We start from the raw sequence: 144,179 nt of genomic DNA on the forward strand, positions 1-144,179 counted from the left end.
CAGATTTTTCTACTTATTTCAAGTGAAAATTTACTTGAAACAGGTGAAAATGGTCAAATAAGTCATTTTCTGGTGATGACTCTTGTTTTAAGTGTAATGAGATTTCTTGACTAAAAATGAGACATTTTAACTAGAAATAAGACAAATATTCCTGGTAAGATTTTGAGTTTTTGCAGTGAGCGAGACTGCATTTGAAAAAGTTCCAATTTTCTTGACCACACAGATAAGCTCCATAGCAGACTTCTGGGATGAGTATTTGCTGGATGTGTTGATTGATACTCTAGTTAAGTTCTGTGACTCGTAACCTTGCCATACCTTAACTTCGGCTGAATTGACGCCACTGTCTGCATCCACCAGAGTATCGTCTCCATCAGGGAGTTTTATCTCCAAAACTCTTGTATAATTCAAGTTTGTGCAGTTCAGTAAATATCCTAGTTTAAGCTTCTCTTTCTTGAAAAGTATTTCTGCGAGCAGATGATACAAATGTCTCAAAACAAAAGATAAGTGCGGTAATGTTTTGACACTAAAGCATAGTAAGACTGCTCTTGTACCAAACTGTATCACATTTATGCTTGATTTAAGCATTTGCTTGCAGATGATAATAGAGTTTGTGAGATGTTTTGTCAACTTTAAGATCAATATCAGTATTTAATTGATGAGCATATGGGTATATACAGTATTAACTCAGCCTGTATGGTTAAATGATGCATGCTCGTTGTTTGTGCCATCTGATACTCTCTATTAAACCAGATGTTTGCAAGCAGGAATGACACCACAGGGAACAAGCAAAAGTTACCGCAAAGCTTCTTCTTTACTTCATTTATATTTTTTCCCCTTTTTTTAAATGTTAAAACGTCATTTTCTTTGTGTCTCCACTCATTAGCCCCATAAGACTGAAGTTAATGATGTGAACATGCATGCACGAGAGCAACGCTGGAGACATCTGGAGAGTCAAGAACTAGAAAGCTTTGAGTCAAAACATGGTGGGAAGGCTACGCAAAATGTCAGCAATTAGGAGGAAAAAAAAAGATCTAATACTGTTATAACAGGACTGAAATACTTTCAACAAAAGCATAATGTGTCTCATTTGAGTGTCTGGAATGTACAATACGCCCTGGGTATGTTTTTATATGCATGTAGGTGTTATTCTAAGCAGAAATCTCTGAGAAGGTGCACCACGGACAAAAAAAAACATCTGGAAGAGAAGATGGAAATGATCGAAATTGGAAACAGATTACCAACCTGTCTGGTCTGGGCAGCCTGGTAGAAGACAGAAGACTCGAAATGGAGATTTGTGTCTTGATGAAGCTCGGTGTATTGTCGTGGAGAGGCGTCATTCACCCCAATGTCGTCCTACATGGTGCTCCGCTGGAAGCGTCCCTGTCCTTACAAGGGCGGCTTACAGCTGCAGAGACGTGAAAATAGTCTTTTCTGTGTTATGAAAAGAGAGGCTCTCTGCCTCTGAATGGGCCTGAGGGGGACCGGAGGTTCACTTTAATCTGTCACAAGCCATATACAAAGAAAAAAAAATCACAGCGGGGCTCTGCACATCTTTAAAGAAGTGGGTAAATGTAGAACGACTGACATGAAAGGCAGACATATGATCAAACTGTGAATGTATACCATTGGTGAATAAAATCATAAATCCGAGGCAAAGCTACTTCATAGTGGAACAAGTACAAGGAAAAGTTCAAAAAAAGTTCCTTGAGCGTCTTTGAACCTTGGTTATCCAGCTGAGTGGAAACTCTGCAAGCTTGACTGTATTCCTGCAGGGCAGGGCGAGGAGTCAAGATCGTGTCACGAACCAGACACGGATGCATGGGAACATTGTTTTCAATGTGTTTATTGAACGACAAAGTGCTGCTTCCAAAGATAGACAATGACAGAAGAACAATGCAGAGACAGTCTAGTATAGATCTATGAACATGTTTTGTAAGTGTGTGTAATCAGAGTGCCCACCAAACTTCTGACAGCTCAAATGAGGTTTCAGAAAGCTCTGCCATCATCATCCCTGCCGTCGTTGCTGTCATCATTCTTGCCAAGTTTTCCCATGAAGGCAAACATGAAGACACGTGTTGGGAAAAGCAAACTTCTTTATTTGCTAGCTAACTGAACTGGCGTTATTTTGTCCATATTTTTGTCCAGTCTGACTTACTTTTCTTGATTCATTTCAGCCGGTCTGAGAGAAATGTGGTGAAATGAACAATAATTATACAAATAAATTACTAAATTGTTTAGTTGGACTCTTCAATGTGATGACTCAGCAGTAGGTTTCACATGTTTAAGTATGCCGTGTTTTTTCTATGCCTAAACTAAACCAAGTGCTTCGGGTGCCTAAACCCAACCAAACAGTGGGTGGAACAAAAAAAATCATGAACAAAATCTAAAACAAACATCAGATGAGCGATCAGCTGGGGTTCCCTGGAGGAGAGGCATCATATTTTTCCACCTGCACACCCTCCAGCCAACAAATAAAACGGTTAAAACTGGCGAGCAGCTGTTTTGCAACAGACGTTATGAGTAAATGCTTGGGGTTTTTTTTTAAGAAAAAAAACAAGCAGATTTCACTCTGATCATTACTTTGTCTTCATTTTGGACTGAAGGTGGTAACACACCAGTTTCAGTCTCTCATCATTATTAATTATTATAATGATTATACTTTTATTCGGTTTAATGTTTGGTTAGGTTTATGTTGCAACAGCTTGGTTTAGGGTAAAACATCACTACGAGATCAAGCATAATTATTAGCAAACAGAAAAGACTGGCTGAGAAATCTTGAGCGTATACATGTGTTGATTATAGGAAACTTTAAAAAGTTACATTTTAATTTAGAGAGTTTGCTGCTTGGTGAAGATTGCAGTAAGTCTTATGTTCGGCCAATGAAAATGGCTGCTTTCATATTTTCTGTTTCAGTACAACACTTGATGGTACATGTCGGTGAGTGTGAAATATTTAAAGGGGACCTATTATGAAAAACAGGTTTTTTCTTGCTTTAATATATATAAAGTGGTCTCCCCTCAGCCTGCCAACTCAGAGAAGGAGGAAAGTAACCAAATTCTGCAGTGTCTGTACAGCCGCCCAGATGAGCCGTCCAGTGTGATGTGGATCTACGAGCCAATAAGATTCTGCGCATTTCCATTATGTAACCAAAATGCAAACTACGCCCACAACTATAAAACCTTGTAACTGCATGAGCGTCCGACTATCACGTCGTGGACGCTCTCTGTCCATCTCCCTCCAGTGACAGGAAGAAAATAGAAGCAGGGCATCCGACAAATGTTCAGCTCAAAACGGCGCCGCGTCGGCCAGTTAGGACAGTCCAATAGAAAATAAAGCAATGGAATTGATTTTGTCGCTGACGCTCGCTCGCATCACATGCAGTTATGACACGGTGTAACTCCGCCGGCCGGAGCTTCTGCCATTTTTTCGTAGCGGTGTATCGCGTCATTCAGGCAGCCAATCAGCACAGAGCCTCATTATCATAGCCCTGCACACTCAGAATCCCTCATAGAGAATGAGGTTAGAGAATGGGAAGATAAAGACATGGCTCAGAGGCTGAATTTCTAATTTATTTAGCAAAAACAATCAAAAGCTTGTTTTTAAGACATTCAAGGCCCGTTTAAAATAGGAATTAGATGCCATAATAGGTCCCCTTTAACTACTGTACATCAACCGGCCACTCATGCCAGCTATCAGTGAGTCTGACGTCCAGCTATCCAACAGCTCTGACTTAGGACTTATCTGTATTATGTGAAGAGTAATGTATCAGTAACATAGTTGATTAGTTCTGGTGCAGTGTTTGTTGGCTACGTATAAACTAGAACCAATAAAATTATCGGATTAATGTTTAATAGCTGATTTAGTGAAAAGACATTGAAAAGCCGCTACTTTGGGGCTCAGCAACGTGACTGAAGTGCTCCTGCTGGAGAGCCGGGGGTCACCAACATCTGCTCAACGCTCACCTTTTTCACACTGGAGGTGAAATTTTGTCGCACTTTAAACCTTAAAATGGTGCTGTACGTCCGGCAAAATGCATGTTTTGTTCAAAACGGCCTTTTTCATAAGATAAGATGTCACAAAAACATTTGGGACTTGTAAAAGAAGTCAAAGTAGCCCCAGGAGGTCCTGTGTTGCACACAAACCCTCCTTTCAAGTGATGTCTTTGTGCTTGCTTGGTGCACAAAAAAGTTGTCGACGAGCACTCTTATTGAGGTTTTTTTTTTATGGTTCTGAAACCTAACTTTAGATACTTGGCCTTTAATTATTCATGTTTAGGTGGCTGCATTGTTGTGTGGGAGGACGAAGTCTGAACGCAGGGATCTTTGTCCTCATCAAGGACTTCAAACTAACGGAGACAGCTTTTCATGTAGAATAAATGAATGTTGAGGGACGCGCTCTGCCTCTTAGACACAGCTGAACGATCAGTTTTGACAGCAATTGAGCTGAAAGATGGAGAGAAGAGGACATGTCACACGCAAAACATGAATTTTAGATTGGACGCATTGATCCTACAACCAATAGCAGAAAGAATCCCGATACGAAGCCACTACTGGTTACAGATGATCGGCTGGCCTCCCGGCTGAGAAACAGTCCAAGTAAATATCCACTGCCCTCTACTGTGCCTCATTAATGAGTTTTAACCTCTTTCACCTGTCTGAGGCGAACGGGCCGACCCCCTTGCACTTCCAACGAGCCCCGTTCAGCTGTGATAACAACCCCCGCTACGATGAAGGGCCATCGAGCTGAGCTCTGTAGGACTCGAGTTAAATTAAAATGTATGACTTCTGCTCCTGTTTAATGATTCAAGTTTGGAGCCAATGACAGCAGGAGCAGGAAGAGGAGCGCTGACAAAAATAGTACCACCGTGGAAAAAGACTCCCGGCCACTTCAGCACCGTTTCCCCCCGACGGGCGCAGAAGGGGCTGCTGGGACCGCGCGGGGGGAGAGGCCTTCGTCATGTAGCTAATACACTCACAGCCTTGTGCATCCCGCAAAAAAAGTTTTCACATAGTCGGTATCTGAACGACAAAAACAGAGAGAGAGAGAGATGCACTCTCAGAGAAAACAATCAGAGCTTTTCAGAAACGCCCACTGAGCACTATTTTGTGTGGATGAACACGAGTGAAGCAAAAGAGGCTAAACTGCTTACATGGTAGCACAGAATATATTGCATAAAGAACCCATGTGAGGAGCACACTAGCAGGCGCACGGACGCCCACGTCAAGTGTGTATTTACAGGGACGGAGGCTGTGCAGACAATGAGGAAAAAGCACCAGATCTAAACATAGCACACCGCTAATGCCTTTGTCTGAAAGCAAAGAGGCAATTTTACCATTGAACAGTCCTGTGATGAAAAGCGTTAGCCCTAGGAGTGCAATTTGATCTCACACACACGCACACACACACACACACACACACACACACACACACACACACACACACACACACACACACACACACACACACACACACACACACACACAGTGACCACAGTCAGTAAACTGGCCTGACCTCACCCAGTGTGTTGTCAGTAACTGTATGTCAAATGTGTCCCAGCAAAGCTAGAATAAACACCACGCGGCTCCTATTTCACGTTGGGCCCGCGGTAAATGCCAGCGCTGCACCTCTGGGATCGTACATCTAAAGAGCGGGTTTTTATCGTGCCACCCAGAAACACGACAGCACACGTTAACGGAGGACCAGTGAGCTCACGCATTTTATTTATCGATTATTTTCCCACCATGAATCTAACAACTCTTTAACTTCTGGACGGAAAAGTCAAATCTCTGGGAGTAAGAAATGGTGGTTTAGGCCTTCGCGCCAGTTTGATGTATGTTTGGGAGGGAATGTGATGTGAACATTGAACAAGAGCAAGATGATGAGGAGGATTTCAGTGACTGTGTTTACATGCACTCAATAACCCTTTTAAAACCCGAATATTAGCAATAACCCGAATTTGCACGGTCATGTAAACACCAATAACCCCTTTGAATAACCCGCATTTGCTCATATTCCGGTTTTTAAAAACCCGAATATGACCCCTGGGTTACTCCTTTTAAAACCCGAATATTCGGTCATGTAAACGCTTAACGGAATATCCCGACCAAACAGAACATGAATTTGTTTTCTGTGCATGCTCTGTTCACAAGGAATCTTGGTCTTTTGAGTCCAGGAAGTTCTTATAAGCACGGAGAAACAAGACCAGGAGGAGACTAATCACTTCATAAATGTAATGAAGGATATGAACATTTCTGCATTTGTAGACGGTAGAAAGTACCGGGATAGTGAGATTTACAAGAAGGTGATCGAAAAGTTGCGCGAAGCAGCATTTGTTTTGAATTTGGATACAGGAAGAAGCGGAAATGACGGTAATTGCGTCATCACGTTCTCCATGCGTCGCTGGTTTGACGGGGATATCCTGAATGATGAATTACCATGTAAACAGGGATAACCCTGTTTGCTCACGCATGTAAACGGAATATTATGAATGTTTCAGTAACCGGAATATTAGCAATAACCCGAATTTTGACTGCATGTAAACGTAGTCAATGAGGCTGTAGCCACGGACGCAGGAGACACTGCGTATGGGCGTCATTCGACAGGACATATAACAAATCAGTTTGTTATCACTCCTTCATCCAGAGCTACACTCCCTCTCCACAGCTCCGCCAGTGAAAGATGTCTGGTGCTTCCACCACAATGTGGCGTGAAATCAGTAGCCAGACTCTTCTCCTCCGTTGTTCTCCGATGGTGGAATGACCAGTGGTTCCCAACTTTTTTCCTTGTTCCGCCCCTACTTGTGTCTAAGACCAGTCGGGCCCCCCGACCCGTACGGACTAGCAGCAAAAGAGTAAAGTGATTCGTTACAAACCTTTAATTGAAAAAATGAGCATTAATTATGTTTTTTTGATACATTTCTCTTTGGTTTACCCTGTACTTTGTTTTTCTCACCTTCCTTTTGTGTCACCAATGTATAAAATACACACAAAAAATAATTGCAAGGACATAAAAATATTTCTGAAAAATGTCTCTTTTAATATGAGAGCAACATTTTTTAACATTTTTCCTTTAACAACCTGTCAGAGTAGTAGTATGATTAAATGTTGAATGATATAATAATACGTTTTTAAGTTTTTATCCTGATAAATAACTTAGTATTTTAAAATGACCAAAATATATTTTCAAGTGGGTTTTTACAGACTTGGATTACTGTATTCCATTAGGTGTGTTATTATGATTTTTTATTTATTTAACATGTGTAAATATAATTTTTACAACTGCATATCCTCAAAGCAGACAAAGTTTTGCACCCCCCCAGAGATCTCTGACGCCCCCCTAGGGGGGGCCCGGACCCCAGGTTGGGAGACACTGCTCAGTACCAAACTCTGTCTCATCTGCAGGGTGTGTTCCTTTTTTTAAGAGCAAGTTAAAGACTCAGTTCTTTAAGGAGCACTTCTGCATTTAATAAACTTCTCTGCTCATCATAATTAGTTAGAAGATCCAGCTCTTTGCAGGACGATCACACAATGGTGTCTTTTTAGACATAGCTTTCATGTATAAAAGGGACTGTTGGGTTGGGCGAAAATAAAAAATAAATAAATACATAAATTCCAGCACTGGCCTGGCAGCACCTCTGTCCTACTGGACTGACAGCAGTCTGACCAGCACTGATCCAGCTGGACCTCCTACTGTATGGGATTTCTTGCTTGCCTTGTTCTCTCAGATGTAAGTCGCTTTGGATAAAAGCGTCTGCTAAATGACAGTAGTAGGTCTGTGTACTTCGCGGCCATCGGTTTTTTTGTTTTGAAATAACAAAATAAAAATAGAGAAATAATCCAAAATAATCCGTTTCCCGTTTTTTGTTTTGATAATAAAAAACGAAAAACGGAAACGGATCCATTATCCGTTATCCACATTATTTCATTGATGTGTTTGAAAATCTAATAAATGAAGAAAGTTGTTTCTGGTTCTTTTGTTGATCAGATTGAAAATTAACAGTTTTAGATTTTTTTAATGTTGAAACAGAAAATAAATCAAATATGAAACCTGGGAGTGAAACATGAGTTTAATCTGTAATCTGTCTTCACTCCGTCACGAAACTGCAGTGATGTTGTGACAGTCCGTTCAGCTGCAGCGTAAAAAAAAAAGCAGCGTCCAATCAATAACATGTACTGAACTCTAACATACTGCCCCCCCCATACTGGAAAATCTTTTGGCCGAAAAATGATGACTGGATATCTGTCTACAAAAGGAATAAAAGACAGCAGGATAACGGATAACGGATAATGGATAACGATCCGTTTTCCGTTTTTTGTTATCAAAACAAAAAAAAAGAAAAAGGGAAACGGATTATTTCTCTATTTTTATTTTGTCATTTCAAAACAAAAAACGGATGGCCGTGAAGTAGCCTACACGGACCGTAGTAGTAGTAGATTGGAAGCATGTGACGTAGGCTGAGTGATAGATGCATCAATAGAAAACATTGGAAATGGAGTAAAGAGGACTGTTCTTGGTTCTGTAGTAGAAACGCTAAGATCCACGCTGTTATTACCCACATTGGTTGTTTTGATTTGTAGCCTCTCCTGCATGAGCCCTCGTTTTAAAGCCCACCCCTGCTGCGACTGGCTTGGCGTGTTACGTCCTGGAGGAATTGATGGAATGAGAGGGAACCAGACCCGTTTGAACAGAGAGGATTATCCCAGAGCGAGTGGTTAGTCACGTCATCACCTACGACTGTGAAGTCTCCCAGCGACGGGTGAGGTGGTCGACAGAAACCCGTACCCAGCATGCAAACACTGCACAGAAGTCAAAAGATGAGCAGACAGCTTGGAGGCAGCTCTTCACCATATATTGATCAATTTATTCGTTCAGACAGGACATGTTTTTCAGTTGTCCCAGAGTCTTACACAAAGAAGTCATTGTGACACGTCCAGTTCGTTTTGACCAGAAAACATGAAAAAAAAAAGAAAAAAAAACTTAAAAAAACAGTACGTGATCATGACAGCAAACTCACATTCAAAAACCGTTTGCCAAGACAGTGAGGACAATGCTGGTTTACTAGCGGCTGGTTGAGGACAATTTGACTTAGAAATGGTCCATCAGATTTTTTCAGATTTGCAAATATTCCACTCTTTTTTTTTTTGTGGTCATTTTAGACTTAATTGTACCCGGAAAGGGGAAAAGTACAATAATTGATGCAAACTTCAAATTTTCGAGCAAAAAAAAGGTGGTCCTCGGTGTCTGAGGCGGTCCCGAAGCCGTGTTGAGGAGAACCTGCAGGGTAAATCCTCGCATGCACGCTGACACAGGCACTGATCTTGACTTCTGTCTCGCTTTGAAGTGGAGCGAGAGCGTTCTGAGAACTGCAAAGCTCTCGGACAAGGCAGTCGATGGGTTTTTCTGTTGAAAAGTGGTACGTTAGTTCACATGTGACCACACAGAACAACCGTCCTGGATGCACACGTCGACTGCTCTTAAAACCGATGGAAATGTGGACAGAAAACAAGCTTGCGTTAGTCTGGTTTTTGTCAAAAGGAAATAATAAAAAAAAGCAACAGTAACATACATCTTAAAAACACACAAAAATAGTGGCTTTACTCCAGAACCTTCCAACAATACAAGTCGTTACTCTCAATACAGGCGGATCTTATTGTTTATTCTGACCAGAACGGCTCAGCAAGCCAGTGCTGAGGATTCTGGGTAACGTAATAAAATCAAGAAAATACCGATCACAAGAAGCACTTATTTAAGCTTCTTCAACAAACAAACAAAAATGAAAAGCAATATACAATTTAAAAAAAAGAAAAACAAAAGAACCACCAGGAACAGCAAAACCAAGCACGAGAAGTATGATCTACTGTATAATTAAGGCGAGTAAAAATATTGCAGAATAATTTGGCCCCTGTGTCTCAAACAGACTGCCACAACAGTCAGAGCTCCCTGACTCCTAATCGCTGCAAGGATCCAGAGAAGGGAAAGAGGATGAACTGAAGAGAGAAGAAAAAAAAACAAAACAAAAACAAAGAAGATAAAAAAAGGCAAAAACCCTCTTTGGAGATAAAATAATTTCACTTGGTTTAGTTTGGTCTCAGGAGTGTTAAAGGGAACAGTGAGGACCTCTTCTCTGAAATTAATTCAAATGTTTAAAATCAGAAATTAAAATGAGTAATAAAAAAACCAAAGGGGGTTGATGACGTGGTAGAGTGATAAGCTCAAGTTTTCTTCTTTTCTCTTTTTTGGGATGAGAAGGGCATGAGGGACGGGCACTCGGTCCGGGAATAAGAAAACTGTTGTTCCACCAACAACTTGATATGACGGATGGCGATGCCGTGCCCTGCGGGAAAAGTGCGCATCCCCCTGAAAGTCCTCCCTCTGACTAAAAGCAGACGGGCAGAGAAATAAAAGAGGAAGGAAAAAGGAAGTCAAATTTCAGACATACAAAGTGATGCTGACCCTCCTGATTTTTGTTTTTTATGTTTTCTTTTTTGTTCTTTTGAAGTCTGTTTGTTTTTTTCTGCACTGGGACCGACGGTCCATCCCGGTTAAGAACCGCTCTGCTCCCCTGTTTGTTAAAAAGGCTGGGGGGTAACGGAGTCAGCGCTAATTTTTTGTTTGACGGATCACAGTCAGAGTGTCTGGATGTTCGTGAGGAACGAAGGCGTGGGACCGCCCGAGCGGAGGAGACTTGGCCGTGTTCTTAAAACCAGTCCGACGTCAGCCGTCCTCCTCTCGGCGAAGGTGAGGGCTGTTCTCCTCCTCTTCTTCTCCAGCTTCTCCTCTCATCCTCGCCCCCTTCCTCTCCTCCCACCAAAGGTTCAGACCCATTCCTGCATGGAGCGTTTGCAGTACAGTATGTGGCGTGGCGGGCCCTTCCTCTTGAACTGCACCACGGTGTAGACCAGCACCAGCATGCACAGCGCCAGCACCGACGGGATGACGATGGCGATGGCCTTCACCGTGTTGGCCTCGTTGTCCAGCTCGATCACCACGTCCGTGTTGCCGTCGTCGGCCGGCGGGCGGCCCGGGTCGATGCGCCGCAGCTCGCACCCCATGAAGTCCTTGAGGATGGAGCGCGGGTAGCCCGGCTCCACCCGCAGCAGGTGGTTGTTGAACTTCCAGTACTCCTTCCCCTTGTAGAAGTAGGTAAAACCTGAGGGGCAGAGGCAAGAAACACGAGGATTAAGTTGAAGTTTTTCAATTTAAAAAAAACTCCAGAGAATATCTTAAATCGTTTTTACTGTCAGCACCTGAATCTTACATTTACTAGGCCAGTTTCTGGCAATTTCTGTCCATTTTTATATGCAGACGAAAACTGATTGAAAGGAGCTTGAGGCAAGAATAAGAAATGAGACTCATTAGCGCCACGACGGCCGTCGGGGTTCCTGCAGCCAACAGCGAAGCCGGCACGGGAGAACGGGGAGAACGCGCATGCAGCGTCATTTGACGTCACATCCGCAGGACAGCGCGGGAAATTCGGCCTCCGAATTGCAGCACATTTTGCAGCACACAGCCTGTTCAAGGCAACGGAGAGATACACTAGAGGGCTCATTCTTTTTGGTTTGGAACGCTTCATCTGACATTATTACTAGAAAACTTAAAACGTATACGCATTTTTTTCATAAATCCTGCCTCAAGCTCCTTTAATAAAGAGTCATTTTTAAGGAAAAAGATATTTTGTTTCATCATTTCTGCTCCGTTGAAACTTCCATGTGTCAATATCCGTGTCTGTCACTCGTTCATTTGATCACATTTGTGAAACTCCTCCACTCGTGTTTCCGTGGAAGCGAGAACTGATGAACAATCTTGTCTCTAGCAGGTAAAGTGTTGGAAGTGTCTCATTTAAGGATTAATGTAGACAAAAGAAAGAGTTTAGCAACTTAAAGCTCTATTCTCTCTGTGGTCCAGGTGTCCTTTCTTTCTTTTAAACACCAGGAAAACACACTATCCACAATATAATCCCCCCCAAAAACAAGTGACTGGCTTTGTCTGCTAACCAGTGTTTGGTTTTGCAGTTATTTACTCAGTTCAAGGTCAAAAGTCTCAAACAAAGTTGACTCAACTCTTAGCAAAAAATAATAACATTATTAATAATGTATATTGTGTTAAAGTGAAGGTAACCCAACAGCAAGGGAAACGAAGCACATCTGAATATTTCCAGAAGGTGGGGTTGTGCTGTGCTGCTGCTGCTGCTGATCTATTGTTCCTATTTCTGCTGCTTCTCTGCCGAGATGTCTCCAATTGTCCCCCAGGACCAATTATATTGGTCATAAAAGCAAAAACACACTGGAGCAGGAGCCAAACCGCACAGCCGTGCAGGAAAAGTCAGAGAAATAAGCTGCTTCTCAAACAGAAAGAGGGACGGTGTTGTTGACAGGAGGCTGTCACCCATTAGCAGGTCAGTCACTAGTCCAACAGCAGTCGTCAGTAGCCGGCTGATGACTGACCTGCAGGACTAAAACATGCAAAAACTAAAACAGAAAAGTTACTCTAGAACTCAAAAACTTCCCTTTGTCCACCGTGTGCTGCGGTGTATTATTCATGCACACACTTCTACGGGAAGAAGAGGGAAGAAAGGTAATTTTCTAAGGAAGGCCGGAGCTTCTTGAGACGCTTGTTAGGTGGAGATGTTTCTGGAGGAGGAAGTGAAGGAGCGAGGGGATACCTTCTAAAAGATTCATCTCAGAAAAGAGACAGGAAGATCAAACGCTGTGAAGAAATAAAGAGCTGAAGTTAACACACCGTGCATGTTTAAGTGTCGGCGCGGCTTTGAAGGCTAACCATGCTGGCTAACTGGAAACAGCTGGTGCATCTCAAAGGACGTCTGAGGTGGAAGCTCGTGCTGCTGCTCCTTTGTTCCAGGAGCTAACTATGTCGAGGAAAAGCAACTTCTGACGGCGACAGAAACGAGGAAATGTGGAGCTAAAATAGGTCATCTGGCTAACTTAATATTCAACTGGGGCAAGTATTCAAATCTAAGCATTTTACATGCGTTACAAATGTGTTTAACTTGCTCTTAACGCGGGTCAGCGTGTACGTAGTGAAGCACGAGTCGGTCTAGGCGCTTTTCTGCTTGTTTTCTTGAGGGAAGAACAGATTCAGAAGATAATAAACATGCACTCCGACAATAAGGAGCATTAAGAGACAGAGAGGGGGGAGGGTTGAGGGGAAGACAGAAGGGCTGAGCTATTATGGGTTAGAGTCGGGTCAACGTTGCCCTGAGGCCTGGAGATCATGCCTCCTCAATCACGCCTGGTTATCTGGGTCAATGCTGTGAACGTGCCACTTCATGCTCAGACTCCACAAGCCGGCTATGAAGGCAAGCCGACGCATACGTGAGCAGAAAATGCCAGCACCGGTCACTCCTTTGAATACCAATCCATCCTTCACGCTCTGATTGATGCCTGCTCCACCTGGCCTCCGCAGGAGATGTGCCCAGCAACAGATCTGGCAGCCCATCCCGGCACAGATGGGCCGAGCGTTCGGCGCCACCTGCTCTGCTTTTTTCCAACTGTGTTACCGCCAGAGTCCTACCCAAACCCACCTGGTATTTCATCCAATCAAAGGCGTTTTCCTCCCTCACCGCACCGTGTGATTGGTTTATGTGTGATCTCCTAAGGCTCTGGAGATCCCGCCGACGAGGGCCAGTTGGATTTGAACCGGAATAAGGGCCCGGTGGCCGGTCTTATGCTTTCTACTTTCCACAGATCTGCTCCAACTAGGTCTTACGGCACACTGAGCAGGATGGAGTCGCAATGAAATATTTGGCTCTCGGCAGAAAAATCACAAAACAACCAAAAAAAAGGATATTTCTGAATAAATGTATCGATTTGAATGAACAAACATGGTCTATTTCTCTCGGTGTTGCATGCATGAAAGCATACTGCCCACAAAGAACCGGTGCGTAACTGGGGCAGATTTCAATCAATGCTACCCTGGTTTGTGTCCCACGCGGCATGCGCCGGTGAGCGGCTGAAATCAATACCGCGGGCTGCACGAGTCGTGCAGTCGCTGCCGGATCGGAGGGCTGGACGGATCGTACCGTTGGCTTTGTCGAAAAAGGCCCCCTGTGGTGACTCAGGCACGCCCTTCCACACCGTGATGGGCTTGGGGTAGCCGGGGTCCATGGTCCTCATCTCCTCGTTGTAGCGCCAGTAGCTGGAGAAGAACAAATGATCAGCCTTTTAAACCTTTAAACGGCAGATTTATTCCTACTAATCTGGGAGTAAAGGGCAGCTTCACCCCTAAATTAACCACCTTGTCCACTTTCTCCTAACAGTTTTTGCTTAAATGGTTGTAAATCATGTAATTAATGCTGTAATTTCCCTTCAGGGACTAATACAGTATTATTGAACTGAAGTGAGGTAAAATTAAGTCAATCTAACCGATTAGTGTTTATTTTTCCAGGTACAACTCTGAGCTGCAGGCTCACAACTAATGTCCAGGAACAAAAGGTGAAAAACCACCCCGACTCCTACTGCGACTACATCAAACGGAATGTTCTTGGGCAACGATATCTGCAGTTCAAGGCTTTCAAATGAAAAAAGGACATTATTGGATGGAAACTCAACCCCAGTCTTGTGCAACCATGTTTCACACACAACCCGTCTTCTTAATGTATCCTGTGAACTAGGGCTGGGCAATATGGACCAAAAGTCATATCTCGATATTTTCTAGCTAAATGGCGATACTCGATATATATCGATATTTTTTCTGTGCCATAATTGGGGTTTCCCCCAAAGCATTATATATATATATATATATATATATATATATATATATATATATATATATATATATATATATATATATATATATATATATATTTTCATTTTTGTCAGTTTTAATTCAAAGCCTCGTGCCAAATGTCACACAGGTTCCTTTATTAACAGAGGTCTGCACAATATCAAAATGTATAAAACAAATGAAATAAACTGCCTGCATATGTAGAATAAAAATGCTTCTTGAATAAAATAAAACAAATATCCCTTTCCTGCATAACAATTAAATTAAAATACACTGCGCAATTAATACAATGTAGACAGTAACGGGCAGACTTTTCCACTGAGGTTGACAGTTGTGGAAATAACAAAACATTTGTGCAAATCTCAAATAAAACATTCAAGTCAATTTGTCACAAAATAAGCTATATCAAAATCATAAAAAAAAAAAATAATAATTTTTTAATCGGTATAAACGATATTGTCTCGTACCATATCGCGTTTGAAAATATATCGATATATATTAAAATCCCGATATATCGCCCAGCCCTACTGTGAACTTGTATTTTATGCCTCCATAAACTGTTTTTACTTCTTAAAGCACATCTAATTTCAATCTTTTTCGGGCGAGTTTTCCTCCTCCTCCTCCTCCTCCTCCTCCTCCTCGTACGCACCTGTCCCCTTTAAAGAAGTAGGTCTTCCCTACGTCCTCCCACCACACAGCTGTCTCGATGCTCTGAGCCGGCATACCGTGGCCAAACTGGGTGATGTCCTTTGGGTACCCAGGCTGCATCACCGTGTCCTTAAATACCCAGAACTGCTTTCCTGCATCAGGGAAAAAAAAATAAAAAATAGAAACATTTATAACAAGAAGGACAAGTAGCAGCGAGGATCTGACTCCAGGAGCGACGTATGCACCGGGGGGAGATTTACACAGACAAGTATATTTATGATCTACAAACCGTGGATAATAAATTGTTATCTTGTCTCACTTGTGATGCTTCCCTGATTTAAAACAGCACACAGACCTGGTGACAAGTTGTTGAACTGAGCTGGTTAAGCGCTCAATCATGCTATTAGACGCTGGGTCTGTACTCGGGAGGATGTGATGATGTTGCTGAATTACAAAAGCGGCATGAAATAAGCTCCGTCTTTTAATCATTTTAACGTCTTTGTGCTTCATTGGTTTGCTTTTTCTCAATTTTTCTCCCTTTGCCCTTCTTCCAGCGGAGCAATGAGATGAAACGGTGTGTTTTTGACACAGCATGACCCCGGGAAATGCATTTCTTCACCAGAGGTGGAGGTGTGGGGTGTACCAAGAGGGAGGTGTGTGCAACAGATGAACAAGGAAACTAAAAACCTTTGACTGATAAAGGCAGAGGACATTCTTTTTATTCTGAAAGACTATAAATATGATAATAAACTGTTTTTGGGGCATAAATTAACAGGAAAACCCAAACAAAGATAAAGCAGGTGAGTCATTGCAGGCAAAAAGTGAAATAAATCAGCAATATTACAACACGTGTAATGATCTAAAACCACTTTCTCACTCCATAGTTTTAAGAGAAAAAAACCTTTATTGGCCAAAGCAAACACAATCAATCAGAAAGCTGTGTGCAGAAAGGTGTGGCGTCTCTACTCCTCTTTAGACTTGTGGAGCTTTTGCAAACTCAGCTTTTAGATGACGTGCACACTTCTCTTTAACAAATGCTGGAAATGGGTGGAAATAAAAGCAGGCATGATCCCCGCCAGGATCATGTATAATTTGTAAATAAAAGGTCACGAGACTGACATTTAATGTCAACTAAGCGTTTAAACTTTCCAGAAAGAGAAAGGGAAGGAACCGGAGGACAAGGTGTAAAGTAAGAACGAGAGGTCTGCGCGGCCTCGTCCTGGAAAGGAAATTCCTGTCATTTAATGTCTCGCTCTTACAGTTCTCCACTCGCCGTGGGTCGTGCGTGCTTCCTCTGGCCCCGACACACCAACCCGTGCACCACGCCCTGAGATTAATACTCCTCCATCCCCCCCTTAAAAAAGGATGAGGTCAAGCTGATTTCATGAACAACTCTAAATCACCGGTTCACTCCCGCTTTGTCCCATATTAAAAACGGGATTCTCCGTTATTTCTCAAGTTTTCGTTTGCAAAGTGGAGTAGACTTGAATCAGCCTCCACATTAAAGCGGAGCGTCGTCTTCGGGGCTGTGAGGTCTGCTTTGATGTGGCGGTGGCGCCGGCATCTGCAAGCAGCCGCTAATCCACCGCCTGCCCTCGACATTCGATGAAAAGTGTGACGGAGGATGAAAATCTGTTTTTAGAAAGAAAAAAAAAAAGAAAAGGCATCTCCTCCTTTGTAAGGCCACACACAAATATGAGGACAGAACGAGCCGCGCGTGTTCATTTGACTACTTAGGTGTGTTTCACACCCACAACCCCGCTGTGACCCTGCGGTGGAACTTCGGCACAGATTGTTTTTGAAACCGCAGACGCAGAGAGCATGAACAGCAACTATCACAATATAGTCTCGCCTTCACGTGCAACACAAATCAAAGGGTTTTCCAACAGACTGGCTTGCACCACAGAGTTCATGAAAGTTGTCGGGCCTGTCAGACTTTGACTTCTTCCACATGTTAAAACTGTGGTCGTGGGGTTTTGATAAGCGTTCACTTCCTTTTGATCTCAGCTGCAGTCAGTTTCTCTCCTCTTAAAACCATCCAATATAAGGAAAAAATGCCCAAAATATAAGAGAGACAGACTTGCCTTTGGATTGACAGAGCAGTAAAGTGGGTGTTTATCGCTGCTGCAGTCCTCAGCCAGATCCAATGTTCGCAAATAAGGACTAGTTTCAGAAGAGGAAGATGGTGAAACAAAGGACGTTGAACTAAAGACATCCAGATGGAGCCACGTGATGGCACAAATGTGAAGCATTAAATATATGGATTCTTTATTTTATATATGTATACATTAGGGCTGTTCGATTAATCGATTTTAAATCGTAATCGCGATTATGTAATTAGAACGATGTTAAAACGTGAAAATCGTAAAATCGATTTTTCACTTTTTTTTTTTTTTTTTTTTTTTTTACCTTGTCTGCACACATATTAATGATTGATACCATATTAATGATTGATGGAAATACCTCTCAATACCTGCGACAAGTGCCCCATGGGAGAGGCTCTTTAGTGTAGGAGGGGGCGTTGTAACATGCCACCGGGCATCCCTCAAGCCAGATGCCGTAGACCGGCTCGTGTTCCTTGCAAAAAACTTGCAAATGTGAATAGCAAATGTAATGAGTGACATTACACACCTCTACCTCCTTCATGGGTTGCATTATTATTTAGCATGCAAAGACCCAGTTTAGTTTAATTAGAAAATGTCTTGTTTTATTTAATTGGAAATATAACTTACTGTATGTTTGCAAGTGCTGATTTGCTGATTTTTTTTTCAGAGATAATACTTTATATTTTATTATATTTTTTTAAACTTTTTTTAAACTTATTTTACAGAGTTTTGCACTTTATTCATTCATTTTTGGTTTAATAAGAGCAAAGTTTGCACTTAAAGCCCAATGGGGCAAATGTTCAATAAAAAACAGCATATTTGAAATAATTTCTTTGCCTTTTGTCAATTCACAAAATAATCATAATCGTAATCGAAAATCGGATTTTGAGAGAAAAAAATTGCGATTTTATTTTTGGGCAAAATCGAACAGCCCTAGTATACATTTACAAAAAAAAACATCTCCATCCATGATTTTGTGTAGTAATATTGATCTTGAAGAGCTTGATGATGCAACAAAAACCTGTCACTGCCTCTTATTCAAGCTCATCAACGAATGGAAATACTTGGTGTTCACATTTTATTCTTTTGGATGCATTTAGATACACAGACCCCTAATAGATATTTTAACAAATGCGTGGGAACAAAAAGTTTGCTAAAAAGTTAGTTTCAGTCGACTCGTGGAGGTTAAACCTGACAGCTGCAAGCTACAGTTTAGAGAATAAAACCATCATGTCAGGCAACAATCTGACGTCCTGGCTTCTTGTAACTTAAAATCAGGTGATCACTATGGGCTGACATGTCAAGTACTCTGACTAAAACAAAAAATGGAAGGAAAAGCTCAAAGTGATATACATTTACCCAAAAATGATCCTGAAGAAATCTTTTTCGTTTCAATGTTGTTGTTTTCCCATTTTCTTTTTCTTCTATTTATTATGGACAGAAATACGACGCTGGTACTGAGCGTGTCACAGTCAGTGGCGTGAGCTTGGCCGATGTTCAAAGAGAAATGAAGTCAGATGATACAAACAAGGCTTTTTTTTTTATTGTGGGAGACAAATTATGTAAAAAAGGTAATTTATGTGGCCTGCAGGCTAATATTGGCAAACATACCGGCCCAGTTTGAGCTTCACTTCAGGTTTAATATGAAATATTACACTCTTAGACATGCCTGCATGATGTAAATGAAGAGAGCAGCTCTGTCTCTAGTATCCCACATAATAATAATAATAATAAAACTTTGATTGAATTGTAAAACGTAGAAGGAACATTTACATTATTGTAGCCAGTAATCCTGCAAAAGCCTAAATGTAATTCAATTTATTCATTATCAACTCATAATACAGCTACCATCCCTGTGATTTAGGCTAATCAATTAGCTCTGCGTATAAAGGGTAAGTCTTGAAAATCTGCCTGCGCGCTGCCGTTCGGCTCTGAATGGCCATTCTGTAAGGAGGGTGAGGCTGATTAACAAACAGATGTGATTCCACCGTTGCATAGAGATTTCCTGTGTAGCTCGTAGACTTGGATATCGACCGCCTGAGAAGAGCAGCAGCTCGGAAAGACTGACTAAAACTGGCTCTGGGTTTTATCGTGGGAGGGAACAGCACGTGCTGAATCTGCTTCTAACGTACATCAGGGGTGTCTGCTTTCTGACCTGCTCTGCGATGCTTTAAGTACACTAAACTTATCAGTGTCCGAGTCGTGACCTCGGGGAAAAACTACTTTCTACGCTCCATTGTGCATTTATGTAGAAAAAGAAAAAAGAAAAGAGAAATCCTGCAGAGCAGAACTGTGTGAGGATATTTAAAGCAGCTGGTTAGGGAGGGGCCTCTGCTTTCTAACCAACTTTCTTCCCAATTTTTTTTTTTTCTGCCAAAATGGGGACAGACAGAATAAAGCCTTCTGGGAAATCAGCTGTGCAAGATCAAATGAGAAGTGACATTGTGTTAGAATGCAGTTTCTAAATCTACCCGGTGCTGGTGGTGGGCAGAGCGCGGGACGAGGCAGGGAAATCAAACTCGCAGGGCTTGTGATGCATGTGCAATCAGCGGCCTGCGCTTCCAGGAAACGTTCGGTGTTGAAGACAGAAACGGCTTTAAGAGAGGATTTGTAGTTTTGATCCCGGCAGACTTTCATAGCTTAACTACGTCTCCTTGCATCACCGCTCTTATCTCCCTGCCTGTCTCCCACTCGTCTCTTCCTCTCTGAAGCGTATGCAAATACAAAACTCCCACGTTCCATGTTTTCTTTAAGTGAGCTTTTAGCATCAGAAATAATTGGCTTTACAGCTGCGTGTTTTGAGGCTAGCTTTGCAAAAAATCTGAATATCTCAACACATTTTTTTTAGAAAAGCTATAAAAATCGAAATCAGGCGTCGACAAACACAGAGATTAAGCGGCGAAGCATCCTGGAACACGCGGCGACAAAGAGAAACCCACACTAATGATGCTTAGCTGCAGATCACGATTTATCCTAAACATATTGGTATTAGCAACGCTACGATCTACACATTATTTACAGTCACAATCGCTGGATTATGTTGGATCTCTGAACCAAGCGAAAGGCTCCGTTAATCTCTTCCAGATTTGCACTTAACGCATACAAAGATAAGATCAAGGCAGCACTTTGAGTGAGCACTATAACATACAACAATCACTGCCGATCTAAACCCCCTTTTGGCGTCTAAATATAAAACATACTTAGATAATATGTGCAGGATATTAAAGAGGTATGAGCTCCCAGCTTTAAAAAAGCAGAAAGTTCCAGGGTGCTCATGTAAACAGATCTCTATTGAAAATCTGCTGTGGCTTAACGCCACACAAGAGAGATAACATGAATGTAATGTAAAAACAAAAAAAAAAAAGATTGTATATACACACAATATTTGCATTGGGCTTCAAGATCAAAGCAGTTTGAAGTTCTGTCTGTGTTGGAGAAGTGATGGTGGTGAGAACATGAGCCTACCTTTGAAGAAGACGAACTTGCTGTCGCTGTTCTCGTAGACTGCATCTATCTTGGCGGGCAGGCCCCTCCAGAAAACACTGATGAGCATGGGGTATTCTGGCATCACAGCGTTGTCTCTCACCCGCCAAAACCAGTGGTCCTGAGAGGGGACAGACAAAATATCTTGTTGGGAAAGTGAAAAAGACACACGCTGGGGCACTTCACGCAGAGAAGCACCAGCAGTCGTCAGTGCAGCTTTTCTTTTCTCTTTTTTATCTGCTACAGTTAAGTTAAAGCTATCTTTTAAAGTAACCGGGTCCAACTTCTTGTTTTTTAAAGTGGAATGTGCTCTCTACTTCCCATTGTGGCCACATGGGACATAAAACAAGAACATATTTGAAATGGTCCCTGCCTCACAAGTGTAGTTATTAATAAAGAAAGTTGTTTTTAGTGACTGCTGATACCCGAGCGCCGCTTATGTAACAAGTGAACACTTCGCGGCTAAATGTTAACAACGACAGACCTGGAGGAGAAGGAATACGACCAGACTAAAAATAAATGTTACCATGCATCTGCTGGATATCCAAATGTGACTTTATTAAGACAAAAGCTTAGCCACTTCCCTAAAAATGTCCCTACTGGAAGCATCCAGGACTGTCTCGTACTAGCCGTGGCTAGGAATGGGCGATATTTTACCGTTCACGATATACCGTCAAAAAAATTCCTCACGATAAGAATTTGTCATCTTGCGGTAAAAACGATAAATTCCTGTTGATGACGTTTTTGTGTAAAGCTGATTTATGGAAGGAAGGAAGGAAGGAAGGAAGGAAGGAAGGAAGGAAGGAAGGAAGGGAGAAAAGAGGATGGGAAGAAGGAAGGAAGGAAGGAAGGAAGGAAGGAAGGAAGGAAGGAAGGAAAGAAGGAAGGGAGAAAAGAGGATGGGAAGAAGAAAGGAAGGAAGGAAGGAAGGAAGGAAGGAAGGGATAAAAGAGGATGGGAGGAAGGAAGGAAGGAGGGAAGGAAGGAAGGAAGGAAGGAAGGAAGGAAGGAAGGAAGGAAGGAAGGAAGGAAGGAAGGAAGGAAGGAAGGAAGGAAGGAAGGAAGGGAGAAAAGAGGATGGGAAGAAGGAAGGAAGGAAGGAAGGAAGGAAGGAAGGAAGGAAGGAAGGAAGGAAGGAAGGAAGGAAGGAAGGATAAATTCCCATTGATGAGGTTTTTGTGTAACAAACATGGCAGATCTGAGAGCGAGATAGATTTACAAAGGTGGAGTTGAATTGGTATTTATTTTATCGCCATTTTTATCGTTATCGGGATAAATGCCAGAAATTATCGTGATACATTTTTTAGTCCATACCGCCCATCCCTAGCCGTGGCTGTGACTTTTGCTCGTCTATTCTTCACAGATTAGTTTGTGAAATTGTTGGGAAAAGGGGAAAAAGTAAAGAAAAAAAGACATCTTTAAAGAATTCCACATAATGTCCAACAGTTGGCAATAAATCTTTATGTCTGATACCGGTGATTCCAGGGCAAGTGTTTCGCTTAGCCCCAAAAAAACAATGATGCCACTGGTGAACTTGGGCCACTGCTTTGACAGCGATGATGATTCCCTCTTAGATTCCCGAGGTTTCCTGGAGTGCGTCAGAACATGTCACTTCACATGCAGTCCGTAGGAACGTACTGGGAAAACTATCAGGTATTGGGGGGCAGAGTGATAGCCAGGAGCTTTATGAGAAGCCAGGAGTCTGATTTCCTCTGGGGGCGAAACACGAGAGCAGCCGAGTGGAAGGTGTGTCTTTTTGATGTTGGATGAAAGTTGATGACAGAGGGAGCCGGGGGAGGCCCAGCTGTGAAAGCCATTAGGATCGGCAAGGTGTCCCACCCTTTGGCAACAAAAGGCCAATTGCGCCTCCTGAATGCGCTCAGCGCTCGAGCCAAGAGAGCCTGACCCCATGGCGAAGGACACCGAGACGCAGAGAGAGGAGGCGACTTGTCATCACACCCCGCTCCATTCACAGCAAAAGCTAAATAAACAGACAATTTATCAAACACGGACTTCGCTGCCTTCTTTGTTTAATCCAATTGTTTCGCTGGGACTACACTCTCCTCAGACTCGCTTTATTTCCCTACGTCTCCCGTTCCAATTTTCTAATCTCCTCCTCTCTCCCTGTTGCTCTATACCTGCTGCCTCCATGGACTTACATTTTTCTGCATTTTCCCCCTGTACAAGTCTATCCAGTAATTGAAAACAGATCAAACTGTGAAATCTGACCCATTTGAATCCATTTGACTTCAGAAAAGGCTTAATGTTCTCTCTCCGGCTCCCAGCCGGCCCCACTCCCACTCTGAAAATAAAGCTCTCCCCCGAGCAGACTTCACTTCCAGAGAACTTCAGTAGGCACTTTCCAATTACAATAATCACTAAAAAGTCCCATTTAAGTGGACGCTGGAAGTATACCACACATAGTTTGTGTTTTCTGCCTTGAGAAGGGCAGTGAAGGGTTCGTCATGCTGGCGTGTCATGCCACACCATAATATATTCAGAGCGCTAGCGCTGTGTTGCCATATGTTCTCTATAGGGATATAAAAGCAGACTGTCTCTACGTATCAGGACAAATCTGAAGAGGAGCTGTGAAAACAACTCTTCCTTGCTTTGTAAAAAATCAAAATCTTGGAGCTGTTAGCTTATCACATTCACAACACATTTTTACAACTTGAAATGATGAGAGTTAAAGGTCTGGTCCAAGGCCAACGTGTCAGGCAACACACCCACTGTGCAGTCGGTGGCGCCGCGATCACAAGGTGTACTTGGACCATCTGGCAAGCTGAAGCCCGGATTATCGCTGATCTCCCCGTCCATGCTGGAGGATCTGGCTCACCGCTAGACGGCAACCGGGGAGGTTCATCTTCAGGATTTGATATTTTATCTATTTTACCCCACAGCACTGCTCCACTGGCATGTTTCTGTGTTATATGATTGTGTCTGTGTCTGTGTGTGTGTGTGTGTGTGTGTGTGCGCGCGCGTGCGTGCTGGGTTTCATATTACCTCTGTCCCTGATTTTCTTTTTTCAAACACTGGTCACATATTCCATCTGATCAGGGTCATGGCCCTACAGGACATATCCCTTTATTTTCTACCTAGGTATTAAATTGTTCTTCTGATTTTCATTTTACGAAAACACAATCGAACCCAAACAGTTATTCGACTGCTTTCAACCCTCATGATGACCCAACTAAGGACTGACCTTCGTTTCATTTATTTAAATGTTTGCAGTTTATCAATGGTACATTCAACAGATGCAAATAGCATCCCTTTTGTTAGAAGCGTCACTAAACAAATCTAACAGAGACATCTGCTTTCATGGATGTAACATTTATATAGGACTTGCTGTGTGTTTTAGCAGCGACACAATCATCCTTCCTGCCTCAGTATTATTAGATCACGTTTTTTTCACATGTTTTGTGGGTATACCAAGAGATCTTTTTAAGCATTCATATATTTCTGAACCAAATATCGATTACTGGAGATCAGATCTTGCGTCCTGAGTTGACAGCAATTTGTAAAATTTGTAATTTACTGTTTGTTCTCTTGCTGCCTTCGTGAGGATTGACCAAAAGTTCTTCATGGGAATAAAATCTACAGTTTCCTGGTCGAGGGTCCAAAACTTCAAGACCATGATCTCAGAGTTATTATGCCATCCCTGCTACCTTGTAACATGGGTGACCAACCTGCTCCTAAATTGTTGGGAAAGCTTATTCCTGGATGGTATTTTGATACCATTCTCCAGTAGGTGTTTTAGATAGAGCTGTAAGTGAACCCAACTCCTTTGGATGAGAAGAACCCCAAACATGGATGCTGTCAGGATGTTTTACTAATAGCAGAATACATTCTCATGGTTTTCACCTCTTCTTCTGCAGATAACTGATCTCCCAGATTTCCCAAATGTCTAGAGGAGGGCTTTATTGCAGAAGATTAACTTGTCCAATTTTTGTATTTCCAGTAGTTTGTCTAGGATGTCATACTGGAGAAACCAGCATCTTGACACCTGGTCTTCTCATTTCAAATAGTAATAGGTGTCCCATCGAACACCTAAATGGAGACCAATCAAAACCAGTCTCTGATCAGTGTTTAACATAACTTCCTAAACCTCCTTCCAAGTGCTGGCAGCCTGATTGGACCCAGTTCAAAGTGCCAAGAAAGCCATTATTAATTAATTTAACGCAGATTAAAAGTCATCATAAGTACACAACTGCTCCTGCTTCAGACTGTGTAATTGATGACCACCTTGGTGTCTAAACAGTCAGAAAAAGATGTCTAAAATCAAATGTTGGCTTATTCTTTACAGTGATGTCAAACTTTCATTGAAAACAGTTTTGTTGTTTTTACAGTACAGCTGATCTGAGCAAAATCTGGATGGTTTTAATGACGTTTTTGACAAGCACAGTCTGTTAAAAACACAGAGTTCACAGCTGAAGTAATGTCTGCTCATGACATGAGTCTACTTCATGAATGTTACTTAGCGATGGGAAAAAGCAAAGAAAACCAATCACATCGAAGATTGGCTGCTTTTACTACTTTACAGACACTTCAGGCAATCTTCATAATCCTCTTACAATTTTGGAGAGCTACTCAACTCTTTGCTGGAAATAATAATGGCATGGAGCTTCATGCATTGTTAAGATCTGAAAAAATCTCTGATAAAGCCAAGATGCTAAGATATTTTAACAAGCATTTGAGTGCATCTGGTCCTTATTTCCGGTGTGAATATTGCACATGAGATGGTTGCTCCCACACTCCCGGAGTGATTCACAAACACAGTTTTAATTGAGCCACAGCTTCGGAGGTGCATAAGGCTCTCAGACTCAAAGACATTAGACACACAGAGACACTCCAGATAATCTGCAGCTGTAACTTTTAAAGCTAGCCTCTGATTTTAATGCAGCACCTGAGACATGTCTTTTTAATGTGTTGTTGTACTCTGATGAAATTGCCTTTACTGCGATATGCCTTTGTTGCTTCTGTTTTTTTTGTTGTTTTTTTTTTAAGTGCTCGACTCCACAGTTTCTTTTTGTTAAGTTTAAGTTATTTCTTGTAAATGACCAATTAAAAACAGGTTTCTATCTCAAACATAATCCTATCGGACTGTCCATCAGGCTTTGGAATCAGGGGACAGTACGACTCCAGTGATCTTCAAAGTCACAAATCATCTCTTTGAGTCTTTCTGGCAGCAAACAACACTGGTCAGTGCTTTTTATCGATCTTTCTAAGGCTTTTAAAACAGTGGATCATGAAATATTGAAGCGGAGACTTACCAGAATTGGACACATTGAACATACTGTGCCATGGCCTGAACATTATCCATTAGGCAGGTTTCAGTGTGTGCAAGCTCCTCTCCGATTCATGCCTTGCACTGATCAGAAAGTATTAAATGCTAAATATTACTCCCATACCCATGATACAGGGCTTCGTCTCCGTGGCCACATTTCCCAAGGCTTTTTGTCTTATAATACCATTAAGTGTACTATGTGTGTCGTGTAAGAGATTTTGAATTCCAAGTTTCTATTTTTTATGGTTAACTAAAGCAAAAAGAGAAATGTATTAAGAAGGAGATAGAAAACTATTAGTGAGAGATTTGAAATAACTGTCAGATGCCACGAAAAGACAAGGAGCCCAGATGTGCATTTGTGTCAATGTATAATGAGTAAGAAAATAAAATGGAATAAAACAAAACAAAGGGTTTGAATAAGTTATAGGGATGGGGAATGAGGCTGAAGCCTGAGATTAAAGTTTTTCTCTTTGCAAGACTTATGTTGACTTTTTTCTGATCAAATTAACAGCAAAAGACCAGATGTTGTGTATTTGTGTTTTTTTCGAATAAAATTAAAGTTTTTTACAAAGCCCGGAAAAAAAAGAAAGTTCTTTAATCTGCAAGGATATTGCTGTAATGGCTGTAAATGATGATGCATGACTCTGCAGCTGAAGGAGTAATAATCACCGCTTCAACTTCTCAATCTGCAGCTGCTGCGTTCCGTTACTCTTCATTCTCACACGGCAGCTTCTCAGTTCATCCATGTGGCAACATTTTCCAGACCAATAAATGTCGACATAACTCTGGAATATGTGCATATACTTGAGCCAGACAAGTAACCCTCTTTCCTCAAAACCTGAGTGCACATGGGTTTAACAAGTGAGCGTGAGGTGTCAACTGGAGAACTTTCAAGAAAAAGGAAACTAAATGCAAAATAAAACTCTTGTACATGCATACAAAACTACCTTTTTAGAATTTTAAAAAGTTTTACTTATTTATTTTGACAGAAAGCATGACTTTATGGGGAATTTTCTTACGTCTGTTGTGTTATTTAGGGACGATCATAGGTGGTACTCTCATTAGATTAACATAATGGGAAGAAGCATGGGGGGAAAAACCCTAGTTTACGTATACTCCCCACACACTGATGAGTATAACTCAGATGTTCTGCCATGTTTCACCAGAACCACGGCTAGACTGAGAGCTGAGGAGTAAACTGGCTACAGAATGTGAATATTTACTGTTCAGGCATGACTGGCGTCAATCTTTCCATTAAACGCCTTTTTTGTTAAAGCTCTGAGCACACCTGAAAACTAATTTGAAAAATGTTAATCTACATTGATGAACTGCACCACCCCCTGTAATATCCCTATACCAAGTACATCAGGTCATTAAAAGTCCACTAGGACACCCTGCTATTCCTGGAATCACTCCCTCTTTCTTCTTTGCAACACTAATGGAGAAAGACAAAGAGTGGACAGCTTGAGCTCCACTTGGCCACTGTGGTTTCATTAATAGATGTGGGACTCAAAAGCATGGCTAAAACATAAAAAGATCCTGAGCAGCAAGCGATGCTCCGGCCTCCCAAAACTCCCTGTTCTATATTTTGTTCACATTAAAAGGAAGAGGTGTCCCTATGCACGTAGTACAAATATGATGTAGTACTTTATTATGCACTAACGATGGGCCAACGATTTGTGATGCAGCAACTGTTGTTTTCTTAGAAGTCTGAGCTGCCGATAGCCATTTTGGTAAATTGAGATTTTCTTTCTTCCAATTACAATCAACTACATATATAAACTTAATTAACAATGAAATACAGGAAGGGCTGCAGGCTGTTTGACCTCCTGGCTTCGTCTTTATCCACTTAACCTTTAACTTTCATAACATTGAGTATCTTTAGCACGGTGATGCTGCTTTATGAGCTGGATTTAGCTTGTTGTCTCAAGTGTTTTCGTTGTTGTTACTCCACAAGTTATATTTTTGCCTTCAGGCTGTGGAAATCTTTCACAACATACTCCTCAGTCACTGCAACATCCTTGGATAATTTATGATCTGGAGGAAAAAAAACACCCAAACAAAGAGAAAAACCTGTATTTTTCAGGGTTCTAAGCTGATACAATTACCACCTTTCTCAAATAGATAAGTAAACGTGCATTTATTTGAGGGATGCCTCGAGGATGAGGTGTTTTCAAGTAGCTGAGGTGTGGTTTCATCTGACCGCAGCATTTCCTCCTGAGCACTAAGCCTTCTCAGTCATTTGGATGTTGAGTGGCTTAACCCAGGGGTGCACATGTGCCTTCTTGAGCAGGTGGACCTTGCGGGGAGATTTCAGTCCATTACTACCAACTGGTTTCTTGGTGATTTCTTGCTTTCCGACCATTCACAACAAAAAATACAAGATTTCATCTTTTATAATACATTACAGTACAGTATACAGTATTTTACTGTAAAAGACATCCCTCTTTTAGGAGGATTTTTGGTTCCATTAAAAGAAAGTTATTATAAAAGAATAAATCTGGTATTTTGCAGTGAATGGTTGACCTAAATCCCCCAAAATCCCTGCATGGATTTTCTGAACTACGAACTGACAAGAATGCAGTGAGCCATAAACCCAAAAACCAAACTTCAATAATGATGTCTGAGACTCTACATCAATATTTTACTGCCGTCCAAGCCTGATGGGAAACAAAAGAGCTCCTGGAAACTTTCTGTCTGCTTGTCAAGCGCTGCAAAGTGACACAGTGCCGTACATCTGTGGTACAGCTGGGGAGAACTGGTTGCAATTAATGCTGGAGTAAAACACTATTTGCGCATGAATACATGTATATAAATGAACGTGTATTCTACTTGTGACTCCAGCGGGATGCCATATGGTTGTGGGTTCATAGGAAGTTAAACTTGATGTGACTGCAGCTGTTTAAGTGGTAACTTTGTAGTTTTAATAGGACATTTACTGGTGGTGCAGAGTCCATGCAGCCTTCTGTGAACCTTCACTTGACCCTCCGTCACCTCGGTGGAGTGAACAGTGAGCCGCCATAAAACAAGCACCCCAACAAGCGTGACTCACCTCAGATTAACACACCTCGTATAAATCAGGAGCCTCTTGGCGTCGTTGCGAGGAAGAGCTCAGCACTGCATTTCCTCCTATCATATATACATCTGTAGAGCTGTAGCTGCAAGACTAACGTTCAGAAGAATGTTGATCCCGGAGCAGGTATTTAGGAAGCGAATGATGATGAATGATGATGCTGATGTGCATTGTAATAAACTGAGACTGGAGCATCTTAGCATTACAGGACAATAAAAGTCTGTGCTTCCCTACATCTGCTATACCGGTCTTGGGAGTGTGTTTCCACATTACAGAAGTGTAGCTCTAAGTCTGTAATTTGTCATGCTACTTTCTTATTGATCCACTAAGTCTTGCTTTTACTAAACAATTTATGTTCATGATTTGCAAAAACGTTGCATGTGGAGCAGTTTATCCCGGCAGTTCGGGGGCTGTTTTGAGAGTGGAGCATTTGAATATTTTGGAAAACAATAACCTCAGTCTCTGCAGGGCAACATGCAGCCTCTGATTTCCCCGTCTTTCTATGCCAAAAGCAAAGAGGGGCTGTTGAAGTGCAAATGGCTAATATTTCAACTGTGAACGGCTCTGCAGCTCCAACGGAGGAAAAGTGTCTGCAGAAACTCACTGCCTCTCCACAGTATATTAGATAGAAGTGCTCTATTTACATGTAAATGGCTGAAGTGGCAACAGCCTCCAATGTTCTTTCAAAGACAGAAACAATCAAACGGAAATAACAGCCACAGTTTCCACCAAGGTAGTCATCAGAGTTCTGCCAAGAATGGAGACTCCTTTGTAAACATACATCAAACAAACGGCATCAAGTCGAGCTGATCACAATACTATTTATTTTGCCTTATTTCTGCCTTTTTAAAGACCGACGACTTCCACTTGAATGAAAGCAGAGCTTTGAATGTTGCTCAAATGCTGACAAGGAGATGCGAAAGTGCACTGAGTCATGCAGTCAGTAGATAACAGTTAAAAAAAAAAGAAAAGTTGAAATGCTGACTAATTTTAAGCCAAAAGGCAATACACTCCAATAATATAAATGAACTTTTTTGCCACTTAGAAAACATTTCTGCTCTCTGCTCCTGGTGCATACTGCAGATAAACAGCACTGCTTGGACCACATACCGGGTCAGACAGTGCAGTGAAAGTCTGCTATAATGACTTGGCATCGATCAAACTTCAGTCTTCCAAAATAATCAAGTATGGATGGTGAGCAAAGCCAAGCTGCAGAGGCCAAGAGGACCTACAGAACAACCCAAGCATCAATCCCAGCGCCAGGGAGAGAAGAAATCCCTCTGACAATAAAGTGGCAAAACTCTAGAGTAAAACTGAAACAGGGATTCTGCTTGCGCAACATGTTATCCCGCTCGCGAGCCATTATTGTCAGCGTTCTCGTTTGTAGGGTTTGGCAGTTTGTGAAGGGAATAATGAGGGTATGGAACACTACAAGCGTATCTAATCATGATTCCAGATAAACTGTTTTATAGTTGCGCAGCTTCATCTACGAGGAAAAAAGAAAATACTCATTTGAATGAGAGAGCAGAAGTATGAAGACCACCTGCTCCTCCTGTGGACCACACCGGAGTGAATCCAGGCCAAACTTGTGATCCCTTTACTTAACATATTCATTCTCAGACACAGGAACTCTAAATGGGTTAGCAAATCATCGCGGGTTGTAATGTTACTGGTGGTCCTAATGATGTGAAGACAGCGGACGTATAGCTAGATTTCCATGAGCTCTGTAACAAATCGCCTCTCTCTTGCCAGACTCCGTTCATGTGTGGCGCTTTGGGAACATGTGAGCCCGTTAACGTTCAAATACATTACACAGGTGCTACAACTGCAGACGTTTGCTGTTATATCTCATGCTTGTTGGCCAGTTTTATGCACTTTTCACATTTGTTTTTACTCTTAATCATATGGTGTCCTAAAACTGAACATACAAACGGATATATTGTTGCACTACTTTCCTGATAGACTAATTGTAATCTAATTCATGGTATTAAAACGTGTGTGTGTCAGTAATATGCAACAATGAAGGGCTTTAAAAAAAACAGACTAACATCATAAAAGTGGCCAACTTTGGAGAAACTCTCTGAAGAAGAAGAAAAATAAGAAAATCCTGAAACGTAAACTGTCGTAAACTGTCCATCTAGCAGTTGTTGGAGGCATTGACTTGACTCTAAAACGTCTTGAACTGGATGCTGGCTAGGGGTGGGCAAAAATATCGATATGGCAATATATCGCGATACTTTTCCAGCCGATTCAATATCGATTTTTTTTTTTTTTTTATCCCCGATTTTTTCCCCATTATATCACCCAGTGCTCCTACCTAAATGACAGTCCTGGGCATTGCCACTCTCTACCAACCCTGGGAGGGCCCTGCACTGAGCTCAGGTTTTATTTCACATTTTATTTCATTTTATAATTTATTTTTTATATAACACAATTGCCTGTCCTTAAAAAATGAAAAATAATGGACAGAGGTTTATTTATTTATGGATTCATATCTATACTGACTGATCACTGTGCCTGTCCTTGGTTTTAGTACCCATCTTTCTTGTGTTTATTATCATTTGCCACATAATTAAAGCAACCTCATACTAAATTTAATGTTAATTTCATATGATGTAAATAATATGAAAAACATATACAAATATGTTGTAACTTTAGCTTGTATAGTTATAATAAAACATTGTTTTGACTCAGTTTGTCCCATGAATTGTCACTATAATCTGATGAACGTGCAACTAGGATTTTAAGATCCATCACTATCATCTGATGTACATATATACAACTTGGATTTTAAGATGTGTAAGGCATTTTTAAATTTTTCGGTGAACTATGTAGAATATAATAATCGGGATATCGCATAATCGGGATATCGCAATGTGTATCGTATCGTGGCTCAAGTATCGTGATGCGTATCGTATCGTGAGGTCCTTCCCAATACCCACCCCTAATGTTGGCTGGGAGCGATCACTGAACATCCCTTTCGCTCTGAAACTACGTCCAAGCCATGCAGAAATCCCATGATGCCCGTGGCTCCGTGGGACCGGGCTGCTGCCCTGAGAGCCCTGGAAGCTGAACGGAGCGGCTGCCAACCTCACATGAAAGAAACATTTTCGTGACCTCGACGAAACAAATATGGCATTGGGATTTGGGTCACATGTTATTTAAATACCCCCAAAGGTTGCAGCTCTGGCCTTAAGCCAGTTTTTTTTTTTTTTTTCCTGGGAGGGGGCGGCTGAAGAAAACATGGGTGTGAGTGAGGAGGGGGAAGAGCTTCCACCAATTCCACAAGCTTCTTATTTAACAGATGAATATGATCTATTATACCCTCAGACAAATACAGTCCCTCTCTCTTAAAGCAGAGGCGCTTATTCTCCCTTCAGGGCAGAACACAGCGTGGCTTTGTGTTAACTCCAGATTTTTTCTGCTCCGTACAGCATGCTGCCAAGGCCTCTGCTCACCAGGCCTCCTCCAAGGGTAAAGATGTGGACCTTTCCTCGCGTACTGAAGTGATTTTGCAGGAAGAAGGGAGGCGCTGCATGGATCATGGTACTCGGCTCCACTTCCCCCCCAAATTTTTGCTCAATAAATCCCAAATCACCTGCAAAGAACTCCCTCAGACATAAAAGCTTCCTATTTTAGGGCATTAGTCTTTACTTAACGGCGCATGGCTCAGCATATTTCTACAAGCTGTAACCACAATGTCAAATTTCCTCCCCTAAACATGCCAGCCAACTTTCCGACCAAGTGCTTTACATCACATGCAGGCGAAGGTCTCGCCACATCGTGCACATGTGGGACACGGAGCCGATTAGCAGAAAAGCTCCTGTATATTTTGGTGGTCCCCCAAGTTATCTCCCGTCAGCATGCAGGTCTCTCCCCGACCTACGAGCCATTTATACCGGTTAGAATTAAGTGATGAGCTGTTCTTCTGCTACGTCCATCAGCCAACACGTTAAATACTTTGGCCAAAATGTAGCGCAGGAAAAGACATTTGGTGTGGGCCTGCAGGGGCCGTCTGCTCTGCTGCTGAGAGATCCAGGTTATAGGTGAAAGCAAAACAACTCCAAGGTTCAAAATAACAAAATGTGAAAAAGAAAAAGCCTTGGGTCTGTTTTGATATGTAAGAGTCTTCGTTTACCTTGAAGACGAACATCTCTCTCCGCAGTATCGCCAAGGTGTTAAAGCCTCCGTCGCAGATGTTTGGTTTAGCATTGGGATGTGACGGTCTGTCTCCTGGGGGAAGCCTCGGGGGTCGCGTCTGCCTGTCGGGCTTACGGGGGTCTGACGGAGGATGGGAGCGAGGAAGGGGCCCCGTCGGCAAAGGCTTGGTGGGCTGGGGACTCTTATCAGGTATCCCTGAAGGAAGCCAGAGAAATAGATCTCACTTCATGTGACACTTTCATCTAGAACATGTAGGGCTGGGCGATATGGACCAAAAGTCATATCTCGATATTTTCTAGCTGAATGGCGATACTCGATATATATCTCGATATTTTTTCTGTGCCATAATTGGGGTTTCCCCCAAAGCATTATAGCATAGCATCTCTGTTAGCTTCATTTTTTTCTGAGGCAAACCCTTAAAAAAACAGTCAGTTTTAACACAAAGCCTCGTGCCAAATGTCACACAGGTACATTTATTAACAGAGGTCTGCACAATATCAAAATGTATAAAACAAATGAAATAAAAATAAACTGCCTGCATATATAGAATAAAAATGCTTCTTGAAGAAAATAAAACAAATATCCCTTTCCTGCATAACAATTAAATTAAAATACACTGTGCAATTAATACAATGTAGACAGTAACAGGCAGACTTTTCCACTGAGGTTGACAGTTGTGCAAATAACAAAACATTTGTGCAAATCTCAAATAAAACATTCAAGTCAATTTGTCACAAAATAAGCTATATCAAAATTATAAAAAAAAAAAATGTAAAAAAAAAAAAAAAAAAAAAAAAATTTTTAAGTCGATATAAACGATATTGTCTCGTACCATATCGTGTTTGAAAATATATCGATATATATTAAAATCTCGATATATCGCCCAGCCCTAAGAACATGTTTTTAAAACACCCAAACAAGCTTTTTTTTATGAAATAACTGGAAGAAGTAGTGCGTTGAATCACACCGTCACAAAAAAAAGAAAGAAAGGACGTTGTCTTCTGTTGATTAATTCAGAATGTATTCTCCTGGAACTGCTGATTCCCTCAAATAAAGCAAATACCGTGCATGTTTGCTTTAGTATTGACAACCGTAGCTTTCATTCAATTGATATTCACTGAATGAATGAATAAATGACTCTCCCTGATGGAGGCGCAGACGTAGCTCAGTTTCATCCAACATTCATAAACTACATGAGAAAAAGAGTGCAAACATGTTCAGAGCGAAGAGGGAGTGAAGAGAGAGGTCAAAGCAGTGCAAACAAGTGGGCTGGCTGGATGAATAATTGAGCAAATGATGACATGTGAACAACACACTGTAACTGTGAGGATGAGAGTTGCCATGTGTTGATTGGGGTCAACAGACGCAGGAATAGAGGACCGGCGTGTGAAGGATGCTACTGCGACAAACGCTCCTGCCTCTGGTCCTGAAACGTCCCAACAGCTACTGGCAGCGACGAAGGCTGCCGGGGAAAGAGGGGATGGGCGTTCTGAAGGGGTTACTGTACAGAAAGCAATCTAACAAATAGGGGTAAAGCATTAATCTAGATGACAAACCAGCCAATAGCGGGATTAAGACACTGCCTGGTCTGCACAACTGATCGGCATGTCCGCCCGAGAGCTCTTCCATTCACTGACTGAATTAAATCCTATGAAACACATCCCCAGATTAGCGGAGCCAAAGTACTCTGCAGTTATGTAAGCATCTGGAGATTCAGATGGGCAGGAAAACTAACTTGCAAATGTGTCCATTTAAAAACACAACATTCGGCAGATTTCAGACCGGGTAAATTTAGCATCCGACGACTAATTTTATTTCCCAGCGAGCCGCAGGTCTCCCGTCGATCCCACATGAGCCGACGCTGCGGTGACCGGCCGGGTCAGTCAGCTCCCGTCCAGGACGGGGACGTCTGACTCTAGAGACGGGGAATAGAGCTGGGGATCGATTCACATGTCAAGAATCGATTCGATTCCGATTGTTAAGATCCAGAATTGATTATCACGCTTTGATTCGATCCAATTCGATTCGATCCAATATTGATTTGGGTTACTAAAACTGTTTTTTGAGCTGTTGCATGAATTATATGACTGTCTAGTTATGCAACATATGAATACTAGTATTATATTGAGATTCAACAGCAAGTATTGGCAGCTAATGATGCTGTAAGGACCAATCAGATCCCAGAATGCTGATAGAACTGCTTTCAGAAACATCGTGTGGGTTAGAATTACCAAACAGATCCAGGGAGGAAACAGAGACGGATGAAATCGCTTTTATTTTTTCCCTATTTATGAGAATTTGGTTTTTAACATTTATGCAAATGTAACCCCAAGACAGTATATAAAGCAAAGAAATATAGACAATTTATGCAATTATAACTGAAAACTTTAATGTTTTCATACCTTTAAACATATTTAAAGGCAAAACATGGCACCAGTTATTCTCCTGTCCAACAAAATATTCCTTTTTTGGGCATAAACAAAAAAGTACCAAAAGTTGTAATGTAATGATTTTTTTTTTTAAATCGATCTTTAGACATATGAATAGATTTTTAGGAATTAATATGAAAATCGCTTTAAAATCGGAGAATCAATCTTTTCAACACAGGCCTAATGGGGAATGGGAGCTGAGCTGGTGTGGTGGCGGACGGCAGCGAGAAGCTCGGACATCAAAGAGACATGAAGGAATTCAACACAACCCGGGACTGAGAAAGAAAAGTGAGGTGCCTTAAGATCTGGAGCAGTTGTGCAGCAATAGTTCTTATAGTTAAATACACATGATCTAAAGAGTAAAAACAACCAACAGTGGGGGAATAAACAGAAACTGAACAGCTAACTACACATCCAAAAGCAGAGCGCATTGGGAACGTACTGCACTCCAGGTTTAAATGGGCGATGGAGAACCAGATGTGATGTCCTCAGGGGTTTCTAACGTTGATGTTGAGTTGCAACATGGGAACTCTAGGACCCAAACTCGGGCCAGACGGTCGGGACCCTGCTGCTTTTAATCAAATCTCTCTCAGGAAGCTAAGAATGTTTTGAAAGCGGCTCTAGTGAGTACCTTTCTCCAGCGCTCTCTATCCATTTGTTTTTGTACACTACGAGCTTTCCGTCGTCTCTTCCCAAACCGATATATGACGTCTGATTTATTTTCATTAAACGGATCAATTTCACGGCTCGAGATGAGCGCTGGTTAAATGTGAGCTGAATAACTTGACGGCTTTGGCGTACTGAGCTTCCCCAGTTGGCGGCCTTATCAGTGCGTGGCTGGTAATGTTGGTGTTGATTGAAATCTGCGGCCTATGTAAACAGGAAGTGGGCTATTCTGTTCAAAAGAACGGGAAGTCATTAAACTCAAAGCTCAGTGAGAAAAATGTGATTTGTCCAGGAGGAATTAAAAGGGAAAACTCCTGCAGGCTATATGACGCAGCCCATCGCTACTGTATACAAGTGTATATGGATTATACGTAGGAACTTACAAACTGCTACACTTGCCTTCTGTTTTGTAAAAAGCGCGTTCACGAGGACGTGTTTGCAGAAGGAATACAAGTCATCCGAGGAACAGAAACAACAAACAGCAGGGTAATAAAAAGAAACACTTCCAACAGCAGAGTCAAGATCAGCTACTCCGTGTCAAAACATTTCTTCCCACAGTTACTCGAGACTCCCACAGACTACAAATTAAAGTCCTAAATCCCACACCTCCTTCCTTTTCCCCAATCATTTTCATTCTTCATGTCATGTCGGACCTTTCCAGCATCACTCAGCCTTGCACCTTTTTCAAGTCCACCATCTCTTTCCCGGTTCCAGCATCAGTTCCAGCATCAGTTCCAGCATCAGAGCTGCTGGGTGAGGCCCAGTGAAGACCTGCCATCAGTCGCCCCGTCCTTACACTTTTGGCACAACGTAGAGAGAGATGCGGTGGTGGGCATCAGAGAGAAGACGAGTAAAACACAAGAGGGATGGGAAGAGATTTGATCGCTTGCCCGGGTCTGTCGCTCCCAGAGGGACGTGCCCCGACTGCTACACAATGTGTGTGTGTGTGTGTGTGTGTGTGTGTGTGTGTGTGTGTGTGTGTGTGTGTGTGTGTGTGTGTGTGTGTGTGTGTGTGTGTGTTCTTGTCATCTCAGCCGAGTGGGAAAGGTTTACAGCGACAACAGCTGTAACTGACAACACGGAGTTGCTCTCCAGCTTGGACGTCAGACTGAAGTGGAGACGTCAACATTCAGAGGGCAGGTTTAAATAGCCGGTTGACCTGTGACATTTAAACACACACAGATGTGGACAGATGTGTTGACTGACAGAGAACTGAAACAAAGCGTTGCGGCGCTCCAGTCTACGTCCCGGCCTCCCCCCAGCGTGAGTGCTGCAGCGAGACTTTAGGGGTTCTTTATATACACGGATACTCCTCACACTTCAATGAGCTGAGACAGCGTGGTAAGAAGAGCGGGCCGGGATTTCTCCTCCATTACTTTAAAAACCAGCTAAAACCTACGGACCGTGCTTCTCCCAGCTTCTGGAGCGTACTTGGTGTTTCACACCACTTCTGCAGCCGGGCTTTGTTTTTGTTGAATAAATAGCATTGTATAATATGACATAGGGCTGTTCGATCAATCGATTTTAAATCGTAATCGCGATTATGTAATTAGAACGATGTTAAAACGTGAAACTCGTAAAATCGATTTTTCACTTTTTTTTTTTTTTTTTACCTTGTCTGCACACATATTAATGATTGATGGATAGTGTTCCTTGCAAAAAACTTGCAAATGTGAACAGCAAATGTAATGACTGACATTACACACCTCTACCTCCTTCATGGGTTGCATTATTATTTAGCATGCAAAGACCCAGTTTAGTTTCATTAGAAAATGTCTTGTTTTATTTAATTGGAAATATAACTTACTGTATGTTTGCAAGTGCTGATTTGCTGATTTTTTTTTTTCCAGAGATAAAACTTTATATTTTATTATATTTTTTAAAACTTTTTTTTCAACTTATTTTACAGAGTTTTTCACTTTATTCATTCATTTTTGGTTTAATAAGAGCAAAGTTTGCACTTAAAGCCCAATGGGGCAAATGTTCAATAAAAATACAGCATATTTGAAATCATTTCTTTGCCTTTTGTCAATTCACAAAATAATCGTAATCGAAAATCGGATTTTGAGAGAAAAAAAAAAATCGAGATTTTATTTTTGGGCAAAATCGAACAGCCCTAATATGACATACATTAATGTTTATCTGATCTAACTTAAAGAGCTTTAAACAAGCCCCCAATTTGAACCTAAAAGGAAAGCTCCTTATGTTTATGATGAGGTTTTATATCCACAGTGTTGGTGGCTTTAACAAGTTCCCATGGGACTGTGATGAATACCTGCTGAGCTTCCCAATGATTGCGTCTCGCCCTCCGATGAGCCGGCCAGCCTTACCGTAGATCATCTGGATGCCCGACAGGTCGTCCTTGGGCAGCTTGAAGTTGTCCGTGTCCATGTACTGGTAAAAGGGAGCCATGATGGCTGTGGGATCGTTGGAGTGTTCGAGGCCGAGTGCGTGGCCGAGCTCGTGGACAGCTACCAGGAACAGATCGTTACCTAGAAACAGAGAGGAGAGGAGAGGAGGGAGTGAGCAGAATGGACCAGAGCCGGTTTGTGCTGCTGGCAGTAAACCTTGTTGTTGCATCTTATATCCCCTCTCAACACAAAGATGAAAACCAAACTAGGACAGGTTCTAGGGCTGGGCGATATGGACCAAAAGTCATATCTGGATATTTTCTAGCTGAATGGCGATACTCGATATATATCGATATTTTTTCTGTGCCATAATTGGGGTTTGTTACAACCAAAAACGTAATAATGGCCAATAACGTAATAACTGCCAATAACGTAATAATTTTGGCCATTTCAAATGTAATAAGGCCAATAGTGTAATAATGTGCCAATAATGTAATAAAACTTTTGAGCCAATAACGTAATAACTTTTTGCCGATAATGTAATAAGGCATTACATTATTGGCTGGTTATTACGTTATTGGCCTAGTATTAAAAAAATATTACAAAATTATTACATTATCGGCAAAAAGTTATTACATCATTGACTGGCCGTTATTACGTTTTTACGTTACGTTACGTTATTACGTTTTTGGTTGTAACAGGGTTTCCCCCAAAGCATTATAGCATAGCATCTCTGTTAGCTTCATTTTTTTCTGAGGCAAACCCTAAAAAAAAACAGTCAGTTTTAATACAAAGCCTCGTGCCAAATGTCACACAGGTTCCTTTATTAACAGAGGTCTGCACAATATTAAAATGTATAAAACAAATGAAATAAAAATAAACTGCCTGCATAGAATTAAAATGCTTCTAGAATAAAATAAAACAAATATCCCTTTCCTGCATAACAATTCAATTAAAATACACTGTGCAATTAATACAATGTAGACAGTAACAGGCAGACTTTTCCACTGAGGTTGACAGTTGTGCAAATAACAAAACATTTGTGAAAATCTCAAATAAAACATTCAAGTCAATTTGTCACAAAATAAGCTATATCAAAATCATTAAAAAAAAAATAAAAAAAATAAAATAAAAAAAAACTCCCCCTCCGATTTAAACGATATTGTCTCGTACCATATCGCGTTTGAAAATATATCGATATATATTAAAATCTCGATATATCGCCCAGCCCTGACGGGTTCTGAGTTACTTTTTTGGGGGGGGGTAGGGGTCACTAAGGTCATCAGTGTTCTGATTGGCCCTGCAGAGATGAGGACTCCCTAAGAATACACAGGTTTTTCTGATCAAAGTGTGGTGTTATGTGATGTTTAGATTGTAAAACAGCCTGAGTGCAGCGAACATCCAATACACCTGAATGCATGTGGATCATCCACCTTCAATATGTGCAGATAATGCTGCTCTTACATGTTTCACTGAAACAGAGTCTTTTTACACATTCCCACATACATTTACAACCATAAATCCTCCCCTATTGAGCACATAGCCGAGCCTGAATCCCAACAATAGCAGGTGTATATTCAGAATTTAAGCACCGCCTCTTTGTCCCACTCAACTTACATAATTGGTAATAAAAACAAAAACATTTTTAAAAAAGGAATAAAGCACTTCTCCTCATAGGTCCTCTTATGTTTTGCCAAGATGTCAAATCCGGCCTATAAAAAGGAGCTTGTCATTACATCACATTTTGGAGTTAGGCCGCAGCATCGAATGTACTTGGAGCAACATTTCTATCTGTTTTCTGGTGTTATGTGGGCTGTGGAGCTCTGAAGGAAAACAAACCTTCACGGCGTGTTTTTTGGTTGCACTTGCACTGCAGAAAGAAACGCTGAAGTGAGATGCCGACCAGCCGGTGTGTGGTAGGCGAGCAACAATGAGGTCGAGCCTCCTACGCACACTGGATCCAATCCTCTGGTTTGTTTAGGTTTTTAAGAACTGATATTAACAACTGTTGTTTATATGGTCAACATGTAGGAGAAGTTTACAAATGACTCGTGACAGTGATGTTGTACTTCCACATTCAAATAATCGCAGAAACATTTAGTCACAGATACCCCACAAGTTTGGAAAGCTTGAACTGTGAAGTCAGAGCTAAAGAAAGACTATAAAAGCACTTCTAGAAACTGCAATCAGCCGTAGTTTCTGTGGAAGCAGGTCTAGCAGACGCTTCTGTGGTCCAAAAGTACCTTCGTATTATTCACAGTTGTTGCCCAATCTTCTGTAGCAAACTACTAACCTGACTAACTATATATCTGGAGTAGGGCTGGGCGATATATCGAGATTTTAATATATATCAATATATTTTCAAACGCAATATGGTACGAGACAATATCGTTTATATCGATTATTAAAAAAAAAAAAAAAAAACATTTTTTTTTTATGATTTTGATATAGCTTATTTTGTGACAAATTGACTTGAATGTTTTATTTGAGATTTGCACAAATGTTTTGTTATTTGCACAACTGTCAACCTCAGTGGAAAAGTCTGCCTGTTACTGTCTACATTGTATTAATTGCACAGTGTATTTTAATTTAATTGTCATGCAGGAAAGGGATATTTGTTTTATTTTATTCAAGAAGCATTTTTATTCTAGGGCAGGCAGTTTATTTTTATTTCATTTGTTTTATACATTTTGATATTGGCATTTGGCACGAGGCTTTGTATTAAAACTGACTGTTTTTTTAAGGGTTTGCCTCAGAAAAAAAATGAAGCTAACAGAGATGCTAACAGAGATGCTAACAGAGATGCTATGCTATAATGCTTTGGGGGAAACCCCAATTATGGCACAGAAAAAATATCGATATATATATCGAGTATCGCCATTTAGCTAGAAAATATCCAGATATGACTTTTGGTCCATATCGCCCAGCCCTAATCTGGAGCTCCAGAAGAGTTTTTAATTTTTTTTAACCTGGACATGAATGAAAAGTTATGGCAGGTCAAAAGCTAAAACAAGGTAAGATCTGTTCACAAAAGGTTGCTTGGTTCATGTTCTCCAAGCTTTCATTTTACACTTCTCTTCTTCTTATCACACTCGATGGGGATGGAAAAGGGCATCACTTATTCATTGGGATTCCTGCTAAACTGAGGCACTTATCTGCTGCAAATCTGTCACATAAATAACACATCGGCAGACGGGGACGCTGATCGAGACCATTCCCTCGCAGGTACAGTGCAACGCCTAAGAATTTACAGGCCGGGGGCTACCACGCGGGGACGGCTTAATTGGGACGTCGTGAGGGATACTTGGAGGTATAAATGTCAGCGAGTCTTTACAGGCCTGATGGAAAGTCCTTCACAGCGCGGGGTTTCTGGCTGAAGAAGCTGCCTGTTTCAGCCAGAAGTCTTCCAATGAAAATAGGGAATTTATGCAAGCTTGTAACATTGAACAAGTGACTGGAGACGTGGTTTATATCAAGTAAAGAGAGACAGAGAGCAGAAAGGAGATAAAGAGGAGAGAGATATGGCTCAGTGATTTAAGAATCACTTGTGTGGGGGAATGGGGGAGTTTGTGGGGGTGGGGGGGTCAGTCAGACTCAGCTCTGCAGCTAAAGACGTCCTCGGGCGTTTTCCTGTGATGGCAGACGAAGGAGAGTGAGGAGTGAGAGCGCTCAGGGAGGATTCAAACATCAGAGCATGTGTTTCACAGCAGGAACGCCTAGCAACAGACGCCTGTCATTTGCAGTTTACTCCGAAAATCCTGCGTCGTTCGGTGACAGCTGACACCGAGAACGAGAGCTTTCCATATCATTAAACAAGACTGTTCTCTCTCAACATCTCTTAACTTAAGAGATGTACAGTATAGGGCTGTTCGATTTTGCCCAAAAATAAAATCTCGATTTTTTTCTCTCAAAATCCGATTACGATTATTTGGTGAATTGACAAAAGGCAATGAAATGATTTCAAATATGCGTTTTTTTTATTGAACATTTGCCCCATTGGCCTTTAAGTGCAAACTTTGCTCTTATTAAACCAAACATGAATGCATAAAGTGCAAAGCTCTGTAAAATAAGTTGAAAAAAAGTTTTAAAAAATATAATAAAATATAAAGTTTTATCTCTGGAAAAAAAAAATCAGCACTTGCAAACATACAGTAAGTTATATTTCCAATTAAATAAAACAAGACATTTTCTAATTAAACTAAACTGGGTCTTTGCATGCTAAATAATAATGCAACCCATGAAGGAGGTAGAGGTGTGTAATGGGGCACTTGTCGCAGGTATTGAGAGGCATTTCCATCAATCATTAATATGGTATCAATCATTAATATGTTTGCAGACAAGGTAAAAAAAAAAAAAAATAAAAAAAAAAAGTGAAAAAATCAAATTTACGATTTTCATGTTTTAACATTGTTCTAATTACATAATCGCGATTACGATTTAAAATCGATTAATCGAACAGCCCTAGTACAGTACAAGGCCTCCATAACCGTATTATTAAGGTTACAGACAACATTTTTGTTGCCAACACTCATTAACTAAAACTAAATCAAGATAGTCGGGCTGCGGTTTAATTAGTTTCTTAAAAGGACCTACGATGTCCAATAGTGACGCTTTAGGCTTTCAAATGATGTACAGTTTGGCTTCAAAACAGACGGATGAGGGCAGAGAGGAGGAGACGCGACTATATGCACGGATGGTACAGCTCATTAGAAATCATAATTGAGCATATAGTTAGCTCATAAAAATGTACAAATTAAATCCGTCTAGCTTTTGTCTTTCCCAAAACGGCGCTGGGTGTTTGAGTCAATATAGGCTCCTTCATTATGCATTTTCTCAAGCAAACAGAATATAACATCTACTAATACCCAACATTTTTATACACTGATCCAATTACTGTAAGAATATTCCACGCATGCAGCATCGCAGTGAAGCCTCCGTCGTTCTCCACCTCCGCGTCCTTCCACCTTACCCGTCTCCCGGGGCCGAGCGAGGGCAGCTCTGTCACTTTGTTTCAGTCGCTCGTGCGGCTCGCGCTACAGACGGGGTGTCCCGTCGGCCCCGGGGCCACAAACAGGACTAATTATCAGCTGACAGGTTTACTAAGGCTACATATGAAATGGTGAAGTGTTGAGAGAGAGATGGGGCTGCAGAAGGCAAATGAAGATGAAAGTCAGAGAGCGAGTGCAGAGATGAAGGCGACAGAAAAAAAGGTCTGGGATGGAGGAGCAGAAAGGAGTGGGAGAGAAAAAAGATTAGAAAGAATGAATAAATACAGAGAAAAAAGGTGGACTAAACTGAGGAGAGATGATACCCGCATGATGAGGGGGGAAAAAAAACAGGATGATGAAGAAAATGAGGCGAGAAAAATGATAAGGCTTGAGACTATTTATCTTGTAAGATGTTCTGGTGTTGGTGCAAACACGTAAGATGGAGATGATGAATTATACAACTCTAGCCTTCGACCCCGGCATTTATAACCTCAACATCCTGTCAGGAGTTGTTTCTGAGCTCCCAAAACAAAAATAAGGCAGAAAAATGGAGGATAGAGTTGAAGAAAACAATGCCAGGACATGAAGTACATAACAAAGCTCCACAGGGGTTGTGTGATAAACCACTCAGGATTTGTGGGGGATGAAGCGGGTCCTTATCATACGATGACTCACGGGCCACTTGAGCAGTTTGGCAAAAAAGAACGAGCCATCTCCAACTTCTATTTAAACCATGAAAGCTATATTTGAACTAACAGAAGGCCACTTCCGTTAAATTATTTAGCAGCCTTTTGCTATGTTAAGTGGGCAGTGATCACAGCGGCGGCCCAAGGCAGAGCTCTTGCAGATACTCGGCCCGGGATAGGTCAAGGTTACTGCTAATGAGATGTTGCAACACAGGAGACAAAAAAAAAAAAAAGATAAAAAGGGGGGAGATGGAGTGGGAGAGGAGAGACACTGGAGATTTATGATCACACGTACCTCCCTGTCTTTCCCCTCAGGGCCTGCAGTAAAACAAACAGGATTTTTGATTAGAAACCAAAAACCTCTACATGATCCTTACACGTTATTTACTAGCTCCCCGCTGCGGCGGCCCGTCAGCCGGCTGGAGGGACGCGTGACGCGAGGGCGGTGGGGCTGACTAAAGTTGCTTTCGTCAAAGGAAATTATGACTAAATATCGTCGTCAACGAACCTTTATCACCTGAGGAAAACGAGACGCAACGAAAATGCTGACGATAACGATAATTAAATATATAATGCAATATCGTAGAGGAATAAAAACGGGACTAAAATGTAGATTACAAAATAAAAACTGTGCAAAAATGTGTCTTCATTTTCGTTGACCAGGACCGAGACGAGATGTTCTAACAAAGATCCTTAATGTCCATGTTTTCAGTGGTTTCCTCTGGTTTAGTTCTGCTGGGTGACGTTAGTCCTCAATCCCAGTCGCTGCAGCGGGGAATCAGATCCAGAAGATGCAGCTGCAGGTTAGAGGCTGATGCCGTTAACGCAGAGCTCTAGGTTCACGTCAATTAAAAACAAAGTTACATAGAGAAACGCAGGGATCTGCGCTGGGGCTGGAGAAGAAGAAGAGACGATTTCTGGATACACTTTCCTACATAGACGTGGAAAAGAAAATCCAATGTGTCGTCGAAAAAGATAAAGATGGGGAGAAATGCGGAAAAATAAATATGTTGTAAACTCAAATTAGAGTCTTCTGTATCTGGAATGAAAGTATTCTTGAGTCTATAAGGCAGTGTTTCTCAATCCTGGTCCTCGTGGGCCCCTGTCCTGCATGTTTTAGATGCTACCCTGCTTCAAAACACTGTGATACAAGGACCTGTGTCATCAACAGAGCTGTGCAGACCTTGATGATGAGCTAATTAAGACCTCTAATTAGAATCAGGTGTGTTGGTGCAGGGAAACATCTAAAAGATGCAGGACAGGGGCCCACGAGGACCAGGGTTGAGAACCACTGCTATAAGGTAACAATTATGTAATAATAAGATAACCTTGTTTGAATTGTAAAATGGGTTTGGCTCATGGGTTTCATCGACTAAAACTAGACTAAAATGGTCCTGGACAATTCTGACTAAAATAAGACTAAAATTATCAGACTGTTCGTCGACTGAAACTTGCAACGACTAAAAAGAGAATGAACGTGAATAAAACTAGGGCTGTGCGATTAATCGATTTTAAATCTAAATCGGATTTATTAATCAAAATCGATGTTAAAAAAGGAAAATCGGAAAATCGATTTTCCTTTTTTGCAGCTGTCTGCATTACAGACAGAGCTCGTCTAGTCATCTTTGTTTGGTCAAGAAAATTGTAAATGTTGTCACTTTACTAAACTCAAGGAGGATTTACAGTATCTTTCAATTGCACTTCATTCCCAATAGGGAAATTTGTTTGCTATTTTTCTTTAAAAATAAAGCTAAAATATTTGAAACAATTTATTCCTTTGTTTCTTGTAGTTTTACCAAAAAAATCGAAATCAAAAATCGGGTTTTCAGAGAAAAAAAATCGGGATTTTATTTTTGTCCAAAATCGCCCAGCCCTAAATAAAACTAACAAAAACTAAAATGATAGCTTGACCCAAAGACTAGACTAAAATTGAAACAGGCTGCCAGAAGCAACACTATGTCTGACACGTCGCTGAGCTGCAGCTCCCAGATCAGATCAGAGCTCTGGTCACTGCTGCTCAGTGGCAGTAATGGCTCAGGCTGTCAGCGATGGCTCTGGGAAGCTGTGGCACTCTTAACCAAGCGCCTGTGCTTCACCAGATACCTGACGTTTGATGGAAGATACAAGCAAGGGTGTCCACTTCGAGCTGTTCTTTTCTCCTCTGTTTTCATTTTCCCTGAGCCTTCAAAGGATCATCATCGCTCTCTCCTCTTTGTTTTTCTCACGTCAACAAATCCCTCATGCTACCCAGGGACCGGATTTTTTATCACTGCCGTCGTCGTCGTCGTCATCACGAACGCCCTCAAACAAAGCAATTACGAGTCACATTCTTCCCGTTGTCACAGGGAGATGCCCGGCAGAGATGAACGACTCCGTCGCTCTTTCTTCAGAGAACACAGCTGCAACTGTAACCGCTCTTGTTTTTGCCGCCCGACGGTGAGCAAGAATAAGCGCTGTCTTTGTCCCCGAGGAGAACAAATGTTTCCCATTGTTCAGCTCCCACAAGTCCTCGAGTGGCTGACGGTGCGCTTTTAAGGGACGCTTCGGAAAAAGTACCGCTCCAAAGAAAAAACACAAGACGGTGTTTTAATTGCATTTTCAGAAATGGTTTTGACGGACTGGTGGAGCGCTCAGGTGCAGGCGGGACATTCCTTTCCTTACGTACACATCAGAGCCAGAACTACCTATAGCTCCTGCTCAATTATACATATGTCATTTCGGATGTGTTGTATTATTACAGACGTTTTTCCCCCTCTTGGGTTAATTTCTGACAGATGTTAAGTTGGCCCTGCAAGTTTGCAATCACAAAACTACCGTATAAGGTTAATATAATTATTTCAACTATTTATTTTACCTTTCAGCTAACATTTTCTAACCCCTCTTACTCTACCTATCATATTTATTAGAACTGGCAAGCAATTAAATTATTTAACCATGACTAAAATAGTACATATACTGTAGTGCCTTCATGGTCTTTTTTCCCCACTCGGTACGCCTGCATGCAGTTTAGTCGAGCTTATTACTTTTGTAATACTGTATTTGACCCGGTCTTTGTACGTTTTTACCGTATAGAAACGTAATTCTCGTCAGTTGTGTGAAATAAGACCTGGAAACAGGCATTGTGGCATAGAATTGTCAGATTGGTTTAATTCACCGTACGAATTGTTACAGACTACTTTTGTAATACTGTATTTGACCCGGTCTTTGTACGTTTTGACTGTATAGAAACATAATTCTTGCCATTGTAAGAATGAGATGAACCTGCTGTACTCTACTGCCCTTACTTTTTAACAACTTGTGCTTTTTATTATTTTACCTCTTTTCTTATCATTTTATTTGTTATTTACTGTTTAATTGTGTCTTGCCGCTTTTAATGTTGATGTAAAGCACTTTGAATTTCCTTGTGTTGAATTGTGCTATACAAATAAACTTGCCTTGCAGATTTGGCTTTAGTTGGACTTCTGTTTTTCTCCCAATATAACTTACACATTTACACATGTTTAGATGTAAATATGGACCTGGTTGTGAAGTAGGATTTAAAAAGAAAACACAGAGTAGGTCGTTTTTAGTAGAATTCATGAGAATTTGATTTGAAAGAAGGAGTCGGTCACAAGATCTCAAAGACAAACAAGTGAAAAGCACTTGACTCGTGCCGGCCACGGGAATTTCCGAAGTTCAACATTAAGTGGGCAGCGAACCCCGTCATACAGCATCTGCGTGTGTCTGAGAGACTACGTTTACATGCAGTCAAAATTCGGGTTATTACTGATATTCCGGTTACTGAAACATTCAGAATATTCTGTTTACATGGTAATTAATCATATGGGATATCTGGATCAAACCAGCGATGCACGGAGAACGTGATGACGCAATTACCATCATTTCCGCTTCTTCTTCCTGTATCCAAAATCAAAACAAATGCTGCTCCGCGCAACTTTTCGCTCACCTTCTTGTAAATCTGGCTATCCCGGTACTTTCTACCGTCTACAAATGCCAAAATGTTCATATCCTTCATTACATTTATGAAGTGATTAGTCTCCTCCTCACTCCAAAAGTGTGGCGTGGTCTTGCGTTTCTCCGTGTTTATAAGAACTTCCTGGACTCAAAAGACCAGGATTCCTTGGGAACAGAGCATGCGCAAAAAAAAAAATCCTGTTCTGTTTGATGGGGATATTCCGTTTGGCGTTTACATGACCGAATATTCGGGTTTTAAAAGGAGTAACCCAGGGCTCATATTCGGGTTTTTAAAAACCGGAATATGAGCAAATTTGGGTTATTCAAAGGGGTTATTGGTGTTTACAGGGCCGTGCAAATTCGGGTTATTGCCAATATTCGGGTTTTAAAAGGGTTATTGAGTGCATGTAAACGCGGTCAGTGTGAGGGAGGAGGAGGAGGGAGACGGGCGTCGGTTGTGGGTTCAGGTGAGGGTGCAGGAATGTGCAGGACGAGTCTGCAGGGCAACACAGACGGAGCGGCAGAAGGCCGCTCAGTGAGAGCGCTGGCTGTCCAGGAGTGCTGTGCCGTCCTGACAAGCCGCCAACTCTCAGGCCAGTGGTTTAATGCCTGGCTCAGGGAGCCCCGGGCAGACGCATTGCTGGCCGTCAAACCAGAGCTGGGTGCCTGATCTGACAGAGTGACCATTGTTGAGGATTCAGCCAGAGTACAATGGCCTACATTCTCCTCGACCTGCTTTCCCACTCCTGCTGCTTCCAACATACCCTCGCAGGACAAAGAGAAAACACCCAGAGTGTGTTTTGGTGGATTTCAGCAAAATTAACTGTGAATACCACAAATGTAAACACCAAGCATTTCAGATGTCGGATTGTAGAGCTTGGAAATATCATTTCTTCCAGAGATATTGTTGGCACACGGTGTGTTTGATTTTACTGTAGATATGGCGTCCAAACTACCTTTTAGATGTTTAATATCAAATCATCATCTGCTGTGAAAACATTTATCGTCTCAATGCTACAGTAGTTAAAAAAAAAAGACAAATATGTAACAAAAAGGGAAAACAATGTCTGTTATATCACATTTATCTGCAGTCAAATTTCAATAATGTAGAAGATAACTGCATAGTATTCATTTCGATCTGGTAGGGCTGGGTGATATGGACCAAAAGTCATATCTCGATATTTTCTAGCTAAATGGCGATACTCGATATATATCTCGATATTTTTTCTGTGCCTTAATTGGGGTTTCCCCCAAAGCATTATAGCATAGCATCTCTGTGTTATCCTAACAGTCAGTTTTAATACAAAGCCTCGTGCCAAATGTCACACAGGTTCCTTTATTAACAGAGGTCTGCACAATATCAAAATGTATAAAACAAATGAAATAAAAATAAACTGCCTGCATATATAGAATAAAAATGCTTCTTGAATAAAATAAAACAAATATCCCTTTCCTGCATAACAATTAAATTAAAATACACTGTAATTAATACAATGTAGACAGTAACAGGCAGACTTTTCCACTGAGGTTGACAGTTGTGCAAATAACAAAAAATGTGTGCAAATCTCAAATAAAACATTCAAGTCAATTTGTCACAAAATAAGCTATATCAAAATCATTAAAAAAAAAAAAGTAAAAAAAAAAAAAAAACCTTTTTTTTTTTTTTTTTTTAAATCGATATAAACGATATTGTCTCGTACCATATCGTGTTTGAAAATATCTCGATATATCGCCCAGCCCTACGATCTGGGTATGACCTATGATGCTTTCTGGTGTTATAATATAAACAAAAATAATAATAAAAAAAAAAAAAAAGAAATCAGTAAAGGAGGATAAGAGCACCTTGTTGCTCCTCATGCTCCCCTCCCTCCACTCCGCCTCCTTCCTTTGTCTCCTCACATGCTCTCGGCCTTCAGCGCTGATCGAGCAGACTAACGCTGTTAAATCTATTACACTTAACACTCGCGAGCTTGTCGGAGAACAAAACCTCCGTTGATGAGAGCCACACATGTTCGCTGGAGTAATTATTTATTGACAGAGTCTGCGGCAGACTGAAATTCGGTGCGTGGAAAGCTGCCTGGAATCCAAAAGTTGTCAATTCTGAGGACTCGGTGTAACTGAACCGCAAGGAAAAATACTGCTCCAAACGGAAAGGACATATTTTATTCTTGACATATTTTTTCTCTGTGCAGCACCTGTGACGGAGACTGGCACCCGTGCACATTTTCACTCCGATCAACCATCTCTAGTAATTCACTGGTCGTTACCGAGTTTGAGATCTATGTCTAGAAAAGAGTAATGTCACTTCCACATTTTCAAAACATAACTGCACCACTCAACCAGAGAGGGAAGGCTCAAGAATTTTAAATACACTCACAAAACCCAAACTTTCAGGGATGTTTTGATGCCGGACTAAAACGCATACTTAGACCTGCTGTGCTGAGAAAAAGAGCCCCCTGAAAATAGTGTGACAAGTGGGGATGAACTGAAAAGCCTCGTAATACCACCTAATATTTCCATCGATCTTTATACAGTCAAGTGAAGAAGAGGGAGTCAACTCTGACTTTGGCCGCATTATAAACTCATCTCAATCACGTTGGGAGTGCCGTCGGATAGAACATTTGGACTGAGCTTGCAGACTGGCGAGGTGGGGCGTGGGAGCGTGTGAGGTGGAGGAATGATGTTTGTGCTCGCCCTTGAGCACTTGACTTGTTATGCGTGAACAACTCAAAGATGCTCTCCAAGTGCCGACAGATATCTGGAGCTGTGGCGGGGGCCGTGGTTAAGCCAATAAGGGAGCAAGAAATGGGCGAAATCGCTGTGAAATCTTACCTCACCTCTGTCCTCTGTAGCAAAGGCAATTCCTTGTGACAATGCATTCCTTTACTCATGTTTGGATGACATGTAGCATGTAAAAAGCCACAAATGCTATCTGAACGCTATCAAAAAGCATCTGGAGTCGAAAGAGAAGAGGCGAGGGCAAAACCGCTGGAGATAACTCTCAAATAAAGAAAATAATGTTGTAGAAGGGATGCATTCCTCCCATTATCAGGGATGTCCTGATCTGGTTTTTTTTTTGGCTCCGATCCAATTCGGAGTCATTTGATTTTGAGTATCCGCTGATACCGATTCCCGATCCGATACTTTGGTAGCACATTTAAAATAATGAACAAATGCAAAACAAATAGATCCAGGTTGCCCCCTATCTTTATTTTATGCACCTTATTTTATCATTTTTACACTTAAACAGTGCAGTTCTCTTCGAGGTAGCTTCAACAATCAAGTGATAATAGTGCAGCTGCTAAAAATAGTGCAAATTTAAACATAAATCTGAATTAAATAAAAACAGCCACTCAACTTAAAATACCCAGCAGGCATGTAAACAAATACGCAAATAGAAGTGCAACAGTGTCATAAACTGTTGCTTGTTGATACACCAGTTGTTTAGCATTTTTTCCATAGTTTGTTTGATGCGCTGATCAAAATTTTGAGAATAAAATACTTATCTGATCCTTGATCGGGATGCAATGTCCGATTTCGATCAAGTCTGAAACAACGTGATCGGGCTCGATTTCCGACCACGTGATAGGATCGGGACATCCCTAGTAATTATTGCTGCTAATGTATTCTAATATTTACAATGCTAGCTGTTAAAGGTGTCACTGTATTGTATATCTACATTTGCTGTTGTGAATACGGGATATGTCTTGTATTCTGTCATCTGAGGCACAGGGTTTAGTGTGGTTACTGTGCACTTCACTGTGCCTGAAACATGAGATTTCTTACGATATACTGGCTCCATGGTCTGGCCTAGCGCACTTATGTAGCATGTCTATATGATTCAATGGTAACTTCAATGAAGAGGTAGGTTCGTATTCAAAAACATAGACATCCAAAGCAAAAGGAAGAAAAAAAATATTGACAACAGCCACCCTTAAGACAATTTTTCTTTTTTTTTTTAAATCAGCTGACTGACTTTGATTGATTGAAATTCTTTATTCAGTCACTTCTCTGTACAAACATTGAACACAAACATTATCGAAAAATAGTGACTGAAAAGGCACAGGCAGAAGCATAGTGCTTATATTAATGCCTGTCCTACATACAAACAAACAAAAGCAAAACTAACCCAGAAAAAACAGACTTTGACTTTGTCTTCTCCATCCTTTAAAAAAAAAAACAACCTCTTACGATGCACATCTATAGGTGAGATAAGTGTAGACAAAAGCTGCCTTGGACCACCTGTTTTCGACCTTCCAGCCTAAGGACTCGATGTGAGCAGGTTACAAATCGCCGTCTGACTTTGTAGCAAACACATTTTCTATTAACGATCCAAATAGTGACCACAGATGAGAGTTCACTGCAGCGTGAGCGTGAGAGGTCTCCATGCATCCTCGCGTAGCACAAAAATGCTCACTTACGCACGACTGAGACGAGACACAAGCGAAAGTCTTCAAGAGAGTAAAAACTGCGTGTTTTCAGAACACAATCGGTGGAGTTGTTTACACTTTTTGTTTGCTAAGCATTGTGGGTACATGGCTCTGACAGCACCTGACTGGCTGGTGGGAGGCCTCCCCAGGTGCATGATTGTGTACCTTGTGTGCGTGAGCGTATGCATGTGTGGGTGGGGAGGAGTGCCACCGCCCACGTGGAAGTTGATGCCGCTGTCAGTAGGCGGTCGTCTATTTCTAGTGGCAGCCTGGTGGGCTGAAGTGCACGGTGATATCTTTGCTGTCTTTTTCCATCTCATTTTCTGTGGGAAAGTGTGAAAGCAATGATGGAAATCCATTTCATCTCTCCAAAGTGCTAGTTGTAGTCGGAAATATGGTTGAGTAGCTGCCAAAGACATATTGTATTTACACAATAAACGAAGTGTTAAAGACGCAGTTGCCAGCTAATTCAAGCATTAGCAGAGACGTAGAGAGACCAGCTGGTCCTTACCTGTCAAACTCTCGGAGCTTTAACCATCAGCAATCAAGAGAATCAACAATTTCTTGTGAAAATTATGCAGATTCCTGCATAATTATTTGCTGTGAAATGGACAATCTAATTGTCTAACACAGGTAAACACCACCTATTCACTGATCCTGCTGCTCCTTCAAAGCTGCTTCATAGTTTTAGGCAAAGCGAGACAAGGCAAGTTTAATTGTTTAGCACAATTCAAAAACAAGGTGATTCCACTACATAGACATAGAACAATGTAAGCTGAATGCAGCTTCTCCATGTCTGGTTCTGACTCTGGGAACTGATAAAAAACCAGATCCAGATGACCTGTGGGGTCTGGAAGGTTCATACTGGGTCAGGAGGTCCCTGATGTGTTCTGGTCCTACACCATTCAGAGCTTTATACTGTAGACCAGTATCAGAATTGTTAAACTATCCTCTGATGGACGGGCAGCCGGTGTAAAGACCTCAGAGCTGGACTGATGTGGTCCACTTTGTTGGTCTTAGTGAGGACTGGAGCAGCAGAGTTCTGAATTAGTTGCAGTTGTCTGACTGAATTTTTAGGTAAACCTGTAAAGATGCTGTTACAATACTCAAGCTACTAAAGATGAACGCATGGACTAGTTTTTCCAGGTCCTGCTGAGAAATCAGATCTTTCATCCTTGATATATATTCTTAAGGTGATAATAGGCTCACTTTGTAATTGCCTTAATGTGTTTTTCCAAATTTAGGTCTGAGTCCATCACTACACCCAGATCTCTGGCCTGATTGGTGGTTTTTAGGTGTATAGAGTTTTGTTTAACTGGAGAAAGTTGTGGCACATCCAGTCATTAAACTCCTCAATGCGTTTATCGAGAGTCCATGGCCTCGGTCTCCTGGGTGACATTGTTATATACAGGACTGTCTTTTGCAGTTTAAGATTAAGATTCCCAGAATTTTTTTAGATAGGATATTTGAGTTTTCTTAAGCTGTAAGCCATGATCAGCAATATTAAAATAATAAAAGGCTTGCAATATTTCAGTTGATTTTTAATGAATCCAGAATGTATGACATTTTTGCATTACAGAAAATAAAGGACTTTATCACAATATTAAAATTTTCTGAGACAGTCCTGTACACGTGTCATCCGCATAGCTAGGTTAACATATTAATTCTTTATAATCTGTGCTAGTGGACATGTGATTCTTGTCTGCTTAGATGTAAGTTACCCATCTACTTAAATACTTCCTGTTCTCCAAGCAAGTTTTGAACCAGTTTAGTACAGTTCCGGCATTTGTTCTATTTCAGTCAATGCTGCGTGTTAAAATGATTGTGCGTGTATTATGTTTTGTATTCTTGTAATTTATTGTTGGCATAAGCAGATCCACCAGGTTGTATGCTATCATATCTATTGTATTATACTACACTGCATGATATCACACTGTTAAATCATGCAAAGTCAACTGTCATGCTGCATCCTTGAGATAAACCGCCTACAATACAAAGTGTCCCTCCAGTAGTCATGGACAATGTGTGTGTTGTTTTCAGTTTCATCTCGGTGCCTGTGTCCTCCCACAAGCTCTTTTACTTACAGTAGAAGAGCAACCCAAATGTAATCATGCCGAATGTCCTTGCAACTCGTAGATACACGTTTCCACTGAATGACAGAAGCCTACTCTTACAAGAAATCTGAATCTCCTTCATCAATTATTTCCTCTGGGAGGCAGACCGAAGCCGAGGCAAAGCGAGAGACGGGGACTAAAGGGAATAGGAAAGAGTAAAAATCTTGAAGGTATCTGCAGATTGATGAAAGGTTACTGAATTGGGAGTCTGTGAAAGAGTTGTCACAGCCACAAAGAGAGTTATTGATTTGGTTGGATGTCTGATTATATGCAGGATTCAAAGTTCTGGAATCGGCATAGCAATCAAATTTGTCCCTTTATTTTAGTCTTGGTGAAAGGAGATTAATTATGAGTTCAATCATTTAAGATTTTTCTTTAAATTATAATATATTTCATTTATTTACATTAAATAAAATTTAAAATAAATACATTTACATACTGACAAACGTGCTTCTCTTTCTCTAATGAAGACAAACTGAACTTGCGATCTGATTTTACAAACTGGCATTGCAGAGCGTTTAAGCATCAAAAGGGGGTATCCAGTCTGTAATTCAAACAAAAGATTGAGAAAATATGAAGCGTTGGCTTCTCCTTAACCCTCCTTCAAGTGCTGTCAAGAAAAAGTGCCCGTCATGAACTTTAATTTCCAAAGTGAAAGAAACAGCATGTCAAAGGCATCAGTTGTGCTCTGACTGGGGAGACTTCACCTATTCTGTTTATTTCCCATTTACAAAACAAGGGCTGTGTATAAAGACTGGTATTTTTGTGGATGTACTTAAAAACGGGCAATCGGCATTAGATTAAATGACGATTTAACTACAATCTGACAGCTACTGCTTTTACAATTAAGAATAAAGCCCTCTGCTAGTATTCAGTTCATCATTTAAAACCAGGCTTAGCAGAGCATGAGGTCAATACCCTCATTCTTAGAGATCGGGACTCCATCTAAAAATAGTGCTCTTCTCATTAAAATTATCAAGTCATTTCCTGCTTGGATATCAAAACAAAAGCAGGGGTCCCAGATCCAACTACAGGCATATTCAAGCCCGAGACAGCCGCGAAACAGAAGAGACGTCACTCAGGAAATGATGCCAACATACGCCTGGCAAGAAACTAAAACACAGCACTTGCTGGAATGGAATTTAAAATCCAAATACAAACTGGAATAACAGGCACCAGCAGACTAACTGGTACAAATTATAATCATTGTTGTATTTTTTATTTTTAATGAAAGAGTCATGACAATGTCCAGGCTGGGTGACCATAGTCGGGCACCAGACAGACGGCCCTCACGCTCCACAAAAACATAACTTCATACAGCTTTGTCCAAAGAACATACAGACACATTCCTTCAAAAACTTGGGGAAATAAATGCCATAATTTCAAAGTCTGGACAACAAAGCAAAACTACAGGCTGTTAAGTGCATCACCGTGTGCCACGCGGTACCCAAAAATGGGCAAGAACAAGCAAGAAGATCTTTTTCTTCTTGCTTTATGTAGGACATAGGATCTAAGCAGGACATCTTTCCATCTGAAATTAAAATATATATATATATATTTAAGTGGTATCATATCACATAATGCACAAAGCAGACCAAACCCATTGAACTCTGGGAGAAAGTAAGTGCAAGAAAGACGAGTTAGGAACAACGGCGAGGGGAAGACAGAGTGCACTGCTTCCTCCTCATCACTCAGTAGGAGCAGCGATCTAAAAATAAACCTGCAAGGACACCATATGTTCCTCTATTCCTCAACTACTCTTCCTTTTTCCTCTTGTACTCTATTGACTGCAACATCTCCCGTTTCCTCTTTTTTCCTGCTTTGTCTTTCCTGACTTGTCTGGCTGCTCCACTGAACAATGTTAGCAGTGCTCAGAGGCTGCAAATAGATCTCCTTTCATAGTCAGCTGGATAAAACACCCTAAATGACAGGAGCTTCACATGTGCAATCGAATTACAGCCTTGGACACTGATGATAAACAGTTTCACCCATCTTTTTTGAGGGAGACCATCTTTCTCCAGCGACTATCAGTCAAATAATTTGATCGAAGCCGATTCCGTTCCAGCTTTTCCGCCGTCAGCCAATCACGACTCTGCTCTTAGGTGTAACACTAACCCGGCCCACACCGTCTCATCCCAGCACCTGGAGACATGTGCTCCATCATTTTTTCCTCCCTCCTTCTAATGTTTTTCTTACCTCTTTGATTCATTGTGGAGGTAAGGGTGAAGAGTGCAATAAAGCCCTGGAGTTGCTCATTTCCTGTGTGCAGATCTAGCTCGCATGCTGTGCTGCTACATAGTTTTTTCTGACGTTACCGGAGACTGAGGTCCTTGCAGACATACCAGGCCTTATAAGTCACCCTTGAATGAAAGTGAATGTTTGCGTGCGGCCATGGTATGCAGAGGCGGCGTTTTTTTTTTTTTTTTTTGTATTTATTTCTTTTTAATACCAAGCTACTTTTGTGTAAAATGAAATCAGCTTTCAAGTCTGAATGAAATCCAGCTTATCTGCTCCAGCATGAATCGCTTTGATTTTGCACAAAGGAAAACAGCAGCAGCGGCCCACGAAGATGACCTTGTGATAAAGCACGTACGAGCACCGGCTTGTTCGCCTTTTTGCTGAGCAGGAATGGAAAACTTTCAAACGACGAAGAAAAAAACCAACAACAAAAACAAAACATTTGCATATGTGCTTCCTTTCAAAAGTCGACGCGACGTATTGAGATCTGGTGAGGAGATAATCTTATCACCGGTTCCACTTTGCTCCGTCCTCATTGTGTGCCGCCAGTAGATCTCTCCGCCTTCCTCTGCTTTCTGCCCTCCAGCACTCTGAATTCCCATTTAACTTTTACAAGGATGTTTCATAATATGATGTCCCATGCATCTATCCATCCATCTATCCATCAACTGAGCCCTCAGAGCTTTTCAACCATCAGCCTCTGTATCCAAACGACTGAATCATCTTTAGCAGCTTTATGAGTTGCACGAACCTTCTGCTCTGTTACTGTTGTGCAGTCCTTGGCTGGGGGGAGTCACCGTCTTGGATACATGACATATTGTGTATCTGTCAGTGCACCGAGCATCCTGATATATGCATACTAACACTTAAGACTGTATATTGAAAAAAAAGCACTTTTATTTAAACAAGATCCATCAAAAATCTTTATAGCTGATATGATGACCAGTGAAACCCCTATAATTCAATAAAATGTACTCACAGCTGAATTTTGTGAGTGTTTTATAAATCATTTTACTTTATAAATGGTGGGGGGGGTTGAAAGCCGAGCTTCTGCAGGGGGATCCGATTTCTGCACAATGGTAGCATGTTCATACACAACATAGCCTGGACCGCTAACTGTTCACAAGATGCCTGGGATTTGTAAATCTCACATAAAGCGCACCCACCCAGTGCAGGAATGTGAGTGGAGGTGGTGCATTAGGGTCAGTGATAGGGTCCAATATAAAGATCTAGCTTTTTCTCTCATTCCTTGGCAGTAAGAGTCAGCTTCTTGTGGTTTGGGTCCTTAATTAATCATGAAATGTTGGCGTTTCATTACTGTATGTGTCCCGCCATATTTTCTGTTTTTCAGGCTGTTAAATCTTAACCATGTCATCACCTCTTAATCATGGCAACCAGTTTCACCAGCAAACTTGTTGTTTTTTCTTTGCTCTACATGTTTGGCACCAAGTCAAATCCAGAAAATACAAGTCGTCTTTTTCATTGTATTGAAGTCAAATAAATCTCACCGACCATTTGTACGGTTCACTGAGCAGTGAGCTTTGGATGAGCCTCGATTAATTCACGCTCACTCACAAACAGGCTTTGACATTGTGTTCAATAATCTTCTGACCCCATAATAGTGCACTGCAGACTACTTCCATATTCATGTTTCATAATGGGAAACTTTTTTCCATCCACACTACTCTGGAGAACCTGATCCTCCAGAAGTCTGATCTGCTACACATTCCATAAGCTGCACGGTGGAAAAGAGATGGAAACGTAAAAAATTAATTATAAGAACCATTATGGTAACGCCTTATGTCTTCTTCCTCACAGCCTCTTTTTAATCAAGCAATTAAATGAGAGCTCTAATTTTCATTCCCAACCGAGGAATTAGCTGTAGTTCCAACTCCATCAGCATTAGCATGGAGAAATACATATAGCGGAGAAATTGTGGGACTTGGTGTTGAATGTGTGAACTCAGGACAGAGGAATCGAGTGTCGGACTGGAACCACCACAACTACCACAGGAAGTTAAAACACGCAGCTTTCTACCAAGGCCCAGTGTGAGGCTCATAAGACCAGTCTCCTTACAGCATGTACAACATACGTGCTGCAATGTAAAGAGGAAACCTTCTACGATGCTGTGCATGATTAGATATGCTGAATATGACTTACTCTTTTTTTTTTTTAGCATGGAAATCTGGAAAAGTCTACAAGTTTGTAGGTCACATCTCAGCAAGCAGCCTTAAATTACTTCCACTGGCTCACGAAAAAATGGTCATAAGACGTGACCATTTGGTTTCCGTCTGGATCCCTGTGTTGGTGTGTGATGTCACAATGCTCTGCAAACTTGAATGGGTCACTACATCACACATCTTTAAAAAAAAAAAGGATACAATCTGGACTATTTAGGAATAGGCTTAAAAATTATCCTTTTGGATAAAGCTTATAGTTTGGGGCTGGATTCAAAAGCCACCCTTTCAACTATGTTACGATCAGATGAGACTGCTGGGAGATGTCTCTTTATGCACCGGGCCCCTCTCCTCACTCCCCATGCATGTGTGCCATGAATAACCAACACTGAGTTAGTCTTTTTTTCTTATTTTCCTGTCTCATAGCAGGCCTCCATGGCCTCGCACCTTTGTTTTTGATGGCATCTCTGTCCCGTCCACTTACCCCCCCACTGAGTCAGATGGCTGCAAGCCCCTGGACTCTGGTTCTGTTGAACCTCACAGAGAAGTTTCTGTTCACTGTTGCACCATGCATACTCAGACTGTGATTGAACTGAAGTGTAAATGTGACGCAATCTGCAGGTTTCCTTCGCTTTTCACAAACTGGCATTTTAAACATTTTCTTACACCAAACTGGACTCTGGAACTGGATTCCACTTGGATTGAAGTGTTAAAATTAACCAGGTTGAACTCAAATTTAACTTGTTTATTTCCTCTGTAAAGTTTCCTGAGATGACATTTGTTGTAAATTCCAAATAAACACAGAACCAAAATGAACTGCTCCCCGTGGCGCGCTCTTTGTATCTCGTCCTCGACTTTGCCCAGAGTTTGTGTGTGCAAACATCCTCTGTTTTGGCCTCAGGGTTGCTGCACTCTGAATGGGAGTACTGGCCGATCAGACACCCCCTCACTCCGCTTCTCTGATGCCTCTCACTGTGCATCATCCTGCATGAAATAACACTTGGAGATATTATTGTGCGACCCCTTAACACAACAGCGTGTGGTTCATCTCAGTGTGAGATAAAGTGAAACCAAGAGAGATAATGATGTGTACCGTTCTCTCCATGTTAGACCATCAAACTCATAATCGTGTTTCTTAGAAAGTTCAAAGTCAATAAGCAAAGGAAGTGCTCAGTTACAGGTGCAAAACATTTTACGATTATTTAACAGTATAGTCGTTAGGCCTGTGTTGAAAAAAATCGATTTCCCAATTCTAAATCGATTCTCATTAATTCCTAAAAATCGATTCATATCTCTAAAGATCGATTTTTTGGTTGTTTTTTTTTTACTCTTATTTATTTATGTATTTTTTTTTCATCATTACATTACAACTGGTTATTTTTTTGTTTATCCCCAAAAAAGGAATGTTTTGTTGGACACGAGAATAACTGGTGCCATGTTTTTGCCTTTAAATATGTTTAAAGGTATGAAAACATTAAAGTGTTAGGTTATAATTGCATAAATTGTCTATATTTCATTACTTTATATACTGTCTTGGGGTTACATTTGCAAAAAATGCTAAAAACCAAATGCTCAAAAATTAAAAACCAAAATAGACCGAAAATGGAACAAATAAAAACGGAATGTGGGAAAAAATAAAACCGATTTCATCCGTTTCTGTTTCCTCCCTGGATCTGTTTGGTAATTCTGACCCACATGATGTTTCTGAAAGCAGTTCTATCAGCATTCTGGGAGCTGATTGGTCCTTACAGCATTATTAGCTGTCAATACTTGCTGTTTAATCTCAATATAATACTAGTAGAAATATTTTGCATAACTTCAGTCATATAATTCATGCAACAGCTCAAAAAACTGTTTTAATAACACTAACCCAAATAAATATCGGAATCGAATCAAATCTTGATAATCGATTCTGAATCTTAAGAATCGGAATCAAATCGATTCTTGACATTTGAAATCGATCCCCAGCCCTAATAGTCGTCCACCTCTGTGCTGGATAGATAATTCACAGAGCACAAAACAGCTAAAAGTTGCTTAGATGTAATTTATCAATTCACCATTTTCTGGTGAGCACCAGCAAAATACAACCAGGACGGCGTGTGTTGTAAAGAGAATTCTAACAAAGGATCGCTAATTCACCGTTGGACATATTTGGCCATTTACATACAGATTTCCACTTCTTCGACTGCGAGCCCCCGCTGGTTTACGGCAGCGCCAAAAGTCAATGTCCTTTCAGTAGTAAACAAGGGAAAAAAAAAAAAAAAGATCAGCTAAAAGGGGAGGGGAGGCAGGAAATGTGTAAATCATTGATGTGAAAAAATGATCACTCCAAACACTCTTCACTCACAAGTGGTCTTTTCACTACAATGTGCTACATGTAAACTGTTCTTAGGTCTGGCATGAGTGATGTGATCAACACTCGTTGCCACACACACACACACACACACACACACACACACACACACACACACACACACACACACAGCCCAGAGGAGAGGCCTTAGTGTGAAGCAGAGGTGATAAAACAGTGCTGACTGAAAGTGAGATTCACCTCTCTGGAGTTTTCAGATCTTTCTCCGTCATGACACGCAGATAAAACTACTGCTGCTCGGGGCAAGGACAGTCTCATTCAAACATATCTATAAATCAAGTTGTGTTTGGATGACAAAAAACACCAAGTGCAACTGCTTTTCTCATGTTCAGTAACCAAACATTTCCCTTAAATGTCATCCTTCTGCAGTGATGTGATAAATATGGTCCTAAATAATGTGATGATGTTATTAGAGGTTGTTGTTATTAACTGATGGGTGAAGATTTAGTGTCTACAGATGCTCTGCAGCAGAGGATGCAGATGACATTCATTATCACTTAATCTGACAAATATGTCCTCAATTAATCATGTTCCCCATGAAAGGAATCAAAAATACTGAGAATGTAGAAAAAAAGTCGAAATCTGAGAAAATGAAGCAAAAATAAGATACCTTTATCAGTCTGTTTCTCCCCTACATGCAAAGAAAGCAGCTTCTATGAACTCTGTGTGTTATTTTCTGAGAATTCCCTTTGTTAATCCTAATAATTCTGCGCTGTGTGTTAAAAATCCCTCAGTATGAATCCGGCTTAATCCCCAGAGCACAAATGCCTGAGATGCAGCACGAGAGAAACGGCAGCAAAACCAGCTGCGCGTGTTCGTGGGAGAAGGTGTGCTTAGCAGCGAATCAGCACGTGGATTCGAATGTTCATCTCCATAGAGACAGGAAATAATCCTCCGGTTTGCACCGGTGACATCATCGTAAACAACAATAACAACATCTACAGTGCGATACTGGCAACAGTCACAGTGACGACTGATTCTTTTCGACAACAGCGAACGGGGGATTAGGTATGACATGCACGGGCAGCTCGCCTGATCGCCGTGTGTGTCTCTGTAAATGTATTTAAAATAAAAAAAAAAAGAGGGGAGTGGTGAGAACGAGGAAAAAGAGACATTTTGTGATGTTTGGAGCTAAGATTACATAATCTCCAGCTGTTACCTGCAACACAGGATGATGAATGGGTTACAAATCTCTGAAATAATACACACTGGGAATAAAGCTGCAACAATAACTAGATTGAAATGAGCATCTAAGGGTAGCTTTAAGTTTTTATTTTTGGATCTTGGGGATTTAGAGAGGAGAAAAAAAAGGAAAACAAAACATTGATTTCTTGCATCCCTGAGCTAGTGGCCAGATGGGATTACATCACGCGTCCAGCAACACGTTGCAGTCTCTCGTATCATTGTAGAACAATTTTGGCCCACGCTAGTTTAATATGTTACTTTAGTTAAATGTGGCTGTTAATGTATGTACAATAAGCCCCATCAGGGCAGGCTGAGGACTGGAGCTTTTGCAGCACCTTGACGTAGACTTACTGGCGTGCTTCAATCACGGTTCTGTTGCACGTTATTTCAGTCAGGCTTGAGTTGTTGTACAGATGGCCTCACATTTGACTCAATTACTGAAGGGTGCTCAGGTCCTGTGACTGCAAACAGGCCATCATTCCTCCTCCGACAAAGGACAGATGAGACTGGAGGGCTTTTGGTTTGTTTAGACACAAATTTGTAAATCCTGCCCTTTCTGCACAATTAACTTCTACCTCGGTGCAGAGACGCGGCGCATTAGTCAACTGCATGCAGAGATCACATCTGGACAACTTTTGTAAAGTTCCAGAAAGAATAAAAGTACGCTGTCAAGATATTTGCTGTAGCTTTTTTCTTGTTTTTAACGGTTCTGTCACTACATGACAGCAAGGATTTGGTGCCTATGTTTTGCCTTTTATTGTACTTGCAACCACATTTTGTTTCTTGGCAAAAAATGTGGAATCAAAATGTTTCAAAGCATACATTTGATCAAAAGTGACTTTATGGTCATTAAAGTGACTTTATGGTCATTTGCCTTTTATTGTACTTGCAACAAGGTTTTTTTCTTGGCAAAAATGTGGAATAAAAATGTTTCAAAGCATTTATTTGATCAAAAATGACTTTATGGTCATTAATGTGCAATACTTAAGGTTTCATTTGGTGTTCCTTTTATGTCCTATACAGTTTGTTATCCAGTAGCATCATATGACCTTTACTCAGGCATTTCTTGATCAATTCATTTTTGTTTTATAATGATTAATGTACTAAAAGGCATTAAATCTGTAACATCAGAGGTATATCAGAGCTGGGAAAAGCAAATGTTGCCAGATAAATGGAAAGCACCTACTCCACAACTCCTGTCACCTTCCATCCCATGAAGTACCATCAGACATTGTTTCATGGTATATTATCCTCATCCCTGCCACATTGGTTGAAACTGCACAGCGCTGCAAGACAACAAGCTGTGCTTGATGTCTGATCGTCGTGTCTTCAGCGCTGCAGTTTTTTGTCTTAGCCTGTCAGAAGATGCATGTTGACTTTGCATCCAAGACACGCACAAAAAAAATAAAAATAGGTACACAGTAAGCCAAACAACAACTGTACTGTAGTAGTTTTTGGTAGTGTACTTGCTCAGTGTCAACATATGTAGTCTAAACGCCTAAAAATCAGCTTCTGGCCCATCTCCACGTTTCACTGCTCATAAGGAAAAAAAAGAGAGAACGCCCCGGTGAGCAGTCAGGATTCAGTCGCTGCATGCTCACATTTGCCAACAAAGCCAGCTGTAGAGAGCATAATAGAAGCTCATGCATTATGGGATATTTCCACAGGAGTGTGGGCTGCAGCAGGACTGCATTAATATTGCATTGAGGGGCTAGAAGAGAGTGTTGTCTGTGTGTGTGTTTGAATATGCTGAAGGGAGTTAATCATCGCCCTCGATGACAGCTGCTTCTCCTTCCTCCAAAACACGGCAGCACCAATGACGACACTGTGCGTGCACATGCATGCATAGAAATCCACCTACATGAGTGCACATGTGGCTTTTACCATACGTTTTTTGGTTAATATGCACGTGGAGAAGCATTAAGCTGCAGTTATCTATTTACTTGATGGGGAAATATAGGAAGAAACTGAAGTGACTATCAACCTAAACACCTCATACAGGACCATCAAAGTCTGCAATTATGCCAGTCAGCATCTACAGGGTACTGTGATCACACCACTACAGACTTGAGAGCAGCATTACCCGTATTCCCAGTCTTTATCTCCATCTCTACATATGCCGTACCTCTGAAATGGCAAATCAGGAATACCATTTTAACAGAACCAAGAAGGCATGCTTAAAATAGGTGCTTTTGTCCTGTATCCCTGCAGTTTTTTACACAAAACATGTCACAGAAATCTCATAAAGGCCTCAGGAAATTGTGTCCCTCCAAACCCGCGGGGAAAAAAAAGGCAGAATACTTCTCCTGTGAAGTTATTATTGTGCTATCAGTTGTGACACTGACATGCATGAAACGATTAAATTACACTCTCACAACCTTGAATGAGAATTTGCCTCATATTGTCTGTGCAAGCAAAAGAAAAAAAACAACTCTTCGGCTGCTTAAAATTCTGTCTTCAACAGCAGGTTCCTCACTTCTAATTCCAACACCTAGTGTTCAACAGCTCCCACTCATCTCTGCTCTCCTCCTCAAATGTTTCTACTTCCCGCTATGCTGCTTTCTCGGTCTTCCCCTCTCCGTCTGCCTCTCTCGTGAGCTCTTGAACCTCCAATATTTGTCTAGAGATACTCTGCCATTCCCTCTTATCCTCTCTTATCCCTGCTGCCTTCCAGCCAGTCAACCCATCTCGTGTCCCTATTTTCTTCAGAGCATCAGGTCTGCCACAGTTTTGGCTCATGACTCAGTATCAGTGATGTCTCTTGCCGAGTCGTCTCTGGACTGTGAGAAGCGCTCCTTAGCCTGAAAGACGGATTCAAATAGTGAAATAGAGGAGAACCATATTTTTTTAATCCCTGAGAGTGATTTGATTTTGTATTCTGCAATACATTTCCCTTTAATTTTATTTTACTTGTTGTTATACCTCCCTTAAAGCTCTTTTCTTTCTATTTTCCATTCTACCTTTTATTTGTCTTTCAATACATGCCCACCGGAGGATTCCCATGGTTCAGAAGTCGACCTGGAAGCTTAGCTCACAGGCTGCTGCACGCCGCTGCTTTGAAAAACACGCATGCACGCAAGTAGAAATCTGTTGGACTTCAGCGTAACATAAAACAACACCACTGCTCTGCTTTCCACCCAGATGACAGGACGACCTCTCTAAAGGAATCCTGACAAGCTGGGATGCTCGGAGGGCGAGTACTCAGCCAGGGCACAGGCTTGAGGTCAGTGTAGAGTGAAAGGGGATATGTTTGGCTTCAGCGAGGGAGCTATCTGCTTTCAGAGAGAGAGAGGACGGAGCCCGCCACAGCACATCAGAGTGTAACTTCACCGGAGCAGAGCCGAAATCTGCAATAAACTGACCAGCAGAAGCTAGGGCTGTTCGATTTTGCCCAAAAATAAAATCTCGATTTTTTTCTCTCAAAATCCGATTTTCGATTACGATTATTTTGTGAATTGACAAAAGGCAAAGAAATGATTTCAAATGTGCTGTTTTTTTATTGAACATTTGCCCCATTGGGCTTTAAGTGCAAACTTTGCTCTAATTAAACCAAAAATGAATGAATAAAGTGCAAAACTCTGTAAAATAAGTTGAAAAAAAGTTTTAAAAAATATAATAAAATATAAAGTTTTATCTCTGAAAAAAAAAAAATCAGCAAATCAGCACTTGCAAACATACAGTAAGTTATATTTCCAATTAAATAAAACAAGACATTTTCTAATTAAACTAAACTGGGTCTTTGCATGCTAAATAATAATGCAACCCATGAAGGAGGTAGAGGTGTGTAATGTCAGTCATTACATTTGCTATTCACATTTGCAAGTTTTTTGCAAGGAACACGAGCCGCTCTACCGCATCTGGCTTGAGGGATGCCCGGTGGCATGTTACAACGCCCCCTCCTACACTAAAGAGCCTCTCCGATGGGGCACTTGTCGCAGGTATTGAGAGGTATTTCCATCAATCATTAATATGGTATCAATCATTAATATGTGTGCAGACAAGGTAAAAAAAAAAAAAAAAAAAAAAAAGTGAAAAATCGATTTTACGATTTTCACATTTTAACATCGTTCTAATTACATAATCGCGATTACGATTTAAAATCAATTAATCGAACAGCCCTAGCAGAAGCAAACATCCAGCCGGCATCCCGCTGCAACAAATCAACCTGAGGTTCAGTTATTGTTGTAATGTAATAACCGCCGCCCTCTCCGAGGGCTCCAGCGCAAGTGATTCCACTCAAAAGAGTATTAAAGTGTTCATGGCCTACCGTCGTGGTTGGGGTTGCCCAGCGTCCATGGCTCGTCTGAGTCGAAGTGCGTGTCGCCTCCTATTCCCGGCCCTGGAAAGTAGGCGTGAGCCAGGAATCCCCCCTCGCCGTCGAAAGGTGAGCTGTCCCCGTGGAAACCTGAAGCAAAGATGATGGTGATGTCCACGTCCTTCTTGGACCGCTCCAGCTCGCTGTAGGGCACGGCCTCGAAGTGCAGCGGCGTCACGTTCTGCCACACGTCGAAGGCTCGCCGGATGGCGTCGTGGGTCTCGTCGGCGCCCACTTTGGGCGTCACGTTCTTTATGCTGCAGAGGCACGAGATCACCGAAACAATACGTTAGGAGGGAGAACCTAAGGCGGTTTCTGTAAGCATTTCCTACAAGCGCGGGCGATAAACACCAGGGTATTAAGAGCTAAGAGCTGCTTATTTTGCTGGATTTGCCGTCAGAGGAAAAACTAAAAAGACTAGATTCTAATCAAGAAAGTCAACACCAAGTGACTCCTCTGAGAAAACAGTGAGTGTAGCGTAATAACATCACAAGGGCTGGAAAAGGAAAATGCCATCACCTGTCAATCTGTTACCTTACTATTTAGAAAAAAAAAAAACAGTGTTGCTTTTTCTTCTCTGCATACAGCTATTTCACGCTCATCCGGCTCACCAACAGAGAGTTAAATGAAGCTATTTATGGGAGAAAACAGCTGAGTCCTCCCCTGCCGGCTTTGAGTTGCTGCAGGTGTGCAGAGGATGGGACAATTTCCTGCCACTGGAATTTATTTTCTAATTAAGGATTATCAACAGCCCACTGCCTGCTGAGAGCCCCAGTCTGGGTCTGGCAATCAGGAAACCCTCTCACCACTTTATTCACTCCGGAAATATCTTATTGTCACGCTCTATTAACATTGGGTGCATCTCAAAAGGATAAATGGGGAGGTGTAGTTTACATCATCCAACTCCCATACTTGTAAACAAAAAGGCACGTCTTATTAAGCCGTCGCCATCTGAGAAAGGGGGCACGCCGACGTTGGGCTGATAAGCGCCGTGTGTGGACTGAACGTGCAGCTAAACGCTGCTGTGCCAATTTCTTTTCCAACCAAAGTCTTTGTGTTAAAAGTGTTTCAAGATTTTGACGATTTTGGGTTTCTTCCCCCATCCCACACATCTCCTTTGTGTACACTTCCTCCTCCTAGCCTTTGTTCTTCTTTTTATTTTAGCTCTTCATGATGTCTTTGCTTGCTTGTCAAGCTGTCATTTTCCATAATAGGAATAAATGTTATCAGAAAGTCTTTGTCTGCCGCTGCAAGGCACATTTACACACCCCACATATTTACACGGCACGTAGGCTCACATTCGTGGCTGAATTAATCGGAGTAAAAAAGAGAAAAATAAAGAAAGGAAAGCTGGTTATGGAATAAAAATGGGACTGGTGGATGCACAGGCTTGTTCTTTTAAAATGCTCTAACTGCTTCGTCCGCGTCGGCAGCTGCTTTTCCTTCAGTATATCAACTCTTTCAATGGTGACACGCCGACAACCACTTGAGCAGCGAGACACGTCTGCTTCAATTACATCCCCACGGGTTTGGCATGATGCATGCTATTTCGGGACAATGCACGTACATCATGGTGAAAGTGTTATACTGTATATTCAGTTAAGATAGAGGGACACATTCACTCATGACAGCATCAAAAACAAGTGACCTGTTGATGGCACAAAATGTCACCAATAAGTGTTTTTATTTCATGTTTGAAAGAGCAGACATCAGTGGGAAGAATCATTAAAGCTTAAAACGCAGCTAAATAATAATAATAATGGAAATCTTTTGGACGTATTCAACATTCAGCTATCAGCACAGCCAACTTCTCACCCCTGGCATATCAGTAATTAGTTTCGGTTCCAGGAAATTAAGGCATTTGAATATAAATAACGATGTGCATCACTGCCTTCTTGCTTTTGGTAAAATTATATTCCTTTACATTCAAGGAGAGCAGTAAGAATGTGTGAATGGTGTCCTTGATGCAAAAGTTAAAGCATGTCCATTTACTGCACCGTGCACAAAGCTGCAGGATTGCTTTGGTTTCTTTCATTTTTTGAGGGAGGTTTTTTAGGAATGTGTCTGCTAGTGGTCTCTTTGACTTAAAAACAACTCTGCTGTGCAGTAAAAGCAACATCAACAGTTGAAAGCCTTCATTTAATTGTCATGTACAGATACAGCAGCTGAAATAGCTGCTCCATAACACAGAAGGCAAACGAGGTTTTTAGACCATCACCGCGTGAATTTACAGTTTGCATGTTACAGTTGGAGGCTGCTCGTGGGATAGCGGGCAGTCGGTTCCCCTCCAACCAGAAGGTCACCGGAACAATCCTCAACCCCGTCTGTGCCAAAGTGTTTCTGGGCAGGACACCGAACCCACACTTCCCATTGCCCCCGCCACTCACGGCGTTGGTCTCAAGCCCGGATAAATGGGGAGGGTTGTTTCGGGAAGGGCATCCAACATAAGAACCGACGCCAAACCAATACAAGGAGCACGCTGATCCACTGTGGTGACCGCTTTAAGGTAAAGTCTGACCAAGTGTGCATATATGATGGAAAAATATCCATTCAACATGCCACTATAAGACGGCAACCAAGAACTGCCATCAACTGCTCCCATAAGCACAAGCTGAAGGGATTAGTGCCCCCACTTAGGGCTGGGCGATATGGACCAAAAGTCATATCTCGATATTTTCTAGCTGAATGGCGATACTCGATATATATCAATATTTTTTCTGTGCCATAATTGGGGTTTCCCCCAAAGCATTATAGCATAGCATCTCTGTTAGCTTCATTTTTTCTGACCCTTAAAAAAAACAGTCAGTTTTAATACAAAGCCACGTGCCAAATGTCACACAGGTTCCTTTATTAACAGAGGTCTGCACAATATCAAAATGTATAAAACTAATGAAACAGAAATAAACTGTCTGCATATATAGAATAAAAATGCTTCTTGAATAAAATAAAACAAATATCCCTTTCCTGCATAACAATTCAATTAAAATACACTCTGCAGTTAATACAATGTAGACAGTAACAGGCAGACTTTTCCACTGAGGTTGACAGTTGTGCAAATAACAAAGCATTTGTGCAAATCTCAAATAAAACAATCAAGCTAATTTGTCACAAAATAAGCTATATCAAAATCATATTTTTTTTTTTAAATCAATATAAACGATATTGTCTCGTACCATATCGCGTTTGAAAATATATCGATATATATTAAAATCTCGATATATCGCCCAGCCCTACCCCCACTTGAGTGTGATCAGATTGGTTTGTAATCAATGCATTTGTTTGAACACAAAAACATTAACTACCCAACCAACCTTAAAAGTCCTCTCTGCTTCACTAAGACGGCTCAAGAAGGCAGAGAAAATGCCCACTTAGTGTTAGGGTGGAGTGTTCAGAGCGAGTGGAAATTCAAATGTGATAAACACATGAACAGAATCCCTCTTTTAAAATCGATATCCACTGACCAGGAGAGAGTCTGTGAAGGTTCAAAAGCGTCCTCTGGGATTAAAAGGAAGAAAAAACACAGCAGCACTTCCAGGGTTCTCGGTGAATGCACGCCCTTGTGCCGCTCCGAGCGGCCTCACCGACGACTGCAGCCACTCGAGGAAACAGAAAAGTTGAATCTGAGTCTATGGCCCAACTCGCTGCGTGCGTGGCCTACTTTGAAGGCGAGGCAGATACGGAGTGGATCGCATGCGTGGAGAGGCTGCAGAACAACAAATCCCAGGCTGCTCTGAGGCTATAACAGATATTAAACTCCATGTGTCGAGGTGATAATGATTCCGGATGCATCTCTTGTGCTGTAATAGTACCTGCACGCAGGGAGAACAGTAGGGAAGCCAGAGTTAATTAGTGGCTCCACACAGCGAGTACTATATGTGGCTTAATGGAAACTAGCACACACCTGGGGCAGTCAGGCATTTGTTATGCTTTCCAAATGCCAGCATTGTTATTTAAGATTACTTTAAAGCTCAGAGCCTGAGACTGAAAGATAGAGGTTTTTAAGAGGAGACTTTATGGAGCAACTAAGAAAAAAGGCCTGACTTGGCTTCCATGCCCCCCTAGCTTCATGGGAACATCATAGATGGTTTTTATTGTTTCTGTTTGAAAGAAAAGTAGTTAAATGCTTCAAGTGATTGTTGTGAATTTGTTAACGTTGAGATTTGAACACAAGTGATGAGAAATAAGCGTGTTTTACAGGCGGTTTGCCAAATCTTATCTGGAGGAGAAAATGAAGTTGAACAATAAAGCCATCATCATGGCTCAACACACTCGCCGGGGTGTGAGTGAACGCAGGATGCAGCCAGTGCAGCAGTTTTCCCCCATTCTTTGGTAAGATTCTGATACTTTTATCCATCTTAAAAATACATATATTTAAACATAGTAGCAAGCTGTAACTATATAAACTGTACGGAGATTAGTGTGAATTCATTCTCTATTGCACCAATCTGAGATAAAAGGAGCAGCTGCAGGCACATCCGACTACTGATTGGAGGCCAGGCACACAACCATGTACAACACACACACACACACACACAAAATGCTCCAAACGTATTACATAACCCTAATCTGTCAGAGAGCACCCTCTTCCTTCCATCAGTGTTTCCTCTTCTCTCTCTTCTGCAACTGCCTCTCCTCCCCCTACTCCTCACTTTCTTCTCTCTTCATTTCCACCTTCCGACTCCTCCACACTTCATCAAGCCTGCTCATTTGCTTCCTTTCATACGGGTGCTGTCACAGATGCACCAAGCGCTCACAGGGCTAATTTTAAACCCAATCCTTGAGGAGTTCTTCAGAAAGAAAGAAAGAAAGAAAAAGAAAAAACGACTTGGTTGGGATTTTGCCCGGTTGTGTCATCAGTCATATACAGGTCTACAGCAGTTGTAGGTCACTGATCCAGAGATTATATTAAGCATTTGTACATTTATGCAAAAAAGACGAGCAAAAAAAAATAATAATACAAAAACAAGATCAATTCTTTGGGATTATCCCCTGAAACATTGAGTGGGGGGTAGGTGACACTATAGCACTAATAAATATTACAGAATCTGGGCTAGTGCCATCCATAAATCCAATAAGAAACATTATATAACTGGAGCATGTTGCCCCATTCATTATTACTCATGTAGCTGGATGTCAGAAAACGGGCTTATGAATTATGAAATTGGTGATGAAATCTCCGGTACATCCATGTACACTCTTTTCCCATTTCCACTACACACTGTCAGGGATGAAGCACAAACCCCCCCCCCCCCCCCCCCCCCCCCCCCACAGATATGTTTGGCAGGAATACTGAGATATGAAGATGCACCGCCTCTGTGCTCCTGAATGAAAGAGGTTAGTGTTGGATCCTGAAGGCCCATTAGTGTGCACATGCTCGTGTATGTGCAGGCATCAGTAATTTCTCATAAACCCCGTCCTGTGTGGGATTAATCTTCTTGACTGTGCGTCTGTACAGCCTGTCAAAAGCTCTCTTGATTGGGAAAATCAGAGAGTACTGTGTCTGAAGGGAGGTTGGATGGGACTGAAATAGGCCTGTGTTGAAAAAAATCGATTTTCATTTTTTTTTTTGGGGGGGGGGGGGGGGGGGGGGGTTATTTTCTATTATTTATTTATGTATTTTTTTTTTCATCATTACATTACAACTTTTTGTTATTTTTTTGTTTATCCCCAAAAAAGGAATGTTTTGTTGGACACGAGAATAACTGGTGCCATGTTTTTGCCTTTAAATATGTTTAAAAGGTATGAAAACATTAAAGTGTTAGGTTATAATTGCATAAATTGTCTATATTTCATTACTTTATATACTGTTTTGGGGTTACATTTGCAAAATATGCTAAAAAAACAAATTCTCAAAAATTAAAAACCAAAATAGAACAAAAATAGAACAAATAAAAACGGAATGTGGGAAAAAATAAAACCGATTTCATCCGTCTCTGTTTCCTCCCTGGATCTGTTTGGTCATTCTGCCCCACAATGTTTCTGAAAGCAGTTCTATCAGCATTCTGGGAGCTGATTGGTCCTTACAGCATCATTAGCTGCCAATACTTGCTGTTGAATCTCAATATAATACTAGTATTAATATGTTGCAGAACTACAGTCAAATAATTCATGCAACAGCTCAAAAAACAGTTAACACTAACCCAAATCAATATCAGAATCGAATCAGATCGAATCAAATCTTGATAATCGATTCTGAATCTTAAGAATCGGAATCAAATCGATTCTTGACATTTGAATCGATCCCCAGCCCTAGACTGAAATATGCCACATTTAAAGAAACAGCCAAGGTAAAGCCACCTACCTGTATGTGATATGTTTATGTTGCCACTTCTGGCCCGTGAGGGCGTACCGCCGCTTCCTGACATTGAATTTGGATACACCGCTTATCTGATCAGGAACCCCACACCTGGGCTTCTTCATCCACCTACAAGAAGGCGACACCAATCAACAGTGAGCAGGCGGTTTTGCTTGACCGACTGATGGAAAAAACAGCTCATTCTGATCTAGTTCTGGTCACAATGTGTTTGAAATGACTGAAAAATACAAAATGATCAATCTAAGACAATGCACACATACACGCACAAGAGGCACCTCACCTTATGGTGTTATCGCTACCTCAACCCAGAGAAGCAGAAGGGGGAAAAAGCAGACATACTGTTAGCTTATCACATATCACGCCGTTTCAGCCCAGGGGCTGGACAGCTGTTGGTTCACATTGCTGGCCACCACATTTCCATGTTACAGTTCAGTGGCCAATTTGCGTCCATTTGCTATTTGTAGCACAGATGGTATTTTACCGTTGGTGGGGACAAATGTCAGTGAGCACCGCTTTAATGTTCTGCAGGTGAAAAGACGCCCGGTCGGGGCATCGAGCTATATTTGGTTTAACATTTATTATACGCTTTGTTTTATTACTGCTATACTCACTTCACCGTGACTCTTAAAGCCATGCATAATTTAAAAAAAATCCCTCTTTAAAGATTTATTGACCCCTCCAGTGCGTTTACTCTTTCACACGCGCCCCGTTCTCTCTGTAGGAGTGCGTCTCGTGGCCGTCGTGCAGAAGTCTGGCTGATTGAACCAAGAGTAACTGAACAGTGTCCCTCCTCTTCCTTCTCCTCCGCTGAACGTTAATACTAAGGCATTTTGCAGCCTTTGATCTGACATCAGAGACGTACTCTCTGCAAAAGGTCCCTTTGATCAAATTAAAACACCCCACTTAATGTATGTCAGGGCAACTATGTGTCTGGAAACGCCACTCTCTTCGCCGGCAGAATGCAAAACACAGGCTGAATGAGAGAAGCAGCTCCAGGTTCTACACCAATTTTGAAAATGTCAGGTCCACTCGAATGCAAACACTGTGATCCTAATCAAAGAAAACACCATGGTTTTGGCATTTTTCACTTCCTGGCTATTGTACACCCCATTTATAAAAACACAGGGGTCTGTGCTTGAGGCCCTGAGGGGATTTAAGTTCATCTACAGTACATGTTGTCGCAAAAAGGTGCAGATATGGAAAAGGTCTATGTTGGAACAGCAACTTAAACATCTCAGGAGATCGCCCGTCTTTGACGTTGTGTTTTCCATTAATCTATAAGATGTAACAGAGACATTTTGCTGAAAATGGCCCTTTAGATGTTATATTTTCATTAACTTAAAAAAAAAAAAAAAAAAAAAGGTACACATTTCAAACTGCAGCATTTTGAAGGCAATCTGAAAAGGTGGGTGACTCACGTAATGGTGTTGGTGTCCAGAGCCCCTGTGACATTTAGGCCGTAGCGGCGCTGCATGGCAGCGATAGCAGAATGCATGACTCTGGCAGAACGCAGCACTGACATTCTGGGGTCTGCAGGAGGGAGGTAGCCATACCTCTGGAGCCATGCCTGTAGACAACAGGAAGGAAGACATGTAAATGTACATGTACTTTATTTATATAGCACCTTACATCAACCTAGAGGTGAACCAAAGTGCTTTACATAACATACAACAAAATAAAACAAGAATAAAACATATGAACATATAAAACATCAAGTATAAAAAAGTGTGGCCACACTACTGGGTATTAAAAGCCACCCTGAATAAATAAGTTTTCATTTTAGATTTAAAAAGGCCCAGGTCAGAGATGGTGCATAACTCACAGGGGAGCTTATTCCAGAGCCTGGGGCCGGCAACTGAAAAGGATCGGTCACCCCAGTGCTTCTGCTTTGACGTGGGCACTTCCAACAAACGTTGGTTGGAAGATCTCAGAGCTCTGCCAGGCTCACGCACTGTTAAAATCTCCGATAAATAAGGAGGGGCAAGGCCGTTAAGAGCTTTAAAAACAAACATTAAAAGTTTAAAATCAACTCTAAAACTAACAGGCAGCCAGTGAAGGGAATAGAGGACCGGGGTGATATGCTCTCCTCTGGGTGTGTTTGTTAAAAGACGGGCAGCTGCATTTTGTACCAGCTGAAGACGGCTAAAAGAAGATTGGACGATGCCAACATAAAGTGCATTACAGTAGTCCAATCTGGAGCTGACTAGAGCGTTGATGGCTCTCTCCATGTCATGACGGCTCAAAAATGTTTTTACTTTGGCTAAAAGACGCAACTGATAAAAACTTGTCTTCACAACATTGTCCACTTGTCGGTCAAATGTTAAAAAGCTATCAAAAATAACTCCCAGGTTTCTAACTTTGGGACTGAAAGATCCGGACAAAGCGCCAAAGTCAGCCGTCACGGTGTCACCAAACAAAATGCACTCCGTTTTGTCCTCATTTAAATGTGAAAAATTGTGTGCCAACCACTGCTTGATGTCAGTAATACATTCCAGCAGGGAGCTTTGTGCACTAGTGGCTTTAGGCTTCAGTGGCAGATAGATCTATAGATCATCTGCATAACAATGAAATGACAAGTTATGTCTGGCTATAATAGACCCAAGTGGCAACATATATAACGAAAAAAAGAAGTGGGCCTAGAATAGAACCTTGCGGGACGCCGCATGAGAGGGAGGCACTGGAGGAGCAGGAATCACCAAGCATAACAGAGAAGGTTCTATCTGACAGATATGAAGTAAACCACTTGAGAACAGTGCCGTGAAGGCCAACATACTGTTTCAGGCGTGACAGGAGGACTGTGTGGTCGACTGTATCAAAGGCTGCTGTGAGATCTAGCAGCACTAAGACAACAGGGCACATGTGAAGAAAGTCCCACCTCTAATGTCAATGTCAACGCTTTAAACAGCGGAGGGGAAATACCTGTGTTAGCTTCTTTGGCTCGAGTTAAATGACAAGCCAGGTCATAGTAAGAAGCTATACATGAAAAGGTTGGGAGACGTAAGCGGTTCTTTCATCTGGCCCAGCAAAGAGTTGTTGCTACCTTGGAACCGTTTTTTCGGGCCCGAAGCCAGTTCTTTGTCCATAGAAACAGAAAGCCTGGTTCCAAACTCATCCCCGGAACCGGTTTGGTGGAAAAGGGGTAATAAAGAAACAAGTACCGTGGATCTGTACAAGGTTAAACGCTCCTTTGTGCTCTGTAACACTCTCATGGAAAACAGCAAAGAGAAGCTATCATTTTATATCACGTGTGCTAAAACTTTAACTCCAAGACAGTCTTTAATTATTACCTTTTGTTCTTTTAGTAAAAGACCAGGTTTTAAATCAGTTCCTGAATTTTAGGTGTTGTATCTACCCAGAGCAGCACAAGACAGCAGCTAGCTGCGAGTCTGCAAGCTACAAGCCGACACTGTGGAGTATCATATCTGCACATATGAATCACTATAAACCCCCAATACGCTCAGCAGACGTCTGTTGAATAAATAAAGTGGAAATTATACTTCAGAGAGCAGGAATGGTGCCGGGCTTGAGCCTGGAAACGGAGCACTCACATTAGCCAAATGAAGGAGGCTTTAAGGTTAATCATGCTTGGGTATGGTACACATTTCCTAGTGTGAGAGCACTCTATATTGTTTGTTTGCTGATCATTTTAATGCACTTTTGAAAATTACATCTACAAAAGTGCAAAATCTTAAAATTGACATCTGTTTGAATGACGATCCTCGTCCGTCATCTCGTCACTTTTTGGTTTAGGTTTTGGTGTAATAGAGCTTCGGGTGTCCTCAAACAATCCCACCCGAAGGAATCACACCTCAGATATTTAGACGAGGCAGGAGAAGGGGGATCCGCAGGGTTTTCCCACACCAGAGGCTATAGGGATTTGGATAGATGCAAAAAAAAAGGCAGGCAACCAATAATAAAAAAGGAGCTAGACAGAGATTTTCCTTGAAAAATTGGAGAAAAAGTTAAACAAAACCAGCACACAGTCTAAAAAAAACCCCACTGTGATCTTGGATGGTTTGACTCCTCATTCAGCAACATCGCGCTGTGAAACCTGACCCTCATTCTCTTTCTCGATGTGGCGAGCTTCTTCAACCACGTTTTGATTGCTGCTGTTCTGGATAACACAAGCTCCGAGAATATAATTCACTAAACAGGGAGGGCCGCATGGTACGAGCTGCAAGTGAACAGAATGCAGTAAAAGGCAAACCATGGCTCGACAATGGAGCAAATGTGAGTCTCAGGCTTCAATTACCGTCAGCGAGCCTCATGTCAGATGCCAAGCCGCAGAAATGAGCATTTAAGAAATTCATTGTAGGCTACGGCTTGCTGAATACAGTTTCATATATACATGTCATTTCATGGTTGGAAAATAAATAATACATATACATACATAGACCACAACGGGGCATGCAGAAGTTTTGATGCTTGTGGGAAAAATCTTAAAATATTGAAAACAGCATCATGAATAAAAGGTATAATTAGTTTTCCAAAAGGGAAAAAAATTAGGGTTGACAGCTGTGACAGTTGGAAGTCATCAACAGTCTTGTGTGGACTAGAATTTGCTCCAGGTGAAGAAATTATAATCAATTAAATCAGGAAATGATATGCTGTGTATCGATTTACTACCTAGCTTCATGCAATTTCTAAACCTCTGATAGGCACAGTTGGTACTAACCCCAACCCTGCTACCAAAACCTCCCTTTACTACAGTAATGTGGCACACATGCACAAAATAACTCAAAACAGTGGATAAAGCCACAATGTACACTCTCATAAAGAACCAGCGTTCTGACACACGTCCCAGCCTGTGAGCATGCTCAGCAGCGAAACTCATGACCTCTCACAGCAACGCGATCACAGGACAATGGCACAGAAACACACAAGTAAATCTCTCTCTAGCCCATACAGCATGTCCCACCTTAATCTGGAATTTTCCGGTCATCAGGCACAAGAAAGCTGCCACATGTGAGGTAACTGTCACAGTTTCTAAAACCAAACCTGAGCTGTGTTTTAGAAATTAAAATGCACAACTCAGGCAGGCTTTGAGTAGAGTTTCCACTCTTTTCCCTGGTAAATAGTGTCACAAACACCAGCTGGCGAAGTTAAAAGAGAATCTTTAATTTCCGAGACGCTGATGTATGCACATAGCAAAATCCGATCCAAATCTAACAACAAAAACATTCAGGGCCTCAACTTCTCACTTTTAACTTTGCAAATCAAAACTTAAGTTACTGATTATCAGTTCAGATATTTACACTAACAACCATCATACTAACCAGGATCTTCTCCGTTTGTTACCAGTACTCATATCTCTTTTCTGTTAGGTCAAACTTTCTCTCCTTATCCCTACTTTCCTTTTCTTCTTCCAGTAATCATCTCAGCTCCTCCCTCTTATCTCCTCTTTGCTGGAGGCCTTTTATTTTACCCAAACGTCAGCTCGGTCCTATAGCCACCAATTCAGCAAATCCCCTGATGCTTTTGGGATGAAAGACGGAGAAAAGTAAATGAGATACAGATCAAAGGATGTACAGTTCAAGTGTAGGACTGCAAATCTGGAGAAAGAACACTACAATACCAGTTTTCCTCTGCAGCCTCGGTGGACTATACCGTCCAACTTGATTGTGCACCTGATGGGTTTTGAACTAGCATCTTTCAAAGACCAACGGAGACTTACTGTAGATCGCCAATTTTCTGATTTTTTCTTTCCCCTTTAGGAAGAGTTAATAAGCATTCAGAAAATGTCTGCTAACACAGTTGAAAATGAATACCCTCCATGTGCTCAGGTAGAGAGCTGCGAGACTATTAATGTGAATGAAGATGCAAAACAGGTACTAATGGAGGCAATGTGATGCGAGTTTGCCTGCAGACTCCGGAGCCGTTATCAGATACAGAAGTGTATTAGAGCCACGAGGGAAGCTGAGAGCCCGGACCGCTGTTGTGTCTGCCGCTCAGGCGCTGACAGGATATTACATGGTGCATGTATGTGTGTGCATGTCTGTGTGTGTGTGTGTGCAGGGGGTGAGGGGTTGTGCAGAGCCACATATGAGAGTTGTGGGGGGGGGGGGGTGTTGAAGGTGTAGCTGTCATGCTGGTTCTTTATATACAACACCGCAGGAAAACAGCCAGACAGCCCAGAAGATGAACACAGCAGAAGAGGGCGGGCGGCGATTTCAATGAAACTTTCTGCACAGACAGCAGACGTACAGTAGACGCTGGAGTCACTCTGGTCACCGAGTTTCTTCTTCACACGCGACACTCACAGCGCTCTCATTATTATCAAAAATGTGACTACCTCTGAAGTTTTAAATCAATAAAGAATTGCAGATAAGGAGTGGAAAGGTTATATTCTTAAAAGAGCAGACCTACCTTTGAGTTTAACAGAAGCTGACAAGAATGCTACATTCACTATCAAGGAATTCAGTTTCAATGTACCAAGTGTATTGATCTCGCTGTCTCACACACATACTTTTAGTAAAAACCACCAAAGGTAACAATAGAATGCAATCCCTGCAGTTTTTCACAGGAACCATGTATCACTTGATGACACAAACCAACAACTATGGCTATAAAATGAAACCTCATGGCAGAGGAGACCATGAGACCCAAGACAGTGACGATGGAGGAAAAAAGTCCAAAGTGACCAAGCAAGAGACCAAACGAGAGTAAACCTTGGACAGCGTCTTAAAAACAACTTACCCTCCGCGCCTCTAGGGGGACCCATAGAGCTAAAAACGGTTAAACGTTTACCAACCAAACATTTCTTTCAAACTCTATGCCGCTATGTCATTAGGGTGTTTGCCCAAACTCCTCAAAGTCCCCATTTTTTAAAGAAAAACAGTAACTTTTTTTAATTTTTTTATCCTGTTTTTTCCCCCCATTTTATCACCCATTGCTCCTACCTAACAGTCCTGGGCATTGCCATCCTCTACCAACCCAGGGAGGGCCCTGCACTGAGCTCAGGTCTCCTCCTTAACCTGAGGAGTGAGCAGGCCGCATCTTTTCACCAGACAGGGTGGGGTTTCTCCGGCCGGACGTAGCGCGTGGAAGGATCACGTTATTCCGGCCGGATCCTCCCCACCCCATCTGGTGCCCCGGCTGGCCAGAGGGGGCATGTATATGAAAAACAGTAACTTTGTTGATAATGCTGCCGTTTTAGATCAAACACCAGCTTCACGCATCTCGTCTCCATCAACCATTAGCGTTGAGATGTTACCGTATCTCAGCAACACGGCTCAGCTCACTTCAAAGTTTTTCTCCCAGAAGTGTTACTTTGCTACTGCTTGAGGCTCCTCTCCCATCACCGGTCCCACTGAAGGTCTAAAACGTCCACGCTCCAACAGAAGTTGCAGCAGCTGCACTTTCTGAATCAGAATCCACACGCTCCAATATGAGAATCAAAGCGAACCACCAGCTGAGGGATCACAGATATTTACACAGCACACCCTTCCAAAGATTAAATCCTAATCTTTGATCCTTTATTCCTTCATCGTGGCACTGTTTGGGGATTACGACTCATATTGTAGATTATTAGCATCCTGTGACGTTTTTAGGAGGCTACAAAGGGTATGAGTAGTATTAACTACAGAGTATGTTCAGTATTTAATGTGACAGAGTTAAGTTGGGAACATGATATAATAAAATGTACCGTCTACTCTGCTGTCCATTCGTTTTAACACGGCGGACTTTCCATCTTATTATAATCCCAAGAAAAAAAAAAAAAGACAGCAAAGCACATCCTTAGGCTCTGAATACAGTACGAAACCCGTTCCTCCTTTCTTTCAACAAACTGTCCTCATCTCTTTCCATTTCTTTTTTCTTCTCCTCTCCCCGCTTTCCACCTCACTCTCTTTCTCTCTCTCATTGATCCACTACTTTCACGTCATGATGTATGGTTTCCAGCATTCTGCCGATGTAAGGAATCCTGGGAGCAGGAGGCTCCGGATCAACAGCCTGCTTTATGCAATGAGACAGAAATTCCTCTCCGTCCTCTCTCTTTTAGTGGATAACAAGGGAGTTCATCAGCATAAATGTTGTTATTTAATAGAGTTGGAATTTGGCCTCCTTGCAGGAGGGAATGTTAAGAGCATCTTCACAATTATAGCTCAGCTCTACGGAAAAAAGCAAACAAATTAGGTTCTAGCAATATCTTTTTTTATGGTTATTTCATGCTTGCAATTAATTTAAGTCATTTTAAGCATTAATATACAATAAAACAAGCAGAGCTCTCATGTGGGCAGTAATGTTGTTAGAGGTAGCGAGCACTTCCTGGGAGGATAAAGCAGTGAGAGCTATAATGAAGTAAAACTGCTCCTGAAATCGAGGTAGTGTTGAAGTGGAAAGATAAAGGAGACCACCAGCGATGGCCCAGTGAAGGTTAAAATCTCTGAATTGCATCAGTGCCTATTTTCTGGGTTCTCCACACTTTATTTCACTTCACTTTGAAGTCAATTTCTCTTACGTTTGAGAAGCAAGAAGAACCTGGCCTAAGCTCAGCTCCCTTCACTTCTCCATACAAGAGCGTATTTCGTTCTCATCTTAGACACATAATGAAAATGAAAAAATGAAGAAAAAAAAAAAAACAGCTTCGCTTGTGGTTTGAAAAAAGAAAAAAAACTGTTACAGAAACCCTAAAGAACTCCTCGGTGCAGTTGAACACCCTTATCTACAGAAAAGTACAATTTCCTGTTTCTTTAAGCTTCTTATCCAGCGACTTTAGATATTTTTAGGCGAAGAGTGATCTCCAACAAACTAAAGCCTGAGTGAAAACTAGGAAGCCAAAGCAGGTGAGCTCAGGTAACAGCAGAGAGAGCAAAGCACCGGGATGACTCAGAGGAAAAGCTGAACTGAGGTGAACTCTGAGCGTTCGTGTCCCAGGAGCTTCTCTTCCAACCCACTACCCGATGAGCAGAAGGCGGGCCAATTAGGCAAAGGGTGCCACAAAAAGGCCAGCCTATAAAGCCACGGGATCACTCAATTATGGATGAGATGTAGCTCAAGAAGTCAGGTCGGCATGGCAACCTGCAGACAGCATGTGGCGGCTGCTGATGTTGACGTTGGGGACTGATCAGCTGATAAGAGCCCGGTCCCCTCAGGTTACGGGCACAACGTGCCACTTGTGCTGCAGGTCACACGTGCTTTCATTGTTCGCGGCGACTTCAGAACATGAGCTTAGCTTCGGTCAGAGGGACAGGAGAAGTCACTAAAAGACATGAGGGGAAAGATCATGTGACCAGAGGCTTTTTCTGCAGTCACACACTTTTAGTCAGTAACTCTTTTAGCTGTTGGTCAAAGCCCACAAACAAGTCTGGTAACTGGGATCCTTATATTCTACACAACTGTGTACCTTTTCTTACATCAAACACTCTCCTGTTCTGTACTACATACATTACTCATGTAGCTAATGAGGGTCAGTCTGCTTGCTAATGTCCAAATACGCTTGTGAACAAAGTAGGTTTCAGTAAATGAAATCATTTACAAGCTGGAGCTACTGGGAGACGTTTTATTGGCAGGATGTGATAGAGATAAACAGTACCTCATGTTTAAGTTTAACAGTTTTTCACAAGCTGCACATACTTGGTGTTGCGGGAAGCTTATTAGTGTCTACATATGTATTGTTTATAAAAATTCAGAGTCGCGTGCATTTAAACAACTCCAGTGCTCGTCTGAGCCAGTTCCATACATGAGTCGTTACGAGATTGTGCCTAAAGGAGGATCAGTATCAACCATCTGTGGCCAAACTGAAGACGAAGGTAACGTTGCATTTGAGAGTAAAGTTACCAGTTAGGAATTTGAGTATCAGCTTGGTGTGAGGTGTGTGTGTAGATGTGTTCTCTCAGGTTGGATACTTTTCGGCCTTTTTTTTTTTTTTTTACCTTGTCTGTACACATTAATGGTTGATACCATGGCGGTAAAAACCTAAGGCCTATATATGTGCATTATTACTATATTTAATATGAAAAAATATAAAACAGCACACGGAGGCACACGTCGAGCACTGGAAATCTGCAACAAAAACCACAAACGAAACACAAAACCGACACGGAGCCGACCAAAACACGAGCAGCGATCGACCCAAATCTCGAGATCTGATCACAGTCTAAGCTAAGCTACCGCGGTTAATTAACCCCAAAAACTACAGAGCAATCATGCAGGTGAACAAGCCAGTGTGTATGTCTGTGTGTGTGTGTGTGTGTGTGTGTGTATGTCTGTGTGTATACTGTATGTCTGTGTGGCTATGTGTGTGTGTGTGTGTGTATGTGTGGCTATGTGTGTGTGTGTGTTTGTATGTGTATGTTTGTGTGGCTGTGTATGTGTGTGTGTGTGGCTATCTGTGTGTATGTGTGTGTATATGTATATGTCTGAGTGGCTGTGTGTGTGTGTGTGTGTGTGTGTGTGTGTGTGTGTGTGTGTGTGTGTGTGTGTGTGTGTGTGTGCGTATATATGTATGTGTGGCTAAGTGTGTGTGTATGTATATGTGTGGCTATGTGTGTGTATATGTGCATGTATGAATATATGTTGTGTGTGTGTGCGTGAGTGTGTATATGTCTATGTGGCTATGTGTAAGTATGTGTGTGGGTATGAGTGTGTGTGTGTGTGTAATAATCCTATCAAAGCTCCACCTGAAGTGTATTTATAGTGGGGGAGGGGGGGGGAGCAACCCCGCCACCCGCGAGACCAGAGGCCGACAAGGAAGAACCCGGAACCCAGGCCACCAGCAACCCCACAGAGGGGATAAGTAGGAGGGAGGCATTTTAAATGCTAATAGCATGCTTTATGGGTTATTGATTGTTTTGCTCCTATGTGCACAAAACTGAAGTACTGATCTGAAAGGAAGAACCCGCGTACATAAAACCAGGTCAAAATCTACCTGCCACATACAGATGTGTAAAGACAGGTTTAAGAAAAACAGCTGTAACTGAGTTGGCCTTTGGTATTGGCCAAATGTCTTTCATTACATTAGTATGGAAATGAAGCAAGGACTAGAACCTGGAAAAATAAAATAAGTCACAAAGAAAAGAAAGGTGCATGAACCCTTTAGAGCTTACTGGTAAAAATCATAATCCAAACAGAAAAACAAATTTTCAGGTCCATCAACACATCCATTAAACATTCACTGTGCTGGGAGGTAAAAGCAAGTGAACTCGCAGGGTAATTATTTTAATAAAAGCTAAGTGGAGAAAGTAGTTTGTACACCCAGACCCCAGTTAGGGACATGAGTTTGGAGGTGTGGCTTAGAGACACTGATTGATGAAAGACACTCAAAGATCTAAAAGTTTCTGTTTAAAAGGAAGTACAGTATGTGCCAACATGAAGCATCTCTGAAGACGCACCGTCCAGAGTGGTTGAGCTGCATGAGGCTGGAGGGGAAACCAAGCATTTGGCCATTCATCAGTCCAGAGTTACCCAGCTATGAGATGATTACTCTTACTACAGGTGTCTTTGTGTCTGAGGGTGACCTAGGAAAACCTTAGTAACAAGTTATATTGATCCACAGAGGAGGAGATTTGACGCAGAGGAGGTCGAAGTGGAAATGCACACACATGACAGCAGGATGCTCTCTGGGTATAAGCACCTTTTGCTCAACAAACAACATGAGGAACAAGGATAAGGATAAACAATGGACATCACAGAGAAATTAAATTGTGTTATGAGGTGAAGTGAACCAATGTCTCTGTGAATTACTGACATAATGTTATCTGTACATATCAAAACAACAAGTGACTGTTTACTTCAAGAGTACTATACCTACAAAAAAAAAGGACCAAGAATCAAATGATGGATTGTTATATCCTTTATTGTTGCTACAATTTACAATGTTCAAGACGTTAGAGGTAGATACGAAGGCAGTGTGCATGAAGGGAACCCCATTATCTCCCATCTTCACTTGGTTCACACTTTCACATTAATCGCCCCATCAAATTTTCCAGCGGTTAAACCGAGCATCATATAACTTTTTCCCTACAAATAGGGTGATGAAATACCATCTGCTACCACTGATTCATCTTTCAGATCAGAAACACTGTGAGTCGTGTCGTGAAAAGCGAGAGCATGTGCATCCCGCCCTAATAACAATTCAGCACGTTGAAACGCATAAATAAAAACATCATGAAAGCATAAGTACTAAGACTTGCGGCCTGCATCTCTGAAGAGGAGCCTATTCCCATCTATAAAGATGGGAATTTGTGTCATTTACAGCACAAAGAAAGGTGTCTTTGGCAGCTAAAACGCGTACCATTTCTTTCTTTGGTAGTGAGATGCTTTTTTTATCAACTTAATTTCCAGTCACACAACACAGCTAACATCTTCTGCTTTAAAATCTATGAAACATACGTTTTACAAAGCACCTTTGCAGTTACAGAATAATTAAGCTTAAAACAAGGTACATCTGTCAAGTGTAAGGCAGGAGCAGCCAATTTGAAATCTAGATGCAGACAGTTACAATGAGCTGTGCGGTGCTTGTGAGTAAGGTAAAGTGGTGACAAGACAGAAACACTGCCTGAAGGCTTCCAACTGCCAACAAGTTCCCTTACTACAGGCCAGTACCCATCAGTCAAGGCTGCTGCAGATACTTAAAGCCCCTCTGCTTTTAATTCTGCTCATCTAATCAGAGAAGGATTTAGGTCCACCAGGGAACGCTGACAGAATACAATTAGCTCCCTGCTAGGAAAGAAAAGTCAGCAGTGGTAGACCTTGCTCTGAGTCATTTTTATACCACAAAATAAGTCTACCAATTATCAAGAAGAAAAAAAAAAAGACTTGAATGATTCCAGCAGACATATCTGGGTGGAACAGAGAAATTACACTAAATGTCTGGTGAGTTTGCCAGGCGGCTGACGCAGGGCAGGTGCTGACGGTTGAGAGTGCATCTATTTGTCTATTGACGAAGGAGAAACGGAGCAGCTTGGGGTAACGGCAGCTCTCAGCACAGGTGAGATGTGGGAACATGATCCCGGCCTCTCGGAGCAGCCTGCTGCTTCTGACTGCCCTGAATTATTCATCTGTTACGCGCCGCACCACTGGCGAGTGTGCCAGGGTCGTCAAGGCAACCGTTGCCTTTCCTGCCCACACCAATAACCACAAACCCACACACATGCACTAATAATTCCAACGGCTATACTTGCATTCGTACCGTGAAATCTAAACTGGAAAAAGAAAACGCTCTGACTTTTAACGGTACCCAAACTAGCATCTGCCCCCCCGTGACCCCGGTGCTGTGTGATTACTGCAGAGACTGCGTCATATAAAGCCTACAGTGCCTCCAAATTCACATACAAACACACGCAAGCTTGCTTTATGCATGACGTGTCCACCACATCAGTGGCCCCATTAGGATGAAATGCCACAAAAATGTCACCCAAAAATGTCACAGTGTGATCATACATACTAAAAAGTGGCTCTATACCAGATAATCTTTTGGGAGGGGGGGGGGGTTTAAAGACTTAAATTGATGGGAAACGACATCAAAAAATGTCTTGATTATGGTATCGGATCAGCTGCAGCATGATGTAAATCCTAAAAGACAAAAACCACCATAAGGCTATCTGATATTCATGTTTGAGCTTATGCTAATTATGGGGATGAGGCAGGGAGTAACCACTAATTCAAACATGAGGGAATGTTATTACTGCACACAAAAACAGATTGCAACAGTTGTCATGGCTCACAAAACTGTGGAAGTGTAAAAATACACATACAAATACACACACACACACACACACACACACACACACACACACACACGGATCCCTGAGCTCTTGTGTCAAAAGCTTAATTGACAGCCTGACGTGCGATGCCCCACTGGCACCATCTAATGTTGCAGTTGTCAGTCACATACAAGATTTAGCAGCTCAGCAAACTGTGACCAAAAGATACGTCTTAGAAAGGGGAAGTTGCAGGTTCACACACACATAGACAGACAGAAAGACAAAGAACAATATGCAAAAGTTAGTAGTGGCTTATATGAGAAGGGAGGTGTGTGTGTGTGTGTGTGGGTGTGTGTGTGTGATGAATCATTTAGGTCTGTGCAGGTGTTGTTGTATTTCTCCAGAAATGGATGAACAGACTGACACAGACACCCTGGTGGCTCAGAAATCTGCTCTCCTACCAAAGCCAGATGATGTCAACAGCGCTGTGCGTTGTGTGCCTGCGCTCTCACAATCCATATGATTGCCCGGTGAAAAACGAGGGTGACACCTACTCATATAAATATCATCATAAATACGGCTGGATGCACTCAGACACTGGAGGTAAGCTCATGTATACAAAGTGGACTGTATGTGGGAGGAAGATATCGCTGCAGGGAAAGAGCAGCAGCAATCTAACGTGCACTTTGTTAACGATAAGGGCGTATGTAAAATGTTAGGGACGTCAAAGAATAACGAGCTACGGTTTCATGCAGACAAAATCCCAATCACACTCACGATGGACTGAACACAAAGACAATTATCTTTTTTTTTCCTCCCATTTGCTACTCTGAGAAAAAAGCTTCAGTTGCAAAGGAAGGGATGAATCTTCAATTTAAGGCTATTTTGCAGACGTGTGTAGAGTAATTAAGAAGTTCGAATCAATTTTGATAACCACCATGCCGCAGGGAAGACAAGCAAAATTCAAACTTCATTAACAGGAATTTCAAGGAAAAACACAGAGGAGAACAAAGTACACTGATTGGCTGCTGAGCAGTTGCTGGGAAATAAGGAGCAAAAATACAGAGCCACTGAGCGTTTATCATTAAAAATAGCATACGAGATCTTTTAAGTACAGTTTTCTATTGTGTGTGGTCACATTACAGCCTAAATTTACGAGTTTCCTCTGGTCTGGTGAGCTGCAGGGCTGTGGCGGCAAATAGCAGGGATGAGGACAAAGGCACAAAACAGGCATTCAAACCCTCCTACAACCAGCGTTTACGTTAGCTGCTGTCCATCATTCAGAGGTTGATGGTGCCAGCTAGTGGTAACCGGAGCTGGGAGAGGGATGAACACCCGCCATTTCTCACATGGCCACAGTGGCAGCGATGACAGCAGCTACACTGCAGCATGGTATCAATACACACCACACAGTTACAACTGTTGCAAGAATGTTATTCACATTCAGTAGATCCAGCACAACACGTATTATCTCAAACATAAATTAATGCTTGCAACTACAAATGCATGGAGTGCTGCTGGGTGTATGAAAAGTAAACTTCAGGTGCTCTTTGGCATGGGGATCCAAAAGATTGAAAAACAATTTAGAAAAACCGAGGCACTCAAGAAGTTAGAAAAATATAAAAAGCCTTTATTGAATCATGGCTTAGTAAAAGTTAAAAACTGCCAACATGTTTCGGCCATGTAGGCCTTCTTCAAGGCAGATAACAAAGACGTAAATAAATTAATGCTTTTTTGTTCAATGTTTCATTACAGATGTGTTTTACTTTCTCTTCATCTCTTTGCACATCTAAACTAACTTTCAAGCAAACTTTCCGATATGTTAGTCAGAATGTACTGAACGAGGAGGAACATCAGTACAAACACAAGGAAGCATAAGAACTTTAAAATAAAATGAAGAACTTTCTTACGCTTCACAAAGAAACCAACCAATTCATTGTGACAGAAATGGTACAGAGGGACTGGATGCCAGTCACCACCTTCACCTCTCTGTAGCACAGATCATTCCTGCAGACACGGAGGCCTAACTATTATCCATTTAACATTTCAGGGCCGTGCCACAGCTCATACCCTCTTTTTCCTGAGCCACGGCATTGCAATGTGGGAAAAAGGTAGTTCTGCAACGTCTTGCTGAAAAACGCTGTGATGTCAGAGGAAAAGATGTGGTGTTGAAGGCAGCAGATCTCAATGTCCTCTTCTGCATTAATGCTTCCATCGCAGACGTGTACATGAGCTTTGGCAACGGATCTGATGAAACCACATACCATAACAGTTCGGACAATACTTTATCTCTTTCTCCGGAGTACACATTGCCAAAGATTCATCTTACAACTTCACCTCTCCACGGTGTCCAGTCCACACACCTCCAAACCACAGATGTCAACTCTGTACAACTTTTTCACGTTTACTGCACAGTAAGTATCTATGAATAAAGCTTGGTGTTGTAGTGCTTTACCACGTTTCTCTGAGCGATCTATTGCCCATGTGGTTTCATCAGCCCCTGACAACCGATGATTCTTGATGAGAGTTCACGTGTGCCCAGCTAGCACTTTTACACCCTTTACACACTAAAATCCTTCCAGATTCCTTGAAATATCGAATAATAACATTCCTTGTAAAGGGAGGAGAATGCAAATCTGCTCCAATCTTTTTTTTCGAAGAAGTCTGTTCTTAAACATTTCAGTGAAACTCCTCGCAGATGCTATACATCTGACGGAAAGATTTCAGACATAAAAACCTGATAACATACCCAGCTGCCAGACAAATCACCTCACCACCAACTGCAAAGCAGAATTTATTTGAGCCATTAAGTCATTCATCCATCGGAGATAAGATGTGTTAACAGATGGGAGTACTATTTCGCACCGCTTTTTGTCATATAGCAGATTATCTGTGACTAAGCAACTTGACTTGGTCTCGGGGGAGCGTGACGGCGTGATTCAAACACTTAACGTGACTGAGCGGACAGCCCTGCACCTGATGCCTCCCCGAGTGAAGCTGAGGCACGGCGACGCTCGCGAGGCTTTCACAACTGGAGAAAGATGCTGCGATGAGGCAAACAGAGTAAACACATTTATCAAATCCCAGCTGAATACGGAGAAAACGGTACACAGAGAACAGAAGCAGCTGCAGCCAACACAAAGGAGGACTTTACATAACAAGTTGTGGATACAGACTAAAACAAAAAAAAGAGAATTACAGATTAATATATACTTGCTTTGCTGGTTTTTCACTGTACTTAAATACTCATAAACTCCATCTCCCCCTGTAGCACCAGACTCTGGTGGATATTAAAATGGTTAAATACGATTTGGTGCCCATCAACGGAAAGCCTCAAGATTCAGTTGAATCACGGGCTAAAAACAGTTCAGATGTCCGTGTTTCTGGCACTCAGTGGAGAAAAATGATGCAATATTCAGGGGAAATTTCTCCTCTCTGGCTAACACTGTCAAAAAACCGAGAGGAAAGAAGGAACCAAGAAGGGAAAAAGAGAGATTAAAACTCCATTACATCTCTTTTATGAAGTCTCAGTTGCATGAAACAGAATGATAAAAATAACCCACAAGAGCTTGACAAGTGCCACAGCCCACCTACAACATGAGGCCTTAAGGGGAAAGCAATGAAACTGACTTCAGTAACTCACATAAAACCAATATGGATAAAAAAAAAAAAAAACTACTGAGAAGTGAGTGAATTAACTAAAGAATTTGTTACCAGCGCTGCCAAATATTCACATAAAAGGACATCTGCAGGGAGACAACTGGATAAATATTAATCACCCAGTGTTAGATGTACCTGCTTTTAAAAAAAAAACAAGTGATCAAAAGAGAAGAGGATGGAAAACGATTGGGGATGTGTGACATTTATGTGTCATGATGTTGTGACCAGAGCTTCAAACCGAGAGAGTGAAGCCTGACCAGCGATTACAGAGCAGCTGCAGGCTGACCTCACCTCGCACCCGTTATTTAGAGGAAACGCTCATCTCCGCTCTCATTATTGCCCCCCATAACCCTCGTCGTAGGGGTGGAGGACAAACACATCTGTACTCGGCATCATAACAAGCGCAGACAGCAGCTCCAGAGAAGCCACCTCAGTTTCTAAGTGCTTTCCGAGACAGGGACTGTTTATAAGATGGCATCCTGCAGAACTGGGACGAATGCATGACTGGAGACTGGTCTCTAACTTTCCACTGCTTGGAATAGTTCAGCCGAAACAAGTGCACAACACTCCCCACGGTGACAGCTGGTCCAGTGCAAAGCAAAAGGCTGTAACATCTCCAAGACAGAGTGGACGGCACTTAAATTAAGAGCTGTTATTGTCTCGTGTTTCAGGGAAAAGCCCACTTCTGGATAACGAGGAAGCTTCAAGAAAACTCCAAGCTCGGAGATATTTTAACCACAGGATAATTTGCTAGCAAGTGTATTCTTAGGAGCATCTCCACATGACAGGGAAAGCAGGAGTCCCTTCAACAGACGGACATTCAAGTAATAGTCTTACTACATTTGCTTCAAGGGATGTGGCTGCACATCTTTATTCTCGTCTCCAAGCAAAACATTCCTCTGACTGGATGCATTATACAGGAGGCTGAGCACACATCTCATTAATCGCATCTGAAAGACTGAGAAGTCTGTGGCTGCTGGTCACGCAGATGCCACACTCCGGTTTACGATGTTTTTACGAGACTTAGTAATACAGCTTAGTAATACAGTGACACAAAGAAACAGGAGATGCAAAAAGCTGGCCGGGGTGCAACAACAATCAAGCGGGGGGGGGAGGCGATGTGGGAGATGAGAATACGCTCGAGTATCACAGTGATCTGAGTGTTAGTGTGATTTAATTACATTTTAAATTGTGTCTCGCAGCAGAAAGCAACAACACGGGTGTTAGCAGCAGACAAATAAGACGCTGTCTTGGTCATATAAAGCACTTAGTCAGGCAACTCAACGCAGAATCAATTATCTAGGAGTTATGGAAAACCCTTTTTTTTCCCCCCATCCCACCCCTCTCTTCTGTCATGTGGGCATTTTAACTGAATAACCTGTAGCATCTGAGCTAAATCTGTTGCCAAACAGCGTGGCATGCCAAGCTTGCGAATCATGTGGATATGGGACTTGAATGCCTGCCATTACACATGCTAGGATGGTCTTGTGTGGCGTCTCTGTGTGCAGCCTGGTGTGAGAGGCGGCCAGGGGGCTGCAGACACAGGGGGAAGGCTTCTCCCTGAAAGTTAAGTGTGATGTAAAATAGGCGGACGTGTGCTTGACAAGACCTAAAACGCTCTCTTTGTCCTGGAAGGAGGGGGAAAGAAAGCGAGCGTGCACTGGCTCTGCAGATGTTTCTTTGCTCAGTTTAAACCCCTCGTGTAACTACTCAAGACTGCATCACAATAATATCTGTGTGTTACAGAGACAAGGTGCATCATCTGGTTCCCTCTGAAACACAAACATGCGGTATATGCCAAGTTTACATATTTACTCCCATGACCCCTGTGAGAATCATGTTGATGTTGTCATTAGTAATGGCCAAGCTGTGCTATGTTTACACAAAAGAGAGGACAGCATAGGAATAACATCCTATCCCTGGTGTTTTCCTGTATTTCATATACACTTTGCTTTGAAACGTCCCTGCACTTTGAGAAGAGAAACATAAATAAATAGATTTAAAGAATAAAAATCACAGGAATATGAAAGGGAATAGCGGTTTTGTTCATTCAAAACAATCTCTTGACCTGGATAAAGGGATGATCTGATGGCTGATTTATGGTTCCGCGTTACAGCAACTCGGAGCCCTCGGCGTAGGGTACGCGGCGACGCACATCGTACGGTGCGCGTCGCCGCGTACCCTACGCCGTAATCTCTGCGTCGATTTTACGCAGAACCATAAACCAGGCTTGAGTCCTCACAAAGACACCGTTGATGGTGTTTAACATCATCAACCTGCGTGAGCCTCGCTGTTTATTCCGTCGGTTGCTGCTACAGGACGAGAGGAGAGTCCTTCCTTTCCTTCCTTCCTTACCTCGACGCTGAACGGCTGCTCCTCTCCGTTCACGGAGCAGAAAACCCAGAGCAGCAGCTGCAAACACAAGGTCCCCACGCAGCAGCCCTGCAGGCATCTGCCGCCGCGGAGCGCCGCTAGAGCCATGCCGGGGCTCCGGTCCCTCACGGCGGGGGGGAATCCTAGTGGCTGGGCGGCAGCATCGCTGCAGCCCCGGGAGGAGAGAGATGAGGAGGGGTAGGAGAGAGAGACACGCTCCTGGCCGCGGCTCCTGCAGGAGGTTTGTCCCTGTCCCCGGGGAAAACAGTCTCTGTCAGCTGGCCGTCAGCAGCCTCCCGGTCCGGCGCTCCCCGAGTCGGTGCTCCGCTGCAGCGGCCGGTGTTGCTCTGAGCGGACGCGTCCAGCTCGGTGTCTGCGGCCGCGCGGCATAACTGCGCGTTTTCAAGCGCGGTTCCCACCCAACACGCATGCGCGAACTGGATCTCTCCCTCCTCTCTCTTTCTCTCTCCCTGCATCTCTCTCTCTCTCTCTCTCTCTCTCTCTCTCTCTCGTTTTCTGCAAACCTTCAGTAAAATCAGTCCTCATCCTTGTAGTTCTGTTTGAAGAGTCTCCTTTTTCTTTTTCTTTGTGTTTTTCACATTTCAGTTTAATCCAAGTACATAGTAGCCTTTACATTTGGAGCACATTTCTCCAGAGCACTGTCAGCTAGCTTACCACGGTACTGATCCTGTCAGGTATATATGAAAATACACTATAAGAGAAATATCCTATAGTTTTTTAGATTTTTTTTCTTTCTTTCTTTCTTCCTTTCTTTTGCCGTTTTTATTTGTATCACATCTATGTGGAGTACCCTTCCCTGCCGGTAGAGGGCAGTGACAGGCGCAGATCTAGATGATCCGCTGCCACCTCACCCTCAAGTCTCTTCACACTCACACTTGCTTCCAGAAACACATGATTATGCTACCTGGACTGTCATCAGAGGTGTCAAAAGTATTCACATTCATTACTCAGGCAGAAGTATAGATACTAGAGTTTAAAAATACTCCTGTAGAAGTATCAACTCTAGTTTTTTACTCAAGTAAAAGTATAAAAGTACTGGTTTCAAAACTACTTAAAGTATAAAAGTAAAAGTAATGTAAGGGGGAAAAAAGCAATTAAGGACAAAATGAATGCAAATATATTAAAGAACCATATATGTGTACTATTGAGCATTAACATGTGTTTCAGAGAGCAGAAGATATGATGACTAGTTGCCTATAAGTATTGTAATGGTGCAAAAAGCCAAACTTCAGAGGCATGCTATCATTTATCCTAACCTTTATTGGAATGTACATCCAAGTTTAGTTGCAGGAATCTGAGGGCAACGGATGTAAGAACAAAACTGGACAAGAACATCCTTCATTGTGCCACAACCACATTCACAATTTAACTGGATAGTTTTTTTTAAAGGCCGAAATGAAATAGAGTAACGAGGCTGTTTTTAAAATGTAAGGAGTAAAAAGTACAGATAATTGCGTGAAAATGTAAGGAGTAAAAGTAAAAAGCCGTCTGAAAAATAATGACTCCAGTGAAGTATTAATAACCAAAATTTCTACTTAAGTAAGGTAACGAAGTATTTGTACTTCGTTACTTGACACCTCTGACTGTCATTGTTGTAACTATACATACGATGATATCTTAAAGATTTGAAAGCCCTTATTTTAAAGGAGAACTATATTTAACATTTAGTCTTTATTATATTCACATGGGATCCTCTAACAATTTTTTTGAAATTCATACAGCAGTGATGCAGATAATAACTCGTGGCTTCCCTGGGGCTAATAAAGTATGTCAAATGACAAAGCCTTTCCTTAATCTCCTCAAGTAATAAAGCAAGGTCACATCTAATGACTCAGATCAATGATTTCCCCATTAGACTAACACCCAGGGATGGATGAACGTGTGCATCATTGAGAGCAAAGCTGGGTGAGCCGCATCACTGGTCCATTGATGAGGGTTCAGTTTATACTCACACATACGGTGCCTTTACATGCACAGTTTAGTTTAGCTATGGCTATATCTCAACCATGTCATTTCATTACTTTCTTTGTCCCGGTCGTGAAGGGAATCGATGTATCGACCAAACCAAATAAATCCTTGGTTTTGCTGGTGGCAGCCGAGTGGAAAAATGGAGAATGGTGAACTGGACAGATTTACAGTTCTCTACGTTTCCTATGTCCTGCATGCTTTAGTTTTTTTGTTGTTGTTTTGTTTGGTTTTCTTCTTTGGCATCGCTTTGCCTGAGCATCGTCTAGTAATTTGGGATTATAGCTGAAAGTTGGAGCTGGGGAGCATGCATAGTGCGCGTAGTCCAACTCCAGCACCCTCAAATAATTGCATACAGAGATTAGCTCTACTTCAGGCACATTATCTGTGTGTTCATCCACCTATGAGACGTTTAGTCAAGCTCAGTCGAAATAAGATGTTTAAATGTATTTTAAAGCTACAATTCAGTCAGACTAATGTAATATTTCAGGTTATTCTAACTAGGGATGGGCGGTATGGACAAAAAAATGTATCACGATAATTTCTGGCATTTATCCCGATAACGATAAAAATGACGATAAAAAAAAAATACCAATTCAACTCCATCTTTGTAACTATAAATCTATCACCACATTCAGTCTTTGGAGCCCCCAAAACACTGCTCTAAAAGATACTAAATGCTACTAAACTACACCAATTAAATTGAATTAATAAAAACCAATTAAATGAGTAACACCTGTACTGCAAAACTGGAATGACTCAGATCCGCCATGTTTGTTACACAAAAACCTCATCAACCGGAATTCTCTCTTTCTTTCTTTCTTTCTTTCTTTCTTTCTTTCTTTCTTTCTTTCTTTCTTTCTTTCTTTCTTTCTTTCTTTCTTTCTTTCTTTCTTTCTTTCTTTCTTTCTTTCTTTCTTTCTGGCTCATTTCCTTCCTTCCTTCCTTCTTTCTTTCTTTCTTTCTTTCTTTCTTTCTTTCTTTCTTTCTTTCTTTCTTTCTTTCTTTCTTTCTTTCTTTCTTTCTTTCTTTCTTTCTTTCTTTCTTTCTTTCTTTCTTTCTTTCTTTCTTTCTTTCTTTCTTTCTTTCTTTCTTTCTTTCTTTCTGGCTCATTTCCTTCTTTCTTTCTTTCTTTCTTTCTTTCCTTCTTTCTTTCTTTCTTTCCTTCTTTCCTTCTTTCCTTCTTTCCTTCCTTCCTTCCTTCCTTCCTTCCTTCCTTCCTTCCTTCCTTCCTTCCTTCCTTCCTTCCTTCCTTCCTTCCTTCCTTCCTTCCTTCACGTACGTTGTGCGTGGATTTAACACAGAACCATAAATCAGCTTTACACAAAAACATCATCAACGGGAATTTATCGTTTTTACCGCAAGATGACAAATTCTTACCGTGGGGAATTTTTTTGATGGTATATCGTGAACGGTAAAATATCGCCCATTCCTAATTCTAACATCATATAAATAAAAAAAAAACTGATTGATACACCTCACCCTCTTCCATTTCAGTACATCCGCTCACTACAGTTACCCTGGGAAGAAAAAACCACACAGGAGGGTTCTACTGCTCTTTTGATTCAGCAAAAGAGCAGGACAACTGACGTTAACTTGAATAAACTGTGACTGTTTGGCTGCAACTTAACAAGTCCACGTCCGCTATGTTTCATGCCTGGGGCTTCATGTGGGATTTCACCAGAAATGGTTAATATAAGCTCATGTTAACCAGTACGACTCATTAATAAAAAAATGTAGGTTGTTGGATTTCCGTAGATATTTTTGTAACTTTATTTGTTTTCAATCAATTTTTCTCAGTTTTCTGTCACCTAAGTAAGCCGATATGTTTAATATCCTCCTCAGGAATATGGCAGAGACTACTAATTTAGTGCTGGGATCTGCCAAGCACACTTTTTCCAAAAGCAGAAAAACATCTTGAAATCTGAGCATTTCACACTCGTCTCTCAGATTTTACTCACCGAAAGATGAGTGGACGTGTGAATTCTAACAAATGAAGTGGCGAACGTTGACGCGGCATCATGTCGTGGGTGGTAAGGGCTCAAGGTTGTGAGTGTACTCTCGAGTTCTGCACGGCGAGGTGGACAGCAGGCTCCATATTTGTTCATCTACCTCTCAAAAAGCTCAGATCCTGTTTAGAATTGAGGGCAGTAATGGGAGACAGAGATGGTTGATATACCTCATCAAAGTCTTCAGCAGAGCATAAATTAATGTGACAAGCTCTAATTTTCTTACCATGGAGATGATGATAATGTCCCCCTGTCGCTCAAACTAATGAGTACTAATGCGTAGATGGGTTTCCTGTATAATAATTGAGCAGCAGGAGGTTCATGACTTAGTTTATAAACACATTTTCCCAATAATGAAATGTGGCAACTTTTTTTTAAACCACTTAAACTCCAGTATAGGGGCTGAAAACTTAGCGAACGCAGCAGATCTCTTGTCTTACATGACTCATGTACTCCAGAGAGTTAGTCTGAGATAAGCTAACGTGTTTTATAACCTTTTCGGACAGACATTAATGCATTTGAGAGCGTTGGGTCTGAAAAAGAGCAAAATGTTTAATACATTATGACTGGACGGTGCGGTAGCATAAATAATGACCGAGGACCGCTGTAATTCATCCGTGCAGATTAGTGACACGATGTAGTCATCTGCAACTGCATCTGTTGAAGCGTTCTGTGGAAGAAGCATCTTCAAAACAAATCACAAGGGATTAATACATTTAAATTACTTTGAAAAAAAAGACTGTGACACCAGTAATCATCATTGTGGAAGTTCTAGTGGGCCAGATAACAGGACATATTTTGATATCTGGTCCATATGGGACAACAGGCCTCAGCTCTTGAGAGCCGTGTGGATGCGGGATCATGAATGAAGAGACAGATGATGGGAGCAGCCAGTCAGCTTGCATAGACGATGAAGAGGCAGGATTTTTGGAAGTATCCCCTTTAGTACACAAATCTGAATGGTATCGGGCTTTATTTTTAGTGTTTGAATGGCCTTTGTTGCAAAATTGTTAAAAATAAAACAGGATTTGTGTCTCAAAGCAGTTTGAGTGATTTATGTTGGATTTATGACATTTAAAGCATTTTGATGTCGCCCAACCTCCTGGAACCTTGAACAGGATGGAGCACATGTAGAAATTGAATAGATGGATGGGTGGATGGATGATTCATTTGGGTTCTCTCAGCATTCTTTCATTTATTGTTCCCTGAAATCAGCAGACAACTTAGCCTGCTCTCAGCCCGATGACACAGACGAATTATCTTTATTGAGACTGCACCAATTGCCCGGTGACCAGAAATGGGCTATTTTAGGCTTGATTGGTTTAAATAAGCAGAACAGGTCCTCAAAAATATGTTTGTGGGGTTTATCTCAGTCTATTGAATGCATTATGCACACGGCTCAGCCAACAACAGTCTGAGATATTGTGTCTCTTATTTGGACGTTTTTACAAGGTTAGAAAGACCTAGATATAGCAGTTTGAATATATAAGGTGTTTAAAGGTAATGTAATGAAAAAAGCTTTCTAGACAGTATCATACACCCAATATTGAGGGTATGTACCCTTTACTTCTTAGTAATATACAGTATAAGGCTTATACTGTATATTACTAAGATGTAATGTGCTTATACTATAATATATAAGCACAAGTACAGTTTTGTCACTAGTTCTGCCTGTTACTCAAACAAACCATACATTTAAGTCCTGCTGTCCACTTTTGCGATTAATGATGATTCCGTAGCTTAATAGTTGCAATAATGAGTTTGCATACAGTTATGATCACTCACCTCTATGACCAACACACCTTACCTGTGTCAGTCCCAACCACAAATGAATGTGTGCTTGTGTGTGCAAGTGTGTACTGTATGTCTGCAAGTAGGATCACATTTAAGGCTCATAAAGTACTTGCAAAGTAAATAAAACCCATAAAAGATGGTATTGTTTGTGCATACCGGGGTCCAAAAAGGATGGTTTATGCCCACAACGCCACCGTCAATATCATGATGGCTGCTCAAGCCGCACTTCTGCCTCACATACTGGATATTTATGTCCTCCATAAATAAACAAATTATATTGATTTACAAGCCAACTTGCTGATTCTTTTCGTCGGACAAGAATATTTAGGTTTTTAAATACCTGACATGCTTCGGCGATTACTGCCGCCTTCATCAGAGTCACAGGATGGTGTGTGTGTCCTCGCCAATTTATCAGCCCCCTCCAGGATGCTGCTCCAGGTGGGAGAGATGGTCGTCAGAACCCGCCTCCTGGTTTCTATGCCTCCCTGATCCAGCGCTGGTGTTTGTTGTCTTCGGTGAAGATGACTATGGCCTTCAGTCCATGATTTGATTTTTCCCTTTTGCAGTTCACTGCAAATCAGCAGGATCAATTGTAAAGCCATGGACATAATGAACTTTATTAAATCATACAAGACTGTCTCAGAAAATTAGAATATTGTGATAAAGTTCTTTATTTTCTGTAATGCAACTAAAAGAACAAAAATGTCATACATTCTGGATTTATTGCAAGTCAACTGAAATATTGCAAGCCTTTTATTATTTCAATATTGCTGATTATGGCTTACAGTTTAAGATTAAGATTCCCAGAATATTATAATATTTTGAGATAGGATATTTGAGTTTTCTTAAGCTGTAAGCCATGATCAGTAATATTAAAATAATAAAAGGCTTGCAATATTTCAGTTGATTTGCAATGAATCCAGAATGTATGACATTTTTACATTACAGAAAATAAAAAGACTTTATCACAATATTCTAATTTTCTGAGACAGTCCTGTATATTGGTTCACGTCGTACATTTTTCAGATTTTGTCAGTTTGCTATCAGTAAGGCACACTGAAGAGCACAACTAAAGACCTTTGTCAGATATGTTGAGATGCTCAACACTCTTTTTTTGGAAAAAAAAAAAAAAAAAAAAAAAAAAATTGGTCTGGCCTGCAGGTATGTCAGTTCAGAAACTGGACTTTTCCAGTACAAAACCAATTGCTTTTTAACTGGATACAGCATACAGTTTAGCATTTATTTGCTTAAAGATGCAAGGCCTTTCCTGAAAAAGATATTGCTTGAATGGGAGGATAAGTTGCTCTCATACCTTGTAGCATTGATGTTTCCTTCCCACATGTGTGATTCAACAGACACGGCAAGCTGGATAGTCCCTGCGCTCTTTTGTCTGGAGGATATACAGTACCCTCCATGGCTTTCAAAAAGAATTTCAAATTTCTGTTTGTCTGACCACAAAAATGATGCCAGATTGCCTCAGCACGTTTCAAATCTTCTTTGCATGACAGGGCTTTAAAGGTATTGTGACATCATTTTTAACATGCTTTTAACACTATTAAAAGCCTTGGCCAACATCCCTCAAATGTGTCTAAAAGAGTGTAACAAGAAAAACTTCACTCTAGTACTCCATTCCTGGCTTTTTATGACAGTGTTTTTTTGCGCCGTGAAAAATGCTTCCTTTTCCCCCTTTCCTGTCAATCATTGCGCCGCTCCTCCTCCAAACCTCCTCCAACCCACCCATACGCTCACAGCGGCGTCGGAGAGTTAAGCCGGGAGCGACAGGCGAAGCATGCACGGAAAAGCAGCAGGACGAACCACAGCAAACAATCATAAAAATAAAGGCATGCAAGCAGCACTGTCCCCTTGTCTTAAGTCCAGTCAGTGGCCGCGGGTCTTTTTAGCAGTTCTCCTCCGGTGATGAGAACAAAAGAGGCTCTAAACAGCTCCGTGTTAAGCCTGATTTATGGTTCCGCGTTAAATCGACGCAGAGCCTACGCCGTAGGGTTCAGCGTACGGTGCGCGTCGCCGCGTAACCCTACGCTGTAGGCTCTGCGCCGGTGTAACGCGGAACCATAAATCATCCTTTATGAAGCGCTGGAGAGGAGAGGAGGCAGGGAGCTGGGTGGAGGGGGCGGTGATTTAGCGGGCCGTTACGTAACGGCCCGCCACCAAACCACATACGCCGTTTTTGCACAGTTATGCGGAAAATCCCAGAAAGCACACAATACACTGAATGTTAAAAGTTCGTTGTTTTTTGGGTGTAATTGATGTCAAGACACCCAACAAAACACAAAAAATCAAGAAAAATGTGTTTTTCATGTCACAATACCTTTAACTTATATTTGTACGTGTCATTGTGAATTGTGTTTATAGACACCCATTTCTGGAAGTGTTCCTGAGTCAGCGGGGTGATTTCCATGACAGAATGAAGCTTGTTTTTAGTGCAGCTCCTGGAGTCCTTCGGCCTCACGGGAATTCAATATTGATTCTTTTTTTTGCCCTGCCCTGTGTTCACAGAGATTTCTTCAGATTCTCAGAATCCTTTGAGGAAATTATATACTGTAAATTATGACATCTTCGAGGTACTCATGATTTCATCATAATTTCATACTGAGGAACATTATTCTGAAACTATTTGTAGAAGCAGTTATTTGCAGACTGGTGAGCGTCTACACATATTTACGACAGACATGCTCTTCCCCTTTTAGAAGTATACTGTACCACTAATATGATCATTTTCTCAAAGCGAAGTAAACGATATGCAGGAATGAGGTGGAGATGTATCCCATCATTTGTCCCCAGACAGAGAAATGCTGGAGATTGTGTGAGCAACTGACTGCCTTGTTGGATGTGGTCTATGCTACATCCCACAATGCAATGGGACACAACAGCAGGAGCCACTTCCACCGGTCACGTAGCCGACCTCTTGGTTCTACTGTCACGTCGTGACTTTCACTGTGGCACGCTTCATGCAGACAATGACCTCCAGCCCAGCGTACAGTACATACTGTACACTACTTTGTATGCGTAGCACGCAGTACGTGCTTTCAAAGAGGCCCTCTGCCTCTCCGAGAAGCTCTTTATGTATCTAATCATGTCACTGACCTGATGCCAGCTTTTAATTAGTTCCAAGATGTTCCTCCAGATGTTTAGTTGTAGCAGGCATGCACCTCTCCAGTCTAACTTTTTGGACAGAAGCTGCTTCTATCAAATATCAAAATGGTCCTTTATTGCTTCATTTCCTCACGTTAAACATTTTGTATGTCTTTTACGTTCTATTGTGAATAATATATGGATTTATGAGCTTTTCAAATCATTGTATTCTGTTTTTGTTTGCGTTTTTAGAAGGCCTCACCACTTTTTGGAATTGACGATTGTATGTCAGATGCTACAAATTTTGCTAATGAAATATAAATATGTAATGAATGTAATCCAGTAATCTTTGCGGTCAGTTTTTATGATGGAATTAGACGCATTAGAAAAACATATTGGGCTGTGCAGTCAAACTATTTCTCCTCATTAGCTGATTAGTTGACTACAGTAGTTCACATCCTTAGGAAACACTGTCCATGATGATTTATGGATGATTTAAAATCCCACCCATTCTAACTGTGTATTTTTCTCTCTCTTTTTCTTTTCCTTAACTGTACAGTTGAATATTTCTCCTCAATGGCAGGCTGCTTCACATTCCCGTCAAATACTGTGTATATACGAGATAAATGGATGATTTAATAATCTAATAGTCGTGGTCATTTTTGAAATGTTATGTTGGAAACTGTTGCGCTTCAGTTAATGTTGAGGATTTGTAGAAAAAATCTGGCTTATGTGTTTCTTTTCAAAATGATCCAGCTTTAAAATCCAAGCTCCGAGTCATTTTTCCTGTTTTCTTCTCTTCAGAAATATTAAAATGTGTGCTCAGACTTTCATTTAGCACTTTGGATTAAATGAATATTTATTCTTGCCGGTACGACAAGTCTGACAAGTATTTCCTTTTTTCACCTTGCTCTGATTCAGCTGCAAAGTTGAAGATTTTTCTCATCCCGACTTCCTTTTTCCTTCCACATTCCTGTTGGACTCATCATCTCTCTTTCTATCCTCTTTTTAATGATTTCCTCTGTCACTGTATGAGTCTGAATACCCTTACTAAAAAGGTTCTGGCCCCTTTCAGCGTGTTCTCCCACCCGTACAGAGCTTTGCCAGGATCCTTGAAGCCTGCCTTTGCAAACACGGCTCTGTCTCGCAACTGCTGCATCTGCTCTCAGTCAGACCTCCTGGATCTCCTGGCAGCAGAAAGTCAAAGCCTCCGGTCTTCCTTCTTTTCTCCAGGAGCAAAAGATTAGCAGAAAAGCTATCATGCAGAAGGGCAATGGAGCAAAAGTTACAAATTTAAACTTTAAACTAAAGGCCCTGTCGGACATGCACTGCTTTCCATTTTCAGTAAATGGAAAGCATTTATGCAGAACTTTTCTCATCTTGTTGACTCTTTTGTAAGTTGCATCACAAAGTTGAATACAGCAGTCATTGGATACTATCTCTTTCTCTTGTCTATGCAACTCTTTATACACACACTCAAATACAAATGAGAGCATCTGGGGCAATGTGGGGCTCAGTTTCTTGCCCAAAGACAATTTAATCCGTCAGTTTAATGAAGAGAATAGATTAAATCAGCAGATAAATACATACAAGTCCTAAAGTTCCCACTTCTGTGGTTTTACCTCATTCGTTGACTCCGCCACGTAATTGTTTTTTTCACACCGTATGAATCAAATGAACAAGATAAAGATGCTTGATAATAACCGCGCTGTTACTATAATTTAATTAAATCCATACTAATAAGATGCCACCCTGAGTTATTTTTTTTTTATATCACATGATAAACTTAAAGCGACACTACGTAACTTTTCCACCTTAATATCATATTTCCAGAGTCATTGTGATGGTACATCAACTTCCAACAGGTTTAATGACACCTCTGTCATGGTCTGAGGGGTCTGTATCGCCTTCACTGGCACTATGTAACTTTGAGGAGCATGGTAGGAACCCTGCCACACTAAAAAACTACACATTTTTACGGCTTTGACTGCTTTACGGCATACGTCACTTCCCCCTCCTTCACGATTCGTAGTCGAGACGAAAATGGGCGGGGCGTGGAGCGCAGCTCCGCAGAAGCTGGTAACCCGTTGCTGCGTTGTGGAGGCAGAACCACGGAGGCCGGCCAATTATCTGAGATAACAAATTAAAAGAGTAAAAGAGTTGTCGGCTCGGTTGGATCGCGGCTGTAACGAGTCCGACCAAACATAATGTTCCTCAGTAAACAAACAAACACTCACAGACCGGGGTCGGATCATTCAAACGGGTTTTATTCCCACTTCTCCAGCTAAACGCAGTTGTTGGCCAGCTCTCTGCGGTGCGATTAATTTTGTTGAGGAGAAAATATTAACTATTTGATTTGTAGCTGCAGAGGAAAAAAATAATCTCACGAGGAAAAAAAAATATTGCTCACGCCTCGGAGCCTCTTCAAAGCAGTCAAAAAAAAAGAAAAGAAAAGTAAGAGTAATACAAAACATGTACGGTACTGTATGTTGTACTATTATACAAATTTATTGAAACACATGGCGAGTCATACATTTACCAAAGCAGCTGCCAAACACTCCTAAACAAGGTAGCCGGAGAAGGTGGTTCTGCAGAACTGCGGCAGTAAATCCTTTCTAAAGAGTGCAGCTCCGACGAGGAGCTCCATTCTCCAGTAGGGATTTCATATGGATCCAGACTGTTAATAATCATTATTTTCTCCATATACTGCTCCCTGGCTTCCTTGTTTAAGGTATCCTGGTAAATTCCAGTTCCTTTCCAGCAGTTTAACATCTTTTTGTTTGCATTCCGTCTGTTCACTTGGTGAAACAGAAAAGCGTCCCGTCTTCTCTCAAAACAAATGCACGCGACGGGACAGGAGTTTTCCGGCAGTACGCGCTGGTGCTCATGGGAAACGTAGTGTTCTTTCTGGTAAAGCACTACCGCTTTTGTCCAAAAGATGCCGCCAAACTCAGAAAAGCTGAAAGTTACGTTGTGCTGCTTTAAACATGCAGGGAGATGTTGGTATTTTCAGTTGCTTACATGCATTTGCACTAAGTTTGCATAACCAATGCGTACTTGTCCTGGTAATATTAAATGATGTTGTGATTTGACATGATCTTGTGAGAAGATTGTAACCGTATAGTTTCATCTGGACACAAAAAATCTAACTGATGCAAAAGTAATGGTCCGAAATAAATCAAAGAAAATGTTCCTGCACATGGCTTTGTTCCCAAATAAGAATCTGTTGTAGCCAACATTTGTTATTGGGATGAATATGTCACTGTAGCTCTACTTTGGCTCATGAAATCAAATATATAATACACAACACCGCAATTTATCAGTAAAATGCAATTTCTTTCACTTGAGGGAAATGCCTCACGTCATATCATGTTTAATTTCTCCTGTCCTTCCTGAGGTTGGGTGGGATCGTGACTGGATCACGTTCTCTCCCCAGATGAAGGTCTGGAGTCGGCTTGGACGCACAGCGGAAGCCGCCCTTTTCAACAATGTCTTGGATTGATTACTGTATCATACGGCCAGCTGAGGCCAACTGAAAGGAAAAACGTCCAGAGAGAAACAACTGCTCTAGTCCAACACGAGCGTCTTTCGCAGCTGAATCACGTTAGTTGCGTTTGAAAAGTCTTTTTGGGGTGTACTTCACTTGATCCTCCAGTTTTTGATGTGTTCTCTAATTTTGGAATGTTAAAACATCAATCCGAGTTTCTATTTCAAAGCTTCTAGTTCTTTTTTTTTAGTTTGCTTCTACATTTCAAAGACAGCTTTGTAGAAACCTCTAGTAGAGCAGTCCTGTAGCTTTCATACGTATCCATTTCTGCAGGAGATGCCATCACAGATTGGGGCTCTGAATGCTTGTCGAACCTTTAATTTCACCCATTTTGAATCAGGTTTTGGCTCTGTTCTCAAGCCCAAATGACACAGGAAATCAGCACATCTGGGTCCCTGGCTCGGTGCTCTCGCCCATGAGTGATGTAAGTGCACCACCCTCTTGGAGGCTTTGACACAAGGCAGAGAGCTGCTCATTATAACCTCATCCATGACGCCCTGCCATACGAAGTTGGGCACTGGTTTGTTTAAAACTTTGGATACACAGACGGACAGCAGAACTGGGTGACGGTGGTATAAAATAACCTGATTACAGCCCACACGTAGCCATCACTGAAAACGGATGGATATTTACACAATAAGTTTAATCACAGAGTCAGCGTCACACCAGCCAGAAACAACAGTCCTCCTATACTGCCTTTCCAGAAATATGCACGTGACAAAGTACGAAATATACAACTTTTACTACCTTTAGTTAGTCGAGTATCATCTTATTTTGCAAGTCAGTCAGCTGGTGACACATGGGGATAAAATGGATTTGTTGGCTTTGCAATCTTGGCTTACTCCTCGCTGATAAAAGCACAAACACCAACAAATCAATAAAGTGTAAAAATAAAACGAATCGCAAGGCTTTACATATGAGAACATTATAAAAGGAATCATCACGTCCTTCCTGCTTGACACAACTTCAGGTGGACAACAACACATGACATATTACACTGCACTAAGCTATTTGTGATAAATTAAGATAAAGCCCTCAGACTTTCATTGGAAGTAAAAGAGAGAGAGTATCAGACATATTGATTTTTGAATTTCACTTGATTCCTTAATCATGTGGTCACTGTAATCAGCTCTATAAAAGCGGACGTTTTGGCAGATTGCTGGTGTGGAGCATTAAGGGGTATTAACACAATACCGAAGAGAAAAGACATCAGCAATTATTTTAGAAAATCCGTTTTTACTGCCCATTGGTCTGAAATAGGTTGAAAAGTCTTACTAGGAGTGGACAACCCCAGCCAGTTTGGCCCATGATAACACCACACAGGGTTCAGATGAAGTGAGAAAACACAAGAACTATATCTTGGATTTACAAGTTTTACTGTAGTTATCATGACACATATTAAAGTTAATCACAGCATATCATGAAAACAGTTTCAGTATTACTTCAGTTTGCAAAGTTGCATCTGAACAAATCACAATAATGTAAAAGAATGACAGGTGAGACCAAAGTGGAGACGTTTGGCTATAAAGTCCAGCTTGACAGCTCAAACGCTATATGAACCACGAAGCACTGGGGGGAAAACGGCAGGATATGGGTATGTTTTCCATCTACATGATCAGGGCGCCTTGCACTCTTGACTTGACCATAAACTTTCTTGTTGTGGAAAAGTACTCCAGGTTCGAATGTAAGACCATCTGTTCGATAGCTCAAGCTTGACTGAAATTGGGTCAGGCAGCAGGACAATAACCTCGAGCAAACTAGCAAATCTATAACAGGATGGATAAACAGAAAGTAATAAAAGGTGTCACAATGGCAACTTCCAGATCTGACCCAGAAGTATGAGAGCGTAGGGCCAACGTTACTTCACCGGAGACTGATAATATCTTACAGGAAAAAAAGAAAAAAAAGAAAGAAAATCAAATGCTAACGTTGTTTCTAACATAACTGAATCATATGAAAAGCAGAGGCAGTTTGTTTTACACAGTTTGTCTTGTTATTGTTAGCTAAATAGTGACCTGGTGTGATACGGCATGTGTTCATATTCATATAAGGTTGCCCAGTTTCAAGACCTTTTAAGGTCCAGATTTAAAAAAGAAATTGTATTATGTTCTCGTATCCGAAACCTTATAAGAGAGACAGGATGCGTTTACTTTTTGACCAATTATTTTTAGATGGTACTGCAATGTCAGAAAAGTAGTTTGTGCAGTAGATCCCACAGATCTGATAAGACTATAGACTTTAAGCTTCAAAGATGGAGCATTAGAGAGTAAATCACCACACACACAAACACAAAACACACAACAAACATCCACATATGACAGGCCTTGGGGAGATTTTCCGTTCTGATTGGTTGTGCTTACACCAGCTCTGAAAGCCAGAGGTTGTGCTCTGCACCCAAAATATTTCTAGCCTTCCTGTGCAGGGTAAACACTTGTAGACTGTACAGTGCAGACACCCACTGCCTTAAAAACCTGTAATCGATCTTCACTGCAAAATCTCAAGTAGGTCAGTTGGTGCTTCTGGCAAACTCCCTCTCTTTGGCTCAGTTTCTTTTTCAGACTTATGCTCTTAGGAAGAAACTTTGTAATAGCTGGGATGGATAAAACCTGTAGAGGAGTGTGGCAGGGTGGAGGAGCTGCAGCCACTCAGGTTGATTGGGGCACAGGTGGCCCCAATCAACCTCTCCACCCTGCCAGCCTTGATAAGGCATGGCTGCACAGCAGAAAGGGTATCTGGTCTGCTGTGAAGGAGCTGAAGCACGTGTGTCCTGTGGGTTCTGGAGAAAATAAAGAGTTCCTGCACTGAAAACCTGTGTCCTCTGTCCTGTCGGTCGGCCCCCATAGCACTAGCCCTGCTACAAGGAGGCACAATACTACAGGACAATGGTCACTTCCTGTCTTCTGGAGTCCAGTCTGATACAGTATTTGTTGTATGACTTTATAAAGAGAATCAATGAATGAGATTTAGCACTGACAAGAAACACTCTGACATATAACATTCTGAAATAAATGTTGTCAGCTTTAGGACTAATCTACCAGGGAGAGAGATCATCCATTTCCTTGTTGGTTGATGGTTCCACGTTCCTGTTGAGAAGTTCTACCAATCTGGACGGACAGAAGAGTCACTGCTCTTCCCCATCGAGAGGAGTCACTTAAACTGATTTAAGCAATGCTCCTGGGATGTTTTCCGAGGAAAGTATTTTGGGCATGTCCAACTGGTTGAAAGGCCAGGGTCGGACCCAGGACACGCTTTTGATTACATCTCTCAGCTGGTTTTTGGAAAACAACTCCTCTTTGAAGGAGGTGGCTGGGGAAAAGGGGGACTTGGCCTAAACCACCGCAACTCATTATGGCTAATGGATGGATGGATCTGTTCACTTAAGAGAGCTAAGAAAAGATTAGCATCTCTTTGTGGACCATTTTGACCAGCAGTATGACAAGATCAGAATGAGAATCAGTAGCTTTAGGTCTTTCCGTTTTTTCAGGGTGAAAAGCTGTGGCCAAAGAAACTGGTGATTTGGTAAAATTGCACTGGAATAAAAAAAAAAACATCCCCTCGAGCTCATTCCCATTTTATAAAGTACAATTTCCCAGCTTGGGATGAATAAAGTATATATGTATCTAAACGTCCCAACTGTCAACTTCAGTATTGTCACAGGCTTTGAGTAGAGACTAAAACAATTGGATCACAGATACAAGAGTCTGAAGTAAGTGGACAAGTGAAAGAAAGGCTCACTTTTGGAGCCAACTAAGGTGAGTTGGTTGGTTGGTTGTTGGATGGATGGATGGATGGATGGATGGATGGATGGATGGATGGATGGATGGATGGATGGATGGATGGATGGATGGATGGATGGATGGATAGATAGATTCTTTTTGGAGGCAGCTGGTAACATGGCAAAGCGCAGAAAACATTCAAATCTTAGCATTGAGAAGTGAGAAGTGGATTGGTTTTCTCATAATAGTACCATGTATGCCAGCTAACGTTGGGTTGTGTCATTTATTTGGACGTTATCATGCCACCTATCAGTTCAACCCAAAACAAAAACCCTTCTTGAGTTAGCTAAAATGATCTTTGTGAAGGATCTGAGGGTGCAGCCACAATCTCATCGATCTCACTGAGTACCAGAACAACTGGACCCAGAGGTCGCATCACGTCCCGACAACCCAGAGGATGTGTGACTAAATCCCTGTAATAACCATCTCATATAAGTTTCAGAGGCACTATGACCAGTAGGTAAGTAGATTCTAAATGTTATGGGATTGTTTCATTCTTGCTGTAAGGACAAGCAACACCACATGCACTTGTTGCATTAATTAAACATACATGTCCTCCATACCAGTTTAGATATTCTGATTAGAGAGATTATGTCTGAAGGAAAAGTGTTTTTTTTCTTTAGTTTGTATTTTCTGTCAGTCTAGTGATATCGGTGGTGACTTCTTCAACTATCTATGTGTCCCTGATGAAGAAATTAAGAGTTTTTCATAATGAAAAACGTCCAAGTGCTGGGTGAGTAGCATCATTTACTGCATCCTACTGTACATGTTTCAACATAGCTGATGTAAGGTAGAGCACATTGCTGGATAAAAGCTGAATAGATCAGCTTCAGCAGTGTGGGGATTGCCACAGCAGCAAGGTGAGCAATGCTCTCGCCACTCCTCTTTGAGCAATTTTGATTGATTGTGGTTTACTGAGGCAGTTCTCAAAGAGGTCCTCTCTGAGTGCTAAATTGGTTCTTGGCTCTGGTAAAGCACCATGTCACACAGGAACACTTTAAAGCCTCTTGTACTCTGCAGAAATCGTTTAGCCCAGAACAGTCAGAGCAAGCATATGAATTAATGTGTGTTACAGGAGATGAGTTTATTCAAAGTGTGACTGCAGTAACCCAGCTGTCGGCAGAGATTAGCCAGTGGCCCCAATTTGTTGGACAGTGAACACCTCGACTTGACTGCTGACCAGGCTCGGGGCCAGTCGGGGTCCCCTGTATGATTTTTTAAACGTGCTGGAAGTGTAGCTTAGACCGGCCAAGTTCATTAAGTGTGAAACAGAACCAGACTTCCTTGACGGAAAGTTCCGTCAGTTCGGACTGGAGGTAGGAGAAGAAAAAGCACAGGAGCCGAGGTAGTGTTTGACAACAGCTCATAAGTGCCAGTTAGCATCAGGCCACACTCCATCTACTCCAGTTAAATTACATTTTTAATATCTTACTTTAGCCATAACAGATTTTGATTTGTGACGTTCTCCCATGCACCAATTTGTATTATTATTATTTGTATTATTATTATTATTTTGCTTATATTTGTTCTTTTCAAGGCCAAGGACTAAATTAAGAGGGTAGCTGAAAACTGGGGACCAAGAATAACACCTTTTTCTTTGTTTGTGTGGAAAAAAGTCAAAAGAGGAAAGCACTACGGGAGGGCTCACTAATGTTTGGTTAGTGCAGGCTGCTGTTGGTTCCCCCAGTGCTTCGCAATGTAATAAGAGTTTGTTTTTCTTCTGTGCAATCCGACCAGCATTTCCATAAGAAAGTTTGGTTATCCAGTTAAATCAAATCATATCACAAACTGAGGACAGTGGTTTCTGTAAACATGTAGCAATCACCTTAAAAGGTCTACTTATTTTTTTTTTCAGAAATAAAAGTCTTTCCAGAGTTTCAGAGAGCTACTTGCTGGGGGAAAGCTTGAGCAATGTTTAAAATCTTGATGCATTTGTAATCACACACTATATATTTAACTATCTATATATAGATATATACATATATATATATATATATATATATATATATATATATATATATATATACATATATATATATATATATATATATATATATATATATATATATATATATTTGCACAAGATTTTCCATATATTATTTAATATCTATCTATCTATCTATCTATCTATCTATCTATCTATCTATCTATCTATCTATCTATCTATCTATCTATCTATCTATCTATCTATCTATCTATCTATCTATCTATCTATCTATCTATCTATCTATCTATCTATCTATCTAATAGGCCAGGCATTATAGGGTTACGTTTTAATAAAAGAAATAAAAACAGATAATGTCTGTATTCCTTACAATGCTCGTCGTAGTGATATGAATGCACGCCCCAACGGTACAGCAGTTTTATCTGTGCATCTGAAATGTAAATAATGTATGGACTAAATTAGCCTTCGGCCAAGAATAATCTTGAGCTGAGATGCCATGAGAAAACCATTATCCTGCAGATGCTTCTCAGTTCAACGATCATATTAAAACAAAGGTGTTATGACATTAGGGGCCTTTTCTAAATGCTAATTGTACGCAAAAGGCCGAGAGCTGTTAATGGTAAATTTGCTTCATTAGTTGAAAGAAACTCAACTGAGAGGAGTATGCTGCTGATAGAGTACAGTAAGTGGATATAAATAGAAGATAGTTAAAGGAAATACATCTTTGTACTGAGCTGGGTGAGGGGACAGAGTCTCTGTGATGTAGAGACAATTTTCAAGTGCTACAACTAGTTACAGCAGAGGAACCCTTCTGAGGCGAGGACGGGGGCTTACCGTGCTCGTTAGTGCCGAACGTGTGACCTAATTAATCCCATTTCTTTGTCGGTGTGCACCTGCAGCTCAGACGTGAAACTGGCATAAAATTAACTGCTGAAGAGCTTAACTGCCGAAGAGCACACACACAACATTAAAGTCTCATGACCGTTAAAGGCCATGACAACTATCACAACAGTCCCGTTTCGTTATGTAATCTTCTCAGGTTCACGTCCTCATTTTCATGGCCGTCTGCGCGGCCTGATGGTACGACTGGGAATCTTAGCTAACCTTCTTACACAGAACTTACTGGGAACTCCTCCATGGAAGTCAGTTGGACCAGTCAAAAAAACACTATGTAGATAATTGGACAAAGGATCTACAGTATGTAGAGCTGTGGAGTGTGATGTCAGAATTCCCAGCATGCACTACTGGAGAATGTAAACGACGCCATTTTGGCAGTAAAGCTGAAACGGGCGAGAATGTCGTTTCTCGGTAAACGGTAATAACAATGCACAGCTGTTGTACACCGGGATGCCACAATATTTGAAAAAGGGGAACAGATACCATTTTTTATCAGATTCCTAAAGGTCGAGAGAGGTGAGATAAACGGATTTATACAATAAATCAAGCGACCAAGACAGCTGACACATGAGAAAAGCTCTCACCGAACCCAGCTGAGGTTGCAGTGGGCTCCAAGGACAACACCATCGCCTCCGACCACTACCCTAAAAATTAAATAAATAAAAGCACCTTTAACTGTTTATCATAGATGTATGAAATTAATCCATGAGGTGGTGCAATAAAATGTTCATTTACACAGTAAAAATCTAATTTATCTGGTGAAAATCCACGTAAGATTTGATTCTAATGAACATGCTGATGACATCAGCCGACACGCCTGTTGCTGTTGTGCCTTTATTTAGCGCAGCCTCTGTTAATTAAATGAATCAAGTGCCACTTACCCTTCTAGTAAAGATAAAATAATCCTTTACTGACAGTCCAAAGCTGAACGTTGTTCACAAATCCAGACATAACTTCCATTTATACTCCTCCAGGCTTTTGTAATTTTTAAGAGTAAGACGGTAAGTTGATCAGGTAGTCGTAGACGGCAGGATATTGGAGGTCTGGCGACTCCGTTCCAATTTCAATGCTTTTAGGAAGTACTGTCGGAGCATTTTAAGGGTCAGTAATATTGAGTCTTTCAAGTTTAGCAACATGGTTTTCTTTTGGGTTTATATATGCGGAAAACCTGGACGATCTGAAGTTCATGATTACGCCGTGACTTTTGACGCACACAAGTGGTTCTCTGCTCCTCACCGGTGGAACAAACTTCCTGTAGACCTGAGGTCTGCTCCAACTGTAGATCCTTTAAATCAGGCCTAAAAACATTACTGTTTACTGAAGCGTACTCTTAAATTAAATACTTACCTGCTGGACTCTACTGCTCTTATTTTTAACAGCTTGTGCTTTTAATTATTTTACTTCTTTTCTTATCATCTTATTCATAATTTTATTCAATCTTATTTGTTATTTACTGTCTAATTATGTCTTACCGCTTTTAATGTCAATGTAAAGCACTTTGAATTACTTTGTGTTGAATTGTGCTATATAAATAAACTTGCCTTGCCTCTTTCTTGCCAAAATGGTGTTGTAAACAAAACAGGTCACGGGGGTCCGGAGCTCTTTAATCCAAAGGTTCCAAGTTCCATCTGACCTGAAACCCGACTGTAAAGGCTGGATTATGGTTCTGCGCTACACCAACGCAGAGCACACGCCGCTGCCGTGACACCGTCATGAACCCTCCGGACTTCTCCAACACTCCATTTCGCCGCGGTGCAGTACCCCCTGCGAGCGCTAGGGGGGTGCGATCTTTTCCTGAATGGTTTATACAACTTTTCCGGTCACAGTGTATCAAAGAGATAAGGACAACTATTGTGCAAAAAACCAAAACAAAAAAAATCACACATACACGAAGAAAAGAGCGCTGAAAGTTCGCTACTGCTTCACGAACCGGAACTGGAAATGCGTTCCGAAATGCTACCAAGCAAACCAATCACAGCCCTCTTGGTCTGCATTGGTCTGCGACCTCTTGACGTGAAGTTACCATTTGTGGGAGCGCTTCAGGCATGGCGTGGCGTGGGATGCGCGACGCGGCACAACCTGTGGCGCATGCTCTGCGTCGATTTGTTGCAGAACCATAATCCAGCCTTAACTCTAAAGGACACTGGTTAGTGTCTCAAACATAAACCACTTTCATTATATTTACATTACAGTAGCCCCTCAATCTCATGTTCCATTTTACAATTTCTATTGACCTATACGCAAATATATTTTAACTGCCTATGACAAGAAACATGATACTTTTTTTTCTCTAAGGTTTCTAAAAATGTATGTTGCATGCTTTGATGGAAATCTTACCAAGATTCAACACTGAACCTCCCTTTCTAACCACTTTTGAATTGCATATTCCTCAGATGTGAAGCTGCTGTACTTCAGCTGCCTGCTGTAGGTCACAATCAAGCAAAGGGAGAAAAAAACAGGAGAATTAAAAACAAGCAGCCAGTTTGATCAGCCACATATTAACGTGCACTTCAGCAAGTTAAAAGCTTCTTTAGACCACAGAGTGAGTCTCTGCAATGCTGTGATTTATTACTCAAGCAAACATGGATCCAGCTATTACACTAACACAAGGAGGTCCCAAGATGTGAAAACGACAATGAACAATGAACGCATACCGCAAAAGTTGTGTCTCGGCGGAGGGACCCGACGTCCCAGGAAAATGAGCACAACAGAGAAGTTCAGAACAGCACACAGAGCACACACTGAAAGCTGATTTATGGTTCTGCGTTACACCAACGCAGAATGGTGCGCGTCGCCGCGTACCCTACGCCGTAGGCTAAAGGCTGAAATATGCTTCTGCGTCACACCAACGCAGAGCACACGCCGCAGCCGTGACGCCGTGCTCAACCCTTCGGACTTCTCCGTCTCTCCATTTAGTCGCGGTGCAGTACCCCCCGCGGCCGCTAGTTAGCGATCTTTTTCTGAATGGTTTATCCGACTTTTTCTGGTCACAGTAAATCAAAGAGATAAGGACAACTATTGTGCAAAAAACCAAAACAAAAAAAAATCACATATAAACGAAGAAAAGAGCCCTGAAAGTTTACTACTGATTCAAACTGGAAACCGGAAATGCGTTGCTACCAAGCGAACCAATCAGAGCCCTCTCGGTCTGCGTGTGGTCTGCGTCGCTCGACGCGTAGTTACAATCTTCGGGAGGTGCACGTCAGTGACGCCGCAGGTGACGGCGTGTCCTCTGCGCCGATCCAAACCACACGCCGTAGGCACGGCGCCATTTTGACGCAGAAGCATAATTCAGCCTTTAGGCGTAGCCGTGGCAACAGAGCCTGCAGCGTACCGCAGCCACCGCCACCCGCACCGGCGCTCTCCGCCCTCGCCGGAGACGCCTCCATCCCCACGGACCCCCATACTGGGGAGGTGGTATTTTTGGCTGCATTTTCTCGTTTTCTGCACCATTCTTCAGCAAACGTGACTCGAGTGTGTGAAGTTTTCCGGCAAGATTTTCAACGTGACGAGTGCGCGCATGGGACAGAGGGGGGCGTGGGCGGGACTTAAAATGAAGGCATCTGATTGGTTCTTTCCCCCCTGCCAATCCTCTGGTCTTCTGACCAATCCGTGCCACTCGGAGCGCAAAAAACAGATTGGTCAGAGTTTTTACAGGATTAAAGCTGTCAGAGAGGTCAGATTTTTTTCTTTCCTTTTTCTGAACACATTATTCACTGGCTACTCTCAGGATGGAAGGACCATTTCCCCCAATATAACAATAAATGTTTTTGAATACGATCACAGACTATACCTTTAAGCAGCAATCGCTTGACAGGCAGTTGTTTTCTTTGAAATGTATATTTGAGAACAAATAACCTGGCAGCATTTTCAGTAGTGCAACATGTTATTTCCTGGCAGACAACCTCCTGACCCCCTTAACACATACACACACACACGTGTGCACACCTACACACAGACACAGACACACACTCAGGAAGCTTACCTGCTGCTTCTGACCCTGACTCATAAACCAAGTGCCAGCTGGGGTGAGGATGATGTATAATGCGCTTGCGTGTTGCATCACTTTTGGATCCCTGCACAGAGCATGTAATAGGTCACATCCTGTGATATTTACTGTATGTTGACCTCATATTTTAACCCAGTTCTTGCAAGTGCGTTCTTCCGAAAGCACAGAGACATAACAGCAACTGACCGACTGCACATTTTCAGGAATAACAATGTTGTTATGTAAAAACAGGCACTGACACTTCGCGTTTTCGCACTGTTGTTTGACCACTGTGTGGAAGCAAGAAAATATGTCAACAATCTCTACATACATTCTACGCTCATTCATTTGAAAAAAGTCAGACTCGGAGGAGAACTCATGGGTTCTCATGAGCCCTATCTCTCTCACGTCTATCACAACGTTTTATGATAGGAACATCAATCTTCTTAACAAGTTCCTGCGTTCAATAAGATGTTATGCTCTTTTTCATCAGTGTTTACTATACTTGAGTTTGATTTGTGGTTTTCTTCCTCTTGTGTCCCCCCAGCCTGTCTCGTATGCTCTCATTGGCTTGAGCTTTTCTTACCCTGCCAACTCCTTCAAAATAGATAACATGTGCGATCTTTGGTCAGAGGTCCTGTTCAGACCCCTCCCTTAAAATGCAATCCTGAGAAATCCAATCACAACCAACCAGCGCTTAGTGTGTGTTCACACCCTGCATTAAAATGGATCTCGAGGGATTGGATCTGACTGTCCGGCTACACATGCGCACCATTTTTGCTTGCAAAACCAAATTTGCTTTTATCAGGGTGTAAACGAGACAAGGAAAGATCTGCCACAAACACAAAGAGGATGAGCTTTACTGGGGTCATTGGCACGCAAAATAAAATGAGTTATCACGTGAACTGATACCATTAGCTTAAAAGTTGGACCATGAATTTGTCCAAGGACAAATTTGTGTTCGGACTACGAAGAAAGTGTCGGCCAAATCATCCTTGAAATGTGTCCTGAGTGATCAGAAATAGATCCGTCCTGGCTTCTATCCAGACTTTACATAAACTTTGGCCACTTGTCAGATTTCATGGGAAACTTTTTAATGGAAGGTCAAAGCGTGGTCAGTATCTACGACCCATCACACATCTTCAACATTTATTACTTTAACAAATGCAAACAATGCTCAATTGCTCCCATTCAGTGTAATTTGGAGCTGGCAGCCAGCTGCCGATCAAAACACAAGCCCCCATCTTGCTTTCAATCACACATATCGCTTTCAGCATTATTATTCATTTGACCCAGTATGGGCTTGCACCACATGGGTGCTTAACGCTTTATTTGAAGCTGTGATAGGCAATCTGCGTCATCTGTAATCAACAGCTAATAATCATCCAGGCAGCTCAGCCAATTTTTGGGACAGCCAGGTGCAATTGAATTAGCTGATTGGGTCATTTGCAGTTTTTCTGGGAAGCTATTGACAATTTCTGCCAGCTGCAGGTCACGTGCTCCAAAAGGAAACGGCATAATGACTCTGCTGGAGCCACCGGGACACGAGGGTGTCAGCAACACCAAGTATCATGAACTTCATATCATAAACAAAAGAGGCCAGCACAGCCTCAATCTGGACACAGTTAGTGATGTTTGACATTGAATGAGATCTTCTTGTTATGCAAATTCCTCTCTAGGGTTTTAAACAATTACATGGTGTTTTCAGTATTTTTTCACTTATAAAACTGACACAATGACAGAATATGAACATCTTTTAGAACAGCTGGGATATTAAAATCTGGTTTGTATATTACCAAACAAATGACATGCAAAGCAACACATGTTTCTATGTTTTTGAGTATCAGTCTTCTATTTGCTGGGAGGAATCTGTTAAATATAACACTAAAAGCTGTCAATTAAAGGTTTGGTAAGAGATTTCTTTTTTTGGAAGTGGTTTTTGCTATATGATCTGAAATTGTTTTAACCCACGAATAGTAAACAACTACCATATTTTCCGGACTATAAGGCGCACCTAAACGCCTTTAATTTTCTTAAAAAACGGCAGTGCGTCTTATATATGATCATTACGGTAATGTCTGTTACTGTAGTCAGGGGGATTGTGGGTAATGTAGTTGGCGTCGACCGAAGTAATGGCGCTAAAAACGCCAGGAATTGTCACAGACGTTCAAGACAACAGCAGCGACGCTGACTCGCATAATGGCGACTTTGACGAGACGGAGCAAAGCTGGTTTTTATTTTGTTAATAAAGTTTGACATACGGTACTTTTCTTGTTTTTTTTTTTTGCATTTTCTGTAGGATTTTGTAGCATTTCCTGTAGCGCAGCTCCATCAGGTAGATACGTAACTCAACCCCAGCCACTATAGTATGGTATTTTACCATATATTTAGTGCGCCTTATAATGCGGTGCGTCTTATATATGGAAAAGGTTTTTAAATACGTCATTCATTGAAGGTGTGCCTTATAATGCGGAAAATACGGTAATTATTTCATATTTTTGTAACTCTGTGGCCTTTATTTTGAAAGTGGCTAGACAGGAAAACCTTGGTGCGCCCGCTCAACCAACTGAGTTATCTGCCCCCTGTTTTTCCGACATCCTTTAACAAGCCTCTAACATGTAGAGTGAAATAATAAATAGTGAAATAATACTATTTGTTTTGACTTGAAAACTATCCATAAAGGCAATGAGGAAAAAAAGAAGAAGAAGTTGTAGTTTTTAGTTCTGCACATACAAAAAATACATAATATAGAGGGTTTAACAACCTTCTCTATGGACTTTTGTTACTTTGGCTTAAACTGAGAGGTTTGAAGTCAAACTTAACAAACTGTTCAACCACCATATTGAAGCCACAGACAGGTAAACTAGATCATATACAGTATACCACTCACCCTGGAAGGACAGTCCTTTCTGATATTCTGCAAAAAACTGCTGAGGACCCTTGAGGTACAATACCTGAAGAAAACCAGGTGCTGCTGGTTGCATGACTTTTTGTCAGATCGTGCTGCAAAGAACAAACAGCAACAAAGCATCATGCAAGTCACTGAAAAATAAGTTTGGGATAGCGTCACTGCTGCTGTTTGGTTCAGTGTGAACAGGATCATTAGGATTAAAAAAGCTACACATTTGATGATGTAGATTTTAATTGAAGAATGGACTAGTTTCCTTTCCTCGTTAGGATCTGCTTGCAGAATTGAAACACAGAAGAGCAGTCGCTTCTAACAAATACTGAAAGTGGTGACAGCACGGAAGAATTAAATGAATCCTGATTCTGGTCCAGTCTGAAGATCAGGGGTCCATTTCACAAAGCAGGTTCAACAAACTCTGAGTCTAATCCTGAACTCTTAGTTGATCTACTCTGAGATTGGAAACTCTGAGTTTTCGGTTCCAGAACAGCGGATTTGAGGTAATTTACTCAACTCTAAGTAGTTTCACCTGGAGTTAAGCTCGTGCGTGAGGGAAATAAAAAGCCATCATCAGTAGAGCGCTGATACAAGGATTCACCATGGCAACCGGCGACAATAAAAGAGCGACATACTTTTTCTTTTTTTTCTTTTAAACTTTATTTATCATTTCAATTTACAAAATCCCTTTGAGGAAACGTTAGTTTGCATCTGAAGCTCCACATACTTCACGCTGTGTCCTTTTTCACCCGAATGGAATTAGAGATTTTAATGCGCGCATACGGCGAATTTGAACATGTTTTTCGAAAAAAGAGTAACACCGCAGCACAGAATATAATATACAATTAATTTAACAGATCTCCACAAAACCTGCAATCCTGTGGAACCCCTTGATGGCTTGGACAGGTTTATGATAATAGGCTTGCCACCCGTCCCTTGAAATACGGAATTGTTCCGTAATTGGGAATTAGAAGTTGCGTTCCGTATTGAACCAATACAGACACATATTATCCAGGGTTCTCCAACCCTGGTCCTGGAGAGCACCTATCCAGCATGTTTTAGATCTTTCCTGCTTCAACACACCATGGTACAAGGAGCTGTGTCAGCAACAGAACTGTCCGGACCTTGATGACAAGTTAATGACGACCATTGATTAGAATCAGGTGTGTTCATGCAGGGAGACACCTAAAACATGCTGGATAGGTGGATCCAGGACCGGAGTGGAGACCCCTGTATTATGCTCTTATTTATTCATGTAATAATATACAGGTGGAGGTCGGAACATTTGAATATATTGCAAAACTTAATTCGTAGTAAATTCAACTTAAGGTGAAACAAATATTATTTCCCACTACATGCAAAGTGAGATATTTCAAGCCTTTATTTGTAATAATTTTGATGATTAGCCTATGGCTCACAGTTTATGAAAACCCCAAATAAAAAATCTCAAAAAATTAGAATATATTATGAAATCATTAAACAATTCAATAATCAAAATTATAACAAAAAAAAAGGATTAACATATATTGCTTTGCCTGTAATGAGACTATGTATAATGTACATGTATTACGCGGTCTGATAACCATCTCCCAACGAATATTTAATTCTCTGCGCATTAATTCTGCACCTTCATCAATTGTGTCTTCATCAAAAGGACATGCCATTGTGACAATGGACTTCTAATATATATACTGACTCTGTTTTTAATGACAGACGGCAGAACTTCGCCAAAACTCGCCTTCTGACTGAATGAATGAGGAAATCAAATGTGCGTGCAGCTCTGAAAGAGGCGGAGACGCAGAAAACTCCAGGTTTCACGATATAAACCTGGTCCCGACCAGGTTAGATTCAAAGCGTCTGTTACTACGGTAACTGACCGAGAGCTTAAGTTACCTCTCTATTGGCGCTTTTGCATTAGTCTCACTTCTCCCCGGTTCTACCCGCTATGGCCCCATTTTGCGCTTTCGCACTAGGGCTGAGACGGGTAAAGCCGCTCCAAGTCGATACTTTTTTCTGTAACCATTTCAGCGAGGTTCTTTGCGGGCTGAGAAGGGACTATTTCTGACGTCACCACCTCCTCGCCACCGATTGGTCGGGGGGCGGGGCCGTCACATCCTCCTCGCCTCTGATTGGTCGGGGGGCGGGCCGTCAGACGTTTGAATCAGGAAGCGGGAGTCAGAGCGAGGCGACTCGCGGCTCGCAGCGATTTTATTATAAAGCGCAAAACGTCTGTTTGGTGATCCAACTCTGAGGTGCAGATGTTCATAAACCTGGTGGCTGAGGAGAAAAAATTTAAAAAGGGATGCAGACGGGCTGTTTTACTCTCAGCCGCTCCCGGCTCCAGCTGATTTCTGATCAGCGGCGACATGAACAAAGCGGTTGCGCAATCGAGTACGTCACAGCAGCTTCACCCAAACCTGCCCGCTTCTCCCCTGGCAATGCGAAAACACACGGGTGGAACCGTGCCGTACCGCGCCGAGCGGAGCCGGGCTGAACCGATACTAGTGCAAAAGTGGCATTTGTGAAACATGCTAGAGTTACCTCTCTCTCTCTGGTTTGAGTTACCTCCCTTTGTGAAACAGAAAACTCAGAGTTTCCCTCATTTCAGGGTTAACAGACTCAGAGTTTTCACTAAACCTGCTTTGTGAAACGGACCCCAGCACCCTATTACAGCCTTTTTGTTTGCAGCGCCAGCTCTGAAGTGTCTGTCAACAGCTGCTTCAGGTAACAGAAACCATGAGTTTTAAGGTTTTAACCTGTTTCATCTTCTGAATAGAATAGCAATGCACTCGAAACACCTCCAATATCAGTTAATTGTATCTGCACTCTGCAACGCTGCTATTAAGTGAATGACAGCCCAACTAGAACTTTCAGGTCTGATAAGAAAACAGGAAGGAGTTTGGTTGTGTGTGTTTGTGTGTATATTGTGTGTATTCCTAACAGTCTCTTTGATTGAGATCATGCTGTCATCTGTTTTCTGTTACTCACACTCAGAAGTGGGACATGTCCCTCCCACTGCAATCTGTCCCTGTTACAGCGCTGACATTGGGGAGGGACTGTGGTCACTTTGAACACACACTGCGTCTTCGTCTCCCCACCCACTTATCATTTGGTGCCCAGATGGAGCCGTGGCAGCCGAAGGAAGCTAGCTGTGCATCCTAAATTGCACTTATAGGAATCTGCTTGAGGGCAGAGAAAGAGCAAAGACGACTTCAGCCAACAACCGTGGCCTATTTTTATATCTGGCAGACAAAGCAGATGAGCACCGGAACAACGTTTCCTCGGTAAAAGGACTCTGAGATGAAATTCGTCGCGAGCTGGCCTTATATAAATAAACCAAACTGAATTCATGTGGTTATTTTGAAAAATAAAAATGAAAAACAACAAAAAAAAACGTCTGTGGAGAACTGTGATGTTATCATTTCATTCAAGTCATTACCAGCAGAGGAACACTGAACTGTGGATTCAGTGGAGGATATTCAAATGTTTTCCCACTGTCTGATATTTGATTTGAGTTGCTCAGCAGTCCCGAATATTACTTGTCATATTTCTTAATTCACGATGCAACGTCTTCAGTCAGTGAAACCGTGGGCAGACTGCTTCAGCATCAGACTCTGGCTTTTGTGATGTTTAACACTGACTGCATCTACATGCAGTCAATAACCCTTTTAAAACCCGAATATTAACAATAACCCGGTTTTGCACGGTCATGTAAACACCAATAACCCCTTTGAATAACCGGAATTTGCTCATATTCAGGTTTTTAAAAACCCGAATATGACCCCTGGGTTACTCCTTTTAAAACCCGAATATTCGGTCATGTAAACGCCTAACGGCATATCCCCATCAAACTGAACATTAATTTGTTTTCTGCGCATGCTCTGTTCGCAAGGAATCCTGGTCTTTTGAGTCCAGGAAGTTCTTATAAACACGGAGAAACGCGGGCCGCTCGGTGGCGCAGTGGGTTAAGAGGCGGCTCATATACTGAGGCTACAGTCCTCCTCCTGCAGCGGTCGCGGGTTCGAATCCAGCCCGTGCACCTTTGCTGCGTGTCTTCCGCGTTCTCTCTCTCTACCCCTTTCCAGTCTGCATCTCCAATAAAGGGCCACTAGAGCCCAAAAAAAAAAAAAAACTTTTTTATAAACACGGAGAAACGCAAGACCACGCCACACTTTTGGAGTGAAGAGGAGACTAATCACTTCATAAATGTAATGAAGGATATGAACATTTTGGCATTTGTAGACGGTAGAAAGTACCGGGATAGCGAGATTTACAAGAAGGTGAGCGAGAAGTTGCGCAAAGCAGCATTTGTTTTGAATTTGGATACAGGAAGAAGAAGCAGAAATGACCTTAATTGCGTCATGACGTTCTCCGCGCGTCGCTGGTTTGATCGAGATATCCCAAATGATTAATTACCATGTAAATAGAATATTCTGAATGTTTCAGTAACCGGAATATTAGCAATAACCCGAATTTTGACTGCATGTAAACGTAGTCACTGTCTTGCTGAAAAACGCATCTAAATGTGAGCATATGTTGCTCTAAAACCTGCATATAGGGTTCAGCATTGAGGCTTCCTTCCTCCAGATGTGCAAGCTGCCCCTGCTATAGGCACTAATGCACCCCCAGAACATCAGAGAAGCTGACTTTTGAACTCCTCTCTTTGGTGTGGAGGAAGCGGCGTTAATGCTTTCCAAAAAACAATTTCGTATGTTGATTTGTCCTTCCGCAGGACATTTTTCCCCTTTGCTTCGGCCCATTTTAAATGGCACAAGGAAGACAGCAGTGCTCCCACGATCATATATCTTTAAAACTGCATTTGTAGATGCCACAACAGCGTCCGTAGTGATTTCCAATGCAAAATCATGCCTGCTTATAATCCACCGCTGGCATCACTGGCATCCATTATTGATTTTCATCCTCGTCCTCTGAGATTTCTGCAAACAATCTGAATCTTTTAATGATATAACCTACTATAGATAGAAAGTCAGTCAAAGTCATTGGAGTTTGAAGCTTGAGGAACTCGAGGAACTCTATTCTGAAATTGTTTCACAATTTGAAGACAGTTTCTTGCAGATTGGTGAACATCTTTACTCTGAGAGACTTCCTAGATGCTCTTTTTATACCCAGTCATGTCTCCCAGCTGTCATCAATTAACTAAATTCAGTGAGTTTCAATTTGGTAACAATTACTGTTTAGGCCTTTTTGTTGCCAAAATTTAATTAATTTCTTAGATATGTTACCGTCTTAAAATTTTAAAAGAGGGAATAGTTTTCACAACATGTTAAAATATCCCACTTTAAACATTTTATATATTTACATGTTATTTTGAGTCATATGCAAATGATTAGACCATGTTTTTAATTACATCTTACACAGTTTTTGAAATTGTGATTGTAATTACTACACTGTAAGAAAAAAAACGCTGTTTTTACGGAAAAAAACTGGCAGCTGTGGTTGCCAGAATAATACTGTAAAAGATACAGCGGATTGTAAAACACATTACAGAACAACCTGTAAATTTTACAAGTTTAAACTGTAATCCTTTACAAAATAACATTATATAATTTACGTACAAAAACTGGTCAATTCAACATCCATTTCCAGCCAAATTAGCATGACTATGCCTTTATTAAAGCTATTTTCTCCTGTACAATTTACGTGCAGCCATTGCTTATTTTACATCTAATCCCATTAAATTTCACTGGAAAACATCAAAATAAAGGTATTATTAATCGGTAAAAGCCTCATTATAAGACAGTAATTTGACTGAATTTTTCCGCTTATTTTATTGAAAGATAGTGCGTTGTGTAATATATTTTGTAGTATTAATAGCGGTGTTTTGTTTTGAAATAAAGATCTACATACTATCATAGAATTATTTGAGTAATGTCTTAATTAAATGAGTTATTACCAGTTAGACAGACAAACTCTGACACAATGTCAACAAAGATTTTCATCTGTAACATTTACGGTCCTTCACCGTTGCTATTTCACAGTTTTTACGGTAATTTCTACGGGCTTTTCTTACAGTGTATGATATAAACTATACAATTCTCATTTTTTAATAAATATAATTTGTGAGCTGCCAGTAACAGGGTAATCAGATTACCCAGCTACAAAGCCTCTGTGGAGTCCCACCAGTAAAGCCTGTCATTGGAAAACCTTTATTGGAAAACCTTTGTTCACCAGCTGCACAGGAGATGCATTCTTTCCTTTGGATGAGGACCCAACAACACAGCATCACTGCAACATGTACTACATGAACCTGGGGAGGAGGTCAGTCTCTCCAGAGATGAGGTGCACTTGAACATGTTGTCAAAAATGAGAACAGAAACTTGGCACAGGAAATCCATCAGTGAGGAACCAGGGAGCTCGCATCGAATCACAGGTCATTTTGAAAACATATCCTGCCTCACACTCTGAACAGGCAGCAGCTACACTTCCCAAGCTCCCTCGGAAAAACTTGTGCTGTGCTGCTATTTCTTCTCATTCAGCTACATGCAGGTCAAAGCCACGGCCAAACATCTGGCCATGGAGGGATACTGCTTTCACGACACTCAGATGAATACAAAAGAAAGCTGCTTCAGGACTCCCTCAATACTTTCCAACAATACGTTACTATCCAAGAAAATGCACTGCGTTTTCACGAGTCAAAGAAATCCTCCGCCTTGCACGAAAATAATAAGCGCTCGTATTGGAATCACGGAAAACATGTCAACACGATTTCAATTGTGTGCATCTAGTTCAGTAAACCTTCAGTAAACAACATGTATTGTGCTAAATAAGCCCTTTTTTTACCTACTAATTTGAAAACTGGCCCAAAGGTCCACCTGTGTACCTTGTTCACAGGTTAATTGTAGCTGTACATTCATAGCTTTTCTGTGTCACACCACAGTTAGATTAAAGGATGATAACACTTGATTATGTAGGGTTACAACTAAATCTCTCTGTAAATGCATATATTCAAAATGCAGCTGTGGGTTATATTTTAGCTGTTTAGAAAGGTTATTTTGCGGGAATCTGTCTGTTTAATTGTCTGTTTTTATAAAATGCTGCATTCCAGTTTGCCTGATATCATAAATTTGTTTCCAGCTTCAGTCCGTCTTTGGTGACATTCACACTTCCAACCACATTTTCCATCTCTGATTTGATTCTGACTTGCTAAAGATCTGATTTGATGGTTCACATTCATGACTTCAAGTGTCTTGCTTCAAAGTTTCCTGTGAATGCAGCAGCCCTTTGAAATGGCGCAGACACGCACCACATACCTCTCAGCATGTGTCATTTGAATTAATGGCAGAAGGTATTATACTGTATTTGTGAGAATGCATTGAGGAGATTTGTTATGACGTGATAAAAACACGTCAGGATAGAAGCAATTACAGCTATGTTGCATGACATTTAGCTCCAGTCAGGGAAAGTTTTGCCTAGTTGCACATGAAAGGATTAAAAGATTACCGTCGCCATTGCTGCTAAATGATTTCCGTGGCAACAGGTTGATGAGGACCATGTTGCATGCCACATATCGGATATATACTGAACAATAACATGATTGAGAAGGTTCTCTCAAAGACATCATTAAGATTATCTCTGCTGAGTTGTGTAGCCATCTCTACATACTTGGTTTGCAAGAGTTGCAGAAGTGAAAATACTGTCCAATGTGAGCAAACATCTCTGAAGGCGAGTTACCGATGAGTGACACAATGAGTGAAATAATTTCAGCAGCATCATACTATGTGTCAATTAATTTGATTGTTTACCGCCGAAAGCTATGTTTAGCTTTGTTTGTAGCAATTAAAAACAAATACATTGCAAGCGGGCTAGTTGGTTAGACACCTGACAGCCATCACCTAAAGGCGCCTTTTACAAAATCCCACCTCCACCTACACCAAAGAAATTCTGATTTGTTTTCGACATTTATTTTTAAGTAGTTTATCTTGTAAACGAGTTATAATAATTACAACGCTGGCTTCCTTTTTTAAAAAACAGGAAAAATGTAAAATGTCATTATCAGATACTCATCATTCACCTCTAATTACATTTTAAAAGCAACATCCTCTTTCGTTATTGACTTGCAAAATTTGAATTCTTCATAACTCAAAAACTGACTCAATCAGCAGCAAAAAAGGCCCGGAACAATCCAAATTTCTCCGTTTACGAACTGCATTTAATTTATTTTGCAAAGATCTAAAGAGGAGTTAAGTGCTGCAGCTGACAATCTTTTCATTAACGCATCAATTTAAAAAGCATCTTTATAACTTGCAGTTAAAGTTAGATAATTTAAATGACTTCTTTCAGCTCAGCAGACAAAAAAGAAAAAAAAGGATTTAAACAGTAAAAAAAAATTAATAGTCTACAAGAAAGTCACACCAGTGCAGATGTAATCAACTTTCTCTCAAACTTCTAACTGAATTTGTCGATGAAAATAAAAAACCTTGTATATTGGGAGCAATTAGAGGCAGACACATCATTTTTTTTTTTTTTTCTTTTTGCTCTTGGACCTCCAAGGGAATTAATTCAGTCATGATAAGTATTCTATTTTTTTTACTGGCTTTTCTGTTGCCAGACTGGGTTAAAATGGGGAGTGAAAGTAATGAAACTGCATTCAGAAACTTGGATAAGACCTCCACATGTAATCGCTTCATGACTATTTCTGAAAATGTTATTTGTATAAATGTATTAGCCAGTGAGGTGAACCGATGGTCGGGTTGTAAGCTAATTCTAACCTCATTTCCATGATCTGTCTTGGATGTACACTTTAGTGGAATAGTTTTGTACGCTAGTTTTACTTTCAGGATCTTTTTAAAAGGAGAACAAGCCCAAATCTCTTGTAAAGGATCTGTCATCTCTGATAACTTTGGCCCTTGTTAGTGTAAAAAACAAACAAGTGCTAGATGCTGCTCATTTACAGGACTGTCTCAGTAAATTAGAATATTGTGAGAAAGTTCTTTATTTTCTGTAATGCAATTAAAAAAACAAAAATGTCATACATTCTGGATTCATTTCAAATCAACTTAAATATTGCAAGCCTTTTATTATTTCAATATTGCTGATTATGGCGTTCAGTTTAAGATTAAGATTCCCAGAATATTCAAATTTTTTGAGATAGGATATTTGAGTTTTCTTAAGCTGTAAGCCATGATCAGCAATATTAAAATAATAAAAGGCTTGCAATATTTCAGTCAATTTGTAATGAATCCAGAATGTATGACATTTTTGCATTACAGAAAATAAAGGACTTTATCACAATATTCTAATTTTCTGAGACAGTCCAGTATGTAGTCATTAAGGCATCTCTAAGGTTTACTGAAAGTGTTTTCAAAGGTCTGAACTTGAAGCAGCGAGACTGCTTTTCCTGCAGGTCCCTGATTCACACGTGACCTCATGACTTCAGCCGCTCAGTCGTCGTAGCTCGCCAACGCTCTGTTTGAACTGAAGCGTGATTTATGGTTCTCTCCCAACTCGGCACCTCAACGCTGTCATTTACCTTTCAAATGTTTTGTTTTGAGGTTGCATGTGTTGAAACAGTGAAACAGTTCTCTGTGAAAACGTTACGTGGTTGAAGGCTTTCAGAAGGATCTGTCAGGATTTGGGAGGCGCATGTCCGGTGTTACAGGGAGTCTGAGTCGTGATATCGTCGATTCAACGGAATACCGTGAATTGGCCTTTTAAGGAGGCCTTTTAAATTAACGGTGAATCATCTTCAAGAACCAAGAAAAAGAAACAAAAAGCCCAATTTCCTATAATTTAAGCTCTTGAGGATTATGACAACATGAAATGTTCCTTTGATTTTTTTTTTTGCAAAACCTCTCTGAGTTTTTAAAGTGGATGGTTGATAATTAGCCTGCTATCTTCAAGCTCTTCCATTAAAATCAGCAGCTACACATTTAAATCAGTGAGCCAGCAAGAAGCTTGCTGGTAGCCGTTGGAGCATTCACTGGAAAATATTGTGGGCCTGAGCCGAAAGCCTTCCAGAGTCCCTCTTCTGAAAAATATGAAAAGGAACATAAAACAACAGGTTGCCGTTCAATTATTTTTATTTCCCCTTTAGGCAAACTGTGGTTTTCAGAGCTTTCTGAGCAGTTCTCGCAGCCATCACTGCTGCTTGTGCATCATTATTTGAGAAACTTTTACGATGACAGTGCTCGTATGGCAGCAATAATAATAAAAAGGCCGACGTTAATATGTAGAAAGGAGTCATAAGAAGTTGTTAGTTTCTTATTGTTTGTGTCACTCGCTGCAGGCAGAAGTCATGAATGTGGCTGGAGGAGAAGAAAAACACCTTATCATCACCAATAAAAACCTAATACACTTTTGCTTGGGTGGCAATGTCAATTATGAGAGGACGTGAAGATTTTATGGAGTCAAAGAACACAGTAGCATAAAAATCACGCAGGTATGATTGCTTTTGGGTAGTGATTTTATGTGCTGAACCCTATGAAACCTTGAAAAATTGGACACGGTAGGGGGTGATGGGAGTTATCAACCCAAGTCGTGCTGCTGAAGATTGTCAGAATGAGTCTCATCTTCCTCCTCTCATGCGAGTCTTGCTGTACCATATACTTTCATTGGGGTCGTGGCGCACTTACAGGAGATGTGATGGGGTGACATTCGATCCAACACCCATGGCAGTCACTGGCGAGGAAATGGTACCGTGTCTCAGAGGGAGGGCGGCGGAGACGGTTTATAATTTACCCCCACATGTTCGGTGAACTGTATCTCAGCTGAAAGTACAAGTTTCAGAATGTCTTTCACTGTGAGGTCTTGTTCGGTCTAGCTGCATTGATGCCGCTCAGCACATTCAAACAATCCTCCGTGTGCATCAAGGCCAATGCTTCAAGGGCACACAAGCTGTAAATCTTAGCGGGAGAGGTGAATAGCGGAGTACAGTAGTCATTCCTGTCAACAGCCGTGCCCTGCCATTGACTTACATCCAGCACATCTCTGATGAGGGGGTATGACCTACTGTCACCATCTCATCTGCCTCCCATCTCTCTTCTTCTGCTTGCCTTTGTTAAATTAACTTGAGGAAACATTTCAAATAGCCTGTCCGCACATCAGATGTAATCCAAGCCTTTGATTTGTTCAATTAGGATAATTGGCTCACCTTTGCTGAGAATCTGCAGGGATGAAGTGCCAAGTTCACGAGACGGACCGAGATACTGCTGCTACCATACACTTTCTTCTGCCCTTATTCGTAATGGCAGACTCAGCAGGTTAATTTTTCCTTTCAAGGGTAACACTGCATTCTTCATGTGAGTGACAATCTTAATGAGACAGTGAGAAACAGCTTTCTACTCAGAGGCCACCTGGGGTGAACAGGAGGGCATGTTGAGGATGGCAGGCCATAGATCTATTCCAGAGAGCAGCCGCCGCCGCCTGGCATTAAAGCTGCAGTCGGGAACGTCCCAAAAATCCAGTAACTGGCTAGATTATAGGAACAAATGCCCCGCCCAACCTCTGTGCAGAACTCCAGATGTGTCTCCCTCCCTCTGCTGTCTGGGAGTGCACCATGGTCACCAGAGCATGTGCATCCGAGCACAAATAAATGAGGTTACTACGGAAACCAGAGGTGTCAGAGAGAAGGGACACCTGAGAGTAAAACAGTAATGTAACATCCATCCTTCCACTCATTTTCTATACCCGTTTTATCCTTTGCAGGGTCACGGGGTTCTGCTGGAGCCTATCCCAGCTAATAGGCGAGAGGCAGGACAGGACGTAATGTAACATATGCAGGTAAATAAGTTTTATAAATGATAAAAGTGCAATTGCTTCACATCCAGTCTTCCTCAGGCGGTGGCGTGCTAATGTTTACTCAAAGCGAGGGGCTGGAGGGGAGAGGGTGGTGGTAAGGAGTTGTCTGGAACATGTGCAGGACTGTGATTGACTTTCCCCTGGCTGTGATTGGAGGAGCTGCGACAGGAGCGGCGGAAACTTGTAAACTGCATTACAAGCTGCAGGTGGTGCAGATGGTCAAGTTAACTAGTTTATGTAATATCTGAAAAAAAACGTTACGGTTTTGTAGAGGCAAACATGTATGAGGATTAGGGGTGGGTATTGGGAAGGACCTCACGATACGATACGCATCACGATACTTGAGCCACGATACGATACGCATTGCAATATCCCAATTATGCGATATCCCGATTATTATATTCTACATAGTTCACCGAAAAATTCAAACTGAGTCAAAACAATGTTTTATTATAACTATAGAAGCTAAAGTTACAACATATTTGTATATGTTTTTCCTGCAATGCCCAGGACTGTCACTTAGGTAGGAGCACTAGGTGATATAAAGGGAAAAAAATCGGAGATAAAAAAAAAAAAAAAAAAAAAAAAAAAAAAAAAATTAAATTTAAAAAAATCGATATTCAAATTTTGAATATCGATATTGAATCGGCTGGAAAAGTATCGCGATATATTGCCATCTCGATATTTTTGCCTACCCCTAATGAGGATTAAATTAGAGGTTGGATACCTGATCTAAGGTTTTACGGTAGTGTTTTCAATGCTTTAAACTTTGCTGCTTGAACATTTGTGAACGACTGTAGAAACCCTTACATTTCTGACGAGATTTAACAGAAACGCAAGGAACCACAATAAACATGTAATGGCTCAACTCGACACTTTTCAAGTGCAATCCAAAAACCAAGGTATCAAAAATATATTAGAAAAATAAAAATATTAAAAAATGTAGTGCAAAAGAAAGCAATCAATCATTGTGTTTTAAGCTAAATCTTAAAAGCAGAAATTAAGTCAATATTTCATACCCATACTGGCCGAGGGCAGCCAAGAGAGTGAGAAAAACCACTCATTTAACATAATGATGTATTTGTTGGAATATTGTCTAATAACTGCATGTGGCAAAAATTTCAATCAAAAGTTTTCAGAATCCGTCTGATCTTTCTGCAGCCATACGAGCAACTAACTATTTCTGGCAGCAGTTGATCGGCCTGAACTTAAATAAACATAAATGTAGGGGAAACGTATCCAACTCCATTCAGAACAGCTTCATTTATTGGATCTCTGCGGGTTTCCAAACAGAAAGAGTCTCTTTCTTTCAGCCTGCAATAATAAGAGAACACAGCATTTTTCTCTCTTAAAGCGTAATTTGTTATGATCTCGAATTTCCTTTATTATTCTTGCTTTTAAATGCTATGAACCACATTTCTTTTCCTGTTTTCATGCCTGATGAACATTAACAGCCGGTTTCTATGTGTTCTTTATAACTTATTCAAGCTATAAATTAATGTTTTGGTTGTTGTTTTCTTTTTACAGAACTGAAAACTCATCATTGGATATCGTGTTTCTCCACTATGAAAAGATGGATCATAATTACATTCCAGCAGTGATGTAGTAATTTGAGCTGTTCGATGTATATATTTATAATAATTGGGACATAAATTGGAGGATAAGAGCTTGGGATGTGATCAAAGCTAGGCTGTTAATTGTCCTAAAAGAAGCTGGCATTATGCTGTTTGTGACTGAAAACATGCTTTCTGTTGTTAAGGCACGGATTAATTACTATCCTGCTGCCACGGCTCTGCAAATCCAGACAGTATGTCCTCGTCTTGTAAAGGGGAGGGAGAGTGCAGGACAAGAGCAGGGATACTTAGCGATCTGGAAGAAGCTTAACGGGAAAACCTGGATAGAGTCGTAAGTCTTCAGATATCCTTTGTTTTGACTGGACCTTTGGTCCATCCATCCATCCATCCATCCATCCATCCATCCATCCATCCATCCATCCATCCATCCATCCATCCATCCATCCATGCAGAAGATCTCATAAATGCATCACACTTGTAGGTTGCTCTTCTTTCACTCTTCACTTCATCCCAAACTCGATGGGGTTTAAATCTGGTGACTGAGCTGGACACTTCGTGTTTTCAAGTTTACCTTCATGTTCTTTTTTTCCTAAGGTAGGTCTGCATAGCTTGGACTTATGTTTTGGGTCGTTATCTTGCAGGATGAACGTCTGACCAGCTAGACTCAGACCAGAGGGTACGGTATGGGTGTTCACTGGACTTCCTTTTCAAGAAATAAATACATTAAAAAACTGTAATAATGGGGCTGTCAAAGGTTTTGACTGGTAGCCTAAGTCCCAAGAGTAAGAACTCATGACTGAAACCGTGACATACAGTGTTGCATGTATCAGAACTTAAGTCAAGCCCTGAATGTCAAAAAGAACTGCATTTAATTTCCTAAACCACTGGAAATAATGAATTTCATAATAAAATTGTGCATTAAATCAGACATCTAGAAACTAATATCAGTATAAGTCATTATTCCCCACATTCCCATTACCACAGCATTAATTGTAGCATGGTATTTCTGATCGATACTGAGGAAAAGTATGCTTTCTTACACTGGGGCGCCCAGTTTGGTAATGAGATTTGGCTGTTTGTCTCACAAGCAAGAAACATTTTTATTTTTGCTTTTGCAATCTCAAAGGTTTTGTTTTATCCATCTGGTGCTGCTTTTTATCCATCTGTTCCCAAATGGCCGATGACGAAACGCTTCATGCACACTTCATGAGGAGAAAATGAAGAGCTGGAGAAGCACACATAAGACGAAGTGGGTGGATGAACTGTGGCATCTACTGGGTGATTGCCACATCTCGTCGTGATGACAGGATGTCTCAAAATATTTCATCTCGTTTGATAAATGTATGGCTGGACGTGGCATGATACAGTATACACAGCATTTATGCCTGATTATATCCGCATCAAATCTGTACATAAAATATCACAGAACCCTTTTTTCACGGGCTTTATATGGGGATTTCATGGGATCTTACTTTCAGCTGCTTTCTACATTCCTACCACAAAAATGCATTTGTACTGTCGGTCAGCCATCGTATTCTGAACATTTAACTCATATTGGATCTGTTCAATCAGTGTCTCTCTCTCTGTATAAAATCACAGAAGATTGCTTAACGTTATGCTTGCAAAGCTTTGTTCGTGTTTTTAAAATAGACGTCTTCAGGCTTACTGTTCATTCAGGTGACATCGACAAAGAGAAACTTATTATACTCGTATATACTCGTATAATTGCTTTATACATTTTTTTTTTAAGTAGTACGGTTCATACCTGGATAAGTTTATCAGAGATGAATTTCTGTTTGCTCATCCTGACACTACAGTGTCTTCATAGGACAGTGTTAACAGCTGCGAAGTTCGGAGACAGCTGCTAATGATTCAGCGAGTGCTGAAGTCGTAAAACGACTGTCACAGCTGCAGGAAATCAGGACCAGAGTCAGCTCTAAAAATGTTGTAAATCAAAAATGTAAAAAAAAAAAAAAACAATGATATGTGGGCTCCACAGAAATATCCAAAATCTGTTTTTTTCTTCTATTGAACTGTTGAAATATCCTGAGAATAGGATAAAAGTGTAGCTCATAAATTTATGGATTTCTTCCTCAAAGATGCTTCCAGCACTTGCTGGTGTCGGTGTGTTTCCATACTTTTTCATGAATGACACATTTCTGTGTTTTGTGGTTAAATCTTATTTTATCTGAAGCTTTCCTGAAGCTTTCATTAGCAGTTAACGGTTAGATTTTTAAGTACACGTGTCACAATGCTATATTTGCTGTCTCTGAATTGAGGTAAGTTTGGGGTTTTTTGCCAGTAAAAGCAAATTCTCATCAGCGGTTCTTTAATTCATATCACGTAGGAAAGAATAAACACATAATGATCATGTTTTTACATCCTGACCAGAAAAATCCACTTTCATGTTGGAATTTTCTTTCTCTAAACACAGATGAAACACGTATAAGTAATGCTTCTTAACATTACACACATAGGACACACATGCAGCCTATAGTATTTATTGTTAAACATGATTGAGTTTAACGCATGACTCATAACGAGACCATGTCTAAAAGGGAAATGGTGCCATCGGTCTGTGGCCAAACTGCAGACAGAGGAAATGTTGGTATTTGAGAGTAAAAGTACTCGTAATTTTTACAGTGTATAGAGGTGATTTTACTTCTGGTTTTGTTCTAGGACTGTTTGACTCCTGTTTCTTTTATTCTGATGACTGTCTGGTGTTTTCGCTCTTCAGTCCTTGACCTTGTTGATTTCTCCACCTGTGTCTTATTAACCTGTCTTCCCTGATTGCCCCACGTGTTTCTCTTCAACCTCTACGTATATATGTATATATATATATATATATATATATATATATATATGTATATATATATATATATATATATATATATATATGGGGTCAACCATGATGAAATACCCTATCACACAACTAGTGTGTACTGATTTTGCCACAGTGTAGTACATGGTATGTTGTTACATAATCAACTCTACAATCTGCAGTAAGTGAGAAGACAGGTTGCTTCACTACATTTATAACGTGCAACTGACCGGTCAGTCTTTCAGACTATATCCCATAATGCAACCAACTCCAGTGAAAGCCATTTGGAGTGGTTACATGTCTGTGCTGTAAGATTTATGTATTTTATGACGGTTTAATATGCATTTATATGACAACTGGTCCAGGACACAGTACTTGCTGTATGCTGCACTGAAGGTCTAGTTCCCAGAGTGCGGTTTTGAAAAGGTTCATTGTCCTGTCTTCCCATCTTTCTTTGCTAGTCTTTCTGTTTTCCTTTGTGTGGTTTAGAGATTGTATTCCCGCTTTCTGACCCCATGTTTCCCAGGTCTCTGTCTTTGGCAGTTTTGATTTTAGCGTGGTACGCTTTCTCTCTGATATTTTGAATATACATATATATATATATATATATATATATATATATATATATATATATATATATATATATATATATATATATATATATATATATATATATATATATATATATGTATGTATATATGTACCGGTATATATACATACATATACTGTATTCAAAAACGTATACGTTATGCCAACTTGTGAACAAGTGGAGAACATTTCCCTTTTAAGGCCTTACAGTATGTGCTAAATAATAGCTCAAACTTGCTAAATGCCTGCTCTACATTTATTTGTAAGAACTCTTATTACAGTTTTTAAAGCAGCTGAGAATAAATGGTTCAATGTTCAGCAGGACTGAAACAGGTAGTCATTAGAAGCTAACCTTGTGACTTTTTCTCCTAAACTGCAGGCTTTAATGTGTAGACCATTCCTGCCCTTCTGAGCTGAACTAAAAGCTAATGACCCTTGCAGGTTAACCAAGGTCATTGCATGACTTCTGTCTCCATTCTACTGTAAACCCATTTAAAAGACAAACGTCAGTAATCAACGTGGAGTTTTCAGCTCAGCAGGGCCTCTTTGAGCAGGTGTTTCAGCTTAAACGCAGCAGACGTGAACAATGGCAATGATGTTTAACACAGGCGCGGAGGATCTCTCTTCTACAATGGTATTTCCTCTTTTCTTCAAAAGCTGGAAGCAATTTTAGGGAAGGAAAGGGAGTTCTCCCCCCCTCCCCCAACTTGCAGACATATCCTATATCATGGCGCTTTTGCAAAGCACAGAAACACATGCACATATGAGAGTTTATGACCAGATATCCTTAAAATTTGCTTTGGGTATTTATGATTAACTGGAGAAATTGGAGCAGCATTCATAATTTATCTCTAAAATGTTCTCAATATTTGTAAATGATTATATTCTGCAGATACATCATTTAATAAGTGTTCTGTAGGTATTAGGACAAAAGCAGAGCTGCCATTAGTGTCATAGTGATGGAGCAGAGTGGCCGCGGATGCAACGAAATCTGGTCTTGGTAAGTTGAGAAAGTCACGATTTGAGACAGTTTCAGCCAAAAAAAGACTAGATTGACAGCAAGAAGCGAAATGAGCGTTAATATTGGGGTGCTGTGTACTTGCTGGTGACAGATGAGGGAACAGGAGGGACCGAACAATAACACAGTGGCCATATTCCTGTTAAACATCCCTTTACTATCTTACATATTCCATATGGTTAAGATGGCCTGATGCCATGATACATGGAAGTAAAAAACAGCACTATTATGTTATTATACGTTACTAACCAAGTTTTTCTTTTTGTCGTTGATACTAACCTGTTTTTTTTTTGTTTTTTTTGGGGGGGGGGGGCATCTATGTAGCTGCTGAATACTTTGGATTTCGCTTGGGATTAATAAAGTATCTATCTATCTATCTATCTATCTATCTATCTATCTATCTATCTATCTATCTATCTATCTATCTATCTATCTATCTATCTATCTATCTATCTATCTATCTATCTATCTATCTATCTATCTATCTATCTATCTATCTATCTGGCTGATCTCAACATGTGTTAGATTAAACCCCCCATGCAGTGGTTAGTTGTTACCTGGTAGCAGACTTGGCATATTTTTCTGTGAGGAACATCAGTTAAGGTCCTCTGATGGATTGATGAACCGTCCAGGGTGTCCTGACCTATAAAAGTAAATCAATCTCCACTGGCACCAATGTTAAAATGTCCAACTTTGCAGCAGATATAGACACATTTACAGCATGGTTCAAAAAACAGTCCTGGACTCCATAAACAGATTTCCCATCAATGATGACTCTGTAGGTGATTTTTTGTACTACATCAGTTAAAATTATACAAAGCAATAGATTTAAGTATAATTAAAGCTGCAAGCAGCGATGAACAGGCCCTCACGCATGCAATTTTCACCAATAAAGGTCAAGGACTCAAAACTAAGTCCGATGACACCACCCATGACTCTTTATGTCAAACCATTCAAAAGTTATGGCAGAAAAAAGGAACTATCAAATATCGACCAATCAGAAGAAGGGGCGGGGCTAATTTTCACCAATTATGGTCAATGACTCAAAACCGAGTCCGATGAAACAACCCACGACTCTTTATGTCAAACCATTCAAAAGTTATGGCAGAAAATAGGATCTATCAAATGTTGCCCAATCAGCTACTAGTATCACTTCCGGTTTAACATTGAAGTTTGACGCGGCGCCACGGCCATGCCATTTCACGAAAACTCACGATTTTGATAACTTTTCATCGTTAACGTCTTTTGTGTCTCCTGAGCGAGTTTTATGTCGAACGGACGATCCTGCTAGGAGGAGTTCGCGAAAGTACGACACGTGAAAATGGCATAAATTGCGCCAGAATTACATGCCAAGAGACTTTAAATATAAAGTTTTTCACCAGGCCTGGTTTGCGTGCAAAATTTGGTGACTTTTAGGGCATGTTTGGGGGGCAAAAAGGCCCTCATTTCGTTGAAAAAAAAAAAAAAAAAATCCTACAGATACAATAGGGCCTTTGCACTGTCAGTGCTCGGGCCCTAAAAGTAGTCTTCAAAACATGTCTTTAGAAAAGTCTTCATGTATTGTGGCAAATGATGGTGCTGACAAAGATGAGCTGTGTCATAGAATATGTGAATCATAGAACATGATTACGTTTATCGGGGAAGAGCACATTTAGGGGTTCATGTGTTCTGGAGGGATATTCTGGTCATTTTGATGGCAGTAACAGGGAAGACATCATCTATTTCACCTTTAAAATGTTAACAACTACCCAGATAAAAGGTTCAACGTGCTACATAAAGATAAACTGAACAGATTACATTTCTTTTCAAATCTGGTAATATCACAAAAACAAAGAATACTCTAAGTTAAGTTAACTTTCATTTGAAAAACTTTTTTTCTTTGTTTGCTTGTTCTTTGGCTTTTTGTTGTATTAAATGTGACTGGGCAGATCTGTCAAAGTCACATGATCAAAAGCCACTTAACTTTAAGGAATTAAGCATTCTGTGTATTTTATTTTGCAAGCCACCACCTAATTGCTTTGGATGTTTTATTTTAATCCTAAGGGGTGCAAGTGGGACTGATGCTGAATATTTAACAACTACATTTGTTTCATTGATTTCTGCTGAAATACTTTTCTTCTCTGGAGGATGTGGCTCCACTCCACAGTAAGAAAAAACATTGGAGTCCTGCATGTTTTCAAGCAGAAAGTAAGACTAACAGTTAAGGGGGAAAAAAAACTTTCTTGCTGCAGTGTTTTCTTGGTCATGCTCAAATAGAGCTTTCCTGGTTGATGCTAAGCTAAGGACATGTGCTGGTTGGAGCTTTATCTGATGCATGATGGCACAAAAATGTTGCTGATGGTTTTGGCTTATGATGTTAAAACTGCTTCAGTATGTTTTATGTGACAATAACACCCACCTTCATACTTTATGTGCAACTCAGCCCTCCCGATACCCATACTGTATAGAAATGCAATGAAGAATGTGCACATAGTGACACAAGTTTACACATGTAGCTACCAGCATAAGTAAATATGCACTACCCTGCATGGGTCCAAATTGCACAAAATGTCAAAGTATGTCAGTTTGACAGTAACCGAGGCCTTAAAAAACTATACGCACGAAGTGGACAAGGTCTTACAGGCGGTGCTAAAGGGCCACAGGGGTCCCCAGTGTTTGCTCAAGTTGAAACCATCATGGAGTTTACATTGCTGCTTTCACATGGGGCTGAATGGACAAGCTGGGATTTATTTTCACACTGCTGCATTGCTGGACTGCAATATTTTTACAAGTGCAGAGAGTGGCTCATCAGACAGAGTGCTTCATTTGGTTTCGGTGTGTGTGTGTGGGGGGGGGGGGATGCATTACCGTCACTCAGAAGTAATTTTTCTTCAGGGACGTAGATTTCTGTTTGTTACAATCTGAGCTAGTTATTTATATTGTAAAGTAGGTGGAACCTTGAAAACTGTACGCTTTACATTTAGTTCTGGACAATGAAGTTGTGACCCAGCGACAAGGACAAGTGAGACGTTTCTGTTTCAACACAGAGAAGTGTTTTCAGTAAAGCTCTGTAGGAACTTTTTTTTTTCCGATCAGCACGGATTTAGTAGAAAATTCCTCCGAGTCCTCCGACTGTGCTGCCAACTGAATGCCCGCATTGATAGAGAACGTGAATATGAGTATTTGTGTGTGTGAATACTGGATTTGGTTGCCTTCTGTGGGAGTATGTGCAGCATTTCTACTTCTGACTGGACTCCAGCAACTACAAGACTGTTACCTGATCACATGCACCTGTATATAAAGACACCCTTTCAGGCATGCACTGGTTTCTATTGATGAGACGACCATCTTGCTGTCGTTTGTGAATGACCCACCTGAGGCTTTTTTGATAAACTTTGGCAAAAGCAGTCTGACTGAGTTAAATCTAGCAACAAACACTTTCAACACAGTAAGGGTGTGATCTTCTGCAGACACAGTACCAGAAGTGGTGGTAAATTAAACATTAGATCAGCTATTTGGAAGAATCAAACACGTCATGTTATTACATAGTAAGTAAATGGCAGTTGACTGTAAACCTCCTCCTTCCTTTCTCGTGTAATGGTTAGCAGCAGCCTGTAGTGTCTTTTTGTTGTTTTGTTTTATTCTTTACACCAGCAAATTTCTGCTTTCTGACTTATTTTCCATATCTTGCATCTGACAAGGGCTATGATGTGTGGATGTTTTTGGATCATGGGGATCATAGAGGTTTTAAACTCTATTCTGAGTTTTATTACACGTTGTTAAACATAACTGAACGGCGCACTATATTTTGAATTTGGACTGTGGGATTTCTGCCATCTGCACCCTGGCATCAACATGCCTCATACAGATTGTGTCACAATATGACATCAACGGTGTGGTCACTGTCCCCCTGCAGATATGTCCAAGTATAACTGTGACCCAGCGCTCATTTTAACAACATGAGCAGTCCTCTTTCACCACATCCAGAAATCATCCAGTTCTGTCTTCCCCTTTCCTCCCCTCTTGCAGCTTCATCTCTTGAACCGTTGTACTGATGTATTCACTGTCCCTCCTCCTTACGTCAAAGCTATCTCAGTCTAGACTCTCTTACTTTGTCTCAAAGACGTCTAACCCTGATTGTTCCCCTGGGGTGCTTGTTATGTGCATGCCAGTAGTCGCAGCACATATTGCGATGCATAAGCCAAACACAAGCCAAACGTAAAAAAACACCCCGTAGCAGGGGGCTTATTCCAAGAAACCTGAAAAAAAGAGAAAAAAAACAACTATTTTACAAGGCAAAATGGCCCGAAAATTAGTATTAGATTTAAGAGTTTTTGACTAGTTGAAATTTAAGTTTGTGAGATATTGAAATTTAACTGATCTTAATTTTAATGCTAATGCTTTGACATGCTGATTTTAGAGGCGTGTTGCTCGGCCATACTTTATCGTAGAGACATCATTCAAACGTTCAAAGACTCAAGACACTTTGGACTACAACATATTAAAGCCTCCTTAGGCTGGCAGATACGGTCTTGAGATATTAAACGTTAACTTTAAAAGCCAAAGAGCAGGCCAAATGGCCCCATTCATTCTGCTGGGGCTTGTTACCATGGCGATACAAAACCTAGTCATTCCCATGGAGATCATAGGAATGAATGCCATATAACCAGAAAGCACCTCAGACAGAACCAGAATCACCCCGGATACAATCAGAATGACCCCGAACACAACCAGGACCACCCGACCTAGACGCAGGGGGTGTGGTTCATTGACTACCATTAACCACCCTGAACACAACCAGAACCACCCCAGACAGAACCATCACTCACTTATCCGCTTATCCGTTCCCGGGTCGCGGGGGCAGCAGCCTCAGCAGGGATGCCCAGACTTCCCTCACCCCAGACACTTCCTCCAGGTCTTCCGGGGGGAGTCCGAGGCGTTCCCAGGCCAGACGAGAGACATAGTCTCTCCAGCGTGTCCTGGGTCTTCCCCGGGGTCTCCTCCCGGAGGGACATGCCTGGAACTCCTCCCTAGGGAGGCGTCCAGGAGGATCCGGTACAGATGCCCAAGCCACCTCAGCTGACTCCTCTCAATGTGAAGGAGCAGCGGCTCGACTCCGAGCTCCTCCCGGGTGACAAAACTCCTCATCCTATCTCTAAGGGAGCATCCAGCCACCCTGCGGAGGAAACTCATCTGGGCCACTTGTATCCGCGATCTTGTCCTTTCGGTCACTACCCAAAGTTCATGACCATAGGTGAGGGTAGGAGTGTAGATTGACCGGTAAATCGAGAGCTTTGCCTTTCGACTCAGCTCCCTCTTCACCACGACGGTCCGGTACATCGACCGCATAACTGCGGACGCTGCACCGATCCGTCTGTCAATCTCACGCTCCATCGTTCCCTCACTCGTGAACAAGATCCCGAGATACTTAAACTCATCCACCTGAGGCAGGACTTCTCCACTCACCCGGAGAAGGCATGCCACCCTTTCCCGATGGAGAACCATGGCGTCGCACTCGGCCTCAAACCACCCCAGCACATGCTGAAGGTCCCGGTCCGATGAAGCCAACAGGACAACATCATCCCGTTGGCCCAGACAGAACCATAACCAACTCAAACACATCCAGAACCACCCTGAACACAACCAGAACCACCCCAGACAGAACCATAACCAACTCAAACACATCCAGAACCACCCTGAACACAACCACAACCATCTCAGACAGAACCATAATCGTCTCAAACACACCCAGAACCACCCTGGACACAACCAGAACCTCCCCAAACTTTAGCAGCAGCAGCAAAAGGCAACAAATGGGCAGTTGGGCATGCACATTTCAAAATGTTATAGTTTTTAATCTTATCCATCCTCATCACTCCTGATGAAAATCTTAACAGTCTCCCTCCAGCTCTGCTTCTTGTCTCTTGGTAGGTTCTGCTGTCTCCAAGTAATAATAGAGAAGGGCTGATCTCACTATCATCTTCTAACCATTCCCTTTCCTGTCACTGCTACGCCTCCATAAGTCTAGACACTCTTCACCATCCACTCCACCTGCCTGCAATCTTTTCTTCACCTTTTTTCCACACTGGCTATTGCCCAGCTCAGTGGAGTCCAAATATGTATTCTCCTATACCTTCTTCAGCTCTGCCCTTGCATCCTCACTATTCTTCTCTTTCATTTACACACGTTTGTGGTTTTGCTGCTACTGACTTCTCTAGCACTAGTCTCCACCCTTCCTGGTTTTCTTCCACCTGTTCCTTACTCCTACTACAGATCTCAATGCCATCTACAAACATCAGGGACATTGAGACTTTTGGAAACCCCAACCAATCCATCATTGTGTTAAACCAGAAGGGGTTCAGGGTTGATCCTTAATTGCAGTCCCACTTCAACCTGAAACCCATCTGTTGCTCCTACAGCACCAACACTGCTGTCATGTTCCTCTCATACATGTCCTGTAACAATGCTACAAGCTTTTCTGCTCCTCCAGGCTTTTTCTTGCAATACCACACTTCTCCCTCAACACTCTGTTGTACAATGTATCTAAATCTACAAAAAGACAGTGCAGTTCCTTTTGACTTTCTCTGCACCTCACAATCAACATTCTTAAAGCAAACACGGCATCGTTAGTATCCGTCGTGCTCTTTCTTGCCATGAAGCCATACTGTGCTTCAGTGTGGCTCATCAGCGCTAAGCCTCTCTTGTTATTACAGCTCTGGGCATCACCATCGTTCTTAAAAATCAGCACCATGACTCTTTTCCTCCATTCCTTGGACATACTTTCACTCTCCAAGATGTTAACAGTCTAGTTACTGCCCCACCCTCCTACTCCACTCCCCAGCCATCTCTCCTGCATACTTCCATACCTCCTCCAGTTTTCATTCTTCATTCTTCCCAAAGCTGCTCTCACTTCAGCCTGATTCTTGACACCTCTTGGTCTGCAGGCACAGGACCTTCTACCCTTCTCTCTGTCTCATTTTCTTCATTCATCTCTCCTTTAAAGTACATTTTTCACATTGCCCTCACATTCTCCTCATTCGCAAGCACATTTCCATCTCTAACCTTGATCCCCCTACAACCTGCTCCACATCCTTCCCATTTCAATCTCTCTGT

At 41.4% G+C, this 144,179-nt stretch overlaps 1 protein-coding gene across 2 annotated transcripts; it reads right to left on the reverse strand.

The window, feature by feature from the left end:
• Nucleotides 1-8,839: 8,839 nt before the first annotated feature.
• On the reverse strand, nt 8,840-93,781 carry LOC133423710 (matrix metalloproteinase-16-like). 2 transcript variants are annotated; one of them, XM_061714020.1, is made up of 11 exons: nt 93,375-93,781; nt 75,135-75,283; nt 73,997-74,011; nt 73,702-73,824; nt 67,353-67,657; nt 38,922-39,083; nt 33,474-33,691; nt 20,961-21,099; nt 15,392-15,542; nt 14,039-14,154; nt 8,840-11,149 (listed from the first exon to the last, which is right to left on the reverse strand). In XM_061714020.1, exons 1-11 carry the CDS (start codon nt 93,498-93,500, stop codon nt 10,815-10,817), a joined length of 1,839 nt encoding a protein of 612 aa, XP_061570004.1. In that variant the 5' UTR covers nt 93,501-93,781; the 3' UTR covers nt 8,840-10,814. The 2 variants fall into 2 exon arrangements, with proteins under 2 accessions (XP_061570004.1, XP_061570005.1); XM_061714021.1 differs by lacking the exon at nt 73,997-74,011.
• Between the last annotated feature and the right edge of the window lie 50,398 nt (nt 93,782-144,179).

The sequence above is a fragment of the Cololabis saira genome, chromosome 22 (assembly GCF_033807715.1).
Source record: "Cololabis saira isolate AMF1-May2022 chromosome 22, fColSai1.1, whole genome shotgun sequence".
In the NCBI taxonomy this organism is placed as follows: domain Eukaryota; kingdom Metazoa; phylum Chordata; class Actinopteri; order Beloniformes; family Belonidae; genus Cololabis; species Cololabis saira.

Excerpts from the sequence above, each read along its gene's own strand:
- LOC133423710 (XM_061714020.1), bottom strand. The coding sequence starts at position 93,500 with ATGGCTCTAGCGGCGCTCCGCGGCGGCAGATGCCTGCAGGGCTGCTGC. Across the intron at positions 75,284-93,374 it reads AGCAGCCGTTCAGCGTCGAG|GCATGGCTCCAGAGGTATGG; the intron begins GTAAGGAAGGAA and ends TGTTGTCTACAG. Across the intron at positions 15,543-20,960 it reads CAAGTTCGTCTTCTTCAAAG|GAAAGCAGTTCTGGGTATTT; the intron begins GTAGGCTCATGT and ends TCCCTGATGCAG.